At 38.6% G+C, this 144,179-nt stretch overlaps 3 protein-coding genes across 6 annotated transcripts; 1 reads left to right on the forward strand and 2 right to left on the reverse strand.

The window, feature by feature from the left end:
- Positions 1 to 522: 522 nt before the first annotated feature.
- On the reverse strand, positions 523 to 38,008 carry RIF1 (replication timing regulatory factor 1). The gene is made up of 35 exons (XM_070944418.1): positions 37,929 to 38,008; positions 32,492 to 32,585; positions 31,887 to 31,983; positions 31,149 to 31,279; positions 30,973 to 31,067; positions 30,091 to 30,277; positions 29,494 to 29,586; positions 29,273 to 29,411; positions 27,795 to 27,946; positions 26,394 to 26,511; positions 25,594 to 25,764; positions 25,354 to 25,464; positions 24,651 to 24,713; positions 24,272 to 24,372; positions 23,512 to 23,598; positions 20,374 to 20,447; positions 19,881 to 20,061; positions 19,136 to 19,243; positions 18,905 to 19,054; positions 18,716 to 18,815; positions 17,921 to 18,185; positions 16,341 to 16,383; positions 14,904 to 15,106; positions 13,157 to 13,256; positions 12,876 to 13,007; positions 12,441 to 12,586; positions 11,885 to 11,974; positions 11,740 to 11,806; positions 7,489 to 10,818; positions 5,699 to 5,848; positions 4,728 to 4,805; positions 4,517 to 4,632; positions 3,579 to 3,732; positions 2,392 to 2,491; positions 523 to 1,642 (listed from the first exon to the last, which is right to left on the reverse strand). Exons 1-35 carry the CDS (start codon positions 38,006 to 38,008, stop codon positions 1,419 to 1,421), a joined length of 7,530 nt encoding a protein of 2,509 aa, XP_070800519.1. The 3' UTR covers positions 523 to 1,418.
- A 4,849-nt stretch (positions 38,009 to 42,857) lies between these two features.
- On the reverse strand, positions 42,858 to 71,924 carry TNFAIP6 (TNF alpha induced protein 6). Its single transcript, XM_070957004.1, has 6 exons — positions 71,831 to 71,924; positions 55,932 to 56,069; positions 54,218 to 54,379; positions 48,746 to 48,974; positions 44,028 to 44,068; positions 42,858 to 43,045 (listed from the first exon to the last, which is right to left on the reverse strand). The coding sequence occupies exons 1-6, from the start codon at positions 71,922 to 71,924 to the stop codon at positions 42,897 to 42,899; spliced, it is 813 nt and encodes a 270-aa protein (XP_070813105.1). The 3' UTR covers positions 42,858 to 42,896.
- A 26,102-nt stretch (positions 71,925 to 98,026) lies between these two features.
- On the forward strand, positions 98,027 to 118,693 carry NMI (N-myc and STAT interactor). Of its 4 annotated transcripts, none has more exons than XM_070957005.1 (9): positions 98,027 to 98,306; positions 107,228 to 107,293; positions 107,462 to 107,620; positions 109,958 to 110,074; positions 111,408 to 111,570; positions 113,445 to 113,551; positions 114,781 to 114,964; positions 116,027 to 116,133; positions 118,327 to 118,693. In XM_070957005.1, the coding sequence occupies exons 1-9, from the start codon at positions 98,256 to 98,258 to the stop codon at positions 118,525 to 118,527; spliced, it is 1,155 nt and encodes a 384-aa protein (XP_070813106.1). In that variant the 5' UTR covers positions 98,027 to 98,255; the 3' UTR covers positions 118,528 to 118,693. The 4 variants fall into 4 exon arrangements, with proteins under 4 accessions (XP_070813106.1, XP_070813109.1, XP_070813108.1 ...); XM_070957007.1 differs by lacking the exon at positions 98,027 to 98,306 and adding an exon at positions 99,876 to 99,947; XM_070957006.1 differs by lacking the exon at positions 98,027 to 98,306 and adding an exon at positions 100,881 to 101,449.
- Positions 118,694 to 144,179: the final 25,486 nt, after the last annotated feature.

Raw genomic sequence — 144,179 nt, forward strand, 5'->3', positions numbered from 1 at the left:
GTTAAAAACTCAAGGATCCTCATCAAAAATCAAGAGGATTAGATATATTGTTCTGAGTCATTTCCAACAGCTTTGGGAATAGATGAAGGACGACATTGTTTAATAGGTTTGCAGAACTGGTTTATAAATTCCTATATAGCCTGTTCTCTCCTCAATATTGAAAGCATATTCCTAGCTTAAAGATAGTCTTTGATTCTCTTGAGGTTTTCTTGTACCCTATTATTCATTACTGATTTATGCTGAAAAACCAAAATTGGAATTAAATTACCATATAATCATAGAAGGCAATTGCCAGATTAATTTGGTTTTAAAAACCCTTTCTATTAACCTTTACAAAGGCCCAGACAGTCCAGACCTATTGATTCACCCTTATCCTTTTTTTCCTGCAATAGACAAATCAGCACTTTTGCCATGTCAGTTATTAATAAAGAGTTTAAATGCTGTTTTAAAAATACATTCTCTTGACTAAAGCTAATTTTAATCTTAACACAACACAGTTCTTTCCCAAAATAATTACAACCATTTTATTCAACCATTTATATACTTTATTTATATATATTTATTTCCTAAAACATAAATTGATCCCATTGTTAGGTCAACTTTAAAAAGCACAAATTTGCTCTATACAAAGTTTCTCCCATTCAAGCATGTTAGACTCTGCCTTTCATACAGATATAATTTAGAGCATTTGCATTTAGTACATCTATACATAATATACAAAATTATTCTTATGTCCAGTTTATATAGGACTCATGAATGGGGCAAATAAAACTTTTGTGGCATATAAAAATTCAAAGAGCACGTGGTCAGATCCTGAGAATTACTTATTGGAATTATGTACTGACACACTTTTTTCTTTTGCATACTACATTCATGAAAAAATAGACTATGTCCTATGAAAAAGTTTGAGATATTTTTATATGCTAATGAAGCACCATACTTCATAATATGGTAATGAAGCTATAAAACTAGTACCTTCCAAACAACTATCAGTTGGAAGATTTGTATCACTTTTGGTAAATTAATTAACACTTCAAACTTTAGTCAGAACAATAAAACCAGGGCTTTAAATATTGACAATGCATCAAAGCCCTTTCATTTAAAATACTTAACATTTTAAAAATATACTGCTCCAAATTGTGGCATGTTTCACAGTCATTACTGCACATCTTACATTTTGGAAGTTGTGCATAGCAGCAATGAAAAAAAAAAAAGAAAACCTTGAAATGCAAGTCCACAGAATTTAGAAGTTTAAGATTTATATTCCAATGCTGTATTTGCTTCAAGTTACAGGAATCCCTTTTACTTAAAATATATAATAAAACTAAATATTAATATCAAATTTAAATCTTGGATTTTAAAAAATCAAATGTATTCTTCAAAGAAGTTAATCAGAGTAGCTGGGGTTTTTTTTGTTTTTAAACAGTGGTTTCGCAAGATCTCGAAAGTGTCCAACGGGACTTCAGAGTCTTCATGATGCAGTCTGTCATACTATGAAGCTTCTCTTGCATTTCAAAAAGTTCGTTCCCTGAATAGTTCCGAAGTCTTTCAGAAGAAATTTGCTCAGCAAGTAGATTAACCTGAGCCCAAAGGTCTATTGCTGATGACTCACCTGTACTGGAGACCTCAGGTTCACATACATCTAAAATGAAAGAAAAGAAAAGTGGTTTATAAAGACATTCTAGGTGAGACCAAATTGAAGCCCATTCAGACATAGATAGTCTGTAACTCTTGCTTTTGTAAGTAACTATGTAACTATAGACAATCCACCCACTAACTGGAGAGATTTAGCCAGCAGGATAAAGAGATGAAAATTTAGCCTGAAATACTAGCATTTGGGAGCGATTAGCCTTTCTTTTTTATGGTCTACCTCACAAAACCACCACAAGCACTGGTTAGCGCTCTTGGAATGTGTGTATACACACACACATTTAGCAATCAGGCCCCACAGCCCAATGACAAAGTTTTATTAATATTATTTTCAGATGAAATGTTACTGTACTTGGGAATAGTCAAAGGTCACGTATCAAGTGAATGCAAGTGTTTAGAAGAAAATGACAACCAATTTGGCATACCTTAAGTGTGCATATGCTACTTTTCTGACGGTTTTTGACCTTAATTCTGCTATATGCCACTCAAAACTGTGTCAGAATACAGCAGCACAGGAATACCAACAGTAAATGCAGGAATACATACTTAAGCACATATAAGAATCATATAACCAGATTAATTATCCAGAAGAAACAGAATAAGAGAACAATAACAAGGATACTGCCATAAGGTACATGGGCACTCAGTTTCATCTGTGATTCAAATTGCTGACAAGCATGATTTCTTGTGCTTTATATTAAACACAGCAAAACAGGTTGCATAGGTTTAAGTGATACTTACCTGCATTTTCATTTGCAGCGAAAAATGTATCACCCATGGCATTGCTTGATTTCTCTGTATCATCAAGGCCAGCATTTTCCTCCATTCCACGAGATTTTACCTGCACATATTAAAAGGGGGTGGGGTGGGGGGAGAAGAGAAGAATATTGTTTAATCTGCAGATGAAAAAGATAAAACTGTAAATGTGGTTCTTTGAGTGGGCCACTATAAAATTATACAAGCATTTCTTGCACCTGTAGGTTCTGTCCAATGTTTAAGAGCAGTGCTTGGAACCTGATTTCTGTCATACCATACATTTTCCTAAGCACAACATCCACAAATATCCTTAGTTCCTGAAATCAAAGTGGCAGTTCCCCAAGTTGACAGGTATGCAGTGGTTAAAATGCAGTATTGCAGGCAAATTCAATCCTGACAGGACTTAAGGTTCTTCCATCCTTCCAAGGTCAGTAAAATGAGGATCCGGATTGTTGGGGTCAATATGCAACTAATGTTCCTACATTGTAAACCGCACAGAGAATACTGAAAAAGCACTATGGGGGCAGTGTATAAGCCTAAATGCTATTGCTATTAACAGAATCAAAAGGCAAAAGGAATACATTGTGAGAATTCAGATACCACTAGAAGAGTTGAATTCAGAAATATTACGTTTGTCTTCACCCTGGTGTATAGATACAGTCTGGATCATTATCTGAATATCTGTAATAGCCCTCTAGAACTCTTAAAAGTGATTAAGCACATCCAAAATATCTCAGGTAAAGGAGTATGATTAAAATAAAATGGCTCACACACACAGGCTTGAATGTGAATGTGGGAAGGGGGAAAGGGAAATTAACAGGATTAGGGATAAAGAACACAGAGTTTAAAATTACTTGTTCTTGTGCCACAATTAGGTAAGTGAAAGTCTTTTTTTGCTGTATAATAATGAACTGCTGAGGGGTATGGAATTTATTCCAAATTTAAGTCTTTCACTATACTGAAAGAATATATTCAATATATTCAGGAGGGTTGTTAGAAAAACCAGAAACAAAGATGTCCTCCTTACCTCTTTCCCACCATCCACAAACTGCAAGTTCCAGATTAAATAATTTATTTCTCCCACTGCTCTTCTCCATGGAGAACCAACTTTTATTAAGGCAACAGTTCCACTTTTGCTTATTTTAATTTAAAGTGCAAATAAGCTTACTTACCTGTTGTTCATGATAGCCTTTAAGAACCTTTCTAACATTTAAAACTCTAGGAGAACGGATAGGAAGAGTTTTGATCTCGGCTGCAGTGAGAGAACTCAAGTCACCCACCGTCCTGATATTCTTTGCTCGAATCAGATGTCCTAACCCTCTTGTCCTAAAGGTACATGAAAGGAGGAGTTTTAATCTAATGTACCACGGAAAATATACCCTTACCATCTAAAAAGTGTTTTTAAACTTCAGTACAAGTTCTAACCCAATGCAGATTATAAATTTATGTACATATTAAGGTTTTCCCCAATCTCCTTATATATGAAACTTTTGCAAAAATAAGCAACACTAAATTACTATCCCGAAACAAGTAATTGAGAAGTACAAGGTCACAATACTTCTATTCAAACTATATGTCCAAAAGGGCATTTTATCATCTATTCCAATTTCAAAGAACATCTTCTGGGTTAAAATAATTCTGTATCTATCAGAATGAATTTAAGATTAAATTTTAAATCTTTTTTAAAAAAAAACACCTCATGTGGCACAATTTGAATTTTTTGCTAATATAAACAAGAGCGGGATGCACTATTTATATAAAATTTCTGTCTATCCAAAATATATATTCTTCAGCTGTATTTTCAACATGGTACATAACAATATATCTTTATAGAAAAATGAGTGAGTTTAATGCACTGAGATTCAGTATACTGGAAAAAGTACAACTTTATATTATTATGAACATTTTCATATATATAATTTAACAATTACCCCAGAATCTATCAGCAATGCAATGTACCCTTCAAACATAGATTCCTGTCATCTGGTGCTTGCTCCTTTTATGCAGCTAGTGTTTAACTTCAAATGAATATATTATTTTACTTGTTAGGAGCACTGCCTAAACATGTAAACTTTTTCAGGACAACCTGATTCAATGTCTTCCTACTTACCAAGTGTTTGAAGTAATCTGAGGCAGAATTATGTCGACAGATGCTTTACAGCCCATTAGGGCAGGATAGACGCTTTCTGTAGGTATTGGTGTTGGCTCCTTGCCCATTTCTGTGATCTTAAGTAATACAAAAAATCATGAATTTGGATAAGTTTAAGACCTGAGCATGGGAGAAATTGAGATGAGGTACATAAAAGGGATACAAATCTTACTAAACACTTCTTTGAGCTCTTATATTTATGGCTACGGGTTCCAGGGGACAGAGATCCTTTGGTTGGAGTGGTTATAAGCTGGATAGGAAAAGAGGAAAAAATGTTGCTCAAGATCATAGGAATCATCTATAACCCTGTGATTCTTTTTTTAAAGCAAAACAATTAAAATGAGGTCCTTTATTTAAGAAAAGGCCAATTCAACAGAAAAATACTTCCAGAAGCAGTTAATACTTCTTCAACAAACTAGCTCGGCTGGAAAAAAACCCACTCACAATGAAGATTACTGTTGAAATGACTTAAGGCATCCACAGAATAGGTTAATTCATTCATTAACTGGAACAGACAAGGAATACATGACTAAGCTTTGATTACTATAGCTTCATAGGTTTCTCCTACCAGGCATCGGGTTCCTTCCATGACCAAATTGTAGAAAGAGCAGGTACACATGAAAACCAGTCAAGGATAACAATATAACAGAGTGATGGATGGATGCCTAAGCCACATCAACAGGAAAGAATCTTCATTCCAATTGATGTATGGAGACAGCCATGTAATAGCGATAGGAAAATCAACTTATGTTATGTTTTTTCATACCAACCGGGTGTAACTTGAAATTTTACAGTCAACATACCCTACATGAACAAAAAGGCCTTCCTGTATATACATAGGTAATATTTTTGCTTCGTAATTACATTTTCTTGTACATGTTATGTTGTACAGTGTTATTGTACATGTTATGTTGTACAGTGTTCTAGAGGTCCCAAAGGCTTGCATAAAGTAACTGGCCAAATTTGAATCTGCAGGAGAAAAACCCTGGTGTACAGAGAGGAGAGGGGGACACTTTTGCTAATGCAGATACTCAGAATCCAAGATATGGCTTTTTTACAGATTAATTCGTTACAAAGCTCCTGCATCGCTGATCTTATTTTCCAAGGAAAAAAAAACACTAAGAATAAGCTGGGTAACACTACCTTGGCTTGGTGACTAGGTGAAGATTTAGCACTTCGCGAAGATTGAGAGCCATTATTGCAAGGATGAGTTCTAAGTACAGGACTTCGCCGGTCAATGTCATCTGCCAATTCTTCTTGGTAGATTGGATTGGCAAAGGAGACTCTTCGGTTCTGTTCACACATATTGGACGAATTATTATTTAAATGAATTTGAAATATCATACAAATGCAAAAGCTAGAATTTCATGGCTTGGAAGTTCCTATTGCCTACGTGTTGCTTAAAATACAGATGCTTCGAAACCTCCAAAGGAAATCTATAGACGCTCTGTTTATAGATCAATGCTTTTATAAAAACAAACAATTAGATTTGCATTATCTATAAAGAAACATCGAAATCTATCACATGAATCTTAAATGTGCTAGTGTGCATCTTTGGTAAAAGCAAATTTATCCAAGTTCCCACAAATTGGGCATGCTCTTTCAGGAAAGTCATGTACCTACAAAGGCAAATGAATTAATGTAACCCTGAATATTACAGTGATTTTTTAAACTGCAATACTAAACATATTTCCTTGAGGAAACAGAACTTATTGACAATGTAATAGGGAATTGTACTGCTAACAGCACTGGGCAACCTAAGTAATAGGAAGCACATAAATAAGAGAGGAATAATTAATTTCTTCCTTTTTCACATTTCACTGGAATTCAGGTTAAACATTTGAGACATTTGGACAGAAATATACTGAATGCATCCTTTTGTTAACTCATTGAGGTTCTTTTACTTACACCACTTTGTAAGTAGCCTTAACAAGGACATATGCATTTAAGCTTCACTAAGTGGAATACAGATAGTCCTTGACTGCCCTGTTTAGTACCATTCAGTTATGATGGGGCTGAAATATTAAGTTTACAATCAAACCTTACATTTTAAAAAAACTATTGCAGCATCTTATGATCTATCATTTATACATGTCCGACAAGCAAAGTCAATAGAGAAAATGGTAGTAAAACTGCAAGCCTCAGACATGGGAGCCTCACTTTATGACCAAAGGTGGTTCACTTAACAACTGTGAAAGTGATGTAGTAAACCACATATGTTGTCTCACTTAATGATTGCATTGCTAATCCCAATTGTAGTCATTACGTGGTGACTACCTGTGGCAAACAAGGGCTGTTATAAATTCAGCACATCTTTGACAAACATAAGGATACCGGAATTTAAAAAAATTAATTCAAACTTTACACATTGTTATTTTTATTCATTAGAATCTCTAAATAAAGGCCTGATGAAACTGCAGATGCCAGTAGAAAGAAAATACTATTTAAGTATGTAAACCCTGTGCACAATATTCACTAACCATGGAGTCAAATGAAGGCATATTTTTACACAACCAAATCTGTTAAAAAACTAAATTTGAGGCTGTGACCAACGCATTATCATTTGAGTGCCATTAGCACTTCATTTGTATGAATTACTTCAAATGCCCAACCATCAGGCATAAGAATAAAAAAATGTGTTAAGTAGGATATAAATGTTCAAGTGGCTATACAATTACATTAATATAATGTATCCTATAAAACCAAGTTATGAAAAGAAAATTCCAGTGCTGATCAAAAGATTTCCCTTCACCCAAAAGTCTTCAAGTTTTATTGCTTCAGGCACGCCACATAGACTTTAGTAGCTTAAGAGGCTGGCGAATCATGGATTTCAACTATGGCAAAGAAACTAAAAATATACTTAGGGCTTCAAAAGGAGCTTGTGTAATATGCAAAAAATCACAGGTAGAGTGGCACAATTTGCTTAAAAATACCTTGTTTGCAGGAGATGACGAATCTTCCTCTGGTTCTCTTTTGATGGCTCTCTTTAAAATACTTGTAGAAGGAGAAGCTGATGGGGACCAAAGACAGCGAGCCTGTGCCCCAGTGGGACTTCCACTGACCTTGGCTAAAGAAAGAAAATCAAGTTCTTTACATTTTGGTGGTGAATCCAAGGTACTAGTTTTCTCCTGCCACAAGACTAAGGCTGGAGGTTCACTTGGTGCGTTTGCTGCATTATCTTCTGTGCCTTCTTCCTCACTCGTCTCATTTTCCTGCAGCTCTGCTACCTCAGTGGCAGATGTTACCGTAGTCTCTTCTACAGTATTCTGAACGATTCTTTCCTCAGGCTGCGCTCCCACAACTTGGATAATTTTGATCTCTGTATATGTTTCACTTTCCAACTGATCACTTTGGTTACTACCGACTTCCATTTCAGTCTCTGCTTCTGCATCTGGTTCTAAACCCTGATCCTTAGCACTGACTTCTTCTGACTGAGAATCCATTAATCCTGGTTCTAAACCCTGATCCTTAGCACTGACCTCTTCTGACTGAGAATCCATTGATCCTGGTTCTAAACCCTGATCCGTAACACTGACTTCTTCTGACTGAGAATCCATTGATCCTGGTTCTAAACCCTGATCCGTAACACTGACTTCTTCTGACTGAGAATCCATTGATCCTGGTTCTAAACCCTGATCCTTAGCACTGACTTCTTCTGACTGAGAATCCACTGAACCTGGTTCTAAACCCTGATCCTTAGCACTGACTTCTTCGGACTGAGAATCCATTGAGCCTGGTTCTAAACCCTGATCCTTAGCACTGACTTCTTCTGACTGAGAATCCACTGAACCTGGTTCTAAACCCTGATCCTTAGCACTGACTTCTTCTGACTGAGAATCCACTGAACCTGGTTCTAAAGGCTGATCCTTAGCACTGACTTCTTCTGAATGAGAATCCACTGAACTTGGTTCTAAAGATTGACCCTGAACACTGAGCTCTTCTGAATGAGAATCCATTGATCTGGATTCTGAAATTGTTTCAGAGAAAGGAACATCCGGAATTCCTGCAACTGGCTTGTCCCTTTCATTTTGGACACATTTCTCCAGTTTAACGTTTGGCGCCTTGTTTCTTGGGACGCCACTGACAGATTCAGCAACACTGCTGGCCTCTTTCCGATCAGCGGCATCCTTAACGAAAGACAGCGGGGTGCTTGTTGCACAAGGTTCTACGCTCAGCTTCTCTGCAAACTGAATTTCTTCAGCAACAGGAATCAAGGTCAGGGCCACAGTTACTTTACTAAGGCTCTTCCTTGGTTCTTTTATCTTTGGTTCTGGAGTGCTTGCCTTTTTCGGTTCAGAGGACAACTTTTCCACTTGGGGAGACAGCTTTTCATCACAGCATTCGCAGCTCCTGGATTTCCTTGCCCGCTTGCTTCTTTTGTGCTGGCATTCAGACACATCTAGAAATCTCTTGGGTGAAGGAAAGGCACTGATAGCAGTAGCAGAAGCATCATCTTCTGAAATGCCACTTGAATTGTTAGGTACCACAGAACTTGTGTCGAGAGTACTAGTTTCCTGCCTGTTTTCTAAAATAGGCTCCGAAGTAGATTCCCGCCTGTTAGCAGGCTTTTTCCCTGCATCTGAAGAGGCTCTAGGACGTGTCGAGCCTGCATTTTCTTTAAGGTCCACACAGGGACTTAACGAGGGAGTACTTTTTTCTTCCTTTGTACCAATTTCCTTTGTATTATTAGACATCGAAGGCACATCTGTCTCTCCGCCAGAAGGTATTTTCTGTTTTCCTACTGACCTGGTTTGGATTTCTACTGCAGCTTGTGAAGAAAGCTCTTGGCTGTCTGGCTCTTCCTTTGCTTGGTTCCCAGGGGGATCATTTTTTTTCAATTTCCCAGACCTTTTCCTCTTTGCTCCTTCCTCTCTTGTTTCACCGATATCAGATTCAGAATTTTCCATACTGGTAAGTAATCCTTGTGAAGCTGCTCTTCTTGTATGATACCGTGGAAATACTTTTAGTTTCTCCACAGACGCATCTGGGCCTGATTCTTCAAGGTCAGATGCAGTAGGACTGCATTCAGATTTCCCAAGACTCATGTCCAACTCTTCCTGGCTGTTCTCTTTAGAGTTTATGTTTTCTGTAGCATTGTTAATAGGCACACATATTGGTGCATCTGCTGCTTTTTCAAGTTTTTCAGCCTTTTCTTTTTGCCCAGAAGTCTCCCTTTTTTGTGCCATCTTCTTTGGTGGAATTTTTTCATCATCTTTTTGCTTGTCCTTCTTTTGTTGACTGTTCTCTTTATCTTGGCTATCTACAGCTCCATCAGTTTCTGCTTTTCGTCTTAAAGAACGTCTTAGTGTTTTCTGATTAAGTGAAATGTCTGGACTCTGGTTAACATCAGACACTGCTTCTTCACAAACATCTATCTCTGGAGATGTATTCTCTTTGTGCTCTAAATTTGGTTCTCCATTTTCATTAACTATGTCCAGAAGGACTTTACTCTCCACTGTTGTGCTGTCAGCCACACCGACACTGGGGATCTGAGACTGATTATCTAGCAAATGTGCTGGTATTTGTGTGTCCACAGGTAATTCATGCTTATCCTCGTAATGTGTATCAGAAACCTGATTTTTTTCCTCTTGGTCTGATTGCATTTGTTCTGAGGTTTTGTCATCCAAAGTTTTATTTTGTCCAAGACTTGAATTCTTCATCTCAACCATGTCGTTAGGCTGCAATTTTAGATCAGGAGTAGTTTCTTCTTTAAGTCTTTTTGCTTTGACACACATCTCTAGAGCATTTAAGAATTCTAAGTGTGTCCTCCTTGTGCCAGGGACAGTTTTTCTTGCTTTGAGTTTTAAACCACCTTTATTCTCCAAGTTTGACTTTTCTTTTGAAGAGACATCTGAAACAACTGTGCTTTCCTGCTGGATAAACGGACTTGTTAATGTTACAGAAATATTATTGAAAACAGAAGGACTGAAAGGTCTGTTCTCTAAGTCATCAAATTTTTCTAACGTTACAAAGGCCTGCCTTCTGTTCACCACTACCTGTGGTGTTCCTGAAATTATATCACTAGAAGCTGAGGAGTTGCTGCTGCAATTAGGGGGATTTTCATTCAAAGTGGAATCTAATATTGGAGATTGTATTGGAACACAGACATTCAACTCCTCGTTTTTCAGATCCAACTTCTCTTTTTGAAAGTTATTAGGTTGCTCAGTAACAGTAGAAGTAATGTTCCCCAGAGATACACTTGATTTGCAATTTCCAGTTACTCCATGTGGGATGACAAGATGATGACTTGTTGCCTCTTTTTTCTGCAATTAAACAATTTGCAACATTAAATATTATGAGTCTACTGCTTGCATCATTAATATACCACCCTCCTTATAAAATGATTGCATTAAGCATTCTGTGGGATTTCTAGTTCCCCAAACCCTTTATCTACTTAGTAAGATTATAACACTGTAACTACTTGAGAAGACATTTGTTTTAGTAATTTTTTTTCTATCCTGCCTCTAAAAGTGTTTGGTATTGCTTTCATAAAATGATCAGAACACAATGGTATTAAATTAGTGGCTTGTTTCATTTAAAGATAAACAGATCTATCAAAAATGAAATGATTTTTTCTCCAACTGAACACCTAAAACCACAGGATTACCAAACACAATATAAGCAGGCCTAGATAATTCTACATATATCTTACTACAGGGGTGTCAAACTCAAGGCCCGTGGGCCGGACCCGCAGGGCGCTTAAATCTGGCCCATGGGGCCGGCCTGGAAATAGCAAAAGACCGGCCCAATGTGCCTCTGGCAGCCAAAATGGGGCATGGCAAAGTTCTGCAGGAGGCTGTCCAGGCCGAAAATGGGGAGCGGGAGGCCGCATGCAGGCCCCCCCCCCATGCCCTGTTTTGGCCGGCAGGGTGCTGGAGGCGTCCGTCCCGTTCCCCTCCCCCACCCCCCGGCTGGCCCACAGAGGAGAACTACAATGCTGATCTGGCCCTCGAAGAAATCCAGTTTGACACCTCTGTTTTACTATGTTATAATGTCACTCAAATATAATGGTATAGTGTTTCTTCAACAATATTTCAGAAAGCTTGCATTACTGCAAAAGTTTTGGGGAAAAAAAACTGATTTATTTCAGGTAAAATCCTTTCATATAAATCCTTTATCAAGAAAGCTCTAAAAATACTTTTGTGTTATCCCAAACACAAATAACATTCAAAGTAGAAATATACCTGGGGTGTTAATTTGTCCTCTCTCTTGCCATGTTCTTCCTTTATGTCAACTATGGTTGGTTTCTCCCTACAACAAAGATCACTGGTTAAAATGCACTGAAAACATAAACCCTTTTAAAATTTTCTTCTGGTGCTTATTACTTACAAAGAATCCTCCTGGTTCTGAGTGTCCTGGGAAAACAGAATAGCATCTTGAGACATATCCAGATTATTATACATGACAGGAATATCATCCCTGAAAAAAATGTACAGAAAGAACATAACATAAACCAAACTTTTATTTCTGCAGAGGTTGTTCGAGGAAATTTTACTTTCTTTAGACCATCATTTTCAAAACAATTCTAACTGAAAATTCTAGAAAATATCTAGATTCAAAATATCTAGAGGATACCATGTGGAGAAGGGTGTTCTATAATGAACTCTTCTCTACACATAAGCCTGGTTTAGTAAGCTCCTTGCTACTTATGGAGTGGCTATGCAGAGAAAAGTATGGGAACCTATATTCTTAGTTGCTTCAAGGCCATGAAAGCCTGTTCATTGCAAAACCTCCTTCTAGCATTTCCTGACCACAGAAGGAGTAAACTTTAAAGTCAGAAGCTGGCTGGCAAAATAAAAAGGGTGTTCTTTGACTCCTAAACTTCAAAACACAGAGAAGATGCAGGCAAAAACTAATTTAATGTGATGAATATAATGTTACAAACCTTTTAGTTCTCAGAACTTCTTTTTGGTGCTCTGTTAAGACTCGCTCTTTTGTTTCTACAGGAATGTACACAAAGTCCACAGTATTTTCTTCTTCCAAAGGAATGTTTTTTATATTTGATTTTGATCCCGAGAATTCTCGCTTCATCTTGTATGAGAAAAAAGCATTAAAAGACAAAAATAGCTCATAAATAACATGGAGTCTGTATCTCAGGCATAACACAAAACAGAAATGATGCCCACAATGAGTAGGAGGCCTTCTGCTCATGTCTGGGAAGGAGAACAAGTTTGTAAATTGTAAATTTAACCTCAATTTTAAACAAAGGGCCCCATATCTAGACTACCATTATATGCCTGTGTTTCACTGATACTTCCTGTAACTACTAGAGATACAACTACCAAAACTATAATTTGATTAGTAAATTTTTATGTCTTACCTTTTTAGGGGTAATGTGAAAATCAACACTTTCTTCCTTTGGCTCACCGGTTTGGGCTAGGAATAAGTCCCTTTTTCCATTAGGATTTAATCTTATCCCACTGATGTTTGTACTGCACTGGGAATTCTCTGTCTGTTTTAACATATTTAAGCATAATTTATTAAAGTAAATTAAAATATCAATAATGTGGCTGAACTAAAGCTATATGAGTTTTGTTTATTCAGATCAAAGAAAACTGCTAATAAAATTCCAAAATGGAATTGAAAACAATCAGAACTTACACAATAGGAATATGTAGTACTAGATCCCTCCATTATCTCGCAGCTTTCAAAAGCAGGCAGTAAGAGTATGAATTTTTGTTTTGCTTTATTTAAAACAATTCTGCAAGGAAGCATAAAATAGCAGTGAAAAATTAAAAATTGTGGTAATATTTCAAAATGTATTTTTGACAAACTGCTTATAGCTGAACTTTAAAAAGCAAAACTACACTTTCTCTTTAGTAATTCCAAGCATGATGATATTCCAATTAAAAACGCTTAGAATCCAAACAGAACCTTATTTTCACATATGCTTTTCCCAAATAATTACTACCTCTTAACCAAAAAAATTGAAGAGAAAAAGATTTAAGCATTTATCATTGTATTTTCTTACAGAATTCCACTGTCAAGTTTATGGTTATATGAAGTTCTGAACACAAGACTACCAGGACAGAACGAACTGAGCTCCAGATCTTTTTTGAAATTACCAACTCTCCTAAGGCTGATTCTAATTCTTAAGCAAAAAAAAAAAAAAAAAAAGGCAAAACATTAATTCACTGCTAAAAACAACTCTTATAAAGTATAATGGCATAATACTGCATTGTTTAATAATGGCAGTCCCAGCCGGCTTTGTTGCCATCATTAAGCAAGGATTGCAGGTTGTAAGTGAAAGGCTTATGTAACTACAACTTGTGAATGCCTGTTGACTCCCAAAAAACAGTCAACATGGAAGCCACCAGGAAGTCACAGGTCCTGGGCAGCTTCCAAGCAAGCCAGCAGGCAGGTGACCGCTGTGGAGTGTCCTCAGGTAAAGGGATGGCTGCTGAAGCAGCTTTGTGGTGAAGGAGAGGTGCATGGGCGACTGCTGTGGCATGGCACATGTATGGCCAAGAATACATGCCACGAACAGCATGCAGATGGTTGCTGTGGTGAGACTATGCCCAGGTGGCTGTTGCAGCCTGGTGTTCATGTGCACTATTGAATTTCAATCGGGGAAGGCTGTAGACATGTACACACTGGAGTACAACATCCATACGCCATAGCAGGGCTCCTCATATAGGGAGCAGGAGTGACTGACAAAAGCAACTTGTGACCCTTGCTACTGACTTTGCTTCCAAGAAGCTGACAAGGAAGATTGCAAATAGCAATCATGTGATGGTGGGATGCAGTAACTGTCTTAAATGCAAGTTTAAGTGCCAAGTGATCACATACTGTGGGGGTCCTGAGATATAGTCAGAACTTCAAGGACTACTGTAAGTACCAACTGTTCAGTGCTATTGTAACTTTACATGGTCACTGAATAAGTCTTGGTTGAAATATTAGAAAAAGTGATGTGTTATTGAAATTTGTTTGAAGTTGTCTTTTCTTATTCTTTTTCTTTCTCCCTCTCTTCTTTCTCTCCCTCATTTCTCTGAACATTTTTTCCCACTTTATATATTTTTCTTTGTTTGTATTACTTTTTACTTTTCATATTTTTAAACGTTAATAATTTTTTTTATTAATAAAACCAAGATGTCATCTGTTCTTCCTATCAGTTTTGGTTCTGGGATGCTCAACTGAATGAAGCAACTGATAGAAATAATAATGAATTCCTTTGTTCTTGTATTGCCTCTTTGCATGTGACTAGAGGGATGCATCAGGCACAGGAGAAACTCACTGTGTCATAAATAGAAGGAATATCTAGATCCAAATTATGATATGTTACGTAATGATATGTCTGTTTCAAGGCTACAAAATATTATAATAAGCACAAGAACAAAATATGTCTTACTTTAATTCTTCAGGGTACTCGAGGGTTGGCGCTTTTCCAAATGTTGCATTCCAAAACTGAGCAGCATGGCTGCATACCTGTCTGTTCTTATCTGAAAACATTACACTTAATAATGGAAAAATCTCCTCCAAGAGATCACTGTTAAAAGATCCAATATAGTTTAACCGCAAAGAAGTAAGGCTGTCTGCCAGTATCTTTTCACACTAAAAGCAAAAATGGTGTAAGAAACATCATTAATTTTAAAAAAATATTGTATTAATTGTATTATATTGTAAAAATATGTATTAATCTCACTTGTATTTACATAACAAGCATCTTGTCCTTTCTAATTTATACCCCGTTCAGATTAAATTTATAACAATTAAAATCAAAAACAAGTTACCTTCTAAAGGCAATTGGGCAACGGGGAACTTGTTTGAACTCTGATGGTTTGATGGACACCCCTATGCAGTGTTATTTATTTACTTATTTATTTACAAACTATATATGCAATAAGCCTAGGTGGCTCACTGCATCACCCATACATGAAACAGCATATTTCCCACCATGTCACTATCTATTAGTTCCACCATGTCACTATATAGTGGTTCTCCAATGATTGGCTCTTCCCCATCCTACACTGATGCCTTCATAAAAATATGGAGATAGTTTGTCATTGCATAAATCTCTGGGACGTTTTCTTGAGTTCTCAGTCTTACTCTACTAGCAGGGAAATAACCAGAGATAGCATCAATGGAACTTCCCAAAACAGAACTTTGCAAGCATCAAGAAGGATGTTATGCTTATCCCTAACCTATACAGAATATCTCCTCTAGATTTGAAGAGGCAAATAAGGTGGCATAGGAGGTCCAGTCTCTGATCTGGCCTTATCACCCATATTTGGAATTGATATAGAAACCAGTGCAGCCCTTGAAGGACTTGTAATGATCCTGCCTGTAAACATCTACCTAAACATTTTATGCTGCATTCTGAACCAACTGCAATTTCTGAAGGCCATTTTAAATGGCCATTTAAATGGCAATAACTCTATTTTGACAAAACTCGACCACAGTATAGATTAATCAAGGTAAAAGGATGGCAATCCGATACTGCTGCCAGAATAGGTCTCCAAGTGCATGCTAGCTAGAAGTGCCACTGCAATCTGCAGGACTCTCCCAGCCAAATCTGTATTTCTATGGCAGAGTAAATCTAAATTGGGAATAACTCTCACAAATGAATATGTGAGCATCATTTATTTATTAATAAGATTTATAAACTGACTCAACTTCAGGGGCTTTAGGTGATGTACAAAGTCAAGTATAGCACAAAGTACAATATAATAAAACAATAAAAATTGTAATCTATATTTCTTCTAAAATTAACTCCAGAACAGCAGCATATTCAATATTGTTACCATTTAAAAATCAGAAAAATAGCTTTTTTCCATATATAAAGTACCTTGTTAATGAGTCCAGGACTCGTTCTAGATGGATTAACAGACCTTGTAGAAAAAAATAGCATGTAAGTATTTATTCATCTATAAAATAACAGTTTGACTACAATCTTAAACTGAAATACAACTGATAGGTAAGGTATACAGTAGATACTGGTTTAGTGAATAGGATACACTACAAATATTAAGAAAGAGTACACTGAATACATTAAGAAATTATCTAAGTGCTGAGCACCAGTAGCTTTCAACTATGATATATATTTTATATTCTGCCTTTTGATCCCAAATGGTGTTCAAGGTATCACCAAAAATGAAGATAAAAACAGAATTACAACACTAAACTACTCAAGTAAATTAAAAAAAACCCCAGCAAACTGCATCCCAGGAAAGTAAAGCACATCTTAATGAATGAATGCACTAAATGTTTTTCCATTTTTTTTTTTAGAAAGCAAAACAAAATTGTTTGCTAGCTGCCAGAAGATAACAGGGATAAACCCATCTAGCAACGAGGGAATACTCACTGAGAATACCTTCCTGCATTTCTACCAAATATGTTTCTGACGGCAAAAAGACCAAGAGTGGGGACTCACCTGAAGATGCTAAAAATCAAGGTTTGTATGTAAAACTTCAGAGTGCTTTGACAGTCCCACAAAAACAGATTAAGACAGTTTATCTTTGTTAAGAAAGTTATATATTCAGTTATATATATACCCAGTCAAGAATGTGGACTCATGTTTTTAACTGGCTGAGCCTTCTGAACAATTTTTAAAGGCAGCCCAGCACTTTCAAATGAGATGCAGCTACTGTAGATATAATTATGCCCATATCAACACATATTAAGAAATGGGCCAATGCTCTGCAACACAATTACATTGAATTTTCAGAAAAGGATTAACATTAATCTGTAATATTGTATATACTTCCAGGCTGTTGCTCAACAAAGAAAATTTTAGCTGCAGAATCTTGTACGTTTTTCAAAAAATCAGTTAATGAGCATATGGGAAAAAAAAATTCTGCAATCAAAAACCCCAAATCTGTTTTAAGATGAAGTTTTTATGTGATAATCACCTTCTCTTTCCTAGTAGAAAAATGAGCAATCTTTTTCTTAGTGAAGCTTGCATATGTGGTTGTAATAAATGTCTGATTATAAAGCTACTTGGTTCAAGTAATTTAAAAACTGATGTTGTAATTACAGAACTTTAAATTAGGATGCCACCAATAAAGTATATCTAGAAACTCAAGAGCTGAAGTAATAGTCAAATGGTCTTCCATGATTATGATTACATGCCCCATAAATCAATGTCACCTGTTAGGAACCACTGAGATGTATTTTCTCTGGAATGATCTTTCACTAACTTGTCCTTCAGGTCTTCGAAATGTGTATCTATCACCCCTGTACCTTGTCCACCCATTTTTAATCTGCTTGTGTCCTCTTTTAATTTGCAGTCGTTATGAAAGGCCATCCAAAGCCACATGCAATAACTTTCCATAATTACTTCAAATTACTTGTATGAGACAATTTCATAACATCAGTGTGCAACTGTTACGTCACTGAAACCCAACTCTATAATGTACATATACTTACTTTATTTTTTCATATAATGCTGTGAAAGGTTTTGCAATAAATCCTAAGACCGATCTCATGAAAGAAGCCAAAGTGACGCGGCTGATGATATTGTGAAGAATACCAACGATCACAAAACCAACAGGAGCTAATTGTTCAAAGTCAGATTCCTCAGATGCAAGCATCTGAAGAGTATTTATCAATATTATCAGAAGTTTAATTAAAGAAGACAGCTCGCAAAGGGGATTTTTCTTCCTTTTGGCCCATTCCACTAGCGTCTGTAGAGCTGAAGAACAATTTAACATTAATTTTGCTTGAAACGTAAAAACTTAGTAGCATTTTAAAATGAAAAGTTGTTCAGATTCAAACATCCCTCATACCCACTAGTTGCAATATCAATTGCGGAAGGTCAAAGGTCATGCTTCTTTGTAACCATGTTCTAAAGCCTAGCTTGTTATTATTAAAAGCAGTGGGACAAAAGATGATAAGCAATAGGGCGGTGGGAATAGAACAAAGGATTTATGAGAGCTGCAGCATCCTGGGGTCATGGGATTACCATTTGTGACCTTTCCAGACAGCTTCCAACAAGCAAAGTCAATAGGAGAATTTGGATTTTGGCAAAAAGGGCACAAAATTGATACATAGCCAGGTGATGAATCAATAACTGCACTGCTTAGCAACAGATGTTCTGATTGCAAATGTGGTTATAAGGTTGTTGAAGACTATATATATTAGGAGAGGTGCAAAAAATATAAAAGGAAGAAAAATAAAGCTAGACCATTCAATACTGCAACATTTCACACTAGCAAATCTTACGTTTATGTGCTGACGGACATTTCTTATCATAAGGTGCAAAATTGACGCATTCAACTATGACTGCTGTAATATGAGAGAGCCCATCCAACATGGATTGATTCTGAAATAGAAATAAAACAGATTTGTCAAGAGAGCATAGAAAGGAACAGAGAAATATATGTGTACTAGGATAAGGGAACCTCCACTTACTAGATGTGCTTCATCTTTTAATCCAGATATTATTTTGGCACAGAGTTCCTCACAGCATATGTTATCGTCTGCTGTTGGTACTAGTAATGCACAACGGGCGAATGCTTTATACAGTTCTGACCAAGAACGCAATAGTTTTTTCATGGTAAACTGTAGCAAGAAAATAAATTACATTTTAACGAACCTTAGATTCTAAAAGACAAGAACTGCTATAGCTATTCAGTTTCCTACCTCTGGAAATTCAGAAGATGAAAATATACAGTTTACTGGTAGCAACAATGCACAGTAAATTGCACTGAAATTATGCTCCAAAGCATCACCTTGATTTACTTCATTCGTCTAAGGAAAAAAAAAAAGTAGCCCAAATTAAAAAAAATCCTCTAAATTTTTTAACATTCAAAGTATTTAAAACATTGTACAGGTAGTCCTTGATTTACAACAGTTCATTTAGTGACATTCAAAGTTACAACAGACTGAAAAAAGTTAACTTACGAACATTTTTCACTTAGGTCTGTTGCAGCATAGACCCCAGGGTCACGTGATTTACATTCGGATGCTTGCTAACTGGTTCATATTTATGACACTTGCAGTATCCCGGGGCCACATGATCTTCTTTTGTCACCTTCTGACAAGCAAAGTCTACAGAGAAACTAGATTCACTGAACAACCGTGTTACTAATTTGATAATTGCAGTGATTCACTTAACAAATGTGTCAAAAGTTGTAAAATGGGGCAAAACTCACTTAACAAATTTCTCACTTAGCAACATAAATTCTGGGCTCAATTGTGGGCGTAAATCAAGGACTACCTGTATCTAGGTTGACACATGAACTGTTTATATATTTAAGACACACTGAAACCTTGATATTCTTGTTTATTTTTTAAATCTAGTTCTGGAAAATATTTTTATTTCTGTAGTAATATTTTGATATCTCTATATAGTTGATAATTAACTAGACAAACTAGTTCACTATACCTGTTTAATCCATTCAATTAATGGGTTAACTATAATACTCCACATTCGCCACAAATATTCCTTATTTTCCAAGTGCAGGGCACTTTGATTCACAATTGTGAGTACAGACTCAGTAAAAGCCAGAGGAGACGTAGGACCAGATAAAGCACATTCCACAAGAGTTTCGTAGCTCAAAAAGAATCTAGTTAAGAAAAAGAAAAAAGTAATTAGAATCAAAATTAAAGATATGTATTTTAGCTACTAAATATCCAATTGGGCATAGTCAAATTAATTGTTGTAGTTTTAACTTTTAGAGATGGGAAGGGTGCTTAAGTTATACTTAAGCAGGATAGCACTACCATTTGTTGATGCATTATTGTACTTCACAAGGGTTATTTTAAATAAAGTAGCATTTTCAAATGAACTCCGGTATTAGGATAGATAATTTTTAAAACTATTTTTTTATTATCATATAGATTTAAAAAAAAAAAAAAAACTGTTCAGGAGTACCTACCTTTTATTTTCAACTCCACATTTCAGAAGATCTTCACAGAATAAAAGCTGAACCAGGAACAGTGCTGGAGTTCCCTGTCAAGAAAAGAAAAGCTAAGTATTCAGGCAGTTAAGTCTATTATTCATTGGAGTAATGTAAAGTCTATTCTGCCTTACCAACTCTGCCCACCATCAACATTTTCCTCAGGACTAAATTTCTGTTTCACAATTGTCAACCAACATACCTTTATTATACAATTCAACCCCTAGATATTACCTTGACATTATAAAGATTTACCATGTGACCAGGCATTCTTCCTAGCATTTTGGCTGGCAAAATTATGTAAATTCAATTGCCAAATCTTTAGATCTTCCTGTTTTTAATTAATATTAAATTAAATATTAAATTAATATAACAGGGGTTGTTCCTCTGTCCTGGTCCTATTAGACCTCTCAGCAGCTTTTAATACCATCAACCATGGTATCATGCTGCACCGGTTGGAAGAGTTAGGGGTTGGGGGCACTGTGTTGCGGTGGTTCTCCTCCTTTCTCTCCGACCGGTGGCAGTCTGTGTTGGCAGGGAGGCAGAGGTCGACTCCGAGGTCCCTCATATGTGGGGTGCCACAAGGGTCAGTCCTCTCGCCCCTTTTGTTCAACATTTATGTAAAGCCGCTGGGCGAGATCATCTGGGGTTTCGGGGTGAAGTACCACCAGTACGCTGATGACACCCAGCTGTACATCTCCACCCCAGACCACCCCAACGATGCCCTTGAAGTGATGTCCCGGTGTCTGGAGGCCGTGCGGATCTGGATAGGGAGAAACAGGCTCGGGCTCAACCCATCCAAGACCGAGTGGCTGTGGTTTCCGACATCCCAATGAAGTCAGTTGACGCCATCGCTGACTATTGGGGGCGAATCGCTGGCCCCACGGAGAGGGCTCACAACTTGGGCGTCCTCCTGGATTCACGGCTGTCTTTGGAAGAGCATTTGATGGCCGTGACCGGGAGGGTTTTTCATCAGGTTCGCCTGATTCGCCAGTTGCGTCCCTTTCTGGATTGGGACTCCTTACACACAGTCACTCATGCCCTCGTCATTTCCCGCCTGGACTATTGCAATGCTCTCTACATGGGGCTCCCCTTGAGGAGCACCCGGAGGCTCCAACTGGCGCAGAGTGCAGCTGCACGGGTGGTTATGGGAGCGACATGGCGCTCCCATTAACACCTCTCCTGCGCGAGCTGCACTGGCTCCCGGTGGTCTTCTGGTGCGCTTCAAGGTTTTGGTTACCACCTTTAGAGCGCTCCATGGCTTAGGACCTGGCTACTTATGGGACCGCCTACTACCACAAATAGCCTCCCAACGGCCGGTACGCTCTCATAGAGAGGGGCTCCTCTGTCGGCCAAACAGTGTCGACTGGTGGCCCTCAGGAGGAAGGCCTTCTCTGTGGGGGCACCCACTATCTGGAACAAGCACCCCCCGGAGATACGGAGGATCCCGGATCTGCACACTTTCTGCCGTGCTCTTAAGACCTTCCTATTCCAGCAAGCTGGCCTGGCCTAACCTTTTTCCCCTTTTCTTTTAAATCGAAAATTTTAAATCTGTTTTTAAATTATTGGGATGTTTTAAATTTGTCTTGGGCTAAATTGTTTAATTTGGTTTTATTTCTGCTTTTAAATTTTGTATTTATGTATTTTATTTTGTGCCTGTTCACCACCCTGAGTCCTTCGGGAGTAGGGCGGTATATAAATCTAATAAAACAAACAAACAAACAATATGTGAATTGCGCCTAAATTCATATTGCCTTTAAAAAAAATTCACCTTCGTTCAGGATTTATGAGTTTGCACATACTCTCCACTGAATGTTATTTGAGCTTCATGTGGATCCTATGGTTATTTAAAGGGAATCTAAGTGACAAAATAACAACAAAGTCTGGTGCCTGTTTTGTAAGTAATCCAATGTGAAATATGTCAGTAGGAGAATATAATTACTTCCTTTGAATTATGAACGGTTTGAATTAACTTTAGCTACAATAACTCCACCTAAGTTATTCTGTAATCAATGATCAAGCTCTCATGTCACTCTGCAGGAACTTTAACCCACTTTTCCATGGTAGATTGCTTTAGCTCAATAACATCTGAAAGTTTTCTAACGTGAATTGCTCGTTTCAGGTCTTGCCCTACTATGGAAGTACAATAAGGTTTGGTCTAGCCTTTGCAATATATTCTGCATTTAATAGCAAGCAGACTATTCTTAAAAATAAAAATGCTTGCATAATTAATATAGAAGAGACAATCTCATATATGAATGTTTCAATTAATACATAAATATTTGGATCAAATTACTGGAATTCTTTTCCTTCAAAAGCAAAAATACTTAACCATAGCAATGCAATTTAGGGAGCAATAACAGACTCCTTGCCTTTATGTGCCTTTCTAACCTAGTTAGTTCTTTCTTTCACTATGCAAAAATGAATTCCGAGCACTGTGCAACATCTTTCATCTTCCTGACCCCATGAGAGAGAATACTAGGATAGATTTTTTTATGATACTTAAGAATATGTTTCTCATTTGTGCCACTTCAGAATTTTAATTGTGAATTAGTACATAGTACATCTGATATGCTACTGCTTTGGTGGAATTATAGTATATAGAAGGACGGGGTCAAGTGTTGGAATTAGATACTCCTTTCTTTATGGATATAGAATTGAAGACATTTTTGTTTACATGGATTATTTGTTGAATCTAAATGACCAGTGCACTTCTATATAAGAAAAAATAATTAAAAACAGTTCCTGGTTTTTGAACAGTACGAAAGCTAAACTGGCTTGCTCTCACACTGACATGTTAATCTTTATCTGACTTGGGAATGTCTCAGTTTCCACTCAGTGTCTTAAAACTTAAGCAGATGGACATGACATTCTGACTCATCAGCTTTTGATTTCTGCTTTAGGAGAGGGTCATCTTAACCAATGGGTAGAAATTCCATATCCATTCTTGTAATAGTTTAGGAATTTAGGGTCTAGTAGGATTAAGAGAACCACTTATAAATATTTGTGACTGGTATCTTGCCAGTTGTTATCTCTTATAGGAAACAAAGCATGTGGCATATCATGCTTTGTGTAACTAATCTGAGCAGTATCACTCATCATATGTATTGTACTCACATTCAGAAGATCCATGTCAGCAATCTGATAGGCTGGTGATCCCAATACTTTTGGAGGCAATTCTTTAATAGCCACTTCTAACAATGGCTAAAACAGAAATCAAAGTATTTCATTTAACAGGTAACAAGGTAAAATAATTAACTGCTATCTATATCACAACTAAACACGACTAAAATTAGAAAACACTATTCGCCTTTGTTTATACTGTATATTCATGTTCATTTGGAAACTGAACATATAATGAAAAAAAATATGAAGATTACCCAAAATAGCATTCTGCTCCACAGGAAATAAGCACTATTTATAAGATATATCTTATCATACAAATATGACTTATCCAAAGTATTATGCTGTATCTGTGTACATATAATAGCAAAATTTGTCCTTAAGCTCTAATAAATAAATAAAATGCTGAAATCACTTTTATAAGTATATAAACCAATAAAGGAGAATATTTGTAGCTCAGGGTTGAAATGAGTGGATTCTTGGTGCTCTCATAAGCACTAATCATGTTACTTAGTTTGGGTAATGAAACATCTTGAAGAAAACAACCAAATTCAGACCATCAAGGACAAGTATATAAACCTCTGAACAACAAAATATTGCCTTGAGCTCTAATAAATAAATAAAATACTGGAACCACTCTTATAAATAATATAAGCCTCTAAAAAGGATGTCCAATTTAGGGTTTGTTTTATATAAGAATGCTGAATACTATAAATTTAAATTTCACACAAGTAAAAACTCTATCAACACTTACCAATGAGTTTAATACTGGCAATTCTTTTGACAAAATAATGTTTTTTAAAGTCTGCAGCAACATAGTTAATACTTCTGAATTCTGCCGATCTCTTTTGTTGCCTAGAAATAAGTTATGCATGCAGTGGTCAATCAGATCTTATAACACTAGACATAGTAACAGGCTTCATACATTAACTGCATCTTTATCCAGATCCCATTTTGGGCAGATAACTTCTAAATAATGAAGTTTAACTGCAAGCTGTGTTCAAACAGGAGCATGATATGGTCATAGTACACCAACTTATTTAGACAGCTGTAAGTGTAAATAAATAAATTCAGAAATATCTTCTCACTTTCATAAGGTCTCTGTACAGTTGGACCATATAAACAATTATTACCTGATTCAATTGCAGCTTTCACAAAACCAACTAATTCTCTCCATATAGCAGTGAGCATAAAATCTGCAAGGCATGATTTAAACAAAAGGAAAATTGAGTGAAAAATCAGGTAAGTAGATTTATATTAAATAAACATTGGAATAGGTACCTGAAAGATGCTGACTACTGCACTATATGAAGCTTTTTTAAAACAAAAAATGCCCACTAAAGAATTTTTCTGTGAGTAGAAGATAAAAGCTACAAACAACTTGGTGGGTTGTTAACATCCAAATCACCATGGCAGCCATTTCCTCCCTTTTAAAAGTCAGCAATAGGGTTTCTGGGGCTTATCTTGTCCTGAAGGAGACAAGGAACTAATTCAGTTTATTTTTCAGGGATGGTAAGGAGCAAAGAAGAAAAAATTGAATAAGTCTGCAAGGAACAGTCCAACCAAAGACACAAAATCCAGTGCCAATGGAGTACAGACAGTAAAATGCTCAGTTCTATCTGAGCAATTAAAATGAAGTGTGATCATCAATTTTTTTTCCTCATCTTTTTATGACATGCCTCTTTTATTCTTTAAACTTGATGGCAAAAACTACCTAAATGATTTATTTTTTATTTATTTAGTTATATTTATATAGCATTCCTATAGTTAATGCCTTTTGTCTTTAGAGTTGAAGATACCTGCTTACAATAAATATCTAACCTGCACATTCCTTACCAGAAACATCTTTTCCAATTGCAATGAAACCATCCTGAGCTGCATTTATGAAAACACTGGCATACTTGCAGAAAAAGGAAGGGCTGGTGATTACTGGGCACTGAAGAGGTTCTATATAAGGAGAGAGTAAAGAACTTCTATCACTGACAAATCAGCAGTTTTAAAAAATAATTAAAAATAAAACTAAGGCTACAGTATTTTACCTCGTTACAAAAGTTATTTTACCAAACAAATAGTTACCTAAACTAAGTACAATATTATTTTCCCTGGCGAAAGTCAATACTTCTGGTCCCATAAAGAAGTGAAGTAGCATTTCAATTCCTAGAAGCTGAATAGATGGAATAACAGCTCCTTCATTGCTAGCATTCAAAGACATCCTTGGACTGGCAACATTTCCAAAAGGGAAAACCCCTGAAATAAAAAAAAAAAATGCATTTTTCCTCTCACTTCTAGCAAAGAAAATTATTCATATGGGGAAACAAAAACACAACACCCCACCCCAGTAGGAGTAGCTTGAAGAGTTGGCTGACGGAAATTAGGTTGAAGATCTGATTGTATCTCATGCTTCTAACAATAGGATTGCACTTCAAAATTAGCCAGCATATTTTATTTAGAGTTTCCCCAAATCTATGACATTATCTTCCATTAATGGTCCTATACTTAAACTACAACTATACAATTCTAAACTGTGGTGCTCATTAATAGTATTCCCCTAACAAAGCTTACCTTCAGTAATAGCAAGGAGCAAAGAAAGTCTACTCAAAATGTTCTACCTTGCAGGGCAAATGCTTTGGGACAGACTAGGGGTGTGAAAGAAATGGAAAAAGGAATTTTTTCCTTTTAAACCCAGAACAAACATATTTTGTGAGTTGTGTGAACCATTTCAGGTCAGTGGTACAATTGGGCAGAATTGAGATGATCGTCTTCCTCCCCTTCCATGATGCCATATCCCACCAATGTGGTCACCACCTCCCAACCTTCCCAGTGCTCCCCCTCCCTCCCCACAGCTGCCAATGTGCTTGTACCTGCTTGCTTCATACCTGATTTTCGTGAAGAACCCGCTATAGCTAAATTCTGATTAGAAATTAACCGTGAAGAATTTTCTTGTAGCAGAGAGGCATCTACGCTTAAAGTGTTCTGAATTAATGGTACACAAACCTAAAAAACAAACACTGAAGCATAAGCCCCAAAATAAAATAAATGGGCAGATCAGATGTCAATAATTTATTCTAGCAATAAACAAGAGATATTTACTGCATACATATATTATTTATTGAACGGGACAATGCATACTGGGTGAGATCATCTGTCACCATGGACTGAGGTATCACCAATATGCTGATGATACTCAGCTGTATGTCTCAGCCAATGGTGAGTTAAGCGATGCCATGTCCTCCCTCTTGCAGTGCCTGGAGGCTGTTAGGAGCTGGATGGGGAGCAACAGGTTGAAACTAAACCCTGGCAAGACAGAATGGCTCTGGGTTTGGGGTTCGTTGGCTCAGGGAGAATTGTTGATTCTTGTCTTGGATGGGGTGGCACTACCTCAAACAGACCCTGTGCATAATCTGGGGGTTCTCCTGGACTCACAACTCCTGCTTGAAGGGCCTTTGTACAACTGCGGGTTGTGCACCAGTTATGCTCTTTCCTGGACAAACAATCCCTACTCATAGTCACTCATGCCCTAGTCTTGATTATTACAACACGCTCTACATGGGGCTGCCCTTGAAGAGCATCCGGAAACTCCAGTTGGTGCAAAATGCAGCAGCACGCATGGTTTTGTGCAGATCCCGGTGTGCTCATGTATCACCTCTCCTGCGGGAGCCTCATTGGCTGTCTATTTGCTTCCGGGTGCAATTCAAGGTGTTGGTTGTTACCTTTAAAGCCCTTCATGGCTTGGGATCAGGTTATCTGAGGGACTGTCGCTTGACGGTCACATCTACCTGACCTATCAGAGCGGGGAGCCAGGGAATGTTGCGGGTCCCATCCCCTAGGGAGATATACCTGGTGGATCCAGAAGGGTCTTCTCTGTGGTGGCCCCCTTTCTCTGAAACATCATCCCCATAGAGATTAGAATGGCTCCCACTCTAGCACTCTTCCAGAAGGTGCTGAAGACCTGGTTCTGCCAGCGGGCCTGGGGAACCCAGAGCGGGATGGAGCCCATTAAATGGCTCATGTGAGGTGCTGCCACAGCAGCAGGGGGTGATTTTAGTATATTAATTTATTATGACTCTTCTTTTATTAGTTTTATTGTTTTTATATTCTGTAAGCCACCTTTAGTCGCCATGTGTGAATAGGTGGCAATATAAATTCCCTAAATAAATAATAAATACAAGAGCACAACCAATATGTCAGATATTGCATAGAAATGTAAATGTAAGTGTCTTTCAGAATCCCATTTTAACTAATGCTCAATATTAATTTAACAACAAACATTAAGTTACCTGTTCAAAGTGGACTGGAAGCTGAGATCCAAGCCTCATTAATAAATACCACCAAACTTCAAGCTTGGTCAGTGCCAGAGTTTCAGTTCTCACATGAATAGAGGTAAGTGGTTGCATTAGCAATCTTAGCCTTTTTGCACTGCATAATATATCTTGGAAAACAGAAATTGAAAATATTTATTATTATATTGAATAGAAAGAGAAGCAAAGTTTAATCTTTCTTGCCTCACTGGGTTGCTAAGAATTAAAAATGGATTTGTCTAACAAATATGGCATCCCCTTTAAAAAAACTTTTTATTGAAGATTTTAACAATTCTAAAAGGTAACCCAAACTAATATCAGAAAGAAAAAAAAATTAAAAGAATATAAATACAAAGTGCAAGGAAAAGAAAGAAGGAAAACCAACAGAAAAACAAGTACAAATAAGCCACTCTTTTTGTACGGGTGTTTCAGAAATATAATAATTTTCTTACACTTATGTAATGATAGCAATAGCACTTAGACTTACCATACTGCTTCATAGTGCTTTACAGTGTTCTCTTCTCACAGCCTATTAGCCCCCATAATCTGATTCCTCATTTTACTGACCTTGGAAGGGTGAGTCAATCTTGAGCTGGTCAGAATTGAACCGCTGGCAGTCGGCAGAGTTAGCCTGCAATACTGCATTCTAACCATTGCGCCACTATGGTTCTTGTATTTGAATTCTGTACTCCCTATCCAACTCTCTAAAAGCTTCAAAATGTAGTCTTCTATAAACTTTCTCATGGGAAAAGCTAATAATCCAGAGAAGTATTTTAGATATTGGTGTTTCAATGGGCCTTTGGCAAGCATGATTGAGGCATTTTCCTCTTTTTCTTCTTCCCATCCAGGTGTCTATAGAGATTCTCAACCATCCAGGTCAGAGTTATCCCAAAGGTGCTTTCCAAAAGGCAACTGGACTTTCTTGGTTTTTTTTTTCCTTTAAAATATTTCGCTTCTCATCCAAGAAGCTTCTTCAGTTCTGCAACTGTTCTCAGAACCGAAGAAGCTTTTTGAATGAGAAGCAAAACATTTTCAAAGAAAAGAACAAGAAAGCCCAGTTGTCTTTTGGAAAGCACCTTTGGGGCTTTCCATCCAGGTTTTTTATGTCTGTCACCTTTGTTCTTTTTGATTTGTGTTCTTTGTTTTTAAGGATTTTTAACAATTTGAAAATTGCCCAGAGTTGCTGGAAATCAGGCAGAACTTAAATTTGAGTAAATGATTTATAGTGGGTGAAAAGCACATTCTCATAAGAGATAGCTGGCATCTGGTAATAATAACAACTACATTAACTATAGTCAGTATGTGACAAGATGGCAACTAATTTAATTTAAACTATCAATATCACTAATAACTTTCTATGTTTTTGTGTGTCAGCTTAACCACTGATTTTCCCTCTGCACATGAGAAACAAGAGTATACTCATTGCGGATACATTACTGCTCCACATTTTAGCATACCTGGATTTAAAGCAAAATTATCAATCAGACTCTTCCATGCAATGAAAGCTATTTTCTTCACCACCGGCGAGCCACTACGAAATCCAAGTTCTTCTAAATGCAGCAAGGAATTGATAAAGCTTCCACTATGATGCAGTGTCTAAAGGGAAAAATACAGCATCACTGTACACTGTAATGTTCTTCCAGTATCATAGCTTATAAAGAATTTTTCTCCAACTTACTTTTCCAAGCAGCTTTACAAACAGGGGCCACAGTTTCAGAATATATGTTTCATGTTTTGAAAAAAATAGCTTTTGGAGTTCTGGAATTACTTTCTGTAGGATTATAATAGAGAACATTTATTAAAGTGTTGTATTAAATTAGATAAAAATGTATTTTGATGAGATTCTTGGAGATTTGTTCAGAGATGGTCAGCTAGGATCCTAGAACAGCATTCTGAATTATTTTAAATGTCTAGGAGTTGTTTGTCAAATATCTAGAAGCAAATTGCAGTTATGCCTCTTCAATCACTCCAAAAAATACCAAAGCAATTTTAAAATTCCATGCAATCCAAGAAGGAATTGAATAAATTACTTGTGGCAAGTCCACTGCTTAATTATCATACGAAGCACAATTCAGAAATTTATTCTCTGAGATTAGAAACTGGGTTGCTGAGAATAAAAACATGTTTTGAATAGGTTTAAATTGACTCCAGCAACAGGGCTACCATTAATATTGTGTAATTATAGGTCAAAGAAGAGCATTACAAATTGCTCATGCAAGAAATATCTCTGGCTCTGTGGTGCTCTGCAAACACATTTAAGATATATTTGACTTACAGTAGTCAGGAGTTGCTCAGCGACTGCTATCACCTCTTGATGCTGCTGAAGAAGTGGGAGACCCATTTCCAAAGCGCTAGCAGCTTTTAACTGTACTTTATGAGCTGAGTGAACCAGCAAAGGAATTATCATTTTAGCCCACGTCACAGCCTGTTCCTCCATGTCAGATGGAGCCTGTTCTATCAGCCTAGATTTCAGAAACACAAATATGAATAAGTTTTGCAAACACAAAGTTTTTACAAAAGTTTGTCAAAAGAACAGAGCATGCAAGTGTATGTAAATCTTTTGTTCTCACGTGGCAGTGGTTTGCATAGTCTATTCTGAATAACATTACAATGCTTCATAGGCTAATTGAAGGGATCTGCAGACCAGAGTCAAGGTAACTTAATCCATTGTCAATTACCCATTGGCGTCAGTGCAATAATGAGGCCGTTTCAGCTGATTCGGACCACAAATAAATTAAAATCACTTTAGATTAAGTAAAATCTAGAATATGATCCAGAATTCTTTGCTCATTTCAATAGACTGTTGATAGTTGAAGCAATATGGAAAACCTTCTCCAAACTAACTCTTACAAGCAGCAGTTTCCTATCTACTACATTATAGAAATACCATTTATGTTACATTGCTCCAATTATAATATGAAATACAATATCAATAAAGATCTAATATAGTTAGTAGCTTAACTTAAAAAAAAACACCATATATACAATTTCTCTGACACATACTCCAATAATACGATAAATTCAAAACATAGGCGCTACTGAGTATGTAGTACAATCATAGCAACAGTGCTATGGCTTACAATGTAAACAGGTCAAAATTTAAACAGAAGTCTTTCTCCTCTTACTTCTTTTAACAAATGTATATTTTAACACATACCGGATGATAACATTTAGTGCTTCGTGTTCAACCACCACAGAATGTGAATCTCCTTTATGAAGTACTGTTTCTAGCATAGCAATAATACTGGGTACCTGAAAAAATATAATGAGTTAAGTATAGTAAGACTTTTTATCAACTTTTATTTATAGGTGATGAAAACAAATCCTACTCACCAACTTTCCAACCGTATCTGGAGGAAAGGACTGTTTTGAGATCACCCAGAGGGCTCTTGTGCGAATGTGTTTGTCTCCTGAATTTATAGCAACACTGTTTAACATAGACAAGAGTTCATGTATTTCTATTTCTGTTTTTTTAAAAAAGAAAGAAAAACCAGTAATTATTGTTCTAGGTATTATCACTGTGTAATAATTGATAGTAGCAATTTTCTTGGTCTGTATGAAGTTCAGACTAATTTCATAAAATGATGGCTCAACTATTCTGTATAAACAGCTATTCTGAATAGAGGTTTCTTTCAGAATGATGTTTACCATTGGTAGTATGCCAACAGGTAGCAAAAAATATACCAAAGTACTGCTCATGTGACTATTTCGATGTCAGGAAAATCCACAGGTTATTTTTATTCGTCTTTTGTATTTTTAAACTTTAATAGAAATTATTATTTTAAAAAATCATTCTTGGATCCCTGCAGGTTTTATTTTGGCTGAAGCATGAACCAACCAAAAGATTATGTGGTTTATTTATGCTGAAATTTAGCTAATGGGAAACAGATTTAAAACTAATACATTTAATTTCTATCTGTGATTATGTAATTCTGTTAATATATGCGTAAGTGTCTGTATATGCATTATCTACAGTTATACATCTAGACTATGGATATCAGACACTGGAAGAAACAGGTTAGTCAAACTGATTATAGTTTATCAATGTTTATAATACGAAAAGATATTTACCGCATAATAAGGAAGCAATCTTTGGATTACACACACAGAATCCTAAAGCTTGTAAAGCTGCACTGCTCAACTCCAAATTTTCAGTAGGAATATGTGTCTAAACAGGAAAGAAAATAAATCTAAACTCACACAACAGAAGACTGACCAATTATATTACTTCAATTTGTTAAGATCTGAAACTGATATCATTCTCTAATCCAACATTCCCCGATCTGGTAAACCACTAGATGCTCTTCAATCACCATCCGTAGTCACTTTACTGGAAGGCATGAAAATGGATTTCCAGCTAATTTGGAGGCTGACCAAAATATCAGTAATTTAGTGATGTTGATATGAAAAATGAATAAACTTATTTATCTGGTTTAATGGGCAAACTTGATAACATATTATATTTCTTTACTTCATCTTCAATAAAAAAAATCAATAGTTGTTGACATGATTCAAATTGTTAAAAACTTACAAAAGTATGGACTTCTTCAAATTAAAAGTTTGAACTGCTAATCTTGCCTAATTCTGATGAGAAAGCAACTCAAACCTTTTTAGTCTGAGGTATTCAGATAACTAAACAGGGAAATAAAGGCTAAGAACAGAAGTGAAATACATACCATAAATATCTTGTAAAGCTGGGGAAAAGAGTTTTCAACCTCAGCTGCAAATTCTTTTCCTTCTTCTTCATCTTCTTCCTCTTCAGTCAAGCGACTTAATATTGAAAAACAAACAAGCTGTCAGTTAAAAAGTGCTCTAATGTAAGAAAATACATAGCTATTTAAAGGCTAGCCAATACAACCCATGACTCAGTTATGAATTTGATCATAATAGACATTTATCGGTATCAGGCTTTGCTCGCGAGAAGTTCAAGCTATTCAAGCTTTCTGTTAATATCCAAATAAAGTATTTGGGGATAAATGTGAAAGGAATGCTGAAAGTGATGTTAAAAGATTGTCTGGCACCATTCAGAATCTGAATTATTTCTAGCAAATGTTAGATTATGATATCGTAAAGATTATGGATCTGAAAAATAATGTATTAAAGACCAAGGTATCTGATAGAGAAAGTGGCAAATGATTTCATATGTTTATTGACAATGGGAAAATAAGTAGAAAAATATCAAGAATACAAATACAAAATAGTGAGTAGCAAGTGGCCTGCTGATAAAAAAAAATGCATTGACAAAAGTAAAAGCAACTCTCTATAAGGGTGTGCTTCTGTGACTACATGGAACAAATCAAGGAGTGGGTATCCCAAAGGTGCTTTTCAAAAGGCAACTGGAATTTCTTGGGTTGTTTTCTCTTGAAAATGTTTTGCTTCTCATCTGAGAAGCTTCTTTAGTTCTCTTGGATGAGAATTGAAATGCTTTCAAGGGGAAAAAAAAACCAAGAAAAACCCAGTTGTTTTTTGAAAGGTACCTTTGGGACAACCATGACTTGGATGATTGAGAATCTCCATAGACAAGGAATGGGTGCTAAATGAATATAGTATTAATGAATACTATGAAAGAAGTAAAATGCAATAATTTTGTCATGCAAAGGGAATGAATAATGATTGAAAATTGCCATTAAACGAGTTGATAAGAGACAAGAATGTTAAAGAGCAAAAGGCAATGTATGAAATACGTATGAATGGGGGTTGGGAGCAAAAATGGTTTGTCAGAATATAAAGTTATGACATGGTACAACAAATAATGGTGTACACCCAGATTTAATTATATTTCCCTTTTTATCTCATGCTTTCAAGAAAGCAAATTGGAAGTCAAAACAAACAGTGAAAATTAGTAAGAGAAGTGAAGAAGAAAGACAAAAATCCCAGAAAGGAGTTTAACAAGTAACTTAAAGAGAGCAGTTAGAAGAGATATGTAGCAGTATTATAAGATCTGCAAATGGAAGTAAATTTATTCATTTTAATTTTCAATATAGTAAATATTGATAAATAAAACCCATACAATGATACCTTGGTACTCAACTGGTTTGAAACTTATCAGATTTGGTACTCAATACATTTTGATGCGAAAACTTTTTCCTGGTACTCATCATTTGTTTGGTACTCAATGCACAAACTAGAACCTGTCAGTGTTGGCTGCCTTATGACTCACATTATTCTTCATGGAAAAAACTGTTTGGTAGTCATCATTTTTAGTACTCATCGCACCTCCTGGAACAAATTAATGATGAGTACCAAGGTACCATTGTATAAAGAAAATATCTTTTGGAGTCTTTCATAACTTTTAAAAGTGGGAAGAAATCTTAAGAGAAAAAAGTTTAAGAAACACTCACCCTACTCACAACCCTACTCACAAGAACTTCTTGTATTAGGAGATGAAGTTAGATCAATACTCCCAGTCATTACCAGATTGGAAGGCTACAGGATGGAATACTGATTGAAATATGGCAAGCAATAGATGGAAAAATCAGTCAAGGTCTAACCAAACTATGCCATTAAATTTGCAGAATGACACAGTAGCCAACAAATTGGAAGTCACTCAACATTTCAAGGAATGAGAAAGAAAAGAGAGCGTGTGTACAAAAGAGACTTTAGAGTATGCAAACTATCATTCTTTTTTTTTTCTAGACTACTGTAATGTGCTCTACATAGTGGTCCCTTGAAGAATTATCAGGAAGCTTCAACTGATTTAGAATGCAGCAGCAGTGGCAGTTATGTGGCAGTTCTCCTAACAGAACACACATTACATCATCCATACCAAGAGCTGCACTGGCTTCTGGGTCCAATTCAAACCCTTAAAAGTTGTTTATGGCATGGGACCAGGTGATCTGGATCCCATCTCCCAATTATATTAGCCTGTCTCATTAGATCTGGCAGAGAAGGCATGTTGTGGGCACCACTTGCCAGGGATATCTGCTTTTGGTAGATCCCAGAAGGCAGGCCTTATCTGCTGTGGCGCCCGCCCTATGGATTATTTTTCCCACCCCGTCAAATCAGATTAGGTCTATCCCAGTTTTCATTCCAGAAGACCCTCAAGACCTGGTTGTGTCAGCAAACCTGGGGACCCCAGGGAACTGGAAACATTCTTAGGTTGATTTTTTAATCTCTCCACTTAGTTTGTGTGTTTTACATTTCTTAGTGTTTTTTTTTAAATTAATAATTACTATTTATGTGATTATTTTTATATTTATTCTGTCTACTGATTGTTGTATGCTGTTCAGTCATTTCTTGCAAGATGGGCAGTCATATAAATCTTATTAATAAAATCATATAATATTCTTACTTTCACATTAACAAAATAATAAAGATTATGAAGATTACAGCCCTACCTGGAAAAGATGACAAACAAGTTTTAGAAAAAGCTAAGGAACACAAAGCATTATTGCTAATGTACCCTGTATAATTGAGAAAGCCAAAGAAAACCAAAAGGAAGTCTCTGTATGCATCATTAATTATAGTAAGGCCTTGTTTACATCAGACTGGCTCCAGGTTGTCAAAGGAGTGTAGCAAGGCTGTATATTCTCATTTTATTCAACTTATATGCTGAATATATATTAAAAGAAAGTGGGATGAAAAAAGATGAGCATGGTTTTAAAACTGGAGAACTATCAATTTTATGTGTACTGCTGATGGTACTACTAGTAATGCAAAGAATCTCCAAGCTCTAGTAAATAGTAAAGGAACAGAGTAAAAAAAAAATGGAATTAAAATTAAAGACACCAAACTAATGACAACAGGTACAAAAACCAGCTTTAGAATTGGAAATGAAGATAGAAATAGACTTGTATAGTGACTGCCTATTTCACATGCACAGTTCTAATGATGATGAAAAAATCACTTTGTCACCAATGCTCGCATTTATAACTTTTGAAGGTCTACAAAGCAAAGCTGAAGGAAAAGCACAATTGTGGTTTCACTTAGTGACCACTTTGCTTTACAGAATAAGAGTTGGAAGGAACCTTGGAGGTCTTCTAGTCCAACTCCCAGCTCAAGCAGAAAACCCTATACCCGTGATGGCGAACCTATGGCACGGGTGCCACGCGGAGCCATTTTGGTGGGCACGCAAGTGTTGCCCTAGCTCAGCTCCAGCACGCATGCACGCACCGGCCAACTGATTTTCAGGCCTTCCGGTCCCACCGGAGGTCGGGAAACTGGCTGTTTCCGGCCTCCGGAAGGCCTCCAGGGGGATGGGGAAGGCTGCTTTTGCCCTCCCCAGGCTCCTAGAAAGCCTCTGGAGCCTGGGGAGGGGGAAAAAACGGGCCTACCGGGACTGTGCCATCATCATGTGCCAAAAGGAGGTGGAAATGGGGGCGGGGCACATTGAATTATGGATGTGGGCACACGCACCTGTGACCCCTAGCTCCCCCCGCTTTTGGCACGCGATGGCAAAAAGGTTAGCCATCACTGCCCTATACCATTTTAGATAAATGATTGTCCAATTTTTTCTCAGAAACCTCCAGTGTTGGAATACCCACAACTTTTGGAGGCAAGTCATTCCACTGATTGTTCTAACTGTCAGGAAATTTCTCCTTAGTTCTAAGTTAGTTGTCTCCTCAATTGGTTTCCATCCATTGCTTCTTGTCCTGGCTTCAGGTGCTTTGGAGAATTTACGATCAAACTGCTAGCCCCAATTATGGCCACTAAATGAGGACTATCTATACTGATGTGATGGATAAGCTTGTCTTTTAAGATCAATTAGCAACAGAACAGAAATCATCAGCCAAGAAACACTTCTCAATTCAGCTTTTGGTAGAGTAGCCATGAAGACCTTGGAAAAGATATTCAGATGCTGGGAGCTATCTTTATCTTCAAAGATCAGAACTGTGCAGGCAAGTCTTCACTGTGACACTATGGAAGTGAAAGTTGGATTTTAAAGAATGAAGAAAGGAAAAGACCTGATTGATACTTTTTAAACTTTTGGGTGGGAGAAGGGTCCTGAATGTACTTTGGATAGCAAGGGAAAAAAAAACCCTCCAAAATAAATGCATCACAGAATAGATCAACCCAGAGCTTTCACTACACCACCTTTGATCAAATTATCATGTTCTGGATACATTATGTGAAGACCTAGTTTCCTAGATAAGTCTGCAGCGCTGGGAAAGTGGGAGGGAAAAGAAGAGGGCGACCAGCATCAAAACGGATGGACACAATGACATTGGTGATGGGTACACCAATGTACCCATCAAGTACCTGAAAAACTAGATCGGGAACAGATCATCCTGGGGAAAAAAAAACCTATGAAATTATGCGATGGCACATAATCAACTGTACTTATTTTTTTTAAAAAAAATAGCTGTAGTGGGATATAGCACTAATGCCTTTTCCCCCCGTGCCATTATCAGAATATTTTAGCTTTCGATTGTGCAGCAAACAAATATCCCAAGAAGAGGTGCCCCTCACCAAAGCTTCACCAGTCAAATTGAGATTCAGGGGGGGGGAAAAAAAGCCTAATTCCAACGAGAACCATCAGTATGTCAGAAAACTTCCTGCAACAGTATGTCCAAACACGCCGCCCCCCCCCCCCCAAATAAAATTTCTCTTCTCTACAGCATTTTTTCCAAAAAAAGCACAGAATCCTGTGCTGGCACGTTTAAAACCCAAGAAATTTAAAAAAAAAAAAAAGCGAAGAGAAAACGAGTGAATTGTGGAACCTTTTCAACCCAAGACTGAGAACGGCCGGGAGCAAAGATTTCACTTTTCCCTTTCTCCTCCCCCCCCTTCCATAAAAATAATTATTTAAAAAAAAAAAACCAATTTCTGAGAAGGGCATTAGGCAATGAAAAGAAATCCGTGGCGGCGATGGCTCAGGAAGCTGCATAGCGTCAGGATGCTGCGCTGCAATAGGAAGAGACGCTCAGTAACTCCGTGGATTTGGCAAAGAGGGATTACATGCACCATTTGGTGTATATTATATATAATATATATATAAAGGCTTCTCGGACAGTCCTTAGGGGCGCCAAGAATATAATGCCGCCCCTTAAACCAACTTGGTTTTGCTTTTGTTTTCTTTTAAATATCCTGCATACGGCTGGCCGGACTGCCGCTGCCGGGCACGTCTCTCGCATCCTATCGCGGAGAGCACAAGGAGTCATGGTCGGGACTCACTTCGTGAGGGTCAGCCACGCGTCTGTCAACACCCCCGGCGAGGCGCTTGGGTCCTCGAGGGTCTCCAGCAGGGCCCGCATGCTTGAACCGTCGCAGGGTCCCATCGCGGACTAACGGCTCGAGGAGTGGGGGGGCGGGGGGGAGGATAAAAAACGGCTGTGAAGTTGCCGCCCCCGTTCTCGAACGCACTTCCCGCGGTCGCGTTCCTTTTCTCCCGGGCTAAGATGGCGAAGCGCGGGAGCCGGAGCCTTGGGGGGCCGCTTTCGCCCAATCAACGCTCGGGAAGAGCGGTAGGAGGCGGGGCGTGGATTTGAGAAGGCAGAGCGCCGAGAGGTCGAGCGCGGAGGATGCCTCTCTCTGCTCTTCTTGCCCCCGCCGTTGCGAGGGAGAGTGCGGAATCATCGATCGACATGTTCCTTTCCCCCCATCCCATTTCTCCTCTTTTCCCCTTACTGCAGAGGTCTTCAAACTTGGCAGCTTTAAGACTTGTGGACTTCAACTCCCAGAATTCTCCAGCCAGCATTGCTTCTGGGAGAATTCTGGGAGTTGAAGTCCACAAGTCTTAAAGCGGCCAAGTTTGAAGACCTCTGCCTTACTGGAATCGAAGGCGTTGCGGATCGCAGTTTTCTTCGCCGATGGCAAACGGCTAGCGTGCAAAAGGAAGCCGGGTCGTTCATCCACAATGCCCGTCGTTGCTTGTCTCCTCTCTGTTAAGGATCAAGGCAACCAACGAGGTGCTCGTGTTTGGAAAGCATTTTGCACGTCGCAAGGGCGCCCAGCTTGAGTGGGCGATTCGACAGAGATACTCTGCTCATTCATTGTCTTGTAGACAAACTGATATTGCAACCCACGCTTATTTATGACTCACCTCCACTCAGTAAGATCGGTAGAACTTTCTCCAAAATAAGCCCCCTCCCCCCCAGACTAAGGTTTTGAAGGCTTGCTTGGAACGCATGAATTGGTAGAGCCAGTCCGTCACATGGGTCTAAACCGGCAAAACTTGAGTTTAATGCCTCCAATAGCAACAGGGTTAAGCAAATCATGCTTTAGGGTAGTTTGCATAAAATCGAACTTTAAGATGACTTTAGCTAAAGTTAATAGGTTGTTAAATCTACGCATCAATTTTACATCTAAATGAGCTAGCGCACGAACTTGGTACCACCGGTCACTTCATCCACTGAGTGACCAAAATGTACACGTTTCAGGGTTTTTTTTTTGTTTTGTTTTTTTTAGCAAGACGGAATTGTGGAAAGCATTTAATAGATTTGATTAAAATGAAGTGATAGCAGCTCAAAGTTCAAACGTGTTTTGCACCTAAAACTGTACTTCACTCCAAATCCCATTTGAATGATTGGAGGGGGGATCAGAATTGTGGAGTTGATTCCGTTGAAAACTTCCAAATGGGTAAAAAGTATGCACAAGCGCAAGAATCGATTTGGCAATTTTGATTGTAAGGTTCAGTTAAGAATGATCGGATACAGCCTTGTAAACTTGACCGCAGCTCTTTACACACTTAATTAAATGCATGTGTATGTTTGCTCACCGTGATCACAATCAGAAGTAAAATGTATTTATAAAGGTGGGAAATAAACGTAGTTCAGGGTTAAATGGTTGGGATCTTGGTGTTCTGTGTCCTTGCTTTTCTTTTTCTTAATCAGATGAGGTAACATCAGAGCATGGGGAAGTAGAGTTTGTTGCCCATTTTTAAGAGGTAGTTTGACTTTCAGCCTTGATTGGGGTATTGTTCCTCTTATCTAGTACTGATTCCTGCTTATCTGATTGTTGAATACTGTAAGAGAGGTGTAATTTACAAAGGCTATGATTAGGAGTGGCTCTGACTGAGCAGTTTATAGATGAAGCTTTTCTCAATTTGCCTTTTAATGGCTGATTTGTCAAAGTGCCACTTCTAGGAATTCTGTTGCATTTTTGTATCTGACTTATTTATAGCTTCTATTTTTGAAAATGTCTTCTGCATGTGCTCTTTTGTTTGTTTTTATTATTAATAAAGGCTGGCTTAGCTCAAAACTAAAAAATACCTACTTGTTAAAAGATAGAAAAAGAAAAGAAGCTGGAAAACCAGTTGGACAAGTAGGGGCTATATAGTGTTTTCTGCTTTCTACATGTTTTCTTAGCTTAAGGGTCTTAGCTTCTAGAACAATTAAGAATTGTGAATATGATGCAAAGGAATGGGGTAGGCATCTTATGTGGAGACCCCAGCCTTCTGAGATTGGTATCCTAAGAGTCATTGGGAATTGGGTGGCATACAAATTTAAATTATTATCCTGGCCAGTTGCACAGTCAGTCAGATGTTTAGAAAGGATTTGGCATTTTTATTCACTTGTTGAGTCCTATTATTAATATGTGGAGAAATGGACTGAATTGGTGTGATTTAGAGATGTTTTTCATTCCTTGCTCTTTGTATTTTCAACTTGGAAAAACTCTTAATTCTTGAGCCTGGATTTACACAGCATTGCCAAACACAAATTGCATAATATTTTAGGCTTGGTATACTGCTAGAACCCATCCAGTCTGGTTGATTGTGAACCCAAAATATTGGGCTAATTAGCAGGCTTATGTGAAGAATTCTTCTTTGTCCTTTCATGATACAGAGGCTATACAGTTTTTGTGGTGGGGAGAAGGCACTAGGACCTGCCTTATCAAGGTATTTCCTGTTGCCTCTAGCATGCCTTCCAGCAGTTTTAGCAGCTAAAGAGGCTTTTAATGCCTTTGCATATTTATCTCTTTGCATAGCTCACTAGAAAAGATTTTTATCAAGGCTATCAGCAAAACCCCAAAACCATGAATGGCAGGAAAGGAGGGTGAATGTTTGATTCTTGGCTATCAAATCACTTTATGAATATTTGTAGATAGTCCTAGCTTCTGAGTATGCATAGGATTCTTGTCAAGGCTACTAAACTGCCAACACAGTAAAGTTAAGCATACAGTAGTACTGTAATCCACAAGTTTTCTTTTATAAGAGAAGAGAGTGCTTGTTTACTTGTCAGCAGCTGCATGAAATTTCATCAGAGCGAATCAGAGTGTATTTTGAAGCTTTGGGCAACCCTATTAATTGGTCAAACTATGATATTGCTGATGTGAGAACATAAGTACCTTTCCATTCCATCCTGTTTCCCTCTGTGTCCCGTCTATATAAATGCTAATGGTACTTTGGATGCTGCTCTTTGAAACCGCTAGATGGCAGAATTTAATTAGCAACCTCAGGTAATCTATGGATTAAATTTTTATGTGCGCTAGTCTAAGAGTAAAATCTGCTGTTTCATAAGAACATATGAAGCCTCAATTTCACATACACACACACACATACACAGAGTATGGTAGGCTTATGACTTTAGTTCAGGTTCCCATTTAGTGAATTTTCTTTTTCTTTTCTTTTTTTTTGTAGAAACTTTATTAAGATTTTTTACAAACAGAGAAAAAGAAAAACATACAAACAAAAACATAAAAAACATAAATGTAATGTCATTTTCAGTTTATATCGAATTTTCTATCTGATCATCCCCTTGAAATGTTCGGTAAAATGAAGTAGTTCAGACAAGACACTTACATTTATATTAATTTTAAGGTAGATTATGGAAATTTCCACAATGACATCCTAGGGATCTTGTAAGATGTGGAAACAAACCTTAGAATATATTTAACAATAAAATGAAAAATGAAACATTCTTGTAAATTTGAAGGCTTTCCAACATAGTTGCTGAGTAAAAGGTGATTTATCTAATATTTGTATATTGCATTATGCAAACTCAACTAATCAATAAAGGGATGTATCTAATGTTGTATTGTACTGCTTTTTTTTCCATATCCATTGATATAAGACAATAGTCTGAATTAAGGAAAACGACTTGGGCTAATCATATTCTCAAAGTCCTAGGAAGGAGGCTATGGCAAACCACTTCTGACATCTTGCCAAGAAAATGCAGGGACTTGTCCAGGCAATCATCAGGAGTCAACTCTGATTTGAAATCACCCTTCACCCCCAATAATAATAAGCAAGCAAACAGATGTTGTGAGGTCTGCCTCTTCCTCCTCAGATAAATTAAAGGACCCCCCCAAAGGTATTCCTTTCAAGAAGTCTTAAATATTTATTACCTCAGCTTCTTAATAATACATCAAATGCAGAGTAGTTTTTAAGAGAAATTTAGTGGGTGAATACGTCTTCACAACCTTCTGGCTCAAGAAAATCCCTGCTGTGTAACAACTAAGGGAGTTACCACACAGGAGTTTTTTCAAAAATATAATTTTACTAAAAGATTTTAAAAAGCTAAAAAGTAGTACAAACTAAAAAGAAAAGAAAGAAAAAAATTAAAGGGAAGGCCAAAAGTGCAAAAAGAAAGAAAAAAGATACAAGGAAGTGTCTTCTGATGTTCTTTACAGCAGTTATATGTACAATTATAAATTTACTTCTTTCTCTAAAATTACAGCAAGTCTTTCTATAATCCTGTCTAATCATCAAAACCATAAATCATAAATTCACATTTTTCTGTTTTCTACAAAACGTTTCCAGTTATATTTTTGTATTTCCGTCTTATGCTTTTGTTAAAAAGTTTTAAGAAAAATAAGATAGAAACTAATGCAAAGTAAAAAGAAAAAAAAATCAGAAAGCTAAAAAGTGCAAGAATGAAAAAAAGTACAAGAAAAATAGAAAAGAGGAGGAAAAAAGATACTACCCAGGAGCTCTGAAGCAGAAAGGAACATACTACCATAGTCGAGTATCACTCTCCCAGATCCTTGACTCAAAATATTAAAAAGCAGATTCTGCAGTAGTGGAAAAGAAGGGAGAGCTCAGCTCAGTTCAGTAGAAGTACCTGGATTAATGGCTAAGAAGAGGAAAATACATTGGGAGGGGAGGCCAGAAGTCACGGAAATGGGATCTTCTGGGAGAAAGCTAGCAACTTCCACAAGGTGTAGCATTTACAGGCTTTTATCTTTTTTCTTTGCAAAATTCTTTTACACAATGCCAAATTTTCCTGGAAAGTACTTCGTAGTAGCTTTAGGGTTTACAATCTTTTTAGTTGAGTTGATAGCAGTGTATTCAATCTGAAAGCCGCCTGCTGTCACTGAAGCATCTGACAAAAATTTCAGTGTCATGACATTTCCTGGAGTAAGAAAGAGAGAGACCATGTATGCACGGAAGAGAATAATACCATTTCTTTTTTGTTTATACAAACCATGGAAACAGAAAGCTCTATGGCAGAGGTCTTTAAACTTGGCAGCTTCAAGACTTGTGGACTTCCAGCCAGCTATGCTGACTGGAGAATTCTAGGAGTTGAAGTCCACAAGTCTTAAAGCTGCCAAGTTTAAAGACCTCTGCTCTATGGCATTTTTGGATTTAAAAGAAAGGTATAGGTTTTTTCTTCAGGGTTCTTACAGATCTTTCATTAATACTTGAATGGGTTGCCACCAGCAAATCACAGGTTGGATGCCAGACTGAAAAGTTAAAAAACCAAATCTGAAGAATGTTTATCTGATGAAATGGTTAAACTTAGTGGTGACTTTCCTATCTTCAGGTAGTGCTATATGTAGGGCTACCAAATTACTGCTGTAAACATCCAGGTGACCATTAGAGAGCAATAAGAAGGTAAGGGAATGTTTGTTGCCACCTAATGATCATTGTGGGTTTTGAAGAAGTAGGAAGAGTATTGACACTTGAACTTTGAAATTGATGGCTCCCGAAAATACCATGGCCAGCCAAGAAAACAAACAAATGGATCATTGAACAAATCAACCCAGAGTTGTCTTCAAGGCACAAATGACCAGCCACCGATTATCTTACTTTGGACATATTATGGGAATACTTATCTATGGAGAAGGCTATAATGCTGGGAAAGGTGGAAAGATAGGAAGAGGATGACCAGCAGCAAGATGGATGGATTCAGTTACAGTAACAATGAATGTGGTGATGGAAGACCTGAAAGACCAGATCAGAGATAGATCATCATGGAGAAAAGGTACAATGACTTGATGGCCCATGATCAAGTGATCATTCAGCTTATTGCAACTCATATTTCATGGCTTCTAGCTCTTTGAATCAGAGAGGAAAATGTTATATCGTAGTTTCATCTGTGGTCATTGTATTACCTGTGCTAACGACGCTATCTGGTAGTTCATCACCACAGTATCTGAAAAACATAACATTATAAGTCAGTCAAATAACAGTGACATGTTTATTACTTTCCTCCAAAATCAAATGGCAAATGAGGTTGGGGTGGTAGGTGCTTGCTTTGGATTTTGGAACAGGTGGCTTTTTGTAAAGCAATGTTTGACAGTCATTTTGTGAATGGTCAGGTCCACCCAACATTCATTTTGTGGGAATGAGTACAACATATTTTCAAATATGGTTGCCAAAGAGTTAGCTCCCCTCACACAGGGAGGTTTTAATCCTTTAATGTTCAAGAAGTGGATCCATAAGGTATTTTCTCCATTATTTTTTTACTCCTAAATATTTCACCCTCCCGCCCTGACAGATAAATTTTCCATTACTAAAAGTTTCAAAATTATTTTTTTAAAGTGAAAGAAGGCAAGGGGACAAGAGAAGATGTTACCTCAAATTTTAGGCTTTTTTATTAGCATTTTAAAAGATAATATCACTTTTAACATGGCAGTCTAGGCCACTTAACTTTAAGAAAATTAAAATGTTTTTCTTTCTTCAGTCAAGGCCATTTCCTTGGTATGTGACAGTTTGCTTTTTCAGCAACTACATAATAAGAGTTTAGTTTAGTTTAGTTTATTCATACTTATATGCTGCCCTTCTCCCGAAGGACTCGGGGCGGCTCACAAAGATAAAACAACGGAACAATAAAATTAATACTAAAATAATCCAATTAAAATCCCCAAGAAGTTAAAACTAAGACTCCCAGCAGATCAGGCAATTTGTTGGAAAAGCCATGTCTTCAGGTCACCGTGGAAAGAGCGGAGGTCGGGGGCCGTCCGGAGCTCAGTGGGTAACCCATTCCAGAGGGTCGGTGTGCCCACAGAGAACCCCCTCATCCTGGGCACCATCAGCCGACATTGTCTGGCCGAAGGCACCCGGAGGAGGGCAGTCCTATGTGAATACACTGGGTGGTGGGAGGCCGGTAGGAGGTGATCCTGCAAGTACTCCGTGCCCGTGCCATGGAGGGCTTTATAGTACCAGCATCTTGAAGTGGATCCGAAGGACCACCAGTAACCAGTGCAGCTCGCGCAGGAGTGGTGTAACACGGGAGTAGCGGGAAGCTCCTGTAACAACCCGCGCGGCCGCATTCTGGGCCAGCTGGAGCCTCCGGGTGCACCACAAGGACAGCCCCATGTAGAGGGCATTGCAGTAATCCAAACGCGAGATAACGAGAGCATGAGTGACTGTACAGAGGGCATCCCTGTCTAGGAAAGAGAGCTGTATGCTAAAAGTCCTTGAATACATTAGCAAATTTTAAGAAAGATATAGTCCAGCTGTGAAAAAGTAATGTAAACCATACATTTACCACTTGCTGAATGTTGTCTAAAATCAATGTTTTCTGTTGATCGAGTCTCACATATAATCAGTGTCAATTGCTTTCTGATGTCTCATATACCAAAGGTATGTATCTATATCCTGAAAAGGACCCCTCCCTTTAATAAATGCTTTTTGCTTTGTCCGTATTACTTGGTGATTTGTGTTTTTGGCTGGGCAAAGAAACCCCTTTGCAAAGGTAAAAATATATCTCTCTCTCAAATTCAGGGATCAAGCTCTTATTAGCTTCCAAGCCAGAGTTAGGGTGCTATTAATTCACCTAAGGTTGGATGGGCATGAGTTCTTTATAAAAAATAAGGGCAAGTTTAACCTAAATGCCAAAACTGCACAAAGCATTTGAAAGATAATGCATTACTAGAACTAAGCATCTCTCATTGGTGCTTTAAAGCAGCTGTGTCTTTTTCAAGGGCTGCATAGCTGATTCAAAAACTCTCTGTGGTCACTGGTCCATGTGCATCAGAGATACTTCCTGTGTGAGATCATTAGCAATGCATAGGTAGGCAGGGATCATTGGGAGTTATGTTTTAGTAGCCATGCAAACATTGGACAAGATTTGGCTACTGCTTGAGCAGTTCAAAGAAAAGTGTTCTGTTGGCATTAACACACTTTACAAAACACTTTTTTAAAATGCCTAGCACATCTGCTACTAAATCTTGTAATGAAATATAGGAAAAATAGGTGGATGGTGTTAATTTGTAAGAGTAAGAATATATGCTCTGAAGCATCTATTCTCCAATTCCATCCATTTTACATTTGGTGGGATATACTTAGCTCCTTAAGCAAAAGGGATGTCTGCAGGAGGTAGTAAAAAAACAACAACATAGAAGCCACGATGGTACAGTAGAAGCTCCTCTTGTTTTTTATGGTTTTAGAGAACCAGTTTAGTCTAGTGGTTAAGGCACCAGGCTAGAAACCAGAAGACTCTGAATTCTACTTTAGGCATGAAAGCTAGCTGGGTGACTTTGGGCCAGTCACTCACTCTCAGCCCACTCCATTCCACATGGTTGTGGGAAAAATAGGAGGAAAGAGTATTAGGTATGTTTGTCACCTTGACTTATTTATGAAAATAATAAAATGGATATAAATAAATGTGTGTCAGATATAAACAGGAGGAACTTTGACTGTACCATTGGGATCCAACATCTTGACTTTTTGACAATACCCTATAGCCAAGGTCCCCAACCCCTGGGCCGCGGTCTACTACCAGGCTGTGGCCTGTTCAAAGCCAGGCCATGGAAGAGATGGGCAAGCACACATGTGAAGTTCCACTCGTGCAAGTGGAGGGCGCTAGCACTTGTGCGCGAAGCTCCATTCTCCTGAGTGGAACTTCATGCATGAGCACAAGCCCCTTCTGCTTGCGTGAGTGGAGCATCATGTGTGAGGGCAAGCACCCTCTGCTCGCGCGCGAAGCTTCATTCTCAGGAGTGGAGGGTGTGTGCCCTCTCTGCTTGCACACACAGAGCTGTGCATGCGCATGTGCACCTGCCACCCACCCCTCACCCCTGCTGGGCCACCAGGCTGGAAAGTTTGGGAACTGCTGCCTTACAGGCATTCCTCGAGAATTCTCTTAGTATGGAAAGGAAATGTTTTACTCCAGGGGTGAAATGTACTTACCTTTCCTACCGGTTTACTGATGTGCATGCGCTGTTGTCTGCTTGCGCCATCATCTGTGCATATGCAAAGCCTTCTTCGCATGCACAGATGGTCAAAACCGGGACGGGATGACGTCCTGGTTTGGGCGGGTGGACTCTCCTGCCGCTGGCGCTACCAGTTCTCCGAACTACCTGCCGCCAGCACTACCAGCTCCCACGAGCTGGATAGAGCCGGCAGCATTTCACCCCTGTTTTACTCCCACTGAATAATATACTTTTAAAAACATTTGTGTATTACATATTCAAACATATTTGTAATCAGATATATATGAGAAAATGAGAGAAAAACAAACCCTAGGTCCAGAATTTTTCAAATCCAGCTTCTGGAGAAGCTTGAAACACAATCAGCAAGCTCAGTTACAGTACTTCTTGCCTGAAAACAATCTTTGTGGGCAGAAATCCGAGGGCTCTCTCAGTAAAGTAGCTCCAAGCGCTATGTGGTCTGTTTATCATAACATGTGTCAGACTATATCAAAAATCACATTGGACTGAATCAGAAGCAGGTCCAACGGAATACGTTCTGCTCCCCAGAGGATAAATCAGCAGGATGAAAAAGTCCAGAATGATATAAACTTGACACTTTTCCCACTGGTGTTACTCTGATGCCCACATTCTCAAGAGAGTGTTTAGAGAAAGGAAAGTCATAAAGCAGTAACAGATACAGTATCTAAAGAGCTACACCATCCCACCATGCCTGGCCAATAAAACTAGAATCTATAATTAATATCCATGAGCCACAAATTGGCATTTCCTCCTGAGGATGCCCGCAGGAGAAGGGATTAATTTCCCTTATTTTCCCTTTCTGTTGGGGTGGGAGATGGAATACTGGGGGTGGGGGAAGGTTTTCCACCAGGGGTGAAATCCAACAGGTTCTGGACAGGTTCTGTAGCAGAAATTTTGAGTAGTTCGGAGAACTGGCAAATACCACCTCTGGCTGGTCCCAGAGTGGGGTGGGAATGGAGAGTTTGCAGTACTCCTTCCCCTGTCATGCCCACCAAGCCATGCCCACCAAACCACACCCACAGATCCGGTAGTAAAAATTTTTGGATTTCACCACTGCTTTCCATTAATAATTGCTGAGACAAGGAAAGTAAAGAAAATTCCATGGAAGAAGATTAATTAAGGCAAAGATCTTCGGGTGTTTCAAACTTCATCTGCCATAACCCTTTGTCACTGTCATTCTGCATGGAGCTGAAAAGCATAAAAAAAACCCCTGGGAGATTCCTATTGGAATCAGAAACACTTCTCAGTGAGCGGTAAGGGAAAAGGAATGAGGGGGAAAATAGTTTGAAAAGATGACAGAATCAGGACTGAGAGGAGATTGATTGGGATTATAGATTCCTTTAAGCAAGTGTCATGAATTTGGAAGATGGTGAGGACTGGGTCTAAGATGGGCTCCCCTGGGCAAGGGACAAAGAAGGAGTGGATGGAAAAAAGAAGGAAAAAGTGTGTGACTATTAGCATTCCTTTGGCACTTATTAACCGGGCTTGTACTTATATATGCTTATTATCTTGGCTTCTGTGTGTGTAAACATGATACATAATCCTTTGAGACTGGGTGGAATTAAAAAAAAAAAACTTGGCCTTTTCTCTGATTCTTTCACCCAACCATTCGCAATTTGTACATCTTGTACTATGAAAGATTTGAACATTTTTACCTGCCCACAAAACCATTTATATCATCGTAGCTGTCGTATATTTCCAAGTAATCAGCCATGCAGGCAGTATCATCCTCAAGGTCGAAGTCAAGAAACTGGATTTTGATCCGTTGGCCATACTTCACTCTTACATGCCAGTAACAGACTTGGTCATCTTCATATTCCTTTGGGTACCCAGGAGTTTTAAAAACATGTTTTGACGCTGTGAAGATTCCACCACAATCTTTTCCTGAGAGAGGAATAACAACGTCAGATCAGATGTCATACTCGTCCCAGATGTCAAATTGTGCCTTTGCAGCCTTTTTAGCGTGGGTTTTTTTTTTTGTGCCAACTTTCTCCAGCTCACCTCTAACAGTCCTGAAAACTAATTTAAATCATATATGCTTTTGTAAATCTGCATATTAAATTGGCTGGATACATTGTTAGCCATCTTTCAAACACATGCTTTTCTCCATATAGCTTACTATTTCCTATCAGTAGAACAAGCTCTTACCACACTGCAGGTTGGCCACCTACAGGTAGCAGTAAATTCAGAAGCCAACAAAAACAATGTACACTTTCGAGGAATCCCAAAGGTGCTTTTCATACTGAGTATGTTTTCATTTCTTCTGAAAGTCTGTAGAGATTCTCAGTCATCCAGGTCTTCAGCTCTGACTGGATGGTGGGGAATGGAAGGATTTATACTCCTTTCAGACAGGAATATAAATCCTTCCTTTCCCCACTATCCTGTCAGAGCTGAAGAAGCCTCTTGGATGAGAAGCGAAATGTCTTCAAAAGAAAAAACAAGAAAGTCCAGTTGCCTCCTGAAAAAGCACCTTCGGGACAACCATGATCTGGATGACTGAGAACCTCTACAGACTTTCAGAAGAAATGAAAACATACTCAGTATCTCTATCCGGGTCATTTTTCTTTTCTTTTCGTATTGCTGTCTAGTCTAACTTCTACTCCTTCACCCTAATTCATTCCTAAATCTCCAAGCACCTAAAGGTAGTCCTCGACTTACAACAGTTCATTTAGTGACTGTTTGAAGTTACAATAGCACTGAAAAAAGCGATTTATGACTATTTTTCACACTTATGACCGTTGCTGCATCCCCATGGTCACGTGATCAAAATTCAGATGCTTGGTAATTGACTCATATTTATGACAGTTGCCTTGTCCTGGGGCCATTTGATCCCGTTTTGCAACCTTCTGATTAGCAAAGTCAATGGGGAAGCCAGATTCACTTAACAACCATGTTAGTAACTTAAGAACTGCACTGATTCACTTAACAACTGTGGCAAGAAAGGTCATAACAGGGCAAAATTCACTTAACAAATGTCTCGCTTAGGAACATAAATTTTGGGTTTAATTGTGATCATAAATCATCTACCTGTATTCAGGGGATTCCACTGCCTTTCTCAAAGGAATAACTGAATAACAGAAATATAAAAATCTGTGTGCTTAATGTGCTTTTAGCAATTCCACAGCCAATACCTTCCAGATATTTACAAGCAGAAACAGGCCAATTCAATGCCTTTCTGCTGAATCTAAGAAGGCATATTTATGTAATTTATTTAAAGTGTTTATATAACCGCACAGCTTGTGCAACTCAACAACCAAGTTATTATCTCAGATGATTAAGAACCATGTTTTGGTTCTCCAGGTCATCCAGATGGGAATATAAAGCAGCAAGTATATCGAAACTATTTTTAACTAGAAAATGGGTTAATACTCTAGCACAGAACACAGCACACAGCACATAAGTCAATTCTTTTTTATTGGAATATGAGACAATCCAAAGTGATATAATGATGAACCCCTCAAGACACAGTTCTACCTGCAGTCTTGTTTTTAAGTTTCAACATCATTCGCTAGTAACGGAGACCTATTTTTTTCTAGAATGGAAAGAACATGACTCACCACCAACCAGTGCAAACAACTTGGTTTAATTAAGCTTTTCATCACCCAAACAATACATTTGGGGGAAAAAAAATCAGATTTGCCTCTCAGAGGATATGGCCAAATAGGAAAGGAAGAGAGGTGGACTATATGTAATTTTATGAACAAGAGGCCTCTCCCATTTTCCTGACATCTGTGAGTGTTTTCTGCACTGAAAGATTATTACATGGAGAAAACTGCAGGATTTTTCAAAGAAGGCACAGTATTGTTGTCCTTATCATTTAGAAAATGTTGCATTTAGGAGAAAGGAAGGAAGGAAGGAAGGAAGGAAGGAAGGAAGGAAGGAAGGAAGGAAGGGAAAGGAAGGAAGAAAGGAAGGAAGGAAGAAGGAAGGAAAAGAAATGAAAGAAAGAAGGGAAAGAAAGAAGGAAGGGAAAGAAAAAAGAAAGAAAGAAAGAAAAAGAAAGGAAGGAAGGAAGGAAGAGAAGGAAAGAAAAAAAGAGAAAGAAAGAAAGAAAGAAAGAAAGAAAGGGGAGGAAAGAACAGAAATCAAGCACCCCCAATATTGAATATAGTGTAGTTTCTGACATTAGACTATTGTGGTCTAATATTATTATGGTAGCTAACATATTATGGAAAATTCTATTTCCATTTAAAAAGATTCCAAAACACAATTGTTTATGAAAAAGAAATGAATCTGTACATTCATTAAACAGGGTTATATTACACTTCAGTGTTGGAAGCACTGAAGTGTTTCCATGACAAAAGAATCAACTGGTGACATCACCATTGCCCAGGGGAGACCCAGTTGGCTCCCCGTTAAGTTGTCCACTGAAGTAGTACCCATCTATCTACTCGCGGTCACCTGCTTTCGAACTGCTGGGTTGACAGGAGCTGGAGCGAGTGATGGGAGCTCACCCTGCCATGTGGCAGCAATGGGTTCCCTAATTAAATAGGGATGAGGCACTTCACATTTGCTTCTAAGCTTTGGAGGATACGACATGGCACCTTCCTCTTTAATAAGACTTATTTTCTGAAATAACTTTCAAAATTGAATCCAAGGTATTGCAGGTCTCTACAGACAAGTAATAATGAAAGATCGCCCAAAATTGAAGATCTTTGTGAAGCATATTCTCTATATTATCCAGTTTAAAAGGTAAAGGTTTCCTTGTCAGTCATGTCCGACTCTAAGGCATGGTACCCATCTCTGTTTCTTGGCTGAGGGAACCAGTGATGTCCAAAGACAATTTCTGTGGTCATGTGGCCAGCATGGCTATGGCTATATGCCAAAGGTGCATGTAACTCTGTCACCTTCCTACCAAAGAAATACCTATTAATCTACTTGCATTTACATGCTTTCAAACTGCTCTCCAGCTGACAAGTTCAGCCACTTTAACCACTGAGTCTTAAATCCCACTTTCAACTCTTCCTTCCCGTAATGGGTTGAGAAATTATTCTAAGCCATAATGCGAGTTGTTTCTTTAGTTTTTTCTTTAATGTACAGACTCAACAGTTATCTGTGGTGTAATGTTAAGTGTGAAGTGAGCTATTAAGTCTTGTTTACCAACCATGGATAAACCAAAGCACGGCTTGGTGTAACATGTTGAATTAACCCCTTTTGAACTGAATAGTTTTAAGAATATTTCACGGAATGATAAAAGTGTCTCCCCTGAGCAGTTCCAGCTTATGAATTACATCTCCGCAACTATCCTAGAGTAACCTCTAACTTCTGGCAACTCAAGTCAGGACTGAATGTCACAAGCAATTAACAATGACAAGCAGAGAGGCCCAAACAGCAACCGCTGGGGTACAGCGATAGCTTAAGAACTGGTTCTGTTGCCAGCGGAAAGTGGACTTGGCAGAAACAACGTTATGTGCTTTGACATGGTTGGAGACTGGAGCCTATCCCGGGGACTAGCCCTGTCTTCACTCGCAGCTGTTTTCCTTACAGTTCGTTCTCCAGAAAGACTCTAGCAAGCAAAGGAATGTTCACAAAGGTTTGAACTTATATTTGTCATTGTAAATGAAGTCTGCCCTGAACGTAGGACAGAAACAAAAGGAGTTGGTTGAAGAAGCAGAGTCTATTGGAATAAGGAATCTAATTTGTTTATGAACTTTAAGTCCTGCTTTCTGCATGTTTCAGTGGAGTGGCTTTTGGCAAATCACTTTGTGTTAGAATACAAGCACAGTATAATTAGGCACAGTACGGGGCTGCTGCTCAGAATGATGTCGATTGCCTAGTTGTTGTCTTTTCCATCTCTCCTGTGGAGTGTTGAATCTCTTACCATGTGATAGATTGTGACAGTACATATTTTATTTTGGAAGACTATTCTGTTTTCTAGGGCACTTCATCATAATTTGGCCATTGAATACTACCTTACTTGTTCGGCAAGAGGTTCTGCTCAATCTTCTTTAGCTGGCATAGGACAAGTTCTTTTTCTCATGCTCCATATTACACATGAAACAGGCTGCGCCACATAAAATGATGTTCTTCAAACAGGCAGGATATCGCTTAGAAATGCTGTAGTGCAGTGACGGCAAACCTTTTGGGTTGGCGGGTCAAAATTTCAGAAAATGCCTAACTTGACTCTGCTGGCATGTCAACTTCCCACTCCAAACAAAAGAGAAGTAATACTTTTTTAATTTAGTTTTTAAAATATACAATTCAATCGTGTGTGTGATCCCCAGAATCTGCCATGCATTGCTTATCTTCAGGCAATGTTCTTTTTTTTGTTGTTGACAGGCCCCTGAGGCCTACCTGAGGCAGCTCTGGGCCACGGGAGGCCTTCATTCTTGGAAGGGCTTTGGAAAATGTTCTTCTGCAGCCTCCAAAAACTGTATGAAAGCACACCCCATTCTGTGTGATTTTTGGAGGTTCTAGAGGCTGCACAAGAGAAGGGTCGAGAAGCTGCACAAAAACATAGCCCATTCTTGGGCTGCCTCTGAAAATTGTGTGAAAATAAGGAGTGCTTTTGAGAATAGTTGTGGGTGTTGGTGACTACTAGCCCAAAACATCATGGTGTATTCCTTTTTACATGCTCTAGTGCAGGGGTGTCAAACTGGTGGCCTGTGGACCGGATGCATCACGTGCAGGCCATCCCAGCTCTGTGAATGGGAAAAAGTCACGAAACGTCATGTGACAGCAACATGATGTGGCGAGTTTGACACCTAGCGTATCCTCCATTGAGCAGGGGGATAGATCAGATTTTTTAAAATGTCCCTTCCAACTCTAGTATTCAATTATACAGTATATTACCCATTCAATATGAAGTTTTCTGTAATACTGCCCATCTTGTGAGCAGTCACTGCTAATAAAATTATTATCCCTGGCTATACCTTCTACATTTCTTTTCTTGTAATGTTATCATTTAAAATTGCCAAGATAATTTTCTCAACCATGAAGCTATGCAATCCTAAATCAAGATATGTTAACGCATCTGATGAAGTAGGTTTTAGCCTATAAAAGCTTTTGCTATCCTTAAGCGTATTGTATTCTTTAAGGAGCCACAGCAGTTAAAGGCAGGTGCTTTTGCAAAGGTGTATCCTTAAGTCTAAATAGCTGTAAAATATATATATTTCATGTTCACGTACCATTAGGATTATAGCAATAGGCGTCCCACTTCTCACTTTTGTTGAGCCGGAACCCATAATCAACGATCCCTGTCTTCCCAAAGCCGCAGTTGCTTCCTGGTTTGACAATAGGATATCCGACTCTTCCCTTAGATAACCAGCCAGCAGCACACATATGGAAGCCTGAGGGATGAAAGGCAAGTGTCATACAAGACAAGTATTGGCTAAGAGGGAATGCTGAACTTCAGGTTCACAATTTCTTGTGCTCATTACCACCATACAATACAGTCCCAGTTATTTAAAAATGAATTAGGGTTTGCTAGCAAAACAGTTTCCACCCTAGACACAGAGGAATGTATATCCCTGGTTCATATTTTTTCAACTGTGTCATCTTTGCCTTTTAGCACAAAAAGAACTGTTTCACTTTATACAATCAAAACTTATTAGGAGGCACAGGCTGAGTAAATTGTACTGTAGTCCTGAGCATCTTTATTCAAAGATGCCTAATTAACATAAAACATTACACTACTGTAGTCTTGGTGAGTTAATTTCTATTCTACCCAGAATGCAAATCTATTTGACACAACACCATCCACTGTAGAATACACACGTTGTGTTTCAGAACATGTACATTTATTCCTTATAAAGGTAAAGTTTTCTCCTTTCCAGCCGTGTCTAACTCTAGGGGGCGCTGCTCATCTCCATTTTTTAGCTGAGGGAGCTAGAGTCGTCCGAAGACAAGCAAAAATATTTTGTAATAATTTAAACACATCATTCTGTACTTTGATTCTGAAAAAAAAATATAAACCTTTGTTAATATTTTCTGAAATAACTTTCAAAATTGAATCCAAAGTACTGCAAATATAAATATAAACAAATCTTTGTTTATATTTTTCTCCTGCTGCTGAAATATCTTTGACTTGCCTTATTCTGAATTTTCTGTTCAACAAATGAGGCTGTTCATATTTTACTTGATAGTGCAAGCCCAAGCCACATATAGTTAATATTGGCCACTGGTTTACATCATGTATGTGAATGCACTTTACCTTGGTGCAGTAGTGAAATCCAAATTTTTTTACTACTGGTTCTCTGGGCGTGACTTGGTGGGCACGGCTTGGTGAGCGTGGCAGGGGAAGGATACTGCAAAATCTCCATTCTCACCCCACTCTGGGGCCAGCCAAAGATGGTATTTGCTGATTCTCCGAACTACTCAAAATTTCCACTACCGGTTCTCCAAACTGCTCAAAATTTCCACTACTGGTTCTCTAAACTGCTCAAAATTTCCACTACCAGTTCTGCAGAACCTGTCAGAACTTGTTGGATTTCACCCCTGCTTTGGTGAAAGTTCCAGGACTATGTTGTACTGATTGTATGGATATTTTAAAATGTATCTGTCCAGCATACAATCAACTCAAGATCAAATGGATGTGTATCCTAGTACACAGAGTTCTCAGAATATTGCCCTTTGTGCTGCTTATAACCTACTTTTTGAAACATGGGCAGGTCTTTAACAAAACAAAATAAAAAGCCTGTGATGGATAAATATCACAAAGTTTGTTAACCACTAGATGGCCACAAAGGGTTGGAGTTTTTGGTGCTGCCATCTAGAGATTGACCATATTTATTCAGCCCACATATGGAAATGAATTGATACATACATTCAAGTCTTATTATCCTGTGCAGTGCTTGTTCTAATGGATTATACTCTCTAGTGACATCAACTACACCATTGTACCTATTTTTCTTGCAGCCTCCAATTGCTTGAGTGTTGCTAACTGTCCTCCTTCATATGCACACACCGACTTTGCCTCATCGTAAGTCAGCTGGTATTTCCCAGACCGTCCTTCTCTGTGATACACTCCTGCTGCTCGTTCTGTTAATTCAAAGTAAAAGTTGCAATGAATATTAAAAAAAGAAAAGCTGGCATAATGACTACCATGTTGGAAAACTAAAGCATGGAGATTTCTACTCCCCTTGGATTTTTAAAACCTTGCTGAGTTCCTGACTGAAAATAAGGGAGGAGTGATCTCATTAAGACCAGAGGAAAATTCTGTACCTGCTCCAGACCTGGAACTGATTAGCATTGGGAATGTAATTCTTGGAGACACCAATTTGTTCTTTGGTATCCCTCAAATCTGCTGGCTTATTGCATTAAAAACAATTTTTATTTTAAAAAACAAAAACAAAGGAAAAGATGTCTGAGATGCTGAGGAGCATAGGCACTGCCTCCAGGGCATCTGTACTGCCAAGAACACTTCTCACCCCAAATGAGTCTTTAAACTTCATTATAAAAATAGCTTTTAAAGAAATGGCTGGCTCCATCCACTATTTTGTTTGGGTATGTGGCTGCCTGCCTAGAAAAAGGACAAAAGGTGGAAGAAGCTGTAGGGACCGTCCTGTGGAAGATGGGATAGATCAACCCTGTAAATAAATCAGTGTTTGGAACAGTTTAAGTCCTAATTGCTATGTACCTTTTTCTTTTGTGATGCCTCAGGGATCTGTTTTGAGAGTGTACTTTCAACATCCTAAATTTTCAATGCCCATCAACGCCATGACCCATCCCGAAAGTTCTGGGATCCCCAGATTAATACCGTGTTTTCCCGAAAATAAGACCCTGTCTTACATTTTTTTGAACCCTGAAATAAGCACTTGGCCTTATTGCCATGCACTCAAAAGCCTGATTGGGCTTATTATCAGGGGATGTATTATTTTGGGGGAAACAGGGTAGATGTAGTAGCATTTCCTACAACCAAGAAGGTCTTGGATTCCCATCTCCTATTCCTATTCTTTTGTCTCCTTTAGCCAAGGGTCCCCATCCCCAGTCGAAGGATTGACACTGGTCTGCAGCATACCAAAATCCAGGCCACGTAACTCTGATGTTCTATGTACTAGTTCTATAAGCAAAACTACATCCGACGGTTGCAGACAGCATGTATAACCATGCTCCCTCCAGCCTACGGAAAAATGAAACCAGTGCCTGGTGCCCAAAAGGTTGAGGGCCAATAGTTTAGCCTCTGACACCACAGTTACAGGGATAAGGATTATGGAAGTACTGCAATAGCTGGGAGATGAGATGAAAGCCTCCTGTTCCTATATTATAACATCTACAATATTCTTTTCAGGAACTAGAGGATGGCTGTCCAATTGTATTTAGAGTAAAACAGCAGAAATAAATCTGTTTTGTCCCCATGCTAAGGACAGTGTTTTTGCTGGCCTTTGGCGGTCAGAAATTGATCTGATTTAATTAGAAGAATAGCGTTAAAGTGTTAGTAAGCCTTAAGTGAAAAACTGGTTGTGTTCCAAGAACATATTTTCCCAAATCAAGATTGGAAGGTGGGGTTTTATGTTTGTTTGTTTGTTCTAACATAGGCATGGAGAATTCCCAGCATCCACATGTGGGCCATATTAGGAACAGTCAAGTGGTGCAGAAATGATGTAATAAAAATAATAGTTGTTATTACAAAATTATAATTATATAACATTAATTATATGATATATAAATATTAAAAGCACATAAATTCATATGCCACTCGATTCCCAATGGCTCTAGGCAGTAACCATGTAAAGCACAATTAAGAACGCATGGAGTGTTTTTGCTGCCTCAAGTTGAGTGAAGAACTCAAACTCCTTTTTTGCAGTCCTCACAGTGATCTCGAGAAGGCACCAAAGAATGATAATAGCATGGATTTTCCCAAACCGACAAACAGTGTTATGTTGTTTTGAATTTAGAATAACACAAAAATTGTTGGATAAACTTTAAAACAGAGCAATAAAGCAAAACAAAGAAATTCTTTCTTTCAAAGAGAGGGAAAGGAAAGGCCACGTGATGCATATGTAGTCCATTTTGTATCATCATTTGGTCCATTTAGCCTTGGGAGAGACTCAGCAAAAGCCATTATTCCAAAAATTAAGTTGACCAAACTGCTCTGTACATACAATCTATGCTGCTTTCCTCTCTTCCTTTTCTACCTTGAAGTAAATTACAATTGTCCTTAGCTTTCATCTGTCCTTTGCCTAAAATCCATTGAAAGATACAAAGAGTTCCTGAACAAGTGGGGAGCAAGTAGGCCACATTATTAACCTCACCACAGGTCTGAATTCTGTGAATTATTATGAAGGAAACCTGCTTGTTGACAAATGGCTATAGATAGCCAAAGATGACCAATTAACAGAAAGTAAACTTGTGAGGTAGCTTCCTTCCATCTTTTCTAGATTGAGTTGTGCAAAATTTCATGTGCAGACAAGGAATTGTCTCCAGAATGACTCTGGAAATCATAGAACCATCCTGAAAAAGGCAAGATTTGGCATGGTCTGAAAGTAAATGGAGTATTCTACAATATTTTGGAACATTTTACACACTTACTTTTTCACTATCCTGCCATTCCAGGAGATTGACTATCAGTTCCAATTGTGGTTATTCTTTAACACAGGTAGGCATATATGCAATCAACTGGCCTGCAACCACTCAGCATTTTTATTTCCTGAGCTTTTATGAATCTGAGGGCATTGTTAAAAACAAAAACAACAGTGCAGACTAATACTTTGCTTTATAAGTGCCAAATTTCATATACATTTTATTTACAATTATTTATTTATTTATTTGGTCAAATTTATATGCTGCCCTTCTCCCGAAGGACTTGGGGCGGCTCACAAAGGATTAAAACCGTAGAACAGTAAAAATAAATTAATTTAGATAAATTAAAAATACAACAATTAAAACCCATATTAAAACCAAACTAAAAACACCCGCAGGTCAGGCAATTTGTTTAAAAAGCCACATCTTTAGGTCCTTGCGGAAGGAGCAGAGGTCGGGAGCCGTGCGGAGCCCGGTGGGTAAACCATTCCAGAGGGTCAGTGCGCTCACAGAGAACACCCTCATCCTGGGTGCCGTCAGCCGACATTGCCCAGCCGTCAGCTCCCAGAGGAGGGCTGCCCTATGCGAGTGTGCTGGTCAGTGAGAGGCTGGCAGTAGGTGCTCCTGCAAGTACCCCGGGCCCATGCCATGAAGGGCTTTATAGGTAAGCACCAGCACCTTAAAGCGGATTTGGAGGACCACTGGTAACCAGTGCAACTTGCGCAGGAGAGGTGTAACACGGGAGTAATGGGAAGCTGTGCGGCTGCATTTTGGACCAGCTGGAGCCTCCGGGTGTATCCCAAGGGCAGCCCCATGTAGAGGGCATTGCAGTAATCCAGGCGAGAGATGACAAGAGCGTGGGTGACATTAATGATTTTAATGTTAAAAAACAGAATGAAGTAAGGACCCTGACAAGACAGAATGATTTTTAAAAGTGAAACCAGAAACATTGTAAGTAAAATAGGTACCGATGGGGTGAATTATAGATATTTAGTATACGCACCTTTATTCCATAATGTTCAGATTAGGGTATAATGTTCAGATAATGATAGGCCCATTCTATGAATGCTATTTTGGAAAATTAAATGTATAGCAGTAGAATACTAGAAATTTTGGGCTTTGGAAGAATGAAACATATTATTTTTAGGGAGCTAATAGAATTGTAGTTATTACAGAAATGTACATCAATAAATAAAATATAATTAAATTTAATTTAATTAATTAAATGTAGATAAATAATGAATCAATGTCATCTTAAATCAGCATTCTTCATTTTAATAGCATTTGAGATATGTTATGAACAGCCTGTAAATAAGTACGGTCTATACATTAGTGCAGGATTGGCTAATCTTCTGTAAGGAGATGGATAACAAGGGTTTTAGGTTTTTTTAAACACAAACAAAAATATTTTATCTTACTTTCACATCCTTCCAGCTTGACTAATTGATTGTCCATGAATGCACGCCTCATATGGTATTTTATTTAGATTTAGAGATTGAATTTCCCCTCTCGTGCTCAAACAATTGGGGCAGGGTTCTCTGTTTATTCCAAAATTATTTCGTAACAGTAGCAACTTACTAGACTGATGTAATTTGGCTACTCACAGGATCTACCATGAGTAACTTTCCCAGGTTTCTTTGGAAAAACCCATCAATGACATATTGTTGGATCAGCTCAAGAAATGATGTAAACAGCATGAATGCAGCAACTGACTGAACTTGGATGGGTGAGAGGCATGAAGGGGGCAAATAGAGCTCTCTGGGCCCCCAGGCAAATTTTACAGATGTCTCCCCCCTCCCCACTTGTGCCACAGGATGAGAGAACTCAGGCACTGAGTGTCTATGGTGATTCTCAGTCATCCAGGTCATAGTTGTCCCAAAGGTGCTGTTTCAAAAGGCAACTGGACTTGCTTTTCCTTGAAGACATTTAGCTTCTCATAAAAGAAGCTTCTTAAGTCAGAACTGGAGAAGCTTCTTGGATGAGAAGCAAAATGTCTTCAAGAAAAAACAAAGAAAGTCCAGTTGCCTTTTGAAAAAGCACCTTTGGGACTCAGGCACCGAGCTCTATGAGGCTGTAAAAATCAAGGGAGGACAGAAGAAAAGGAAGAACACAGTCACATAGGCTACTTTTAACTGTGGGGAAACCATGATCAGTGGTGTCTGTGGGGGGAGCAAGCGGGTTTTAAGTATTGTAGTGCATTGGAATACACACCCTCTCCAGTGGTGGAATTCAATTTTTTTTTACTACCACTTCTGTGGGCGTGGCTTGGTGGGTGTGGTGTGGCTTGGTGGGCATGGCAGGGGAAGGATACTGCAAAATCTCCATTCCCACCCTGTTCTGGGGCCAGTCAGAGGTGGTATTTGCCGATTCTCTGAACTACTCAAAATTTCTGCTATCGGTTCTCCAGAACCTGTCAGAACCTGCTGAATAGCACCTCTGACCTTTACTACACGCATCCGGATGCTGCTGACCAGTTCGGTATATTTGTTATGGATGACAGTTGCTTGTTTATTCTGTGTGATTTGCAGCATACCATAACAGAGTGGAAAATAGAACAGACAAGACCAAGTAAACAAACAGCAACCAATCCTTCAAATCCTCTTAAGTAAAACTGTTTGGGCAGCTTTGTGGAAGGATGATACGACTGAGGCCAGATGTTCCTTTAGTGAAAGGATAGCTCAAAGCACCATGGTTACCATGGAAAACTTGCCTCTGAGCCCAAGCCTTCTCATCTCTCATCTCTCTCTCTCTTGGTTTTTGCAGCCCAACTGTGGCATTTCTATTCTCTTTCTCCTTGTTCTTTCACAAACAGGAAAGAAAAGAACATCTGGAAGAGGAAGACAGTGCCCTACAATAATTCCAGGGAAATCACCAGGGCTTCCAATCCCTTTGGCTCTAACAGTGCTGCTACAGCTAAAGCAGTGCCTGACTTGGGAGGAGCAGCAGCCACCATGGGGACTCCCCATTTGCTTCTCAATCCTTCTGTGGAGCTGTTCCATTAGATTTCCTGCTGGGGCCTCACACCTGGACTATCATGGTGGGTACAGCAATCCAGAGGAACACTAGGTATAGCAGAAAAATACATAGAAAAATCTATTTCTTTCGTTTTGCAGTCTAGTGATCACCTGAATTTCTGAAAGCCAGGTAAGCTTGTTAGACTTACCTTGTGTGATCAGATTTTGTTGAAAGTCTGGGGCAAGAAATGGCCAGAATGGGAGCTTTGTAGAGCTCCCTGCTTTCCCTGCCATCTCTATATTAAGCCTCTGAATCAGAGATGGGTTTCAGCAGGTTCTGACCAGTTCTGAAGAACCAGTAGCGGAAATTTTGAGTAGTTCAGAGAACTGGTAATACCACCTCTGACTGGCCCCACCCCCATCTATTCTCTGCCTCCCGAGTCCCAGCTGATTGGGAGGAAATGGGGATTTTGCAGTATCCTTCCCCTGGAGTGGGGAGGGAATGAAGATTTTACAGTATCCTTCTCCTGCAATGGGGTGGGAATGGAGATTTTACAGTATCCTTCCCCTGCCACGCCCACCAAGCCATGCCCACCAAGCCATGCCATGCCCACCAAGCCACACCTACAGAACCCGTAGTAAAAAATTTTGAAACCCACCACTGCTTTGAATAGCATTAAGTAGCATACAACAATCTGAGCAGGTTAAAAAAATAGCTTAAAAATGAGAAAGTGAGTAAGTTCTAAAGCAATATCAGCCTAGAGGCATCTGAAAGGCCCTATTGTTCTGTTATGAAAGATAAAGGAGAGAGATTTTGCCTTATTTGCAAGGCATAATCTTCTATGGTGCGGTCCTACTTAAAAACATCCTACACTAGATCTTTGTCTCGTTGAAGGACTGACCAGTAATTGTACTAATGACTATTTATACATCATGCTGGGCCATATTTCATTTTAGTCATGCCTTGTTGAATAAACCTCTGTGGCCAGATATACATTTGCCAAGCCAAAATGAAACAAATAGACATTATGGCTTTATGCAAAATGAAAATAGAAGTGTTATCTTCCCATATATATATATATATATATATATATATATATATATATATATATATATATATATACATTTGCTTATTTTCTTTTAGTGCTTGTACATATGCAGCAGTGGTGAAATCCAATTTTTTTTACTACCGGTTCTGTGAGCGTGGCTTGGTGGGCGTGGTGTCGCTTGGTGGGCGTGGTTTGGTGGGTGTGGCAGGAGAAGGATACTGCAAAATCTCCATTCCCACTCCACTCCAGGGGAAAGGATACTGCAAAATCTCCATTCCCACCCTACTCCAGGGGAAAGGATATTGCAAAATCTCCATTCCCACCCCACTCTGGGGCCAGCCAGAGGTAGTATTTGCCGGTTCTCTGAACTGCTCAAAATTTCTGCTACCGGTTCTCCAAACTGCTCAAAATTTCCGCTACCGGTTCTTCAGAACCTGTCAGAACGTGCTGGATTTCACCCCTGATATGCAGTCATAACAGGATCACTCCTTGTATAACATTAACCTTTACTTCCTCCATAACATACAACTTTTTATTTGGGATTTGGGAGAGCTATAACATTTACATAATTAAAGATAATATAGCCAGTTGAATATCAGTTTTAAAAGATACTTAGTTGTAAGCTACGTATTTATTTTAAAAATAAATTTTAAACTCAATTAATTTTAACAGAGAATTAAAAATGTGCTTTAATCTCTTCCACTGATACGCATGCCATAAAGGTACAGTATGTTCTCCAAATTCTAAAAGTCTTGATAAAGGCTATACATTTACTAAACCAAGTCATAGTTTAGAAAATAACATCCCAGCTATGGAATTGCCAAGAAGGATTTATTGAAAGGTCAGAAGAAGAAGGGTATGTGACAATTCTTTAAGTCAGATAGAACAAAGAAAATGGAAAGGAAATTTGGGATGGAAATGTGTTTGTTTACCTCAGACACTGTTTCAAAGTTTGCTGGGAAGGAGAAACAAGCAAATTGGTTCTGATGAGGTGTAGAAAGAAGTGTTATATTGTATTGTTTTAAGGTCCATCTCTCTTGAGAATCTATAATACTGGGAAAGCCGGTGACCAGTAGTAAGTTGATTCAATTACAATGGTGATGGGTGTACTGTTGGAGCACAGTTTGGCTTGAGGGGTCAATCATGGACAGATTAGCCTGGAGTAGGTCTATCCAAATCAGAACTGGGGAATGATGGCCCCTTTATGACTTGAGGACTTCAACTCCCTGGCTGGCTCATGAATTCTTGAGGTTGAAATCCTCAAGTCATAAAGGGGCCATCACTCCCTACTCTGGTCCAGTGGTGGGTTGCCCCTGGTTTGCACTGGTTCTATAGAACCGGTAGTAAAACCAGTGAGAGGCTCCGCCCACCCACCCTGACATCATCAAAATGCTTCTGTGCATGTCCCGCTGCGAACCGGTAGTAAAGGTAAGTAGAACCCACCTCTGCTCTGGTCTATATGATCACTAAGAGTCAATGCCAACTTGATGGTATCTAACAAATGCTAACCTATTTCCATCCTTAACAAAATAGGTGTTTATAGTTACAAAGCTAGAGATAAATTTTGGCTGCTATACTAGGTGAAAAAAAGCCCAATAAGACAAATTAAGTACTGCAGTAGCACCTAAAGGTGCTGAAAGTATACCCTCTCACAGAATTCAATGGAGAGGGCATGAGAGCTTGCTGTTGACTGGGTAAAACATTCTTTTTACTTATTGTATAAAAAATAAATCTATTTGATGGCCAATCTTCTGATGGCCTTATTAGGCCCTATTCTCTCAACATGTCACTGTCTTGTGTAATGTGCAGTTATACATACAGGATAAATCAATCAATCAAAATGGTTCTGGATCAGGGGTGGGTTCTACTTACCTTTACCACCGGTTCGCAACGGGATCATGTACCTTGCTTCTGCGCAGAACCTTCTGTGCATGCGCAGATCGCCAATGACAACATCCCGGGCGGTGGGCGGGGCCTCCCGCCGGTTTTACTACCGGTTCTTGCGAACCGGTCCAAACTGGGGGCAACCCACCACTGTTCTGGATTTTGTTCTTCACCAACAACAATCCACTTTATACTTTTTATAATAGTGTAGGTATAGTAAATCCTGCTACAGAGTGCATTGTATCTGGGAGATGGAGAATTGAAAGCTCTGGTATCAAAGCACAGGAAAAAATCCCATCTGGATATCATTAGAGTCCCATCTGGATATCATTCCTCAAAGCACTTTGAGGAAGTCCTTCTCCCTGGGAGGCTTGAGAAAAAAGCTTCTTTTCTAATAGGATGTGAAAATCTAAACACCATTTGCACATATTTATGCTTCTCTACTATGGCAACCAGCAGGAGTAATACATGGGAATATGAGCTTCTCCTTCATGGTGGAACATCAATTTTATTTTATTTTTGGCTTAGAGATGCCACAGCTATATTCACTTTAGCAATCCATGTCTGTCAAGCCTCCCACTTGTAGCTTAAATCAGGATGGCATTGAAGTTCCATTTGAACTGCATGAAGCTTTTAAGAAAGGGAAAGGATCCAGTGGCTGAGATGGCACAAGATTGGAACTGTTTGGGGTTCAGGGTGTTGTGGTAACTCAGCCACTGCCTTAGCATGTTGCCTTTATAGGTAGGCCTCAACTTATGACCACAATTGACCCCAAAATTTCTGTTGCTAAGCAGATAGTTGTTAAGATAGTTGAGTTTTGCCCAATTTAACAACCTTTCTCGCCACGGTTATTAAGCGAGTCACTGCAGTTGTTAAATTAGTCACACGGTTGTTAAGGGAATCTGGCTACCCCAGTGGCGGGTTTCAAATTTTTTTACTAACGGTTCTGTGTGCATGGCTTGGTGGCCGTGGCAGGGAAAGGATACTGTAAAATCTCCATTCCCACCCCAATCCAGGGGAAGGTTACTGCAAAATTCCCATTTCCTCCTGATCAGCTGGGACTTGGGAGGCAGAGAATAGATGGGGGCGGGGCCAGTCAGAATTTCTACTACCGGTTCTCTGAACTACTCAAAATTTCTATTACCGGTTTTCCAGAACTGGTCAGAACCTGCTGAAACCCACCTCTGGGCTACCCAATTAATTTTGCTTGTCAGAAGGTCACAAAAGGGGATCACATGATCCCGGGACATTGCAACCTTCATAAATATGAGTCAGTTGTCAATGCTTGGAGAGAGGAATGGTCCAGGATACCTTCTTGTTGCCTGATCATCAGTGATCCCTCTACCAATCCACCTGGTTTTAGTTTAGTTTAGTTTAGTTTAGTTTAGTTTAGTTTAGTTTAGTTTAGTTGATTTGTATACCGCCCTACTCCCGAAGGACTCAGGGCGGTGAACAGCCAAGCAATAAAATACATAAATACACAAAATTTAAAAACCAGATAAAATCAAATTAAATCATTTTGGCCCAGACAGATTAAAACACCCCAATAATTTAAAAACAGATTAAAATTTACATATTAATATATTAATATATTTTAATATAATATAATATTATATAATATATTAATAAAGGAGAATTGTAGCTCAGAGTTGAAATGAGGGGCCCTTGGTGATCTCTGAGCTGGGTTGTTTCCTTATGGACTTCTCATGACCCAGCTAGGGAACATCATCAGTGCTAGAAGGGAGTGGGGTTTGGGAGGAGGAAGAGGAAGAGAAGATTCTGGGGCCCTTGGTGATCTCTGAGCTGGGTTGTTTCCTTATGGACGTCTCATGACCCAGCTAGGGAACATCATCAGTGCTGGAAGGGAGTGGGGTTTGGGAGGAGGAGGAAGAGGAGGAGGAGGAGAAGGAGGAGATTGTGGGGTTCTTGGTGCTCTCTAAGCTTGCTTGCTTGTATTTATTTATTTATTTATTTATTTATTTATTTATTTATTTATTTATTTATTTATTTATTTATTTATTTATTTATTTATTTATTTTTCAGATTTCTATACCGCCCTTCTCCTTTCGGACTCAGGGCGGTGAACGTCTTTTCTTGAAGACGTTTCATTACCCAACCAGGTAACATCAGTTTTGACAGTTTTGATCTGCCTTGCCCTGTCTGGTTGAAATAGAACAGAATTAGGTGTGATACTGGAAGAAGTGCCTCTGTCCTGGATCAGTGGGGATAGAAAACGTCCCCTTCTTGCGATTGTGAGGCTGATATGCAAACTATTAAACATACCATGCAAGATTGCCCATGACATGAGTCCCCTGGTTCCCTAGAAGAACTGCATGAAGTAATGCTAGAGGAAATCAGATGGATAACTGATTTGGACATCCAGTTATAAGGCCACTGCCATATCTCCATAGAAGTTGTATATAATTACATGGATTGTGTGTGTACTTTTCTTCTGTCATGTTTTTACCATATACTAAATAAATAATAAGTTATCAAGTGCCTGAATTTTGATCACATGACTACAGGGTCATAAGTTTGAAAAACAGTCATAAGTCACTTTTTTCAGGGCTTTTGTAACTTCAGACAGTCACTAAACAAATTGTTATAAATTGAGGACTACCTAAATCCTCCTAAGCTATTAGAAGCACCCTCCTTTTCTCTTTTCTCTCCCTCCTTATCTTTGTCAGCCGATCAGTCTAGTACTCTTTCTTCTCTTGTTTTGGGGTAGTTCTTGCCAACTTGAAGATGTAGGCACGGTTTATCTTTTCCCAAATACTGATAGAGACTGCAGAGAAAAGCTTGGAAGTCTGGGTACAGCTGCAAGTCAGTGGTGGGTTGCTACCAATTTGCCCCGGATTGGGCAAACTGTAGTGGTGGCAGCGGGAGGCTCTGCCCATCCACCTGGATGTCTCTGCGCATGCGCAGAAGCATTGCGCATGCGAGCAAGTGCGCACCCACGAGCGAACCGGTAGCGGCCGAAATTGAAACCCACTTACTGCTGCAAAGTCTAAGACCCCCAGTTTAAATGACATATTGGAGTATGATGGTTAAAAAGCATGCATTCCAGAGAGGACAAAATGCATGCTCATTTAATCAGAGTTTTTTTTGTTGTGTGTCATATGAACATAATCAGTGTTGGGGGGGGGGAGATTATCTTTTGGCTTGAGGTGGAAGGGGCAATTGCCTCAAGCCCTGAAGGAAGGAAGATGTGAATGTAATAAATAATGATATTACTTAATGTTTTCCTTTCCAAGTGCTCAAATCTGCATTTAAATTGTTTTAATGAAAAGTGGTTATTCTGGTGTTTGCCCTCACATGTGAGAGAATTACTGAAGGATTCCATTTCCTCTCTTATAGACACCTGAAGAGTGCAATATTTAATTTGGAAATGCTCTATCCCAGGTCAATGCTTATCTTAAATTATTTTTTTTCTTTCCTTGCTGCTGATACTCTCTCTGTCCCCTTCCCCCTTTGTCTCTGTATGTGTTAAATGAATCCAGAAAGAATGAAAAGCCAAGGTTACTTTAGAAAAAAAGATGTAGAATTTATATATATATATATATATATATATATATATATATATATATATATATATATATATACACACATATACACATACACATATACATACACATACACATACACATATATATATACATATACATATACATATACATATACATATACATATACATATACATATACATATACATATACATATACATATACATATACATATACATATATTTGTGACTTTAATTGACCTCTATAGAAATAGAAGTGGTATTATTTGGGCCATGTCAGATTTAAAATATCCTATCCCAGAGCTGCTATAGAGGGCTACAATGTTGTACGTGGGATGGAAGCTGTCTCACTTTTGGAAGTTACAGCTTATTTAGACATTTATGACTTTTTTTTCTATTTAAAAAGAAAGTTTCCACAGCAAGTGATAACAGTATTAAAAATAAAATTAGAAAAAGAGTAGACGGAAAAAACAAGGAAGAGCACGTGACCAGAGCATTCTGTCAAGACACAAGGATTATGAAGTTCGGGATGAGTTCTAGGCATGACCCATATCAAGCCAAGAATTATTTTCAACAGCAAGTATAAATGGGGTATGGGTAACATGCATATGTAAATGTTGTCATATGCAAAATAAGTACATACTTTTTTTTTTTGTATTTATAATGCCATGCATTGAATAACACTCAAGACAACAAGGTATCTGCCAAATGGAATTAAAAAAATGTATTCTTCTTTGTAAGACGGGGGGACGGATAATGTCTATGAAACCCAAGCCTCATCTTCAGACAAGATTACTGAACCTTTCACAAGATGAATTAATATTTAAAAAGACGTGAACTTGCATGTGTCGAGTTCCAGGAAACACCCCCAACGAAAGAAGACTCCAAGGCTTGAAGTTCCTCAAAGTTCCATTTTATTAGAGATGTCATATTGGCACATCTGGGAAAACCCAAATCTGAAAGCTTCCAGGTTTTCCCCACCCAAAAAAAAGTCCAAGTCCCACATGTCCATCACATGTTCTAATCAAAGCACTGTGCCAACTGGAGATGCCTCCCAGTCACACCCTTCCAGGTGCAGGGCAAGATGTCCTTGACTCTCTGAGAAAGGAATGTTATTATGACTACATATCACCCATGCTCTATACAATCCCCCCTCCCAGTTTCCCACAACAGTAAATGTGGCAGGCCTGAAGGCCCAATGCAAAAGCTTTCAGGCCTACATGTGTTTCACTGAACTATTACCATGTCTTTCTCTCTATCCTTATAAGTAGAAAGAAACTAAGCACCAAGCCAAACTGATCCTTCAACCCACTCTTTGCCCTCCCCCCCAAAAAAACCCCACACCATCTCCAAGAAATATCTTTTTCTGCTTCCCTCTGCAACAGTGGGCATTGATATTCTGTGTTGAACGCAGCATATTCAACTTAGCGAGACGTCATGATGGCTGAACGTTGTCCACTATCATTCAAATAACTTCTGAAATAATGCTTCCATTCTGAACCAGCAAGGGAGTGGTTTAAAGGCAACATTAAGTTATCTCGTGGAAGCTCAGTGTACCTATCATGCGTCTTGCTTTGGCCCAGGATATTCTGCCCAAAACAAACAGCTATGATGAATTTTAGCAGGTCAGTCCAGAAGGGCTCTGGGCCAGCAACATGGGCCTGGAAGAGTTGCAGATTTCTCCCCATTCATTAATCTATAAGCTGCGGTTTATGAATCACAGTGGCTGACTTCACAGAAGACACTAAACTGAAACCAAGCCAAACTCATTCCGAAATAACATAATGTGATAACCAGGCCCTTGGATAAAATTATTTGGAACACATACAAAACTGCTTTTTAATGATATACGGTTCCTCCATCAAACCCAGCACTATTCTGATTAGCAAGAGCTACCTAAAATATGCTTCTGGAGGTTTCCTCAGGCTAATATCTGTTCCACCCCCCCCAGCAGAAAACAACAACATTTCCAGTATTTCTCCATCTTATGTTGTGAATGAGGAATTGGAAAGAGGAGTTTTAACTGGGGTTTGAACTAGTGGTGCCACTCCAGTGAATGGGCAATTATATTTCAGTAAGATGAATAAATAAAAAGGTTTCCTACCCTCTGTTTGCTTACACTGCCAGAATCTTTTTTTAAAAAAATTGGAAAGAACAATGTCTGAACCAGGAAAAGTTTCCCACAATACGCTATTGTTTCGCTATACAATACGCACATACACAATACGCCAAACCAGGAAACCAAGAAAAGTTGCACTTCACAATACGCTAAGATTCCCTTCCCCAGTTTGTTATCACATGTCCTCTCTGCTGACCACAGAATCAATCTCTGAGTCCATCATCTGTAGTTTACAAATCACAAGTACTGTGTTTACAACACCAGGCTAAACCCAAACCAAACAAACCACATTTAGGCTTAATCTCAAAAAAACTAAACAAGGTGAGTGGCCTAGTTAATATTGGATACGACGCTCCCAGAAAAATCCCAAGGCTGTATATTAGATTGCAAATATATCCTGGAGGCTGGCAGTAGCCAACCATTTTTATGCTACTGCTAAACTCACCGAGAGTTGAGCTTGACAGGAGGAATACTTGATGTGACTATCTTTATGTTGTGGGACAGACGATGTTTTTCTGATTAAGGAGTACGTTTTTCTATTTTGTGGGAGTAAGGGCTGCCTGTAGTGGAAAAGAAACCAGCTGGCAGCTTTGGGGCATACAGTATGATGAGGTTGTATTTTAGATTTAAATATCTAGGCTATGCAGCTCCAATAACTGTGGGTGGCTTAAGATGTAATCCACCCTACCACCCCCAGAATTTTAGGTGTTTTAGAAAATTTTCATGCTGCTTTGTTCTTTTCCTCATTTACCTACTGGAAGGTTGTTTTGTTATTCACGGGTGGCTTTCAAGTTTTAGAAGTCTGGTATCTGTACAAAAGGAGCTTAGGAGAGAATGAAATACCTTTTGGGCCATATAATTCCCCCCCCCATCCATAACATCTGACTGTATCCAAAAGTTGATTGAGGGAGAACATCTAGGCCTTAGAGAACTTCAGTTTTCAGCAACTTCAGTCAACATGCTATAGAATGAAAAATGCTGAGAAGTGTAGTAAACTGTGGAGGGCCACCCGTATTCTGATCCTTCTGCAGTTCTGTACCGGGATAAGCAAAGCTCTGTTTCTCTGAAGCAGAGATGGCTCCAGAATATTAAAATACGAGTAGAACAGTATGACCAAAGAGGTAGGAAAGAGAAGAGTTGCAGCAGAAGAAATAGTACTGCCTTCCACATCTAGTGCCATTCACATGGGGTGGACTACAGTGTCCATCAACTACCGTACAACTGTTTGAGCCATGCTAGTTGGGCATTATTGGAAACTGTCAACAAACTCATCTGAGAGTTGCCATGTTAGGAAATCTAAATTAATGTTAGGAAATCTAAATTAATCAATGGAAACAAATGCAGTACAGGGAAGGACATGTAACTACCTGGAAACTATAGTTTTAGGCAGTATTTCCAGGAATTATTTACGTGGGAAGGAAAGGCTGATCTGTATCTTGCACAGCTGTTTCTCTTTAAGTCTCTTCTCTCCCCATGCACATCTCTAGAGGTCTAGCTTTCTGTATAGCTCAAGCTTTCAGATCGCATCGCTTTCACAGCTCATGTTTCAGAGGCATTCCTTTTCTTTAAATCAGATCTCTGCACAAACATCTTTTAAAATGGAAAATAAAGAATGGTGCTATTATTCAGTAAAGACTTGTGCCTTTAATGCAAGCTACACAAAATGCAGGGACTGATATAAGAAATAGTAGCTCTTTCTGCAGTTAAACATTTATTAATAGAAGCACAAACAAAATAAAAATCAACTTACCTAACCAAATAGAATTGTGAAGAACGCCATCCTTGAATCCCCAGCTAAAACCTCTATCCCATAATAAGGCAAAAAGAAAAGTTAAGGCAATCATCTTAATATTCTGTACCTTCTGTTCAAGCAGCCTGGAAAACCACTGCTCGCAGCTGTCTAGTTGCTAGTGGAACATCTGGCTGGCAGAACTTAAATAGTGTTTTCATCTGTGAGGTCAGAATGCCTTCTCCAATTAAAGTAGTCATAGGACTGCTCACAATTAAAACTGATCCCTGGTTTTTTTTGTGTGGCTGACTCATTTTCTGCCTCCCTTAAAGGAAAGTCCAAAGTCTTTCATTGTAAATGTGCAATTGTCCAATTGCCAAAGCAAATGTCTAATTTTCACCTGCTTTCAAATATTCAGATATCTTTTAACACTTTTGTATGTGGCAAGCTGCCCCATATAATTTTGCTTTTGGACAGGTGAATTGATTGCAAGAGAATTTCTTTAGGGTTTATAGCTATTACAGCTCAGCAGTTATTAATGAGAAATGTTTGGGAAAACTAAGAATCAGAAAATTCTAATTGCTAATAAAATGAACAGCGGTATACACTGAAAAAACCACATTGATAATCTTCTATACTACCTTTTGCTTGAACGAGGGCATGTGATATAGAAGTCTTGCAAATAGGATGAAACAATAATTTTGCCATGGGTAGAGTTTATAAATGGTTATATTGAATTAATTAATAAAATAAAAATTAAAGATAAAAGTATTAAAAATATGTTACCTCAAAATTAATAAACCTGATAAAAAAGGGAAAATAGACCTGGGAAACTCCTAAAAAAGGACCCTCTTGATCAAGACTTCTTCCTTGCCTATTTGAAAAAAAAAAAACAACTTCAAATGTGGACACACACCACATAAAAGTATATTGGTGCAAATCAGCCAGGTATACATTTTTCCTTTCAATGTTAAATGATAATTTTTAGCCAGCTCTGAAATATTCAGTTTGATGTTTTGATAGATTTAAAATATCATGGATATAGCCAAGAAATTTACACATTCGTAACATTCAGTAGTTGACCCAAAGTCATCTTAACAAACCTTTTTACGTCAACCTCAAATGGGACAATAGCAGAAGATCAAGATATAGGTCTGAATGTTCTACTTCCTAAATCGCATGATCAAAGCAACTGCAGCCAATCCTTTCAAACATTTTCTGAATTTTTATGCAGTCCAAACTTAAAGCTTACATTTTTTTCTTCAGGAAATATTTTTGAGACCAAATCTGATTCTGTTAAAGAATATATTAATAATTGATCCAGCTGTTAATGCACCATATGTTGACACTCAGTTTGGCAGGAATAATTGAGTATAAATAGGAACTGGATATAGTTCAATGCACTGTAGATTGGAGATTCTGGGACTTAAGAGTTCCAGCTCACTTCTTGGGAGCCAATTTAGTTCATTAAGAATGAACTGCAGATTTTCGTATTTGTTCAGTGTACCTCCAGACTAATGAATTCTACTCCTCAGTTTCTAATTTTAATTTTGTATAACGGTTACACCTAATATTGCATCATATACATTTCCATGCTGGGAAAAACAATAGAAATGTGACTTTCAGGTGGGTAAGAAGTTGCCCATCTCAATCCCTCTTGATGTTGGATGTACAAAAGTGTGCTGGGTGTACAAAGAATTAGGTTAACTTCCATTCATTTGGTAATGGTAATGCTTTTCTTCCAGCATCCATGTATATCAGTACTTACCTTTACTACCGGTTTGCAATGGGATCGCGCGTGCATGCGCAGATCGTCTATGATGACATCCGGGTGGGTGGGTGGAGCTGGCCCCCGGTTTTACTACTGGTTCGCAAGAACTGGACCGAACCAGGGGCAACCCACCACTGATGTATATATAGCTTAGTATTCCCTATAGGGAATTATTTAAATACAAAAGGTTTGAAAAATAGCATTGTCCTTGAGACAAAGGGGTAAATTTCATTTCCTTGCTCCTAGCTCATGTCTGATTCATAATATGACAGCTGTCTGCCTGTGTCCTCCCTTGTGGTTTCAGCAGCTGTTTTGTGGTAGGTGGAACTAAGGGCGAACACTTTGGAATGGAAAAATATCTCAGAACTTTTCAATGTCCCAAGGAGGAGTCAAGTTCTTTTTTTATTTTATTGCCCAAGGGACTTTAAAAGATCATTTTCAAATACCTCAAGAAGAGGGTGTCAAGTCAGTTCAACCTTGAATTTTATTTAATAACAACAAAACCAGCAGGAAGTTAAATTAAAGGAAATAGGGTCCTGCCTCTCTCCTGCTTGTTGTGTAGAAAGCTAGGAAACAGTTAATAGAAGCAAACGGTTTCACTGTTCTCATAGGGGTGGATGTGTTAACCTTCTGCAGAAAAATAAGAAAAGTGTCATGGCACAATGGAAATACTACAATATAAAATAGAGTGGACAATTTTAATAAAAAAAAACTTACTTTCCCAAGTCCCAAAGTTTTTCTATGTATATTCTATGCAGGCTCAGATTATTCTACTTTGGACATGTTATGCAAAGAGCTAGCTCTCTGGGAAAGATGGAAGGAAAGAGAAGAAGTAATTGACCAACAGCAAGGTGGATGGATTCAGTTACAGTGGCAATGACTGCACCATTAGAAGACCTGAAAGACCAGGTTAGGGACAGATTGCCAGGGAGAAAAATCTACTTATATGGCTGGTAGAGTCAAAAATTACTTGATGGCGCATAATCAATCAGCTAAACTTCCTTTCCTGCCTGACAGGGTGGTTTTTTAATTTTTTTAACAAAATTCTTTACATTAAAAAAAAATTAAGCCTAATTTGTATTTCCAGTATCCTACCATATCAATTCAGGAAGATTCTTAGAAGATAAAAAGGTGGGTAGCAGCAGCCTACTACTTGGATGGAAGAATGCCCACCTGACCAGGTGGTGGTAAGACTCCAAAATGATTTTTTAAAAAACCACGCTGAGAAGTAGAAGGGGAGGTAACAGCGTTACCACTATAATAATTTTGTGACCAACTACCCTGGTAGCAGGGGTGAAATGCAGCAGGTTCTGACAGGTTCTGGAGAACCAGTAGCAGAAATTTTGAGTAGTTTGAAGAACCAGCAAATACCACCTCTGGCTGGTCCCAGAGTGGGGTGGGAATGGGGATTTTGCAGTATCCTTCCTCTGCCATGCCCACCAAGCCACACCATGCCCACCAAGCCACGCCCACAGAACCAGTAGTAAAAAAAATTGAATTTCACCACTGCCCGGTAGCCATTGTATGATAGCGTCAGATGGCAAAATGCAATTCAAGATGCAAAAGCTGAAGCAAAATTTGTATTCATTCATTTATTTAAAAGATTTGTATGGCCACCTCTCTTAAAACACAACTGTGGTGGCTCCTCCACAATAATAAAACTCCTGAACTATAAAAGCCATAAAACCATAACACTGAAAGAAAAATGTGATAGCTGTCCACAACAATAAAAAAAACCCGAACTTCAAGCAATAAACCTTACAATTGTAAAACACATCCATGGCTCTTTAGTCATTCCTTTGAGATGCTCCAACAGCCAACCTCAAGAAACCTTCATTTTGCCCAACTATCAGGGAAAAAAGCCAAGTCTTAATTGCCTACTGGAAAATTAATAAGTTGTGGACTTGCTGGATTGGTGGAGGGTGGGTGTTTTATAAGGTTGGAGCTGCCATGAAAAGGCACCCTTCCAATGTTCCGTTAGAGGTCAACATTTCAGGGAAGGGATCTGGAGCTAGGAATGGGACAACTTGCCACAGCCAACTTGGTGCAGCCAACTCACCACGGCCAAGTTGCCGCTGGATAAGTTGCCATGGCCAACTTGGCAGGCCCAACTCATTGCGGGACAATTTAACAATTCAATTTAATTATTTAAAGTAAATAAAAATTATTTTAATTTTTGCCATTCACATTTCATTCTGTCCCTCCTTTTGCATCCTTTCTTTAATGATTCTATTCCACCATTTCTTTGATATTAGTGTAACTCCTGTCCCGCAGTGAGTTGTCCTGCAATGAGTTGTCCTGCAGCAAGCTGGCCGTGGCAATTTGGCCATGGTGAGTTGGTGGTGGTGAATTGTCATTGTGTCCCTGTGGAGCTTTTCTATCCTATCCGATCTAGTAGGATGGGCAGAGATTAAGAAAGATGATATTTCTCTTTTTTTGTCTCCTGGCAGGGCAGAGAGATTGCTCAAACAAGTTATCGCTTCTAAGCTGCTTTTCTCCCCAATGCAGTACATCCCTAAAAAGTGCTAATAGCAAGTTCACAAGCTAAGCTCTGTAACTTTAATTACTCGATTAGACTACTCCCACTCACTTGGGGTACTGCCTGAAACTGTTCAGACCTTGATCAGTCTCATATGGAAGACTTTTGTTATCAGCCCATCAAATGTTATCATAAATCCTGTGGATTGGTCAGAAAACGAATTTTTAAAATGGTTGCTAAATGAGGTAGTCGCTAACCGAGGAGTGCTTGTACTTGACTGTGTGGTCAAAATGTAAATAACACACAGTGAAGGGACACATGCATGTGAATTGTTCCAGTATTGATCTGAACAAAATTGTACTTGTTTGGAACGGAAGATAATTGTGATTAATGATAATGACCAGTAGTGATAGTGATCTGGACCAGTGATAATGGTAATCATATGATGGTTTCTCTTTCTGTTATGCATCTTATTTATAAGCCATAATCTAGTCCATAATGCAGGTCAAAATCAATGATGAGAAATGTATTGAGCTCTAGATCTTAGATGACTGCTCCGTAACCTATGACCAATTTTCTAGGCCTGATAATAGTCAAAATCCAGCAGTATCTAGAGGCTCATGATTCACCCAACAGCATTTTCTTTGCAGAATCCAGAATTCCTTGTGGAATCTTTGTATGTGACCTTAATGGAACCTCAACTCTGCTGACATAAGCTTCTCTATATATGTTGGGTGAACCAAAGTGTTGTCTGTCTCACAATTATTTACAACCACGTTCTGTTCTAATGTTGCCCTTTTCTTTCCTGGAAGACCTAACAGGGTAAACCAGCATCTATTTCTCCATGGACCCATACATGTTAGGACATAGAAACTGCGGTTGTGGCTTTTCTTAGAAAAATACAAGAAAGGGTAAGCTGCATTCACATAACTCTGAGATAGTGGATGCCCACAGAATAATTAGGAAATAGGCCGAATATATTTCTCCTCCTCAACACTAAAATAGTATAATGGGAATAGCTGCCTTGAAGCAAATGGGCTTCAAATGAATATCTGCATCATGAGCCAGATATAAAAGGCACTATACTTTCCAGATCACAGTCTATAATTTTTCATTCATATAATGCTGAAATGGCCCATTTCTTCATTCTTGAAATCCATTCTGTGTTCCAGCCAACACTAGGGCAAAATTCATTTTACTATTCAATTATGAATGGAGAGGCTCTACTGTATAACAAAACACCCTGAAACAAGACAAATCTCTTTTTTCCCCTTTGATATGAACCTGAAATAGTAAGAGTGATAAGGTTTTGGGCTAGGAGAACAGGGAACCAGGTTTCAGACTATCCTTAATTGTGTAAGGTCACTAAATAAACTGGATTCTCTTTCAGTGTATTCCTCAGGGTGGCTATTGCAGAGGAAAATGGAAAAAAGTGCTGTATATCTAGTTTAAATTCCAGGAGGAAAAATGTGGTTTGCCATCTAACAAAGTCAAATATGGTCAGATAGTCAATGGAGGGTTACCGCAAATTGAGAGAAAGCCATCTGGGAAGGATTTGGGGTTGCAAAAATTAAATAAAAAATTGGACAAATTCTCCCCAAAAGAAGCTACTAAAGAAAAAAAAAGACATATGCAGTTCTCATTCTTCCAACACTCCAAACCACCCCAATGATATTGGACAGCAGGTCAGATGAATATCACTGATGACATTTCAGCTAAGTTTTGATGGGTCCATCCATTACCTCTGAGAATAAAATATTGAGAGAGGTTGTGTGGGACGACTGTTGCTGTTTGGTTCAAATCCTTATCTTAGAGAAGTTGAGTTTGAATTCTGGGAAACAGAGTCTGATAATTAGAGGATAATAGATTTGGAAACCTCCTTTAAATGTCTTCTGGAGGAGGCTCTAACTGGTTGTTTTTCCATGTTTGTTAGATAAAATGGAGGTACAGCATTTTATCATAGGTACCGTTATGAAGCATGTCCTCTTCAATGAACTAGAAAAACTTGTGTGAGATTGTGGGAAAAACAGGATTTCATTAAAACTTAAGGATAGGCTAAAGTAGTGCCAGAGGATACATGATCCCCTGGTAGATTTGCAGCTGGCTGGCTGGAGTATACTTTATTTTAATGGACAAAGACCTCCCTTTGTCTTTCTGACTGTGATCCCAGTCTGGCTGAAGTTAATGATCAAGTTGTTATTATGGGGGTTAGACTTCTCAACAATTGCCGTTCTTCCAAGGAAAACAAAGCTACTTCTCATAAAAAGAAGCTTCCTGGGAATATTTCGGATTATGAAATACAAATATCAGAGAACATGCAAAGATATGTAATATGCACTGCTCTGAAGTCAAGTCCTATTTTATGTGAGAAATAAAAAGCAAAAAGTTTATTGAATTTATTGGCCTTATGGGGCTCGAATTCTGACTGTTAGGCAAAATAAAATATTTGCCTGAATTCTAAATGAGGAGTATAAAACTTTCACTCTGACTCCAATTTCTCTCTCAAACAACTGATAAAATATAACAATGGATCTATTAGATAGTATCTTTGATCAGCATACAAAATCAAACAACTCACTTTGATCAGAGGATTTCCCCACACTTTATCTTTTGGTTTTTTTGCACCATCTATGTCATTTTGCTTTACATATTCCTCGTTGACTTTTCTCTGGAATTCTGCAGTCCATTTCAGGAGCAAGAAAACAAAGGCAAAATTGGAAATATTGGGTCTTCCAGTAGTTCCTTCCAGCATTTGGGCGGGGACCAGGACTGGAGTGCATGAGGCTCCGTAGAGCAACTCTACTCACACAGCAGGTTATAAGTCATTCAGGTGCTGAGGATTGTGTGGTAAAAAGACCGTAATGGAGAATAGTAGTCATCCTCCAGGGAACAAGGTCCAACTCTGTAAATCAGTATGGCTCTGTGAAAGGAGATGCTACTAAATAGTGCAGGTGAATTTGCTGTGTGCAAGTTGTAAAACAACAATAGGATCAATGTATTATGTTTGTATGTATGTGAATATATATATATGTGTGTGTGTGTGTGTGTGTGTCTGTGTGTGTGTGTGTGTGTGTGTGTGTGTGTGTGTGTATGGATAGACAGACAGACAGACAGACAGACAGACAGACAGAACAAAGATAGATGATTGATCAGAGTTGAAATTCAGCAGGATCTGACAGGTTTTGGAGAATCGGTAGTGGAAATTTTAAGCAGCTTGAAGAACTGGCAAATACCACTTCTGGCTGGCCCCAGAGTGGGGTGGGAATGGAGATTTTGCAGCATCCTTCCCCTGCCATGCCCACCAAGCCACGCCCACCAAGCCATGCCCACAGAACTGGTGTGGTGAAATTAAAAAAAAAAAATGGATTTCACCACTGTGATAGATAGATGATAGACAGATAGATGATAGATAAATAGACAGATGATTGATAGATGATGGATAGATAGATAGATAGATAGATAGATAGATAGATAGATAGATAGATAGATAGATATAGATAGATATAGGTAGGTAGGTAGATAGGTAGAGACAGACAGAGAGACAGACAATATTTGGAGATTCCCCCTCTCCGTCAAGAAGTGAATCTGGGTGATGTGCAAATAAACATAAAAATAAAAAAGCTATATAAAAACAGTTGAAAACAAGAATAAAATAATTTTAAAAATCCATATGCTGCCTGACTTCCAGCAACTCTGGGTGGTTTAACAATGGTTAAACCATTAAAAATAAAAACCAAAGAACATCACAGAAAAACATTTTTTTAAAAAAAAAATATGGAACATCATAATAAAAAGTTAGCAGAGAGAACAAACCTGTATGCAAACACGGAAAATGAAGAAAAGAGTCTTGGGTCATCCTCCTCAAAGGCCTGGATAAAGAGTCATGTCTCCAAAACCTTTTCAAATACCAGTAGGGTAGGAACTTTTCAAGTATCCAGAGGGATTTCGAGATTCATTTTACAAATTCATTTTACAGATGACAATCCACAACGGAATAACCAATTCCCACTAACCCTTTTTTTCTTAGAGTTTGTAAAACTATGAAAAGATTGAAACATATTTTCCAAAAGTTTGTTTTAATTTATATATATATATATATATATATATATATATATATATATATATATATATATATATATATATATACACACATATATACATATATACATATATACATATATACATATATACACATATATTTAAAATCCAGAAAAATTATAATGCATTCAATTTTTTTTAAAAAAAGAGAAAAAGCTTCCAAATAAATACAGCTCTTAAGACTGAAAATAACAGCAATATATCACACTCATAAAGTCAATCTGTTTCACAGGAGTATTAGAAAGTGGTAGGTTAATTTGTGCAGCTTTGACACCTTTGAGCATGTTATTTTGATTAATAGGATGCTGTGACATCTGGGCTGCTAAAACCAGACCATCTATATCATTTTGCTTTTATTTAGCGAACATTCAGAGTTTTGCAGCCCAGATCCCATAGCTTTAATTTATAGGCAGGGAGATTACAGTGATAGTTGGAAAGTGGATGGGGAAACAGATGAAGGCAGAGAGAATTATGTATGTTTGCCGCCTTTATAAATATGTATGTATGTATGTATGTATGTATGTATGTATGTATGTATATATGTATGTAAAATATAATAATCTTGTGGAAAAGGAAAATCCAATGAAGACTGTGAGACCATTTGATTGAAAACTCCAACAATTATCTTTCAACCATAAATTGGAAGCATAGAGCTATTTGTCATTATTTATTTATTATTTATTTATTTTATTAAATTTCTATAACGCCCTTCTCCCGAAGGACTCAGGGCGGTGAACAGCCAGAAGATAAAACACAGGAATACAAAATTTAAAATAAATTAAAACGGATTAAATAATTTAGGCTGAATTTTAAAATACCCCATAATTAAACAGATTAAAATTTATGTTTAAAATTTAAATTTAAAAGAGGAGATGATTTAGGCCAGGCCAGCTTGATGAAATAAAAATGTTTTAAGCGCGCAACGGAAGGTGCGAAGATCCGGGATCCTCCGTATCTCCGGGGGGAGCTCATTCCAGATCGTAGGTGCCCCCACAGAGAAGGCTCTCCCCCTAGGGGCCACCAGTCGACATTGTTTGGCCGACGGCACCCGGAGGAGGCCCTCTCTATGGGAGCGTACTGGCCGGTGGGAGGCTATTGGTGGTAGCAGGCGGTCCCGTAGATAACCAGGTCCTAAGCCATGGAGCGCTTTAAAGGTGGTAACCAAAACCTTGAAGCGCACTCGGAAGACCACCGGGAGCCAGTGCAGCTCGCGCAGGAGCGGTGTTACATGGGAGCTCCATGTTGCTCCCATAACCACCCGCGCGGCCGCACTCTGCGCCAGTTGGAGCCTCCGAGTGCACCTCAAGGGGAGCCCCATGTAGAGAGCGTTACAATAGTCATAAGCATAAGCCAATATGTAGAATAATTTATTTATGATAAAGTTAAAGACAAGCCTTCCATGCCCTTTAACAAAGCCTGTTGCAACAAGGTAAAACCCTAAGAATAATGACACCATGTAAGAATGAACGTAAAACACACATTAAAAGAAAGAAAGAAAGAAAGAAATTAGCCCTGGGATATTTTCATTTGAGCAATAGGATTTGGCAGCAAAAAGAGCCACACTTCTGTTGATGGGAGCTAACAGGAAAATAGGTACAAGACAGTCCAAGAGACCTTTGCAGGGGATCTGATTAAAAAATGAGAGTAATAAATCTTAAGCACTCTGTGTGGTAGAAGCTTCAAATAACGCTACATGATTTAATAATTCTCCAGCTTCCATCCTGTGGGAGCAGATGTGACTGTCATATGTTATATCCTTGAAAAAGTTTGATTAGCAATGCAGAAGGGAGGGAATTAAATCTGGTTGGGGGGGGGAGAAATACCACAGTAGTGTTAAAGTGTTCAGATGTTACAATTTAATTTATTCATTTATTAAGGACTCCAATAGATAGAGTAGGTCTTACAAACCACTGATGAAGTATATTGAAAAGTAATATTCTTGATATTCAAGTTAGATGGTATCCCTTTATGGATTTTGGGATTTAGCCCAGCTATTTTCTATCCTTTTAATGTTCTGTTCTTGGCATAGCTTAATATATATGTTCTGCTTGATTCCACATAGAGATTCTTTTTTTTTCTTGAAGATACTGTTTAGTTTATAGCTTTTAGTATTAACTGGTTATGTCAGCTTGTTTCCTGGTCTACTGTACAATCTCAGAGAAGGCAGACATCCATGCATGTTGGCTTCTACCTTTACTCCCAAACTGCCTCATCCAAGCCTGTGGATTGATTTCTTTTTTTCACAAGAGGAGGACTGCTAAGCGGGCCAATCCTTGATTGATTTAAATACCTGCAGGGCAGCTGGAAGGAACAGCCCACACATATTAAACAGAATTATAAATCATGTCTTCAGTGCTATTAGCAGCAGATTAATCTGCACTGATTCTTTGAAGGGCTCTGGAAAGAGAGAACTGAAAAATATTTGAATTGCGATGCTTGTTCTTCAAGCAGCTCACCAGTGAAGGCGTTTGCACAACTAGTCTTCAGTCAGAAAAGAGTATTTTCTTAGATTCAACAAAAAGGAAAAGCATTAACAGAAATCCATAAGTAAACATAAAATACAACTACTTATTATTAAAGAAGGATGATATTGCTGACATTTACCTCCTGTAATAATTTTGGGGCAGTAATAAAGGAGAATTGAGTAAGAGACATAAAATTAGATTGATTTACATCGCAAAAATTATTCAGATTGAGTAAGATTGAATATAAGAGTAATACAGTGCTCTATCATCCTGATTTATTTTCTTTATATTCATATACACATAACCACTGAATTGCAGAGGACACAGAAATAAAAAGCAAAGGTAGCCAGACTTCACATTTGGAGAATATATTTATTACACCATCTTAGTCATAAGACAGAATGCGAGACTTGAATTCTTCAGAACCATTCACTAGGTTCTGTGAATTTTAATTTTAATACTATTTGATAAACCTGAATTATAACAATATGAATCCAAATACTATTATGTGAAAATCCAAATAGTACTATATGAAAACAGCATTTCCTTTTATATTTGTAATACGCAAAGACCTTTATTGTGATACATATACTTATGCATATCTTTGCGTACTACTACAGACCTTGACTAAAAGGATGCCTCTCTCATTTCCTCCTTCCTCTCTCCCATCCTTCTTCAGTTCCCTCTTTACTTCCCTCATCTCCATTCTAGTTGTTCTTCCTGCCTTTCCCAGTGTAGCTACCCATTTATGCCAAAGTGGTTATGTCTCTGAAGGATTAGGATACGTACTTGGAATATTAGGTAGGCAAGTAGCTAGGTAGGTAAGTAGATAGACAGTCTTAGAATGTGACTTCTGGCAAGTATACATATATGTACACATGTATCTATAATTTTTATGTTGTCTGTTTTATTTTTTTGGAAGACCATCTTAAATTCAAAGTACACTTCCTCTTATAGACATCTCCTGTGTTACTCTTTTTTTGGAATAGAATAGAATTTTTATTGGTCAAGTGTGATTGGACACACAAGGAATTTGTCTTGATGCATATGCTCTCAGTGTACATAAAAGAAAAAGATACGTTCATCAAGAATCATAAGATACAACACTTAATGATAGTCATAGGTTACAAATAAGCAATCAGGAAACAATATCAATATTCAATTTTCAGTGTTTAGGCAAAATTTAAGAGTTTAAATTTTAAGAGCCTTGGTGGCACAGCAGACTAAAGTGCTATTAAGTAGCACCAGCTGCCTGCAATTACTGCAAGTTTAAATCTCACCAGGCTCAAGGTTGACTCAGCCTTCCATCCTTTCAAAGTAGGTAAAATGAGGACCCGGATTGTGGGGGCAATAAGCTGACTTTGTATAAAAAAGAACACCGCTTTGGGGGGGGGGCAAAGCCCTACTAAGCAGGTATATACAAAAGTATGAAGGCTATTGCTTAACCCATTGTAAGCTGCCCTGAGTCTCCGGAGAAGGGCAGCATATAAATCAAACCAATAAATAAATAAATAAATAAATAAATAAATAAATAAATAAATAAATAAATAAAATAATTCAAAGTCAATTCTGTTAAAACAATATGTTGTGTTTCAATAAAAACATCAGCACATACTAATTGTCTGATGTGATAATACCAAAACGTCATTTTACTACCAGTAATAAATAACAGACGTGAGAACCTTCCCCGTATCAATCCATTTTTAAAATTCCTCATTCATTTTAGTTGATCTCTCTCTCTCTCTCTCTCTCTCTCTCTCTCTCTCTCTCTCTCTCTCTCTCTCTCTCTCATACACACGTACACACACACATATCATGACTCATGATATAGGAAAGAGAGAGTAGCCAAATTGACAGCAGAGTCATGAAAAGGTGGTTAACAAATCCCACTCGCTCTGGTGGTCCAGGAAATCTTCTGGCCATAAACTCATGAATCAGTTGCATTAAGTCAGGAAGAAAGGAACCTCCTCCTTAGACCATCAACAGACATTTGTGCATGGGTGCGTTACTAACATTATCTCCCCTCTGAGTCAACTGTAGGTTTCCTATAACCTGAGTCAAGCAGTTGTTTAACAACCGCTTATGCTATACTAACTCTTCCATTATTTATTTGCTTACAGACTTGGCGGTAAGGATGGCTAGCAAGTTTTTCTGTATCAGTTCAGTCGGCTGCTGGAATGTAAATGAGCAACTGATGTGATTCTGCATCAACCAGAGATAAGTGATCTCAGGCTTTTTTACAATTAAAAAATAAGCAACCATTGGGGGGAAAAAAGTCATTCCGCAGTACCTGGAGGCTAGACTGTATTCTAATCAAATAGGCCAGACACATACCAAGAGCAGTAAACCAACAATCAAGTGATGAATCCACAGGAGGGGCAAGAGGTAAGGTGAGGCAAAACCCATAATCCAAGACATGACAAAGCAAAATATACTGAAATCAGACCTATGGTTTTTTTTTGTGTGTGTGTGTGTGTTTTTTATAAAAGTTTTTTTTATTTTTTTAAAACAAACATTACATCATTTATCATTTATCTTTCATTGCATCATTTATCATTAATTTATCTCAGCTCTCTTCATAGGGAGGGAGGGTTATAAATAAATCACACTGAAACCGTTCCCAGTGCATACTTGAGACAAATCACATAGAAGCTTACAAAGTCTGCTGTATTAGCACTTCCACGCCTTTTAGCTAATCTCCAGAGTCTGTGAAGTTCAGCCTTCTGCCTGCCTTAGATGCTTTGGGTGTGGGGGGACAGAACTTCTGAGACTGGGATGCCAGTAAGGGGTCCTGAGAACATACTGGTTCTATAAAAGTCAGAGTAGGGCCGATGGATTTACTACTGCTGGAATCTCCAGCTACAGGACTTGTCTCTGACTTCTCCTCTTCTTGTCTGAGAATATATCTTTCGGGAGGACCATAACATGACACACAGTTTGAAAACCCCCGCTCTAAAGAACATAGCCATAATCTATTTAACAATTAGTATTATTTTATGTATTTGTTAAATAACTGTCACACTGTAAGCTGCTCAGACTCACCTTGTGTTGAGATGGGTGGCAAACAAATTTAATAAATAAATAAAATGTATATCCTGTTTTTCTTTCAGGAAATCAAAGTGGTACATGCCATGCTCTCTATTCTCATGTTTTCCAACAGCAATAATCCCGAGAGATAGGTTGAGCTGAGAAGGAATAACGAAGTCCTCTAGTAAGTTTCCTGAACAGTTCCCAGTTCAGGTCCAAACATTTTAACCACAACATCACATCACATTCTCTCTAAGAGTAATTAAACCTCATGGAAACCATTAGAACAAAGAGATGCTGATTAAAAAACTCATGTTGTCTTCTATCAATATGTTTCCTTTGATATTATTGATGTTGTTCAAATTAGTTATTACAGCCCAATAATCTTACTGCTATGCTGTTTCCTAACCCTGATTTATTGAAACTATCTAACAACCTGTGTTTAATAACATGCTGGACAATATGTTAATAAGAATGACCAAAATAATTTAATAAATATTATTTTTTAAAAAAGAATAATGTAAGAACTGGATGGATATTAATTAAAACAAAACAAAATAAATTAAAGAAAAAAAAGAATGACTGGAATAAGGCACTTATTCCTAAGACTATAGGCAACGAATAATTTCAATAGAATAATATCAAAAAAACCTCCCAAAATATATCTAAAAATAAAAGTCAATAAATCACATCAAATCAGTAGGTAACAGAGTCATGCACCTGCAAAACCCAGCTTCAAACATAAAAAAATCAAACAAACACCCCTGTCTTTCTGTGTAAGACAAAACAGCCAGGGCTTCACAGCTTTCCTAAACCTAAAGAGAGATGAAGATGACTAAATTTCTGCAGGGAAGGAATTTCAAAGAGGGCAAGCAGCTGAGAACACCTGTTTCTAAGATGATGGTGACTCTTTTGGGCTTGGTGTGTCAAAATTTTAAGAAAATACCTAACTTGAGTCTGCTGGCATGTCATTCCCTCACACCTGACCAAAAGAGAAACATATTTTACAGATTAATTTACTTCAAAAAATACAGTCTATATTCTTAATTATATGTGGTATTACATATTATATAAAGAAATGCCAAATAATCGCAAATGAATTATATTTGGAGGCCGCACAACAGCATTCCCCATTGTTATGCAGCCTCAGAAAATCACACGAGAACTGGGTGTGCTTTGAGAAGAATTATCAAGTGTTGGTCACTAGTGTGTCATTCAAAATGTGGTGTGTCACCTTGGACGCATGTGTCACAGCCCCATTAGGATCCATCTATCTATCTATCTATCTATCTATCTATCTATCTATCTATCTATCATCTATCTATCTATCTATCTATCTATCTATCTATCTATCTATCTATCTATCATCTATCAGGATCTACAGAGGTCATCCAATCACTGATATACAAATTTAGTTTAAATAAAGTTCAGCAAATGTACTTATATAAGGTATGTGGACAGTACAATATAGGAGATAAAATATTAAGATAGAACCTTACTAAAATGACCATAATATGGAGCCATGGAATTACAATGGGATAGATGTTATAATTCGAATCTAACTGATTCTAACTGATTTTGGTTGGTACAATGCGATAATCCCAGGTGCCTTAAAATTTCCTGAGGAAACATTCTTGAACTACCATGTTTTCCCGAAAATAAGACCCTGTCTTATATTTTTTTGAACCCTGAAGTAAGCACTTGGCCTTATTTTCGAGGAGGTCTTATTATTTTGTGGTACGTGGCGCAAGATGGGGCTCCTTTTGCCGTCTTACCTGATTTCCAGCTCTGTGTTAATATTTTCGGGGAGAGCTTATTTTCTGGGGAGGGGGAGGCTTATTTTAGCGCATGCGCTCAAAAGCCCAATTGGGCTATAATCAGGGGATGTCTTATTTTCGGGGAAACATGGTATATGTGTGACTGTTTGTTCTGGAGCACTATAGTTGTATAGTCATATTGCAGGTCTCAGCCAACAGTGAAATCCACTTTCCTTTGCTATTGGTTCGGGAAAGGGAGTGCATGGAGTGCACACACGCCTCTTCTGCGCATGCAGAGGGTAAAAAATGGGATATAATGACATCCCAGCGGGTGGGTGGAGCCTCCTGCCGCCAGTGCTACTGGTTCGTGCGAGTCGGATAGATCCGGCTGGATTTCACTGCTGGTCTCAACCAATTTCCCTCTTAAAGAGCTTTGTCTTAGTTCTAACATGTTGAGATGCTTGTGTGTTTAACTATTTATTGACTGATTTGGTTTCTGTAGCTGCCCAACAAGTGATTCTGGAATCTGGGTATCATCAGTATATTAATGACACCAAATCCCCAGCTGAAAGATTACTTTCTACAGGGATTTCATGCAGAGGTTAAAAAGAAGTGGAGGAGATCCTTGAAGAACTCCACAGAGGTCGATAGAGCTCTTTTGTTTGAAACACAAACAAGTGGTGACTCACACTCTCCATAGATTATCCACAAGCATGATGCAGTTTCCATGCTGTACACTGGTATGAAACCTGACCACCAGTGGTTCAAATAATCCACTTCGTCTAGGAATCTTTGTAGCTGCAGGACCACCTATCCTAAAAAAGTAAAGTTGGAGATGGGCCTTCAATTATCTAAAGCAGATACAGTTGAGGCTTCTTGAGCAGGATGTGCACCAGTGTTTTTTAGTGAGGTTCAACTTCTGACATTAGTACGTTTTTGGCCATATTGGTCATTTCAACATCTTAAGTCACATGCAAATTACACTAATTCTGGTTGCATCTTTATATTATTTTTTAACCCTTTAGATTTTATTTTATTTTACAATGTTCTGTGAGCCAATTTTTCCAGAAATTGAACTGTTTTTTAAATTTATCCATTTTTAACAGAATGGACAGTTCTGCATGTTTAGTTTAGTCATAAGTGTTTGACTTCGATAATCAGTGTCCATTCTGGCTTTCAAAGAGTAAACCAAAGGGGAAAATATTCAAATGATTCATGTTTCTCATTCAGCAAAATTCTACTCATGACTTATTCATTCAACTGTCTAGCCCTTCAACTGAGTCAAAACTGTTGCTTCCAATGCTTTAGCAACTGAGGAGGATCACCAGTGATTCAAATGAAGACAAACAATGATACGTGGAGGGATGTGGCAGAGGTTGGATGAGAACTAGTTGCATCATGCAGAAATAACTCTACTGCATATGGTTTGCTTATAAGACCCAATCTACTCCAAGACCTGTGTCAGATAAGATTTAAATTTTTAATTCCACAAACTAAAATTATAGAAATCCTGATGCCATGAGTTTAATGTCAATAAATAACCCAACTGTAATAGGTGAGAAGTTAGATTTGATAGACTGTGCCCATGGAAATTCTCATGTCCCTAATTTCTTCCTATGTTACATGTCTCTAATTTTTCATGTCCCTAATTTCTTCCTATGTTACATGTAATATCCAGTGCTGGTTCCAACCAGTGTTACCACCAGTTCTCTTCACGCACGTGCTTTGCGCACTATCGTCTTGCGCGAACTTGCGCTCCGCGCAAGCACATTACATTTCTGCCCAGCTGAGGTGTAGAAATCCACAGTGCCATGTCTATCAGCTGGGCTAAAAAACGACAAATAAAAGTAGATATAACGCGGGGGTGGGTGGGAGGGCCCAGCTCACATTCATAGAGAACTGGTTCACTGACATTACATCATCACCACTATGGCTCGCCCGAACCGGGAGCAACCCACCACTGGTAATATCCTTGTTGAACTATTTATGCTCTTCTATAGGTACTTTTTCATGGGACATAAGGAGTGAGGGGGGCACCCCAGAATGGATGGCAAGAGTACCCCAGTTCTGTTCTGCTGTCAAGAAAGCTAGTTGGACACAATTCTCCAGGAGCTAAGTTGTGTCAGGGAGTAAAAGCATGTCAGTAGAAAGGTTAAGCCAATTTAACTTTGTATATAAGACAGAAAACAACACCACCTATCAAAGGAAAACAAGCCTGAAGCTTTGAAACCTCATGATTTACAGACCTGAAAACAACTCTGAATAAGAGGTAGGCAACAAGAGAGAGCAAAACTCCACTATAATTCACTGAGAATTCAGTAGGCTTAATGAGGACCCAGTGCTTTTACAGGGAAAAACTGATTGTCAGTCCTTCAGGCTAGACAAGGCTAGGAAACCAATGTCATGTAAGTCAATACCATTTTGTTATAGTAACAGAGTCTTAAAAGTCTGAATGTACCCCTCCTCCCCCACTTTACCTTTTTGAGAAGTAGGTAGGGGCTTGTCTGAATGTTTGCATGTTACATTCTTGCCCTGGGCTCAGGATCCTTTTATCTAACTGTTGCCATGGTAGCAGCTCTTCCTCCTGTCCCTTCCTCTGTCCTCTATATGGATAGGCCAGCTCTTCCTCCTGTCCTTCAAGGCCTGTACACGGAGAAGCCAGAGATGGAAGAAGAAGGAACAAATTATCCAGCTGGAATTCCATGAGTGTTTATGCTTTTAAAAATACCTTTTGATGTCTGGGTGTCTCTAGTAGACATTCCATTTCTGCACAAGCAGCAACAACAGCTGAGACATGTGGCATTTAGAATATTTATTTTATTTAATTTTTTTTATTTTATTTACATTTATTTATTTATTTATTTATTTAATTTATTTATGAATATTTTCTTTTATGTAGTCACCCATTGTAAAACAACTCTGGGCCACTTACACCTAAGAATAAAACAATATAAACAGTATAAAAAGTGACACAATAAAAGCAGAAAACCTGGCGCTGCAGCCACACTTGTCTAATGCGCTCACATTCTCATCCCACCCTGATCTCACCCTATCCCAATGCCTGGGGGAAGAGCCAAGTTTTAAGTGCTCTTAAGTATCAACAGTTTATATTGTAGTGCTTCTGTGGACAATAACTACATGTAGAAATCATAAGGCACCTAATATTTCTTCACAGCCTTAGCAATAATGACGGTAATCATTATTTTACTAATTTGCTCGAGGGGATGTAGTCTTTAAATTAGCAGTGCAAGTTTAAATGCTGAAAGTAGATAAATTTTTACTTAGCCTCAATATTTCATATAAGAACACCCTGCCATATCATGAAGCCCAGCTTCTGGAGAACAATGTAGCAAATGCATTTACTTCAAAATATAGTATTACAATCCAATTGTTCTGTATCTAGTGATCTTTTAATTCATTCCACATGTTGAGTGGTCCCTGGACTTCTCCCTCAAAGGGGGAGGATAATTAGATAATTAAGCAGGGGAGCTTAATTAACGTTTAGGATCTATATACTGTATATGCTAGTCAGAAATCCCCATAGGATGCAACTTCAGTGTAGATTCGACTGGGAAGGGGCTGCACATTTATTTATTTTTATTTATTTTATTTGTTTGTCAAACATGTACAAGATAGCAGGTATAGGTATAAACAAAAACATAAACAAAGGAAGTAAGTACAGATAAATGGGGACAGTAAGACAGGGACGGTAGGCACGCTGGTGTGCTTATGCACACCACCTTTACGGACCTCTTAGGAATGGGGTGAGGTCCACGGTAGACAGTTTAAGGTTGAAGCTGTGAGGGTTTGAGGTGGTAACAATGGAGCTGGGTTGAAAAGAACATTTGCTGGCTATTAAGGCATCTGCCCATTATCATCAATCTAGGGTTCCCTTTGACAGAAGAGGTGTAAGATCCCTCTTCGTCTTATTCTTGAATATTCAAAATTTCCATTGTACATCAATATCCTTTGATTGCTGTCATGGTTTATGTTATATTCTTCAGTATTCTTGTAAATATATATGTTTTGCTGCCTCCTGTTATGTGATTACTTCTGGTTTCTGGCAAAAAAACCAAAACCCACACTCATTTGTTTAATGATTTTGGTGTTTGCTCTATGACTATAGCCTTTGACTAACAACTGTTATATAAATGGTTGTAACTTTGAATCTGATCACATGAGGCTTGCCTTATGGCTGCAATGAGTTATGACCATAATTCTAAACTCAATTATGGCTGCAAATGTAGGACTACCTATACATTCCTATTATATAATATTCTTAAGATTATGTTTTACAGGTTCTCTTGAAAGCCTTTTAAAATATATGGAAGGATGATTTGCAATTTGAACTTCACAAATCTCACTGAAACTCTCTGAGGCATAACATTCCTTTCAAACAGTTTTCAGTGAGGACGTGACCATGAAATCAATCTGCAGGTGATATTACATATTACTATATTTGCATTTTACAGAATGTGGTATTGGGCTAGCTATATTCCAGATGTCATATGATACCACCTTTGGTGGCAGAGCCCAAATAATACCTTTGACTGAAAGTTTCTAAAGGATTTGGGAAAAAATCCTAAACAATCTTTCAAAATGAATGCATTTTTCCTAATTCATATAGACTGGTACAATCTGTGGAATTGCTTCAGTTCCTCTGTTAGCAACAAAAATCTTATAATTAATAAGTGTTTATTGCAAAATATTAGAAATCCGATATGTTTTATGTTGGGGCAGTGGTATGTATTTAAAATTCAAAGAACTTATTTTGGCTGTAAAACTGAGTTTAAAACAATGCCTTGAAAAATCCAATAATTAAAGATTTTACTGTAAAATGTTTTCTTAATAGATTACGTTCATCTACACAAACATCATTTGGAAAAGAAATACTGAATATGGGTATTTAAAAAATATTTGAATATGACTAAGTATTTCTCTTTAAGATCACACCCACCCACTCACACCCACAAATTGTGTGATACTTTGGAACAGAAGGCAAAAATGTGTTTTTGACAGATCATCTGTCTTCAGCAAAATAGGAACATATTTTCCTGGAATTGTATGGCTGTCCTTGACAAATGCAGTACAGCTTTCAAAAACGGCTTATTTGGTTAAGAGTTGCAGGGAGGTGCCCCATATATCTCCAGCATGTTCTTATGAGTAAAGGGGTTTTTTTGGTTTTTGTATCCAAAGCATACATATGTACCCTAAGTGAAATTTAGTTTTTGGCCGGTTTCATTATTAACTTGTTTTCTTATGGTTCTGTAGTTTTTAGGAGGGTTTTGCTTTGTAAAAATAAAAATGTAACAAAATCAAAAGGTGACCTTTTTTTGTCAAGTTTCACAAGTTATCTTAGCTCAGTCTCTGGTGTGTAATTATTTTTCAGTTAGTTTTCCCCCCAGTCCGTATGTGCAAATAGCACCATATCATCCACATTTATTTTATCCTGTCATAATCCTCTAGTTTGGGTTCCTCCCATAGCTATCCATTCATAAATTCTTGACAGAAGAACAATGTCTTTGTTCCTAAATTTTATCACAGGTTAATAATGGCAATGTATCTGTCTAATGTATTTAATATTTTGGTTAAACTGCACACACTGGATCAGTTAAGGGACAATATACATCAGCATTATTAATATCACGTGGAAAATGTTTATGGAACATGGATCTTTTGCCTGATCCTTTTGAAAAGTAAATCCAAATTATGCAAAGGAGTACAGTATATCCTTTTTAATCCATAGTTTGATTGCAGTTTTTATATACTGAAAAAGAAACAGCAGTATACTGAAAAGACAACAACTAGCTAATTTTGACTCATATACTGTACTGTCATAAAATAGGATTTACAAGCCACATTAGCCAAATGCTAGAACAAAACCCAATAAAACATGCTATGCTTAGTGTGACTTATGTATGTGCTTCAGATAATGAGCTAGAGCAGGGGTGAGTTCTAATTTTTTTTACTACCGGTTCTGTGGGTGTGGCTTATTTTATGGGCGTGGCTTGGTGGGGGGGTAATGTGACTGGGTGGGAGTGACCAACTTAAGAGGTTGCAGAAAAAAATGCTTTTAAAAGTAAAAAAAAAGCCTCTGATGAGGTGGGCAGGGTAAGCGAGTGGCGACTGGGCCAGGGACCGGTTCGGGGGTGTGGCCAGCCAATGTTATTACTGGTTCTCCGAACTACTACAAATTTTTACTACCGGTTCTTGCGAACTGATGTGAACTGGGAGCAACCCACCACTGAGCTAGAGGATAGGAAACATTTTTTGTTCGACTGTGATCTAGAATAGGAGTTGTCAACTTTTTCTAATATTTATAATAATTTATAACATTGTATATATAATATCAGCATAGATTAATTCCAATCAGATCAACAATCAAGGAAACAATATGCCAATCAAGAAACTCCCAAAGAAGCCAATAACAAACAGCCCAACTAAAGAATCCCCCACCACCCCCACCAACACTGACAGGGCAAGTCACTAGAATATAAATTGACAACAAACAACACACCTTACTAGCACTGATGATGTTACCTAGTTCAAGTAATGTAATGTCTGGAAGAAAACAAGCAAGCAAGCTCAGAGAACACCAAGGACCCCACATTTAATATGTACTTAACTTCCATTGGCTCTAGACAATTGGTGCCTAGATTGTTTAAAACATTAAACATGAAATAAAACAAAAATAAATAGTGAAAGACAGCAAAAGTAACAAAACCATTAGGGAAAAAAAAAACAACTCTCACAATCAAAAGGAGGTTTCAGTCACGCTACCCAAAAGACTAGGTGAAGAACCTGATCTTCAGGATCCTTCAAAATAATAGTAGAGCGGAGACTATATGAATCTTGGTGTGTGTGTGTGTGTAGCCTAATTCCAGAGAGCAGAATTCTGGGATCCAGACAGAAGACATCATTTATCAATAGAGAATATTTGTAGGTTGAAATAAGGGGTCCTTGGTGCTCTCTGAGCTTGCTTGTTTTCTTGCAGATGCTTTATTACCTTAACTAGGTAACATCATCAGTGCTAGCAAGGAGTGTGGTTTGCTGTCAGTTTATATTCTAGTACCTTGCCTGTCTGTGCAGGTTCGGCTGTTTACTGATGGCTCTTTGGCAGTTTCTTGATTAGGGTATTGCTTACGAGATAGTTGGTCTGAAATTAACCTTGGAGTTAATCTATGCTGATCAGAATGCTGGTTCCTGGTGGAGAGGTGCGAGAGTCTTTTTCTATTTTGGGCTGGTTGATTGTCTCCTTTGCATAGTCTATAGATGTTGTTAATTTCTATGTGTCTATTGATGGCTGATTCGTTTAATCATTTAATCAAACTAACCCAGAGTTCACCAACACTGCCAGCTTGAACAGGATAGGCAGATACTATTGGAGAATGGTCTTCAAAGGCAGCCCCAGGGTTCCCTTCTGAACTTCAATTGCCTCTGTGGCCCCTTCCTATAGTTGCCATTAGCTGGAAAAGGGTACCTTACCATATGCAGTGCTTATTTTTTTATTTTTATTTTATTAGATTTATATATCGCCCTATTCCTGAAGGACTCCGGGCGGTGAACAGCCAAAAAATAAAACACATAGATTACAAATTATTAATGTAAACTATATCAAATTATTTGTAGTAACTAACAAAAATGATTGCTTATGCAGACAAGAAATTAGCATAATGAGATGTGGTTATAACAAACTGTCCATAATGGCTAGCAGTTAAGGTTGCCTGGCCCCCTAGAAATATGGTATGGGTACCTCGGGGGTAATCATATGGTTCACACTGAGAACCACTAATCTAGAAGGCCACCTGACTTCTACGTTTTGCCTGTAGCATCTACAACATACACATACATAAATGAATGAATATAGTGATCTTCCATTACTAAAGATGAGCCACTTATTTTTGTATTGAATATATGAAGCACTGTTACGGCGTAATGACAGTGACATTCCTGCTGAAAAATAAATGATGAGAAACAGGATGAATAAAAAAGGCACAAGCATATTGTTGTCAGCCCTGAATGCCATATTTACCATTCGGAGGTTCAGGGCTGCCACATTTAGTGTCTGGGAAAACGGGAGGGGGGATTGCACAGAGTGGAGGAGGATTAGCCATAACAACATTCCTTTCTCTGGAAGTCAAGGGCATCTGGTCTGCACCTGGATGGGAGTGACTGGAGGCTGTCTCCAGTTGGGACGTTGAAATGATTGGACCATGTGATGGACTTGTTGGTGCAGGGGATGGATCTTTGACTCTCTTTTGGGTGGGGAAAACCTGGATTTGGGTTTTCCCAGATGTGCCAATATAACATTTCTAATAAAATGGAACTTCTTCTTTCGTTGGGGGTGTTTGGAACCCTGACAATTGTCACTATTGGATGTTGACAACCTGGATGGAGAAACAAACATGTCCCCACTTTCCAAATTCATAGATAAAAGCACCTTCAATGCAGCTATGTCATGCTGACAAATGCCTGATTCATTTGACATGATTTCTTGCCCCTTCTTTTGTTGGGGAAAAGAAATGCATTCATAAATAATCATATAGAGCATCTAAGATACACCTGAGATACCCAAAGGAAGGCAGCTGTGAGTCCCTCGAATATGTGAGCCCATAGCATTTAGTTTGCAAGTTTGTATGGTACTGTGGCTGGGTTCATCCATACTAAATTTAAGACTATAGTGTTGTGGCTGGTTTAGCACATCCTCTGAAGACAATCAATGTGTCGTTTGTAAACAACAGCTTATATCTTTGCATGTTCTGAGAGTCCAACAATGATTTTTAATAAATCACTGTTAAAGAAGTCACTGTACAGCTTAGTACAGTATACAAGCAAGGCAGTTGCTCTGTATTGTCTGCTCATTATTATTCTCTTAGGCCATGTTACAGCATTCCTGATTTTCATACGGTGGACAAGATTACATGCAACTGACTTGGAGGTCCATTAACCTGGTTAAGCTTATGCAGCCTAAAGTAGGAGCAATCAAAACTTTTTGCTCCTTATTTTCCTCCTTAATCTCTCGAGTTGTCTTGCAGTTTGATTTAATGTGCCATCAAGTCAGCAACGACTCTTAGCAACCACCTAGGTATTTTTCTCCAAGATAAGCAAAGTTTAAATCCTGGTGACATACAGATTAAAATTTCATTATTTGTTGTTAGTTGCAAAGTCGTGTCTGACCCATAACGACCCCATGAACAGGCCTTCCTGCCCTCTACCATCCCCCGCAGTCCATTTAAGATCACGCCTACTGCTTCAGTGACTCCATCCAGCCACCTCATTCTCTGCCATCCCATTCTTCTTTTGCCCAGTGTTTTATTTATTTCTTGCCAAACTCTAACACCAATGAAATCTTCTTGGGGAGGGGGGGAGAGATGTCACACAGACAAAAAAATGTGAGTTTTAGAGGGCTAAGGTACTACAAAGTTTGCGAACCATACCTGTACTGTACAATCTTAGTTTTTTTTTTTTTAAGAGAAGACATGGGGAACCAGTTGTGAAATGTCCTGGGAATCAAATCTATTTCTAAGGCAGTTTTCTGGACTCTGCTGGAAATTTTGGAAGCCAAATTCCAACCCACTCAGCTGCCATCAAATTGGGAGAGCTTAATTCAGTACTGTCTGCTAGGAAAAAGGTTAGAATTAGAAAGCTCTGTGTGTGATCTTTCCTTGGCTTGCCTGCTAACTAAGAGCAGTGTGTTATTAATAATGGTGATGGAATTCCTTTCTCTCACTACGCCATCATTTTGCTTAATCATGGCTTACTTGACTAAATCCGAATTGGGTTCCTAACAATAACAAAAGCAATAGCACTTAAACCAGTGGTGGGTTTCAAAATTTTTTACTACCGGTTCTGTGGGTGTGACTTGGTGGGCGTGGCAGGGGAAGGATACTGTAAAATCTCCATTCCCTCTCCAATCCAGGGGAAGATTACTGTAAAATCTCCATTCCCTCTCCAATCCAGGGGAAGATTACTGTAAAATCTCCATTCCCTCCCAATCAGCTGGGACTTGGGAGTCAGAGAATAGATGGGGGAAGGGGCAGTCAGAATTTTTACTACAGGTTCTCTGAGGTACTCAAAAGTTCTGCTACCGGTTCTCCAGAACTGGTCAGAACCTGCTGAAACCCACCTCTGATTTAGACTTACATGCTGCTTCAGTGCTTTACAGCCCTAAGCAGTTTACAGTCGGCATATTGCCCTCAACAGTCTGGGTCAGATTCATACACTGCACTAAGCCACACACTGATTATCTGTGGACATTCTCAGTCATCCAGGTCATAGTTGTCTCAAAGGTTCTTTTTCTTTCAAAAGATTGGACTGTTTTTTCTCCCCCTGAGGAGGAAGAAGAAAACGTTTCGCTTCTCACCCAAGAAGCTTCATCGGTTGCACAGAGTATACGCAGAGCTAACTTAATCCTATTTCAGCTTCGGGTGGCGCGAAAGGCTATCGCAGTCTTGTTAACGGGGCCGCCGCGTGTCAAACGTGAGAAGCATCGCGCCTCTCAAGAGAATCTTTTGTCATGTGCAGAGGGCGGGCAGACTTTCCTCTTTGGCCTCAAGGGGAGATGAGTTCGCAGCTGCCGGCGATAGCCTGCACCTTCCTGCCCGCTTTCCTCCCTTCCACGTGATCTGCAGTCAAATAAGGCTGAGACTTTCGTTTCTTGCTGCTGGGAAAACGGGGCTTTTTATTTATTTATTTATTTATTATTGAGAAGCTTCTCCGGGTATTTTGCAGTCGGAAAGATCCTTGTAAGTCAACCCCGCTGGAAAGCGGGCCGAGTGGAGTGGGGGGAGAAAACGCCTGACCAGCGAGGGCGTGCGAATATATTGCGGTTCCCCCTTGCAAACAGAATATGCTGGCAGAGTTCGAAAGCGAAAGTAAACTTTCTCCGTGGAGGACAGCGGTGAGCGATTTTATTTTATTTTTTTTTACTACAGAAAGTGAACGGTCCGATCAAAAGCCTACATTGGAGATCTAAGACCTTACGATGCGCTTTAATTCGGTCCGGTTGGCACTGACGTAACTGAACTAGCCTAAATTAATTAGACAATGCAATTTAACAGGGGCGTAAAGAGTAAATGCACGCTTCGTGCTTGTGTTAACTCTCATTAAACACCCCTCTGCTAATTTCCCTGTGTTTGAACTTTGCCCCAACATTCGATACAATTTCGTTGATTTCGAAAACTTAAGCAGTGGCGGCCCGGTTAGTATTACCGTAGGGCAGAGGTCTTCAAAACTTGGCAGCTTTAAGACTTGTGGACTTCAACTCCCAAAAAAGCAAAGCTGGCTGGAGAATTCTGGGAGTTGAAGTCCACAAGTCTTAAAGCAGCCAAATTTGGGAACCCCTGCCCTAGGGCTTCATCTGACTTTTTTTTTTCCATTTAACTTTTTTATTAGTTTATCAAATATAAAGAAAAAGAAAAGCATGAAAAAGTAAGAGAGGGAGGAGAAAAAGAAGGGATACAGTGTAACGGGAGAAAAAAGAAAAGGCACCCACTTTAGCACAGTAGAAGGTAACATTACAGCCACAACTTTATCTGACATTTCTGATTTTTTTTTTTTTTTTTTTTACCGGAGCTTGGAAGTCGGGAAAAAAGCCTGGAAAGAAGGATTTTGGCAGAGATTTCCATACCGGGTCAAAAGTTGGGAGTCCAGAGCTTCACCCGAGGAAACTTTTATATGATGAGTTTGCAAGCAGAGATATCCGTTGATTTAAACTGTGGGTCTTTTTCTCTGCCCGTTTAACTGTTTAAACAAGGGGTCTCCAACTTTGACAACTTTTAAGACTTGTGGACTTCAACTCCCAGAATTCTGGGATTTGAAGTCCACAAGTCTTAAAGTTGCCAAGGTTGGAGACCCCTGGTTTAAACTACCCACCACAAATGTTGCTGTCTCCCTCATAGTCAATCCTTATTCTGTCAATTATTCCAATCCTTCCCCTTCTTTCCCAAGTAATTAGCCACAGATCCTACCAAATGCTACCTATCACAGAGCAGCCTACCAAATCCTACCAGAGTTGGCATCAGAGGGAAAAGATTATAGGTAAAACTAGGAATACTTATGGCTGCTTTGTTCACAGACAGTACAGTAGTAAAAGTGTTTGTGCCGTGGCTAGGCACAAGGGAGGAAAATCCACATGGATTTTAGGGGCAGCATATACAACAACAACAACAACAACAACAACAACAACAATAATGATACAAAAATCCACTGACAATCCAAACTGCCAACTTTGCAACAACAAAGTCGAAACTGTTTCACATTTAATACGTGAATGCAGCAAAATCGCACAAACTGATTACAAAACTAGACAATCCACTGGTCATTATGTAAAAAATATGACTTACCTGTATCCAAAAAGTCATGGGAACATAAAGTGGAAAAAGTTATAGAAAGTGAGAAGGTGAAGATCTTGTGGGACTTACGAATACAGACAGATCGTCACTTGGAACACAACACGCCAGATATCACAGTTGTCAAAAACCAAAATGTACAATTTATTGACATCACGGTCCCAGGAGATGCCAGAGTCGATGTTTAATAGGTGGGTAAAATTAGCACCATTAGCACCAGTCAATGGTATTTGTGACACATTTTTAAATGTCCAGTTGACTGAGTTTCATGTTTAATGAATAAAAGAAATAATAATAATAATAAAAATACTCAGGATTGGATCTACGGTGCTGCTTAGTAGCCAGTATTTTCCAGAGATTTCTAGATGTGACAGGATGACAACTTCCTATTGTCAGGCTGGCTAGAAATAGTGGTAGTGTAGCTGCCACACATCTAGTCCATCAGATTAGAGAGAGTTGGTTTACAAGCTTTGTATGTTGTGTGCACCTAGCCAACGGTGACATATTCAACAAATGATAAACAAGCTTTGTGTAATAGCGATCTTTGCCTTTTCTAATAATAATAACTTTATTGTCATTGTACGTGTATACGCAGTATACCCATACAACAAAATTCACTTAACACCCAAAGACCATGTCCAACACACGTAATAATCCCCTAACATACTCCCACCCACCACAATTCCCCACCCCTAAACTACCCAAACATCCACACAACAGACCAAACATCCACACAACAGACAGTAATACTGTCTAACAGCTCACTGATGGTGGCCCTTTAGTTCATTGTTGAGTGCAATTATAGCTCTGGGATAAAACCTATTCAGAAAACGTGTGGTCCGAGTTTTAATTGTTCTGTATGTTCTGCCAGAAGGCAACATTCCAAAAAGATTGTAAGCAGGATGGGAAGAGTTTCTGAGAATGTTACGCAACTTTTTCAAACAGTGAGATTTGAAGATGTCGTCCAGGGCTGGTAGCTGGAGTCTGATGATATTCTCGACAGTTTTAATGATTCTCTGTAGAGCTTTCTTGTCCGCTACAGAGCTGCTCCCATACCATGCAAGAATGCCGTATGTCAGGACACTCTCAATGGTGCTGTAGGAAGTTAGCACCCACCCCTTTCCTGGAAGAGTGAAATATTTTAGGAAATATGAAAAAGGCAGAATATTATATTTCCCTGGGAGAAGCATATTTTACAGACAAAGCAGCTCCCACCTTCCTGCCCCCCACCCTTTGTCAATGGGCCATTAAGGCCTGGGCCAGTCTATTCTACATAACAAAGATCTGCCTCCTTCAGGCAGAGCCATAGTAGGAATTGTCAAAGATGGGATTAGCCCTCTACACAATAGCAGCAGAAACTCACCACATGTGACCTGGGAAGCACATGTGACCATCAGCCAGCAAGGCCCCCACCCCCTGGGAGTCTGACAACCAATCAGGATACTCTTTCGGGGCCCCAAGAAATGCAGAGCCAGAGAGAGCATAAAAACCCGAGGATTTACTGTATCTGCCCTTTTCTGTTCAGGAACTCAAGCCATGTGATCCTGTCCACCATTAAACCATCTTTCCAAGCAGTCTCCATGTTTCCAGTGTCTGTTTTCCCCACTTGGAGCAGAACCTAGAGGGATGTTTCTTCCAACAATTGGCGAGCCAGTGGGACTCCAAGCTAACCTAACCAATGGACCAGGCCCAGGTAAGCCTCCCTTGCTAGCAGCAGACCCATTGAGTCTGTGGGTATGTTTTCATGGACCTTGGCCATTTGGAACTAGGTTTTAAAGGGGTTTTGAGTTTGAGCTCAAAGGCTGCTTGGAAAGAAGGTGAGTACCTCTAAATTTTAATTTTAAAGTATGGAAAAGCATGGGAAATTTGTGTATGCCTGCATGTGTGTGAGTGAAGGCCCTTCTCCCAAGTACAGCTGGATCTTGCTTCCTCTGTGCATTTCCTAGCCGCAGAAAGACTAACAGTCTGGAGAGCATGGGGGTTTTGCCAGAGCACAGGACCTTCTGTTAGGGAAGGAGGAAGTGTGTGTGTGGGATTCCACCTGGAAAACAGTCTGATTTCACCTCTTTGAGTGACCTCTAGCCGCGCCTCTGCCTACTGCTAGCTCCACCGAGCCATGACCGGTAGGATAGAGAAAGCAAGGGGGGGTTGCCAAACGTGGAACTTTGTGTTTAAAAGGAATGGAAGCCGAGCGAAAGCCAAGCGTGTGAAAAAGGGGGGTTAATAAATTGTGAAAGGGAAACCCGGTTTTGTCCAGCCCAGACACGGGGCGAGCGTGTGTGTGTGAGAGGAGGTGCCAGTACCACCTGCTGGGGTCAGCAGGTCCTCCCGGATCCCCTTTTTGGATCCGAAAAACTACGGCGATTCCCTAAGAGGAAGGGGCCCATACTTCGTAAGGGAATCGAAGTCCTTCCCAGAGCTTTTTCTCTGAAAACTGATGGCGTGCCACCCGGCTAAGTCGAAGTGATCCTTCTGGAGAAAAGGAAAGGGTCATGGGTAGCGATAGTTCGCGGGTGGCGGGGACCCCTGTGGAAGAAGTGCTCGCGGCCTGGGACGCCAGGCGGGTGCCCATATTGAGGGGCATGGATAAAAGGAAATTAGGAAAATTGTGTCAAAAATGGGCTTTGCTAAGAGATAACACCGGGAAGACAAATTTGGCTAAATAAAGGTACTTAAAAGAAAAGGGAAATATATAAATAGGAAGGTTGGGGATTTTGTTTGTTTTGTTTGTTTGTTTTGTTTGTTTGTTTGTCTCTCTGTCTTCTGTGCAACCACGTGGTATGTTTAAGATTTGTGCCTTCCCTAATTTAACTGAGATTTATGTGGGAATGATCAGTGTGTGTGAAATCTCAGAGTTCTGTTTTCTTCTCTTCATCTTCTTTGTTTTATGTGTGTGTGTCTAAGTCTTTGTGCGCCCTCGAGGTAATTGTAACTGTAAAATGTATCTGATCTCTAGAGACAAGAATTTTAAATTGTTAGAAAAGAAAAAAAAAGGTTGAAACAATGAAAAATGGGAGAGAGAGAGGAGAGAAAAAAAAAAGGAAAGAAGGAAAGAGCCTTTGCCCTGTATTTGTCTGGCCAACAAAGACAGAGTAGGGAGACATTCTATTTCTGGGTTTTTTTTTCTCCTTCCCTCTCTGTATCTTAAAGTAACAACTCAAGTTTATGAGGAAACGTTTTAAGTTCATTTACAAGAAAAAATCAGTCTTGCATTTACTGTATGTGTTTAAATGGGTTTACCTGTTCATCTCTTTCCTGAAGCATGTGAATCCAGTTTTTTCTTATCTGTTGTGTCTCCATTTTGTTGAAACTGCATTATCTGTTTAGTAACTGCAATACAGTTGTGTTGTTTCTTTTCAAACTCTGCTTGCAAGCTATCTACACCCCCCCCATCTCTAATCCTGTTACATTGCCTTTCCTGTGAAGATTACCCACAAAAAAGGGGGAGGGGACCCTGTTCTCATGTCTTTCAGGCTTGCACAAAGGACTCTGCAACCTGTGGAAGCAGAGCACATGGATCCAGATGCTGCCTCCAGAGGAGACCTTCCATCTGTTTGAACCAGGAATTGGGTTTGAATCCAGTCTCCACTGAAAGTCAGCACAGCAACCAGAGTGGAGCAGACCTTCCCAAGCCTGACCGACCAGCCCTACCACCAAGCATGCTACCCAGCAGACATTAAAGAAAAGACCCTGAGATGTATAAGTAAAGACCAAAAGACTCTTTTCAATCCTCAGAAGCCAGCTGGAAAGACTATGGGGGAGGGTGGAAATTCATTGTAAGGTTTTCTTTCTTATCTCATTTATATTGTAATCAGTTTATTGTAAGAATTGTATTTGAGAGTGGTTGCCACAGCAAGTTATGTACACTCTAGATTTCTGTCTGGTGGAGAGGAGAAATATGTCCAAAATGTTTGTATTGTCTGTATTGTAAAAGTAGCTGCATACACATGCACACACAGAGAGACACACTATTCAGAATTAGATTGCAACTATTTCCTTCACTTATCTCCACACGAAGCTTCTCCTAGGTTGATTTTTGCTCTGTGGCACTAAAAGCCCAAGGAGTCATACCTCCCTGCTAATTCCATGGGGAAGGAAGCAATACCCCTCAGGCAATTCCTTCACTTGAAGAGATAGCAGAAAAGTGATCTCCAAAACCCAAACCCTGACTGCGACTCACAAATGATGCTGCCCAGTTGCCCAGTAAAGGAAGATATATTGCACTGGTGGTCTCATGAGTAGAAATCCCAGGGCTCATTATGTGTAACACCAAAAAAAAAAAAAGAAAAGAAAAAAAAAAAAAGAATGGATATTGTACACTGGCTAACCTCAATTTGGACTTACAAATCCTGGATGCGCTAAACTAAGAGCTAGGACAGGTTCAGTAACCAACCCTTGGAAATGGGAGCCTGTAATTTAAAGGAAAATTATGGCTGTGAAAAATTTTGGGACATGTGTTTGCTTGAAACCTGACTGGAAGCTCACAGAAAGTGATATCTGATATCTGAAATTAATTGGCATAGAATTTGAAATCTGAAATTAATTGGCATGGAAAATTGGACACTGTAAAATTCTTACCAGAAATTTTTTTCCTGGCTGCTAGACCTTCATGGTTGAAAGCTTTTGGAAGCCACTGAAGGAATTCTTTTCTGTTGCCTCTATCAATGCCTCCCCTTTGCATTAGAAAATTAAAAGCACCCATTAAGCCTCCCTGATGTGATCAATTTTAATCTTTTGCCAAGAACTTGTTTCAAAACTCACGTTTTGAAAAAAAAAAGAGTAGGGATTGTAGGAAGTTAGCACCCACCCCTTTCCTGGAAGAGTGAAATATTTTAGGAAATATGAAAAAGGCAGAATATTATATTTCCCTGGGAGAAGCATATTTTACAGACAAAGCAGCTCCCACCTTCCTGCCCCCCACCCTTTGTCAATGGGCCATTAAGGCCTGGGCCAGTCTATTCTACATAACAAAGATCTGCCTCCTTCAGGCAGAGCCATAGTAGGAATTGTCAAAGATGGGATTAGCCCTCTACACAATAGCAGCAGAAACTCACCACATGTGACCTGGGAAGCACATGTGACCATCAGCCAGCAAGGCCCCCACCCCCTGGGAGTCTGACAACCAATCAGGATACTCTTTCGGGGCCCCAAGAAATGCAGAGCCAGAGAGAGCATAAAAACCCGAGGATTTACTGTATCTGCCCTTTTCTGTTCAGGAACTCAAGCCATGTGATCCTGTCCACCATTAAACCATCTTTCCAAGCAGTCTCCATGTTTCCAGTGTCTGTTTTCCCCACTTGGAGCAGAACCTAGAGGGATGTTTCTTCCAACAGTGCTATGATAGTAGGACAGAAGTAGATGCTGAGATAGATTTATCTTCCTGAGCATTCTCAGGAAGATTGTTTCCTTGTTTTTCATAAAGTATTTGATATGAGGAAGAATGAAAATGTGTGTATTGCTAAAGAGTTACATGTGACTCTTACATCTGACTGGACCCTCAGGAGATGAGGCCAGAGAGGAGGGTTTTTTGCCATGGTACTCTCTCTTTTGGAAAATCATCCCCCCCTCCCCCCCGTGCACCTATCTCTATAGCCTTCTGGAAATCTCTAAAATGTTTTTTTCCAGCAATTTTAGGGATCCCATGGGAAATGGAGCCTGCAAGATATTTATACATGTAGTCCTCGATTTATGACAATAACTGAGCCAAAATTTTTCTGTTGCTAAGCAAGACAATTGTTAAGTAAGTTTTGCCCCAGTTTATGACTTTTCTTGCCACAGTTGTTAAGTGAATCACTGCAGTTAAGCGAGTGACACAGTTGTTAAGTGAATCTTGCTTCCCCGTTGACTTTGCTTGTCAGAAGGTCTCATGATCACGTGAGACTGGGACAACGGCAACCATCATAAATAAAAATCAGTTGCTAAGTATCTGAATTTTGATCATGTGACCATGGGGATGCTGCCAGTCTCAAGTGTGAAAAACAGTTGTCATTTTTTTTAGTGCTGTTGTAACTTCAAAAAGTCACTAAAATGAATGGCTGTAATCTGTATTGTGTTTAGAATGTTGGTCCATTCTGCTGTCTTAATTCTTTTTATGTTTAATTGTTTTTAGGTAGTTGTTGATACTTGTTTTAACTGTATTGTTGTATGCCACCCAGAGACACATTTATGACATGGGCAGCTATATAAATTTGCTTAATAATATGATACATAGTACAGCACAGATAAAAAGAGCAAAATATTGAAACAGATGTTTAATAGGTGGGTAAAATGAGGACCCAGGTTGTTTGGGTAAACTGCTCAGAGCAGTGGTTCTCAACCTGTGGGTCGTGACCTCTTTGAGGATAGAATGACCCTTTCACAGGGGTCGCCTAAGACCATCGGAAAACACATATTTTCAATGGTTTTAGGAATAATTTTATGGTTGGGGGTCACCACAACATGAGGAACTGTATTAAAGGGTCGCGGCATTAGGAAGGTTGAGACCCACTGGCTCAGAGACTGCTGTAAAGCACCATGGAGGGGTATATAAGGCTAAGTGCTTTTAACTGTTTTGTTTAACAGTCCAAAATTGGCTGAGTTCACACAGTGTGTTTAAATTGTAGATTTAAATTGTAGTTAGCCACCCCAGTGGCTAACTAAGTTCACCTAGAAAAGTCAATAAACTGAATATACAAATTTGAGTTGTAACAAGATATGTGAGCTACCCAGTCAATGGCTTTCCTAAACTCTAATCATGTTATGACCACCGGTTGCTTTAGATATGGGATATGTGTATGTGGTGTGAATAAAATTATGGTCTTAAAAAAACTGACCTTTACGTTTACTGCTTTATAGTTCAGTTTGTTGAGTGATTGAAGAATGATGAACAATATGAATATTCAGATTGTGGAGATATCATTTTTGCTGCTGGATTTACATTGGCTGGGATTTTATCATTCTTGTTTTCAATTTGTTTATTTTCATTTAATTTGAAAATTTATTTGGATATGTTATTATCTCTCTTGGAGACTTAGTGCAGGAAGCCTGGAATATAAGTTTAGTAATTAGGTGCAGAAAAGGTATTACAAACAGACTGTATTCTTGCCAGACATTTCTATGTGCTTGCTTTTTAAAAAAATGCTGCCTTTCAATGTATTCAATAAAATAACCTTGCTCATGAAAGAATGAGTATAAGGAATCTACACAGACAGAGCTTTTATCCTGTTACCGAAATAGTCCTGTTTTACTTCTAGTTCTCATATGCTGTACATTTATTTTAAAACACTCATTTGCTTAGGTGTAATGTTCTAATAAAATATTGGTTGATGAAACTATTTTGAATGTGGTTGGCTAAAACTTTGGAAATTATTCCAATAATTCACAATTTATTTCAATTTCATATCTGAGAGGGGAAAAAAATGAAACTCTTGGAAATGTGAAAAACAGCTTTGGGGGCAAAATGGAAAGAAAACTTTCATTTTTTGTTTTACAGACTATGGCGGAAGATCAACTTTCAAAAAGTGAGCCTGAACTACTGAAAGAACTAGAAAAATGGAAGGTAGTTTTTACAAACTCTTTTGAAGTTTTGCCAATGATAGTTAAGCTATCTATACATACTATACCAACTAGAGAGGCTGTGCTTGTTTGTGTGTGTGTTCAAAACTCTGCTTAGTCCTATTTGATTGGCAATCCTAAAAATGCATTAATGGATTCTTAATTTGCCCAGGAAAAGCTTAAAAACCTTGAAAAGCAAAAAACTGAAATCCTTCTTTCAAAACTTGCCCTTGATGAGGAAAGAAAAATGAAGCAAAAGGTGCTGGCAGATCTACGAGTTCATAATGCTGAGCAAGCAACTGAAAGAATGAGGATACAGAAGAACCAGGAGGTAAAGAATGGCTATATCCACATTCCATCATTTTAAGAATAGAACTCAACATTGATGCTGGGAAGTGTGAATGTTTACAGAGTGATATTGAGTCAAACTTAATTCAAGATTGGCTGGAATGTGTTAGGCCCCTAATTGGTAGCTTGTACAGGTAGTCCTTGACTTACAACCACAACTGAGTGCAAAATTTATGTTGGTTACTAAGGGAGACAGTTGTTAAGTGAGTTTTGCTCCCTTATGATATTTCTTGCTATGGTTCTTAAGTGAATCACTGCAGTTGTTAAATTAGTAATATGGTTAAGTGAATCTGGCTTCCCCATTGACTTTGCTTGTCAAAAGGTCGCAAAAGGTGACCCCATGTTCTCCGGGACATTGCAACTGTCATAAATATGAGTCAGTTGCCAAATGCCTAAATTTTGATCATGTGACCATGAGGATGCTGCAATGATCATAAATGTGAAAATAATCATAAGTCCCTTTTCTCAGTGCCATTGTAACTACAAACAGTTGTAAGTCAAGGACTACCTGTAGATGTTTTCGCTGCTGCCATCTTTTTGCTCCTCTGTCTTTATTGTTATATTATTCTTTTTTATTTTGAACTTTATGAACTGCTTAGAATCTCTGGGAGTTGGGTGGTGTATAAATTTAACAAAACATCTTGCAAACTTTGTTTCTTATGCCTGGTCACTGTATCTCACTGCGGAAACTAATATTTTTAGTCCTTGTAGAAAATTTGTGTCTTGCAGTTCGTAACAAAGTAGAAGCCATCAGTTCAGGCATTATAACCCTGTTCATATTTTGCAGGTTCATTTTCTTAAAAGTTGAGCCCAAAAGAACAAGTTTGAATATTAATTGATAGCACAGTTTGGAATCTTCAGACTCCGAAACAGACAGTGCAGGTAGTTCTTGATTTATGACCACAGTTGAGCCTAGAATTTATGTTGCAAAGTGAGGAATTTGTTAAGTGAGCTTTTTCCCATTTTACGACTTTTCTTGCCACATTTGTTAAATGAATCACTGCAGTTGTTAAATTCGTAACATGGTTGTCAAGTGAATCTGGCTCCTCCATTGACTTTGCTTGTCAGAAGGTGGCAAAAGATGATTACGTGACCCCGGGACACTGCAACCATCATAAATATGAACCACTTGTCAAGCATCCAAATTTAAATCACGTGACCATGGGGATGCTGCAAAGGTCATAAGTGTGAAAAATGGTCAAAAGTCACTTTTTTCAGTGCTGTTGTAACTTTGAATGGTCACTAAATGAACTGTTGTAAGTTGAAAATTTCAATTTGAGTGAGAGACTTGAGTTTCATAAACAAAATGCAAATGCTTTTGTTCAGACCTTCAGTTTGTCAATCTAATATATGGATGTGAAGAAATATGCTAAGAATGTCATATACAATCTTGATTAACTGACAATATGCTGAATGGGCAAAAAACAGTAAGATCAACATATACATGTTTCAGGGGGTTCAGGAAAACATCTAGCTAAGATTCTGTGCATTTTGGAGAACCCCCAAATCCCACTCCTGGCTGGCCGCGCCCACCCCACCCCGTCCCTCCCAGGAGTCCCCACGCGGCCCTTTTTAGATGCAGGTAAGTGCAGGGCGCGTGTGGAGCTTGGGGAGGGTTAAAAACAGGCCTGTTTTTGGCCTCCATAGGGCATCTGGAGCCTTGGGAAGTTGTTTTTGCCCTCCTGAGGCTTGAGGAAAGCCTCCGGAGCCCAGGGAGGGCAAAAACGCCCCCCCCACCATCGTGCAGGAGGCTTACTAGGCCATACCCACCATGGCCATGCCCACCCAGCAACCAGACAGAGAACTCCTTGCTAAAATGTTTGAAGCCCACCCCTGACATGTTTCTATGGATATAGGTTCAACTGACCAGCACATCCACGTGAGTGTTCATTGAGTGGTACTCTTCCCTGTACAAAAATAGCAAAGTAAGAGGGCTGCTTAAAGCACTTACTCTCACTTGGAGTACAGATATGGCTTAATCACATAGTATTCTATTGATAATTCAGATTCAGTAAAATACTGAAGGTGGTTACAAGTTTACTTATTAAAACTTCTGGCAAGGATATTTTGTCACAAATGAAGGCGAATATACTTGTCCCAGGATAATGTTGCAGGATCCAATCTGGGTCAATCACTGGGACCAGAGGTTTTGTATTCTGAGCTTTCGGACTCGTGCTGGAGCCCATCTTCAGGGAACTTCTCTCTAGTAATTTTGTGTTCTCCAGCAAAAAAAAAAAAAAATACAATTTTTTTTCCCAAAACATCCATAAACCGATTCTTAGGCATGTAAGTCTTTTTTTTTTTTTTTCATATTCCACAGGAGCGACATTCCTTAATAAATGAGCAAAATAATAAGCTGATAAAGGAAATTGAAGTCCTTAAGATGAATCTGGCAGCAGAGAAAGTGAAAAGTAGCGAATTTACACGGAGTTTTTCGGTAAACTCTTGCATTAATGAATTGGCGTGCATGTGGGGATGCAACAGGGTTGATTTGGTGTTCGAACATACTGTACTTACTTCATAAACTTACTTCATCCTTCATAAAAGGATTCTTCATCCTTTATTTAAGAAACAATGCCTTTGCCCTCCCTTCCAGGGAAATTGTGGTTTACAAAAAATTAGAATCTTTATATGTTTTATTCCATTAGACCAGGGGTGTCAAACTCAAAACTCAGGGCCTGGATCCAGCCCGCAGGGTGCTTAGATCTGGCCCATGTGGCTGCCCTGGAAACAGCAAAGGACCGGCTTGCTGTGCCTCTGCCAGCAAAAATGGAGCTTGCGAGAGCCGCATGCAGCCCTCCTGAGCTCCATTTTTGCTGGCAGAGGGTTGCAGGAGTCGATCCCAGCCAAAAATGGAGCTCATGAGGACCACATGCAGCCCCCCCAACCTCTGTTTTTGCTGGCAGAGGGTTGCAGGAGGCCATCCCATCTGAAAATGGAGCCTGATTTCACTGGCAGAGCACTTGGGCCGCCATAGGCACACCCCAACATAAGTGATTTCATGCTCACCCCCCACCTCCCGAGGTCAAACACAACCCTGATGCAGCCCTCAATGAAATCGAGTTTGACACCTGCATTAGACAATTTTTGTGCTATAAATCCATGACCTAATAATAAACTCTATAGAAATTGCACTGAATTCTAGAGTTTTTTTCCCCAAGTAAATAGATATAGACTTGCTACTTCATTACAGAAATTGTGTTCAGTTTCTTACTAATATATTGTACTAATGCAACTATTTAGCCTCAGTTGAATCCCAGATTTAAAGTTTTAAAATGTTTGGATCAGTGTTGAAATTCAGCCGGTTCTATCCGGATCTCGCAATCTGGTAGCTCCTGCTTCAGGAGGCTCTGCCCACCCGCCTCATCACATCCTGTTTCCTCTGCACATGGGCAGAAGGCACGTGCTCACATTTGCGAACCGGTAGTGAAGATAAGTGAATACCACCCCTGGTTTGGATACTTAAGAGACAACATGTAGTTCCTAGTTCCTGTTTTGAAATTATTCAGCAAATTGGCAAGTAACTATCTGATTTCCTGCTGATTTTTGATAGAAGATTGTTAATCTTCCCCAAATCCCTCAAAACGGACAATGCATTGAAGATTCTGTCCATTATACCTTTGAACAAACAGGAAATAGTGGAAAAAGGATCTGAAGAAAGTTTCTTAATGGCCTTATGTGTCACTGAAACTAGTAGATAAAGAATATGTTTACTTAATATTCTTTTGTCTTAAAAGTTGTCCTCTCCTGTATTATTACTAAAATTTCAGCTTCAGCAGAGCCTACTTAAAAAAAAAATGAAGTTTATGCACCTGGAGGATGCCAAGGATGAAGATGACTGCACAAACATGTCCTGCTGTTTTCACCTAGCTACAAAAATCCCACTCACGGTGAACCGAGGAGAAGCTCTCATTCAGTTTGAAGAAGAATCTGGTATATTCATATTCAAATGATATATTTCCTCCTTTTTTTAAATAAAGGAGGTTGTGTTAAGTTAGCGCTTCATTTTCTGACAAGAAAATTTTAGGATCAGTTCAAGTACCTGCCATTTATGAATCTGTTTTAATAGGTTTTGATGTTTGAAATTCTAATGTTATCATCCCCACTGTAAAAATGATAAAGTAATTTATAATTTGATGCCCTTTAAGGGCCCTAGTCTCTTACCAGCCTTCCTGTAGGTGGGCTAGCTATGATATTAAGTGATTGAGTTCACACATCAGATAAGCTAGGGTTTATCAGATAAGCTAGGGGAATTGTCTATGAATGATTGGGTTTGCATATCATGCCAAGCTTTGAACCAGGAGAAAACACTTTTTTTCTGTCAAAGAGCCCTTCCATTTTTTAAATTAATTAATTCAAATTTATTTGCCACCCATCTCACTGTCACATGATCCTTACAATTGGATATGACTAATGTATCAAAATTAGAGGAAAACAAGCAAGAAATATAATACATTTAATGTTTGAAAATATATATTCATATGGCAAGATCCTAATTTTTTTAAAAAAAATGCATTTAATTTTTTTGTTTATAAAATTATGTTAAGTCTACTTAACGCTTACCATTTTTGCCAAAATCAGATAATTATCCTATCAGAGTTCCAAGTAACACCCCCTCCCATGAAAGAAAACTCCGAGGCTTGAGTTTCCTCAAAAGTTCTATTTTATTAGAGAGGTCATATTGGCACATCTGGGAAAACCTGAATCTGAAAGCTTCCAGGTTTTTCCCACCCAAAAGAAAGTTCAAGTCCCTGCTCCACACCAACATGTCCATCACAAGCACCGTCCCAACTGGAGATGCCTCCCAGTTCTAGCCGTCCAGGTGCAGGGCAAGATGTCCTTGACTTTCTGAAAAAGGAATGTTATTATGACTATATATCACCCTAGCTCCATACAACCTCCCCTCCCAGTTTCCCACAGTAGTAAATGTGGCAGGCCTGAAGATCCAATGAAAAAAAAAGGCTTCCAGGCCTGACAGATCCAATTAGAGGGTCAGTAAAAAGGGAATTTAAAGGTGGCTGTTGATCACTTTACCATAACTTATATGTTGGGTTGGATTCATAACACTAAACCAAATTAGATCCCATTATTGCATAGCACGATGTGTGAACCTAGCCAGTGCTGTGGTGAGAGATGTCAGCGCCAATAAAAATAACCTTATGCCAACTGCTGAATTATGAATATTCTGAGTTGTTACTGGATCTATCAGTTGTTACTGGATCTATTTAGTCTGCTGAGCCTGGTGGCTCAGCAGACTAAAGAGCATTGTGATTAACACCAGCTGTCTGCAATTACTGTAAATTCAAATCTCATCAGGCTCAAGGTTGACTCAGCCTTCCATCCTTTCTAAGGTAGGTAAATTGAGGACCCAGTTTGTGGGGGCAATAAGCTGACTTTGTATAAATATACAAAAGTATGAAGGCTATTGCTTAATGCATTGCCGCCCTGAGTCTCCGGAGAAGGGCGGCATATAAATCAAATTAAAAAAAAAAAAAGTATTCAGTGCAAGAATGGAAAAACACAAGCTTTTCAAGAATACTTCCTTCAGGGATCTGTTACCCTGTTTTCCTTGGCAAGAAACTTTGACCATTACAGTGTCCTAATTGTAGGGGAGATATTATGTTTGAGTTGGGAAACCATGCAAAACTAGCAGCAATAATTGTCAACAAAATCCCATGTCAAAAATGTCATTGTTGAAACCTTGGCTTTCCTCACAATTGTTGATTAATGTGACTATATGTCTCATGTGAAGCTGAACTATTTAGTCAATGTTCAGTATGGAAACCTGTTAATCTGTTGTTCTTTAGTTGCTCAGCATCTGATTAGAAAACATAACCATATCATCAACCTGGAAAATAAGGAGATTGCTTTGAAAGCCTGCCCTGCTGTTTTGGCGACAGGAACAACATTTAAGGTAATGACATAATCATGAAAGATGTTAAAATATATCCAAATAATGTGAACTATTCTGTACTGGTAACTGGGCCTCCACATATAGACAGCTTAAATTCAATTGGCTTTGCTTAGCCCTGCATAGAAATAAGACTCTCATGGTTGGGATATAGTAAATGTAGGCTGAAGTGGCTTTTATCTTTTTCCTAATCACATAGAAAGAAGGCAAGCCTTTTCTTAGAATTTTCATTTTTTCCCTAGATATGTACCTTTCCAGATTTTACATCTAATTCAACCAAAAATACATACAGACATAATTGCATCCTTTTTCCTGAGTTAGTATAGTTATGATACTCTGTTCTGTTGGCCAAACACTGGATTGAGAATTTACTGGCAAAGATTGTCTGTAGGTCTAATTTAAAGACCATTTTATGAACACCCTCTAGTCTTCATTATAAAGAAGGAGTATTCATGCTTATTGATTAAATTTCATTGGGCTTATCAAGGGCTTATCTTCTTGGCAACAATATAGAAATGGATTCCCACTGTCTTCTTTCAGCATGTTTTTTGACTTCCCACTCTAAGCTACGGTTTTGATGGTATTAACCTGTGTGTTAATACCTGTATTAACATGTGTGGCTCTGCTTGTATTTTCAAAATCAGCTGTTATGGCGAACTTTGATTTTAACACATATTGTAGATAGAAATTCCTACATTATATTAATGTATGGTTTAATGATGGTTTGTTGAATAAATCACTGTATATTTAATGCTAACGTGTTACAGAGCCTGGAGGGGGGGAAATTATGCTAATTTCCCTTAACTATTGACTGTGCATACAAACCACATTGAATTGTAGTTGCATTATGCTTTGTTGGGTAACTACAATTTTAGTGCGTTGTACAAATCATCACACTGTCTCAATCCAACTGTTACATTTCTATCTTAAAATCTTGAGGAATAATTTAACTCTTGACTATTATAGTAATTTTTTTTAAATTAACGCTAACTGTATCTTTTGTATAGTTCAGCCTTTCCAAGTTCTCTTGTCCATAACTCCCAAATTTCATGCCAATATGAACAGATAACTCTGGGAGAGAGAAAAGCTTGAAAGGAAAGGCAGTAGCGATAACAAGAAAACATTCTTCCCCATCAGAAATTGTGCTCTGATCATAATATGTTTTGAATAGTTGCAACTATGAATTTTTTTGATGTGCATAATTTTGACACCAGCTTGTATTGTTTTTCCAGATCCAAGTTAAGCTCTCTCAAAGGGAGATTTATGTTTCTAACATCCCAAATATAAACATTCCTGAGGAATGGATGAGAGAGAAATTGGAGCTCCTTTTCTACAAAGCAAAACTGGGTGAAATTCAGAAGATATTATATAATCCATTCTTACAAGAGGCCAAAGTTATCTTTTGTCAACCTATAGGTAGTTTTTGGATTATTCTACCAGTTTATTTTTAGGATATGGTCTGTAATCAGCTTTGTTTGTAGATCATCGTTGCTTGCTTGACTTCAAGCACATAGTCTTAGAACGGAGGCCACATCCATCCATGTGGCTGTGCCTATCTGGCCCACGTGAGGTCAATCGGATATTAGAAGTCAAATATAAATAAGCATGCCAGAAAATATTTTATTCTCTACATTTGAGTGTTCATCCCTGAGCTATATACATTCTCTTCTATTGGTACTTTTCAATATATATATTATGTCATTTTCTTCACTAGAATGCAATGTAGCCTTCCACAACTGGATTTTTCCCAGCTGTTTTAGAAAACACACCACCACAGCTGTTGCCATCTGGCTAATGAATGTAGAAAAATATAATCAGTTTTTTCTGGAGGTACCAGGTTGGAGAAAGTGTAACTCTTGAAAGCTAGTGCTACACAAGATTTTTCTGTTAATGTTACATTTGAAATTGTTTACTTTGGATTAAATTCCACTGTACTTTTGTGAGTTACTTACAGGTAGACCTATCTAGAATTGCACTACAGTATTATTATGCTGGAAACAAAGGCTTGTGATTAATATTTTATTATATTTGCCTTACAGTCTGGTCCACTGGTGGCTTATATTGAAAGAAACACCTTTATGTCCCATAGTTAATGGAAAACTAGTTCTTCCTAAATAAGTATCTATATATTTAAAGTACACTGCTCAAAAAAATAAAGGGAACACAAGCAGAAGACATCCAAGATCTGAATGAATGAAATAGCCTTATTAAATACTTTGTTCATTACATACAGTAGTTTTGTGTTCCCTTTAGTTGTTTGAGCAGTGTATAAACTACTGTATGTAAAGAACAAAGTATTTAATAAGGCTATTTCATTCATTCAGATCTCGGATGTCTTCTGCTTGTGTTCCCTTTATTTTTTTGAGCAGTATATATGTGCAACTCTAATGTTTAGGTTAATTTATTTAAATTTTAACCAGCCCTTTTCAGTTGTGGACCTCTTTGTGTAACTCATTTTTATTTATTTTTTTATTCTAGCTCTTAATAAAATAATAAGGCATGGACAATACTGTATCAATGTGTTTGGAAAGACTCATTTTCTCACTGTTTCACCTCTCAAAAAATGCGATGTGGAAAATGTTCAGGTAAGTAACGGGGGAATAATCAAGCATGGCAGGTAATTCAGCAGGTGAATGAATCTGTTGTGTTAAGCTGTAGGTTACTGAATAAACCACAATAAAGCAGACATATATCACATTGTATTATTGATTTTAAACTTGATTTAGAGTTGCCCACAACTGCACATAGGCGTTGCCGCATAACTACACTGTGAAGGGGTTAATGGGTAAGTATAGGTTGCAGATGATTGCAGACAGGCTGATGCGCACATCTCTCAAATCCCAGAACAGACTTCCTGTTCTGTGCTTTGCTGCTTGAGAGCTCCTTAGCCAAAATGTTAACATTTGCAGAAATACAAATGCAACATACATGTAACTATTCTCATACGATAGATGGGTACATGCTCTGACATGCATTGATGGAGAAATCTAATCCATGCTTTCCAGACTAGTGGCTGGGTTGATATAGCATGATACGTTACAATTAAAATTTCAGTTGATATAAGTCATTGAGTTCAAAGGGACTTCCTTGGGAATATGGTTTATAGCCTTTGTAATAACACATTTCTCCGGAAATAAGACCCAACCAGAAAATAAGCCATAGCATGATTTTTCTGGATTGTAATATAAGCCCTACCCCAAAAGTAAGGCCCAATTAGGATCGTCAGCCAAACGGATGCATTTAGTACCGTATTTTCCCCAAAATAAGACCTAATGCCTCTTTTGGAGCAAAAATTAATATAAGACCCAGTCTTATTTTTGGGGAAACATGGTATTTAATATATTATTCCCCTACTTTCCAGATAATTTATCCATTGTATTTCTAGCCGCTGGAAAATATATTCTATGGGTAAACGATAGAATTGAGTTCTTCATATTAAATGTATGTAGAATGAAGTTAAATCTGCTTACACCATAGTATCAACCATATACTGTAAATGGACAGCAAAAATCTGGTATATCGCTTGATGGGCTTTAAATAATGTAAACTACTTTTAAGTAACGTAAAACCTCTTTGCTGCCACCTACTGATCATCTCACATTTTACACTACAGATATGGTTGGCCCAATACTATCAAACACTTACTGTGGTTTGATAATGGTTAGGTCTTGGTTTTCTTCCATTTAGTGAAGCTTAGCATGTGTTGCACATTGAATTAAAATAAATAATATCTGACTATACCATTGTACTTTCTGCCACACACTGTTCTTTAACCAGGCATTGTAAGTTACTACTTCCTAAACCAAAAAAGGCGATCATTTTGGGATTCTAGAAATGGGAGTTGTACCCAGGGTTTGACATAGATTACAAGATCAGGTTTTCAGATATGAGCAACGTAATCGTGTGAGGTTCAGACAGTATCATAAACTGTAACATGGTCAGTGGTATCTACCCAATGGGAAATAAGAATGAGACTTTTTAGCTTTGTTTATTGCTTTTGAACTGTGATGTTGGAGAAGACTCTTGAGAGTCTCTTTGATCTCCTTGCAAGGAGATCAAAGTCAGTCAATCCTAAAGGAAATCAACTCTGACTATTCTTGAAAGATGGATATGAAGCTGAAGCTCAAATGAGAAGAGAGGACTGCTTGGAAAAGGTCTTGATGTTGGGAAAAATTGAAGGCCAAAGGAGAAGAGGACAGTAGAAAATGAGATGGAATAGGACCATTGATGCAATGAACATGAATGACTTTGGGCAGTCTCTGGGAGACAGTAGAGGACAGGGGGGAGGGGCTGGCATGTCATGATCCACGGGGTCTCAAAACTGTTGGATACGACTTAGTGATTGAACAGCAAAAGCTTTGTTTATTGCAAACATAGCTTGAGTGTTTGTGGCTGCTTTATTTGGGTCAGAATAAAGTTGTAACAAGAAGAGATATGCCAATGATCCCATTAGACTCAAAAGGGAAAATGTGCTATGACCTGGATGGAGATTCCATGCCAATTTTGTTTCATTAGGATCACAGCAGGGGAGCAAATGGTTCATTTCCCAACCTTCCCCCTGCTGTGATACATTGGTATTTTAGAAAGGGCATGTGAGGTGCAGCTCCCATGCCCAGGTCTCACATTTTGTTGGTTCTTGAACAGTGTGCATTTATATTTTGTAATCAGTAGAAAAATGAAAGGGTGTAATTATCTCTTAAGTGATGGTGCTTTCAATATTAGCTTTCTCTAAGGAAGACTATGGAAGTAACATATGGTATGCTTCTTTTTTGTGCCAGATGTTTTCAGGGATTTCCAAGAAAGCTGTACTATTAACAGGAATCAGTGCAGAACAGAAAGATGAGGAGAATGTGGAAGACATGATTGAAATTCACTTCCAGAAACCCAGCAATGGAGGGGGTGAAGTGGATCGAGTGACCTATATTCACGAAGGAACGAAAATTGCTTATTTTGAGATAGATCAAGCGGATTTCATATGAGAGTCTTGAAGATGTAGACTGGCTCAGCTTCCAATTACACCAAGAGTTTACTAATTGAATACTAAACCTGCAGTTGTTTAGAAGTGAAGCTGCTTGTAACGTAGAAGCTTCAAACACCTTTGAAGACCTATTTAAAGCTATGTTCAATTAAAAGTTCCTTGTTTCAGTTGTTGTTTTTTTTAATGTTGAAATCAGGAGACTTAATTTGTGATCTAATCGCAACTCACATCAGTGTTTATAGCGCAAATAGTCAGTACCAACTGCATTTGGCACAATTGCATGATGGCAATTTCTGTGGCCTAGGAATAAAGGTGATTTTATGGTCTACAAGTTACAGATGTAGCCCGTGTCTTTTTCGTTATTAAAAACATAAATGAGGCTTTACCTTGAATCATCTATGTTCTAATCCCAGGGCTATACAACTCCCGGCCCATGGGCTGGATGTGTCATGCTCTGGCCACGCCCATACCTGGTTTAACGAAGGGGGAAAAAGTCCCGATACGTGACACCGCCGTGATGACGTGAGTTTGACACCCCTGTTCTAGCCCTACAAATATCCAACAATCACAAGTGAGATTACTGAGTGTTTTTACAAAGCACCTATTTGTATGTTTCCTGGGAAATCTCAATTCTATTTTTTAGATCTGTTCTACAAAACCAACTGAGCGCCTCAAAGCCCTGTCTCACGAAAGGGGTTCTTTCTCTTTGGGGTTGCACCTACCGTGTTTTCCCGAAAATAAGACCCTGTCTTATATTTTTTTGAACTCTGAAATAAGCACTTGGCCTTATTGCCATGTGCTCAAAAGCCCGATTGGGCTTATTATCAGGGGATGTGTTACTTTGGAGGAAACGGAGGAGGAAGATGTAGTCGCCAACGCCAGTCTCAGCCCTGGATCATTTTAGCTTTATTAGTATCATGCAACTCAAGCTTTGTTTATTGTGGTGGAAAAAAAACCACTGTAGAGGGTGCCTGTAAAGGAGGGGGGAAATAAATATAGATAAATATCTATATAAATATAATATAAATAAAATAATTAAATATATAGATAAATCATAAGGGATGTTTTGAATGCATGTATAATTGCATACAGTATAATGTGCCACAAACATCTGGATTTTTCCAATTTCCAACCTAGGTTTAAACTACAACCTTGTTTGCTTATAAGAATGAAAGTTTTGGTTTTGGCAGAGTGTACCTTTGTGTCAGTGTTGACTCCTGGAGATTGACGAACCAATCAATCAGAGCTCGAAGGGACCCTGGAGGTCTTCTAGTGGCTGTCCAGTCTCTTAAAACCTCCAGTGATGAAGCACCCACAATTTCTGAAGGAAGGTTAATTGTTCTCACTGTTAGGAAGTTTCTCCTTAATTCCAGGTTGGTTCTCTCCTTGATTAGTTTCCATCCATTGTTTCTTGTCCTGCCTTCTGGTGCTTTGGAAAATCTTTGTCACAGCCTGGACAGAACCCTGCAATTTTCTTTACAAGATTTGAACGGTAGCTATCTCCTTCCGAGAATTTGTCTTGAGGAACCCTTTTTTCTCTCTCCACTTTTCTTTTTTTTGTGTGTGTGTTTTATAGGTTTTTATCTTTGTATTTTTAAATTTTTAATAAAAATTATCATAAAAACACACACAAAAAATATGGGCGTTGCATTTTTTGGGGGATCAGGTTGGGAATTAACCATACAACCCCATGATGGTGAACCTATGGCAGCATGCCAGTGGTGGTACGCAGAGCCCTTTGTGGGCACATGCGCTGTCGTCAGCTGGTGTTCTGGGTTCTGTCGTGCACATGCACACCGGACAGTTGCTCTCTTCTGGGTTCCGGTGCATGGGTCAGTGCGCATGCACACGGCGGAACCCGGAAGAGAGCAGCTGGCCGGCGTGCATGCGCAGGATGGAACCCAGATAAACAACTGGCCGCCATGCGTATGTGCACCGGCCAGCTGCTTTCTTCCAGGTTCCAGTACTCCGGTGCACGCATGCTCCAATTTCAGCACTTTGTGGCAAAAAGGTTAACCATAACCTGACTGCATAGGTTAGAATAAGAAAGATGAGAAATATTTTCCCTACTTAAATTTCAATATATAATGTTATTGTTAAGTTAGTTATTTTGATTGCCTTTTTAAAGTTAAATATATGCAGATGACAGGTGTGTTCTATCACACTTTGCACAGATAATATTTAATGTTATTTTCTATGAAAAAATGGTAGAATGATATAATGAATCTATTTGTGGGTGCAAATTCTTATGGAAAAGAAACTAACACTCTTGTACAGTTTGTCTTGTATTTTTGTTTTTAAACTCTGCAAATAACTGCTGCTTCTAGCACTTAAGCCTTACTACTAAATTAGTGTTATAGGCTACAGAGGCTACAGATAAGTACTTTTTCATGACAGAGGCAATACCACATGAAAAGTTCAAAATATAAATTTGACCTACATTGATTTTTTTTTTTTAATTTAAGAGATCGCTGCTTTATTTTATATTAGTTCAAGAAAGCCCTAGCAAAACTCCTTTTACCCCTTTCCTTTTGGAGAAAAATAAATGCAATTTAATATTTGGTCCTCTGGTACTGTTGGAAAATAGAAAAATACTCCAAACATTATTTTGCACATACAGTTACTGCTACAGTATTTCCAAGGGATTGGAAAGAAAATCAAAAGAAAATAAAAAAATACATTACAGTAAAAATAAAATATAGCTCCTACCTGGATCAACAACAGCTAATATGCTACACTGGTAGCTAGCTAAAAGTGTCATCTACTCTAAATAGCATCAGCAAGACAGAATTTACCAACTCTATATCATCTAAATAAAAATAAATAAACCGAGATCAACAACAGCCACTAAGATGAAGACACTACTACAGTAAATAAAATGTTTGCCTTGAGCAGTAATACAGCAGTAGATACAGCTGTTTGTCATTAACATGACTGCTTTCTGCTTCCAAATACTCTAAAGAAAGGAAAATCTTGCAATTAAAAAAAACCCTTTGAAAACAATAAATCAGCACGCAATATTGTTAAATATAATTAAAAGTTAGGCAGAGGATGGATTATGCATGCCAACATACAAATGTCTACTGTACTTGTTAATCAAAAACTGAGGGAAAATTAAAGGCAAATGTAAGTCACTGCTTAATGGGAGGAAAAGCTTTTCTTGTTAGGCACACAGAAGTTATGCTCTGTTGGTCCTGCACACAACAGCAACGAGGAAAAACATCCATCCATTGTTAAATCCCTGGATTGTCGTGGATCTTGAAAATTGATCATTGGAAGCACAGGCGGCTTCTGAGGTACCAAAGGTTGTTCACATCTTGCTCACATGATCACGGGACCATATTGGGGTCATAATTTTGGGATCCAGTTGGAAGCCTACTATTGGGGTGCCCTCACTAATCTGAATGGACATCCAGTTGTAAATCAAGGACTAACCTATATATTGGTGAACCAAAAACACAATTTGGAAGAGAGAGAGTCAGTTTAACATAACTTTAAATACAATGTCCATTCGGTAATTGATTGCTTCAAGCACTTTTAACCATCAGAACCTGATAAGAATTAGCACAGAGTTTAAATTAAAAGTTTGCAAACTCTCTTTGAACTCGTTCCTTCACTCGGAGGAGAGAATATTAAAACATTTTGATTCTTGTCTTCTTTTAAAAAAATTGCTTTTCTACAGAAGGGCCCGTAGGCACTATAGTTCTGCTTTGCTTTCTAAAACAAAACTCCTGTGAATAGAGGTTAAGGACCTTGTCTAGATATGAGGCAAAATTAAGTTTGTTTGCAAAAGGTCAGTTTTTGCTTTCCGCGGGTGCCCTTGTCCTAATATATCAGTGATGCACTTTTTATACAATCACCACAATACAACTCTTGATGCTGAATGAGGGTATTTGATTCTCATGTAATTTCTCATTTTCCTCATTACTGGTACTTTTCCTCTTGCCAGTGTCTGAAGTGAAATTGGTGATGTTATAAGATTAAGATAGTGTGTCTTCCCATAAGCTCATTGGGGCATCCATATTATTGGTTCTTTAGAAAAGCAGCAGAAACTTGTTCTGTTAACCATGAATAATGTTCTTGAATTCCCATTTCTACTGAGAATGAACCAAAAAAGCAACACAAAAAAGAAGGGAACAAAATATTGAGTTCTGCATACTCAAGATAGTGTAAGGCAGGCAGGTGGGTATGAGGAAAAAAGAAGAAAATTCAAATACGAGAGTTGGAATTCAGAATCAATCTGAAAGTAAGGATTACACCTCTTTGTGGACTTTTTGTGTAAAACAGAAAAAAATGAACTTATGATTTGAATGAGCTTTGATGATTAGACAGGATAGATTCTAGAAAGAAAAGTTTGTTGTAACCATGCAGTAAGAGATAAATTTATAATTGTACTTACAACTGTTGTAAAGAAGATAAAAAACCGCTTCTTTGTATTTTTTTTCCTTTCTTTTCTATTTCCTTTCATTTTTCACTTTTTTGCATTTTTAGCTTTTTCTTTTCTTTTTTTTCTTTTTACTTAATATCCGTTTGTATTACATAGGTAGTCCTTGACTTGCGACCACAATTGAACCTAAAATTTCTGTTGCTAAGCAAGACAGTTGTTAAATGAATTTTGCCCCATTCTACAGCCTTTCTTGACACAATTGTTAAGTGAATCACTGCAGTTAAGTTAGTAACACGGTTGTTAAGTGAATCTGGCTTCCCCATTGACTTTGCTTGTCAGAAGTTCGCAAAAGGTGATCACATGACCCCAGGACAGTGCAACTGTCGTAAATAGGAACCAGTTGCCAAGCATCTGAATTTTGATCCATGGGGATCCTGCAGTCATTGTAAGTATGAAAAATGGTCACAAGTCACTTTTTTCATTGCCGTCTTAATGAAAATAATCAGTTGTAAGTCAAGGGCTATCTGTAGATTTTATGTTCCATTTTTTAAAAAAAAACTTTAATAAAATTATATATAAAAATGAAAATAGACATTGGATGCATTAGTTAGAATGAATGGCCAAAAAATAACGGCTGACACTTGCATCCCTTATATTTTGAAGATGTAAAGGTTGTAGAGACTCTAGTCAACCTCCTGGAAAAACTTATTTTTGTGTCAGCAGAAATAGAAAAACTTGATGTTCCAGTGAGGCCATAAAAATACCATAAATCTTTCCACTGGAAGCAATGAGAAGAAGTGTGTGGTTTTCTGAATAAGGGTTACACAAAAAGGCACTTCTGGGAAAAAACAATTATGTGCACAAAGGCTGGTGGAACAAGAGTGAATATCTGGTGTTCCAAAACCTTGTGAAATATATGTGAAACCAGGATTTGGCATCAATTAATATGTAGCAAATTCCCCTAAATTCATACAGTACAGCATTGTTTCAAATTTGGACGAATCTCCTTCCAATGTCTTTTTTTTTTTTTATAAATCCATTCATGTTTCAGAAACAAACCTTTTCCTCCTGTCAAGTCTACAGTACACTTTGTATAGTAATGAATCAATAAGTTATTTTTGTACAAATGAGACAGTGTGGCAAGGCAGATGCCACCACCCAGGTGGCACTATTACAGGCAGTAGTGTACCACCTGAGGGGGAAAAGCAAGTGAAATGTATTTAATATGAACATGTCAGTAATAAGCTTTTAATTTAATTAGTGAATCTAAGACATCCTGCTGTGAAGTAACGTAATCTCTCAGGAAAGCAGCTTTGAGAGTTGTGGTGGAATCATGTATGGAGAGGAGAGGAGACACTCAGCCTTAAATTCTCAACTCTGAAGACCATTTGGTGTGGCCACTGTTTTTCAGCCAAATCTACTTTTTTGTTGTTGGAGGCTTATCCATCGGAACAAACAATGAAGCAATATATAAATATATGTTATATCCACACATCATCATCATTTTCACTAAGAGCCGAGGTGGCACAGTGGTTAGAGTGCAGTACAGCAGGCTACTTCAATTTAAATCTCACTTGCTCAAGGTTGACTCAGCCTTCCATCCTTCCGAGGTGGGTAAAGGAGGAGGGCCTGGTGGCTCAGCAGACTGATAGCATTGTGATTAACACCAGCTGTCTGCAATTACTGTAAGTTCGAATCTCACCAGGCTCAAGGTTGACTCAGCCTTCCATCCTTTCTAAGGTAGGTAAATTGAGGACCCAGTTTGTGGGGGCAATAAGCTGACTTTGTATAAATATACAAAAGTATGAAGGCTATTGCTTAATGCATTGTAAGCTGCCCTGAGTCTCCGGAGAAGGGCAGCATATAAATCAAATTAAAAAAAAAAAAAATGAGGACCCAAATTTTTGGGGGCAATATGCTGACTCTGTAAACTGCTTAGAGAGGGCTGTAAAAGCACTATGAAGCAGTATATAATTCTAAGTGCTATTGCTATTGCTATCATCATTTTAGCCATTGTCTATTGCTCTACGGCTTTGTAACGGAGATGAGCACTGCCCCCTCGAGTCAGGAATGACTAGCACATATGTGTGAGGAGAATCTTCATCTTTACCTTTTTATCCACTGCAGGATGAAGGCCTCTTCCGCATATTTCCTACCAATATAGTCCTGAGCTTTCTTTTGCTAATTGGGCCCGTAATACTTGCTGATGTTGTCGATCCATCTTGTTTTAGGTCTCTTTCGTGGATGTTTTTCATCAAGTAGGATCCATTCTATGACTACCTTGGTCCACCTTCCATCAGTTCTTCTTGTTATGTGGCCAGCTCATTTCCATTTCAATGCTTTTACTATCTTGATGATATTGTATACTTTCGTTTGTTCTCTAATCCATGTGCAGGTCTCTCTGTCTTGTCTTGTAATGCCGAGCATGTATCTTTCCATGGCTCTTTGCGCCACTCGTAGCTTTTGTATCGATTGTGAGGTTAGTGTCCATGTTTCATCGGCATATGTTAGAGCAAGTAGTACACACTGATCAAACACTTTTCAGGCATAGGGGGAGGTTAATCTTGAAAATTATGCTTAGTTTGCTGAATGCCTGCCAACCACATTTAACATCCATTCAATTTCCTTTATTGTATCACCTTCCATTGAGATCTGTTGGCCAAGGTATATGTAGTGGTCTATTACATCTAGTTCTTCTCCAGATATAATTTTTTTTATTTCTTTAGTGAATTTATGAAACATAACCTGGCTCTTTTTCAGGTTTATTTTTAAGCCAAATGGTTCTCCCGCTTTGTGCAGCTCTTGTATGTGTCTTTGTAACTCTTATGGGTCTTGTGAGAAGAGAACAACATCATCTGCAAATCTTAAGTGATTTAAACGGGCGCCATTGGTTTAATTCCATCTTTTGTCCAGTCTAGTTTGCAAAATACTTCTTCAAGGCAGGCTGAGAAAAGGATAGGTGATATTGTATCACCTTGTTGATTTCAACTTTAAGATCATTAAGGCAAATTGTTGCCATTGTTTGCTCATATATTGATTGTAGTAAGTTTGTGTAAGCAGTGTCTATACCTTTGTTGCGCAATATAAATACATACGCACCTGTAATTTGGCAAGAATATACCCAAAAGCACCTTGGGATGCCTTCTTATGCCTTGAAATCTCTGTGTAGGATTTACAGTCACTCATCAGATATAAATGCAAACAAACAATGAAGCAACATATAAAGATATATTATATACACACATATGCACCTGTAATTTGACAAGAATATACCAAAAAATAAAATACAAATCAGAACAATGAAGCGATATAGAAAGATATATAATCCTTCATAACTTTTTTGGGGGGGGGGCATTCTTTCCTGAAAATTTCCAAATGTTAAGAATGAACTTAAACTAGTGATAGTTTATCCATTGATATCATTGTTTGTTCATTACTGAAGTGCAACCAGCTTTTTCAGCGGGGCTGTAAACTGATTTCCCACAGAAGGCTTGGAACCCTTGTGCAGGAGGGATAAAGAGGACATCTCTTGCCCTTTGAAAAGATGGGATGTGTTTATTCCACAGGCAACTGAACAGTCTGCCAAAGCCCAAAAGAACAGTTGTGGTCTGTGGTACTCCAGATGGCCTTCAAAGTGAGGACACAATGGCTGACATCCTGATGATTAATTTTCGGAAGACAGAGAATAACGGAGAAGATGCAGGGGATATAGATTACCCTACATCAACAACAGAATATATACCTTGAGGATAAACAAGGTAATAGGGAATAGCTTGCTTGATCATTAAACATAAAGTGGAATTCATGTTTTTCAACTCCTTCATTCCCAGTGCCTCTGGATGCTTTCTTAAGCCTTGAAATCTCTCTCTGTGGGACTTATAGTCACTCATCAGACGTAAATGCAAACAGGCTGAAGAGAGAGTGAGCATTAGGGAGTATCTGTGTGGGGTTTGAAAGTATTTGCACAAGACTAAAAAGTATCAGCTGCCTGACAGATGAAAAAATTGCAGCCAAAACTTGGGGGAGTCAAATTGCTGTCAATTAATCTTGTCAAGAGACAGGCTGTTCTCTCTCCCTTGAACAATCTTGTGCAATCCATACAGTCTCAGGACCCACCAGTTCAATTGTGGGATGAATTCAAAAGGAAAATTATGGGGGAAAAGAGTGACACTAATGTGGTATCCTGACCATCAAAGTATGCATAGTGTGTGTGTGTGTGTGTGTGTGTGTGTGTGTGAGTGTGTGTGATGGTAAGCTAGGGAATAGGGTGGGTTAACAAAAGGAGCAGAGAATGTTCTCAGGTGCAGAGAATGTTCTCAGAAAAGGTAAACTCACCTTGAACAACAAGAGGCTAAGGCCTTTTTCCTCAAAATATAGCCATATGGAGCAGGGATGGTATTCACTTACCTTCGCTACCGGTTCGCAAATGTGAGTGTACGGGGGACCTTTCACTCATGTGCGGCCTTTCGTTCATGCACGACCTTTCGCGCATGCACAGCGCATCAAAAACGGGATGTGATGATGTCTGAGCGGGTGGGCGGAGCCTCCCGCCACTGCTACCGGTTCACCCGAACCGGATAGAAGCAGCTGAATATACCCTTGCCAGGTGTCCAATATTTGAGCGGTCAGTCCGCTTTTTTCACATTATGTTCACTATTTTTTTTCACAAAATAGTGGACATTTTTTTTATTCAAAAGTTTTATGATGAAATGGTATGTAATCTAAAGCTGTACAGTCTAAGAGAATAAGGATAGGAGAATCGCATTTTGTCTTTTTTTTCATAAGTTAGAATGAGACAAAGATCGAATATCCATTGAACTTGATTCTCCAAAAAAATTAATGATGAGATTAAAATAAAAATATATTATAAAATTATGTACAGTTCACATTTTTAAAATGTATTGTAGCTTGTGTCGACTGACCTAAAATGGCATCAAGTGATGAGAGTGACAGCGGCGAGATTTCAAATTCTTTAAAAAGAAAGAGAGGAGTGTGCAAATACACCAAAGACTGGGAAGCTACTTTTGCATGGATTACCAACAACGAAACCGACAGAACAAATATGATGGCCTACTGTAAATTGTGTCAGAAATCGTTCACAATTGAATATAATGGTATAAAAGCTGTCACACAGCATGCAAGCACATTTAGATAAGGAGAAAATAGCTTCCAGCAATAAGCGAATCAATTCGTTTTTCATTGTTAAAGACTCCTCTTTCAGTGAGAAAGTGACTGTAGCTGAAATGGCTGAAACTTACCATGGGATCAAACACCATATTTCTTTCTTGGCTCAAGATTGCAGTATTAAGTTAATGAAGCAAATTTTTGATGATTCAGAAATTGTAAAAAAGATGTCTTGTGGAAGAACCAAATCATCAGCTATTGTCAATGAGGTTTTGTATCCTTTTTCTATTGAGTTGGTTCTCAATGATCTTAAAACTGGAATTCCATTTTCTCTCTCCACTGACGCATCAAACAAGGGAAATCGCAAAATGTATCCCATTGCTGCACAATATTTTACTTCTGAAGAAGGACTGTGTGTGAAAATTTTAGACTTTTATGAGGATTCTTTCGAAGATTCTACATCAATAAAAAATCAGCTGTGTCGAGTTCTTAGTGATAACAAATTGAAAATAAATAATGTTTCACCTTACTCAGCAGATAATGCATCGGTCAAAAATGACAATATTGTAGCTGCTCATTGCAATAATCACATTTTACACAACAGCACAAAAAAATGCAATAAAGCAGTTATCTTTTGATATCGAAAATGTAGTGCTGAAGGTTTTTGCTGAATTTTCGAATTCTGCGAAGAAACGAGAAGAGTTGAAATCATTTTTTGAGTTTTGCGAGTCAGAATTCCATGAAGTTTTGCGCCATGTTCCAACATGTTGATTAAGTTTGTTTAAAGCGGTCAAAAGACTTCTTTTAAACTGGATACCTCTAAAATCGTATTTCATTTCTCTTGGATCTGATGAGTGCCATAAGGTTATCTGGAACCTTATTTCGGATCAGGAAAATGAACTCGCAAAGGACGATGAACCAACAATTTCAGAATTGTATTTATATTTCACGCACTTCTTCATGTCAATAATGCAAGACACCCTACTGAAGCTGGAAAGCAAGAGAATACTTGCATGTGATCTTCACATTATCATGTGTAAGCTGCGTGATTCTTTGCAAAAAAAATACGATGAGCAGTTTTTTGGAATGAAAGTTTTATTTGCCTTACGTAAAAAACATTTGCCTGAGAATGCCGTGCAAAAGTTCAAGAAAGAAGCCATCAACGTGTATCAAAGAGCCATTGCGTACCTAGAAAAGTGGTATAATTTCACCGATTCAGTATATGAGATGCTAAATTGTTTCAATCTAATTGATCGCAATAATCCTCCAACTTTAGAAGAAATGACGAACATCTGGTTATTATCACCATGGCGAGAAGAACTTCCACCCAACATTCTCTTCGATGAAATTTCTGCCTTAGAAGAAGTTTATGTTCATCTGCAGGGTTATTCATCCCTTGATAAGTGGACGTACTTTTTCAAGAAAGAGCCAGCTCCGAGTTTACTGAAACTGTTCCAGTATTGTGCATCAATTCCGGTATCAAATGCAAATGTTGAATGAATTTTCAGCGTCATGGGAAATTTGTGGACTGACGAACGTAACCAACTGCTTGTACCAGTCGGTTACGTTGTATATTTGTATATTTTTTAATATTTCTCAATGTTGTACTAAAATTAAAGAATGATTCCTTAAAGACAAAGAATTGATCAAACCTGCGCAGTCAAAGAAAAAAATACACACGACAGCAAAGTAAAATGTAATTTAATATTTTACATATTATTATAATATAATTGATGTTTTGAATTTTAAGTAAAGTTTTGAAGTGATTATTTTAATACGTGTTAAAATATTTGTAAGAAAATATATAATTTAATTGTAATTTTTTTAATTTTTTTACTACTTAACCCCCCTCCCCCCCGCTTGTCTGCTATTTTTTGGAAGCAGACCTGGCAACCCTAGCTGAATACCACTACTGATATGGAGGAAGTATAAATTATAACAACTTTGTGTTTAATGGGAGCCCTGATTTTGTCCATTATGTGATATATCTGACTAAGTAATTTTTGTGTCAGGAAGTGATTGTCTTTGCTTTGTCTTGCATTCCTGTCACAATCAGCATGCCTCAAATAGTTTTCCTTTGATTTCAACTAGTCATAAAAAGATGGGAATTGATTTGCCATCTAATCCAGCTGTGTTTGGAACTTCTGTGACTACGTTCCTTGTCAAAAAGAAAAGATCAAAGGGCATCATTCCAGAGACTCTTATGGGATGTGTAATGGGTTTAATCATAATCAGTCCAGGTTGTTTAAGCAAGCTAGCTAGCTCTGCTGTTGTAAAGGAAGAACTATTGCAGAATTTGCTGAGGATCTGTACACAATGCACAGTCAGCAGTTGTTGGTTGAAGTATTGTGTATTTATTTCCATGAGATTCAATTATACAGAATCAAGACCATACATAAGAGTGTTCATATCATTCGCAGCTCACAAGAGATTTTTTTTTAAAATTTGAGCAAATCCACTGATTTAGCTATGATTTGCACAGGATAAAAATATTCAAGTGAATTCATGTGAAATGGTTCTGAAAAATGCATAACATTAAGCAAATTTAAAAAGAAAGTCCTTCTATTAAAAGCTTTTCCTTAATAAGAATCTTTCTTTTTACAATCTATTTTTAGATTGGTCACATTGTTATCCTGGGACAAAAAGAAAACATTCTTGTTTCAATATCTGAGCATTTGGGAAGGCAGAGTGATTGAGAATGACATCTTACCATTTATTTGATTTTGTCAGGTTCAGTTGGGATCTCTAAGGAAGAATACCCTAATATGAGACATCTTCTTCTGAATAACACAAGCACAAGAAATACTGTATTCATTTGCCTTATCTGTATAGAAGTCTAAGCAAGATTATCTGTGGTAGCAAATATATAAGCCTTAGGATATACAGTAAATATATTCAGCCTGCTTGTGTGAGGGTGTTTGGTTGCCCATGAATTGAAATACTTTCAAAAGGTTAAAGGCCATTTGCTTTGCTTTCTTGTTACTAGAGTACTAATTTACCTTACATCCTGGACATAAATTGTTTCAACTCCTACCCTCAAAACGACCACTGCACACCAGAACAACTAGACATAAGAACATTTTTTCCCCGAACTCCATCACTCTGCTAAAAAAATAATTCCCTCAACACTGTCAAACTATTCACGTTAGGTTGCATTACTATTTCTATTGGCCTTCTCATCATTCCTATCACCCATCTCCTCCCACTTATGATTGTATGACTGTAACTGATCGCTGTATCCTTACGATTTATATTGATTGTTTCCTAGTATGATTTGATTGCTTATTTGTACCCTATGACTATCATTAAGTGTTGCACCTTATGATTCTTAACGAATGTATCTTTTCTTTTTATGTTCACTGACTGAGAGCATATGCATCAAAGACAAATTCCTTATGTGTCCAATCACACTTGGCCGATAAAGAATTCTAATTCTAATTATTTGTACAGTACAGTATTTAATGACTTTGCTTTTCTTATATAAGGTTTACGACATACTTTTAGAAGTAAGAAAGTTACAGCCTAGCAGACAAACACAAAGATTGATCACTGGGATGCTGAAAATTTCATAAAGAGAAAAACCACAGGAGGGAGCCAAATACCAGACAGTTGTATTTCTTGTTCAGAACAAAACAACCAATTTGCATCTCTCCAATCAGCACCTTCTAGTATGTTTTGGAACAGAGATCTTGTGTATATAATTAACCTTGCAGTGGAGTCTCTACCACCTAATCACAATTCGGCAAAGATACATACAAAGTCAAGGTGAATATCACAGGCCTCCTAAGATTTTGATTTTTCTTAAGCTGCAACGATCCTAACATTCCCTGAATCACTGTTGTTTTCTAATGGTTATGTGATATTTTTGCATTTCAGCTATGATAGATAATGAATATGATTTTTCCTTATATTTATAATAAAGGGGACCATTACAAGTAAATCTTTCTCTGCTTATATGTAGCTCCCAATATGATTAAATCTGCAACATTGGGCTTCTTAGGGAACATGCTTAGGATTGTTCTATTTGTAAGCACTAAGCTCTGTGAGATATTTAAGAAATGACACTTAAAAAGTCTCTACATCCTTGCATCAAACAAGATTAGAAAGTCTGTATGTCTTGTGGATTGTTTCCTGCTACACTGAATTTAGAGGACATCACTTTGTGATTAGCTAAAACTGGATGATCAGAAGGTGAATAAGCTGCAGTTCAATGTTAATTATTCAAAAGGTCATAGGAATCCTATAAGCTTAGCTTAGAGAAAAATCCATATATGCAGTTCTCTTATTATCCACAGGTAGATATTTTAATATTAAAATGAGCATTCTTCCTGCAGGTGACTGAATCCAGTGACAAGGATGGTCTCAAGGTACAATCCTGTACATTCTGATCTACGAGAAAGCCTCACTGAATTCAGTGGGATTTATCTTTGAGTAGACATTTAAGAACTGCACCATTAAATGTTTGACTAGGAACAGGTTTATAATGGCAAGAATCACTAATTTTGGCTTTTAGAAAACAGAAAATAGGAAAAATTTGCAGAGATGGGAGTCTGCTCCTAATTGCTAGTGTCAGCTGCCACTTTACGCTTGCTTGTGCTTAGCTGCTATGCAGTGACAGACTGCCATGAACTGTGGGGAGGAGGAATGAAGTGGGGAATGCTTGGGAAACTGAAAGTAAGTGCTGTACTTCCTCCAGATGATGCCTCAAGGTCACTCAGCTGAAAAAGGAGAGAGCCGCATACCAAATGGAGCTTGGACTGAATGTTATGAAAACATCTTGCTTGGATCTGATTGGTTACAATGGGGTGGGCGATGAGAGACAGTTAAGGGAGGGAAAAGTAGAGGTTAGGGATTTTGGCACGCGATTTCAGTTCTGGCTATGCAATACACTTGATGTTTAATAAAATTATACCTTTCACAGCAAATGGAGCCAAGGATCATTTCTATTTAATAGTTTAAGTTGTGGCAGGTCCGACAGCTAATGAGGCCATATGGTTTCCTAATATATCTTGGTAATTCTCACAGTATGAACGAGAGCCATGATGGTGAACCTATGGCACGCGTACCGGAAGTGGCATGCAGTGCCATCTCTCTGGGCACGCCAACCGTCACCCGTTGCTCTTTTGGGTTCCGGTATGCACATGCGTGGCGGGAAGCTGAGCTTCCGGTTTCCGTGGCGCATGTGCAAAGACCAGCTGGTCTTTGCACATACATGCATGCCAGAAATTGGAAGACCAGGTGACTAATGTGCATGTGCATGCCGGAAACAGGAAGCTCAGCTTCCCGATGTGCACATGCGTGCCAGGGAGCTGCTCTTCCAGTTTCCAGTGCTTCCACGCGTGCGCACCAGGGAGTGGTCTTCCAGTTTGTGGTGCTACCCCCTATGCGTACACTCCCACATTCGGTGCCGAAAAGGTTAGCCAACACTGAACTAGAGCCCTGCAAGGGTCTGGTGGTGGCTTAGAACGATGAAATGACACCAGGCAACAATATGACAATTGGTGGTTAACATCTTTGGCCATTTCCCTCATTGTTCCAAAGGCAACTGGACTTCCTTGTGTCGAGACCTGCCACTCTCGACACACCGGGACTAGGAGTGAAGCACAGAGCTCACCATATGAAGTTCGAACCGCTGTGGAAGGGCATGGGCTGCAATGGGGAAAGGAAACGATCATGGTGGTGGGGAGTGATAGCGGCTCGGTAGGCGGGCAATCACTGTGTGGACGGGATAGGGTTGTTCAGTTGCTTGCTGCCGCTCGATGGCACACCCGGGTGACGTTACAGCTAGCGCAATTGTGGGGGCTAGAAACCCGGAAGTGTTGCCAATTGAACGACTGATTAGCACGGCTATTTAAATGGCGTTGGGTTGCAGCAGATCCCAACACCGACTTTGTGTTATCACATATTGAACTCAGCGTTGTCTGTGGCAAGCCTGGAGAACGAATAAACCTGTTTCCTGTTAAAGACATTATCCGACTGCAGCGTGGTTTGTCAACATACCCAGGTTTGTTGAGCTGTCTGAGACCTTGTTTTCTTCTTTGAAAATGTTTTGCTTCTCATTCAAGCAGCTTCTTCAGTTCTTCAGAAGAGTTTTTGGATGAGATGCAAAAAAATTTGAAAGAAAAAAAACAGGAAAGTCCAGTTGCCTTTTGGAAAAAAGCATCTTTGGGTCAACCATGCCCTGGATGATTGAGAATCTCCATAGATATTTCCCTCATTGCTCTTCTACATAGGTAATGAAATAATACTGGGCCACCAACACTGATTAGGCTTATACATGTATATGGTTTTATGGTGAATGGTGCTCCCATCTACTGTAAATACTCATCTCAGGGACATTTGATCCTTCAGTGGTTGGTAAAAATATACTGAATAACATGTCTATGGAGATTCTCAATCATCCAGGGCATGGTTGTGAAGCTTCCAGAACTGAAGAAGCTTCTTGGATGAGAAGTGAAACGTCTTCAAGAAAAAACAAAGTCCAGTTGCCTTTTGAAAAAGCACCTTTGGGGGAGACTGGATCAAATACATCTCTTTCAGCAGATTTTCTAAAGAGCTGTGAATGGCATCCTATACATACATACATACATACATACATACATACATACATACATACATTAGTTCAAAATGAATAGCTTTTGATTCTCTCTCCTTTTAGATAATTTAGTACGTAATATAATCTAAGCAGTGATTTTAACTGGTAGCAAACAGCCCAATATGGACAAAATTTTGTTTGGTTTGCTGGTTCTTTCCCAGTTTTGAAAAACATAGCTAACTAAGATAGGAAAGTGCCTGTGTGACACAAATAAAGAACCACACAGATTGACTGAAAAAGGATGAGAAAAGTATCTTGTCCTTTTTAAAGTACTTTTCTCTGACGACAATGCAATTTTGGCTAATAGAAGGAGTAAAACCTTCACACTGAATTAAATTAACGTTTACAAACAGCTGAACAGTCTGCTGTTCCCCTTGTTTAGAGGGTGTGAACTCCTACAACTACTCTAAACTTAGGCATGTTTCAGGCAGACACCACTGGTGACTGGTTTCCGATAAGGGCATCTGAGAATTGTTCAGAAAGGATGGATTTCACACTGAACGATGTTACATCCTCCATTCAGGCAGATATGTATAGAAAGGAGCCATTCCAATTCTCCCTGGAAGGAATGCCATACATACATACATACATACATACATACATACATACATACATACATACATATTTATTTATTACATGGGCAGCTTGATAAAGGGTGTGTGTGTGGGTGGGTGGAAAAGGCCTAGTCCTAGAAGCAGTTATTAGTGTTCTCAGTGCTATAGCCACAAATAAAGTAGTCTGTTGCTCATCCAGTTAAATGAGAACTGCTGAGCAAGGGAGTATCTGGGACCAATTTCAAAATAGGTGGAATCAGTAAATATTAGACAGCAAGTCCTTATGGTTCAATTACTTGGTTGAAGGTTCTCCTTGCATAGACAGTGTTCCAGAGAGCTGGCACCTCTTCATAAAAGGATGTGTCTAAAGCCAAGAAAATTTCTGATCAAATCTTTTGGGATGGAGAGTCAGTGTCATGGTTGGGAAATGCAACAGTATCTAGCTAGCTAAATTTATTAAGGGGGGGGCGTAATAAATACCCCCTCAAATAGCACTTTCCCAATGCATATGTGTGTCAGCGTTCCGAGTAACACATCTACCAAAAGCAGAACTCTGAGGCAGGTAGATTCCTCAAAGAACATGTTTATTGGAAAAATCATATCGGCACAGCCAGTGAAAATCAACTCTAAAAGTTCCCATGGTTTTAGCCTATTTTATTTCCCTCCCCAGATGTCACTGTTCACATTGTCCAATGTAGGTAGCTGGCAGGCTGCTTGGTCACTCCTATCTTCCTTCAGCTGCCACCTGTTAGGATGATCTTGGTTCCCACAAGAAAACTTTTTGTTTTGACTGTTAACCAGTCTATCTATTCCCTTCCCCCGTTCCCTTCCCCCTATCAGAGTTCATGGCAACTATGAGGTAGCAAAAGATGGCTTCACTCAGGTTCGCTTCAGAGTTGACAATGTGTATACATGCACACACACAGACATATGTAACTCTTAATCAAAGGCCATTAAAATTCCATAATTTGTCCAAGGTTTGGGTCCATGGGATCTAGAGGGAAAACTTCCTGGGAACCCTGTTTATACTTCCTAATGGGAGAAAGACAGATGTACTGAAAGAAATTAATAGTGTATCATTAATAATGGCTTGCCATTTGCTTCCCTCTCCCCCACCAACTTGCTATTTCCTGGATGAAGTAAGTAGGAGATGTAGGAGGCAAAAGATCTGTCTGCTCTCAAGTCATAGCATTACATTATTGAGATTGATACAGTCCAGACAGGCTTGCCTCACTAAGAAAAATAGGTAAACATTTGTAAACCATGGTTCATTGCTTAGTTTATGCATACATCTGGCTAGTTAACCAGAAAGAGTTAATCGTGGGTTAAGGGAAGTGCCCCTTGATTACAGCCTCTTCAGTGTTGGAACAGCTAAATCTGTATAGAACTTACTTATAAAAATAATATAGATCTATTTTGGACTAATTAGTCCTCATCAGTTAGCCACACCCTCATCACATGTTTCCTCCCCTTCTTTCTATATTAGTCTCCCAAAGGGCAGCAAACTGCTTATTTGCTGTCTGGAAAAGCCTAGAACTAGTGAATTGTGATTTCACTGAGCTATGGCAGCATTTGAAAATCTTGATTAACGTAGGAAAATACTCGGCTGAGGAGAAATACACATAAAGGGCCTACAATAAGAGAAGAAAACATATATATATATATATATATATATATATATATATATATATATATATATATATATATGTGTGTGTGTGTGTGTGTGTGTGTGTGTGTGTGTGTGTGTGTGTGTGTGTGTGTGCATGTATGTATTTCTCTTTAGCCAAGTTCTTCCTACATAAACCAAGATTTTTATGCAGCCCTAGTTCAGTTTGGTCAAAATCTTGGTTTACATAGGAAGAACCTGGCTAAAGAAAAATACACATAAACGCTTACGAAAAGAAAAGAGTCCCTGTCCAGCCTTCATTGTCAGTGGTATTGGCAGTGTGTGTGTGTGTGTATGGAGCATTGGCAGCAGGGAGTGAGGCATTGGGATGGCGGTGGCACTGGGACAGGGTAGGGCATTGGTGCAGTGTCCGCAGTGTCAGGGGTGGGGTAGCAGCCTTTCGCAACAATACCAGTTTTTTAGGTGACCCCTTCGGAAGATTAATTGCCCACACCCTTCCCTAAAGCATCATCTTTTCAGACTTGGTGTCAGCAGAAAGTCTTACAGATTTGCTTACTTTTAGACACAGTCTAATCATAGAAGCATACATTATTATTGACATTGTTGGTATTAACTTGGGATTCCATTTTTCAAAAGCGTCCTCTAGTATTTTAAATATTGATTATAATGTTTTGAATAATTGTATAAGTCCTAGTTAATTACTTGTCAATCAGGTTTGTGTATTTTTCTCAACAAAAATCTTTAATTCCCTCCAGTGCCCAATTTTTAAAATCACTTACCTTTATTTTGTATTGCAAAAGTCCAAACAAATCTATTTCCCATGGGTAGGATTCTTTATAATTATTTACAAAATCTTATTGCAAAACTAATCTGGATTTTTAATCCACTCATAATTTTTTAGGATCAAAGTGTTGTTTAGCTTTTCGTTGTTTATTTCAATTTTTTTAAAAAAACAAAACATTCAGCTTATGATTAATATTTTATTTCATTATAATTTGAAAGCAAACTCATCTGCTGTTTTCAGATTTGTCAATTCAAAGTCTCTAATGTCTTAAAAAGTATTTAATAAGCAATTTTTGAACATGATTAGAAAAGGAAGTTCGCAAACTTAGTGTCATTTCAAAGTTGCCAACCGCAGTTGTGAACAAGATGGTTATTCCCATAATTTCCCAGTGCTCAAAACCAATCGGGGATCCGTAGGTTTTTTGGCAAGGTTTTCCAGACGTGGTTTGCCATTGCCTGCTTCCTAGAGCTGAGAGAAAGTGACTGGCCCAAGATCACCCAGTTGGATTTGTATCAGAGGTGGGTTTCAGCAGGTTCTGACCAGTTCTGGAGAACCGGTAGTGGAAATTTTGAGTAGTTCAGAGAACCGGTAGTAAAAATTCTGACTGGCCCTGCCTCCATCTATTCTCTGCCTCCCAAGTCCCAGCTGATTGGGAAGAAATGGGGATTTTGCAGTATCCTTCCCCTGCCACGCCCACCAAGCCATGCCACGCCCACCAAGCCACACCCACAGAACCGGTAGTAAAAAAATTTGAAACCCACCACTGACTTGTATCTAAGGTGGGACTAGAATTGCTTAGCGCATTGTAAGCCGCCCTGAGTCTCCGGAGAAGGGCGGCATATAAATCAAATTAAAAAAAAAAAAAAATTCAGTCTCCCAGTTTTTAGCTGGAAGCCTAATACACTACGGTAGTCCAGGACTTATGAGCACAATTGAGTCCAACATTTCTGTTGCTAAGCAAAGTAGTTGTTAAGTGAGTTTTGTCCCATTTAATGACTTTTTTGCCAGATTCGTTAGGTTAATCACTGCTGTTCTTAGGAGAATCATGTGGTCATTAAGTGAATGTGGCCTATCCCATTGACTTTGCTTGTCGGAAGCTGTCTGGGAAGGTTATAATGGTGATCACATGACCCTGGGACCATGCAACTGTCATAAATACATGCCACTTGTTAAGCGCTTGAATTTTTGATCACATGACCATGAGGATGCTGCCACAGTCCTAAGTATGAAGACCAGTCATAAGTCATATTTTTTTCAGTGCCATTGTAATGTCAAACAGTCACCAAACAAATGCCTGTAAATACAGGTAGTCCTCGACTTACAACAGTTCATTTAGTGACCGTTCAAAGTTACAACGGCACTGAAAAAAGTCACTTTTGACCATTTTTCACACTTACGACTGCAGTAGCTCCATGATCACAAGATCAAATTCAGATGCTTGGCAAGTAGTTCATATTTATGACTGTTGCAGTGTCCCGGGGCCATGTGATCTCCTTTTCTGACCTTCTGACAAGCAAAGTCAATGGGGAATTCCAGATTCACTTAACAACCGTGTTACTGATTTAACAAATGCAATGATTCACTTAATAACCATGGCAAGAAAAGTCATAAAATGGGGCAAATTTGCTTAACAAATGTTTCTGTTAGCAACATAAATTTTGGGCTTGATTGATAAGTCGAGGACTACCTGTACTACAAACTGCATCTCCCCTTCTTAACCTACCCATGCTCCAAATTAGGCATCCAAGGATCACAAAACCTTACTTGTTGCCTTTTCTCCTTTCCATAGATTTTGGACACACCTGCCTCGCTCTTTGTATTTGGAGTTCTATAACCTGAAAATGGCTGGAGTCAAATTACTTTTCCTCACTATTGACTCTGTTAAGCAATCATCTTTTGAATTCTGAGAAAGAATAGGCTTTGAGGCTTTGCATGCATTCTTTGTGCATTTAATTCATTTTTCAGGGTTTGGGCACATAAAATTGGGATCAATCTGCAGTAGGCATTAGGGACGTCCAGGCAACGAAAGTGATTATTGCAACCATTTGGCCTATGGGTGATATATTACACTATAAACTGTGTAAGAATAAAATTTACTGTGATTAGTTTATTTTTCTTGTATTAGAAACTGAATGTAACGTGGCAATCCTTCCCCTCCCCCACTTTTGCTAGCAGTAAATGTAATGGAGATTTCAGATGTCTCCTTTGGCAGCTGAGTTCAAGCTAGATTTAGCAAGTGCTAAATTTAAATTATATTCTTGGCAACAATTATAATTTTCCTTACTAACAAAAAGTTCATTAGGCTGGACCCGGAGAGTTATTTAATGAACCACAAAACATGCATACTTGTTAATGAAGTTCATTCACATAAGAGACTTCGAATGATGTGCTCTGTGAAGTTCCCCACCGAGAGTCAAGCCCTATTGAATGTCAAATGCAATTAGCCTTGCTGTTTTTTGTTGAGAATTTGTCCACTCTTACAATCGCCATTTGCAGAATGGACTGGGAGTGATGGGATAGGCTGGGGAAATCGAAAAATAAAATGGAATCTATCAAATTTCCAGCCGTGTTACAATTCTGCAATTGTGATTCCTGAACTTCAGGGAAATGAATTTGATAGGACTGTGATGTGGAGTGACAGAGCCACTTGGAGAGATTTTAATCTCCTCTACAGTCGCCAAACTAGGGAGGGCCTCTTCTGATCCTCTTTCCCCTTCCACTATCCAGCTGCAGGCTCAGGTGCCTTTTATCTGACTGTTTCCTTGGCTGTATCCCTTTGACCTATCTCCCAAAGTCATTCCAACTAGGATGTATCACCATAAGGTTAGGATAAACCCACACAATGGTTTGATTCAAATACTAGTGGAGCAATGGTTCTTAATGTGTGGTCAGGGGGTTCTGAAAACATTTCGAAGAGATCCACTGAAGTCAAATAAGCATTTTAAATTTTCTCTGTTTTAGTTTCTTGCACAGTAAGCAGTGTTAGATAGAAACCAGTGGTGGTATTCAGTAGGTTCTGACCAGTTGTGGAGAACCAGTAGCGGAAATTTTGAGTAGTTCGGAGAACTGGTAAATACCACCTCTGACTGGCCTCGCCCCCATCTATTCTCTGCCACCCAAGTTCCAGCTGATCAGGAGGGAATGAAGATTTTACAGTATCCTTCCCCTGAGTGGTGAAATCTAAAATTTGTTATTACCGGTTCTGTGGGCATGGCTTGGTGGGGGGGGGGGGGGTAATGTGACTGGGTGGGTGTGGCCAATTTTTTTTTTTTTTACTTTTCAAACCATTTTTTCTACAACCTCTTTGGTGAAGAGGTTTCAAAAAGTAGGCAATTCAGCTTGGATCGTCAGAAGCTTTTAAAAGAAAAAAAGCCTCTGCCGATCAGGCAACTCAGCTTGGATCATCAGAGGCATTTAAAAGAAAAAAAGCCTCTGCCAATCAGGCAATTTAGCTGGGATTATCAGAGGCTTTTAAAAACATTTTACGATCCCAGCTGAGCCGCGCGATCATCAGAGGCTTTTTTTTACTTTTAAAAGCATTTTTTTTCAGCCGAAGAGGTTGTAGAAAAAATGCTTTTAAAAGTAATAAAAAAAAAGCCTCTGATGATTGTGCGGCTCAGCTGGGCATGTTGGGGGGGGCAGGGATTTTTGCTACCGGTTCTCCGAACCACCCGCCTCCATTGCTACCGGATCGGGCGATCTGGTCTGAACCGGGAGCATTTCACCCCTGCTTCCCCTGCCACGCCCACCAAGCCATGCAACACCCTCCAAGCCACGCCCACAGAACCGGTAGTAAACTTTTTTGAATCCCACCACTGATAGAAACCCCATAAACCAAAACTCTTTGGTGTTCTCTATCATTTTAAAGAATGTAAAGGGGTCCTGAGACCATAAAGTTTGAAACCCAACGCAGTAGAACATGCTGAGGATCACGTAGGCTGAGCTTGAACCACATACTAAAATAAGTTCAAATGGCATTAGATAGTTTTTAGTTCTGGACTTTTGTGACCCATTGTCTTAAGTACATTTAGGACCACAATTTCTAAGCTGTGAAAATGTAGATAAGCACTGGAGAGTAACCAAAGACAGAAGTCACTTTTGCTGCCATCTACTGGTAGTAGTCACTGAGGTTTTGCAACCAAGACAACACTGTGCATGCAGGTAATCCTCTACTTACAACCATTCATTTAGTGACTGTTCAAAGTTACAACGGCACTGAAAATAGATGACGTATGACCAGTCCTTGTACTTACAATTGTTGCAGCATTTTCATAGTCACCTGATCAAAATTAGGACTCTTGCCAACCAGCATGTATTTACAATGATATGCAACATCCTGAAGTCATGTGATTGCCATTTGGGACATTCTAGACTGGTTTCTGACAATTACGTAGAGTCAATAAGGGAAGCTGGATTCATTTAACAACTAGGTGATTCATGTAACAATTGCATTAATTCGCTTACGTGGCTCCTATTGGTTGAACCAACATTCTTAGGATTTCTGTCACTTCCTTGCTCTCTCACAGTTCTTTCCTCTTTCTAATCCTTACGCTGAACTGAGTTCTCTCTTCCTCCCTCTCTCCCTCCCTGGAAGAAAGTGTACCTCTGGTTCTTAGTTGTAATTTAAGTAACCTAAATTCTCCTATCACTGTATCCTTTTTTTCTTTCTTTCTTTCATGCAAGCACCAACCTTGACAACACTTCCTTATAAAAATTTTACTATTGATTTCAGGGTTCCTCTGAGACATTCCACTCTGAGTTTTTCCACTCTGCTATCTAATTTTATTTGCTGGTGTAGCTTTCTATAACTAACCCTCCTGCAGCTCCCATAACTACGGTAGTTTCCCTCCCCATCCTTCCTGTTTGGGCTCCAAAGAGAATTTCACCTTTCATTTGGTTTATCAAAATCTGCTGCAGGCCAGGTAACCCTTTCCCTGATATTATCATTATCCAGCTTATAGGAAATCCTGAAACTTTGTCTTGCAATTAAGACTTCCTTCCTTCCAAAACCAAACAATAGCCAGTGGTTTGGAAAGCTGTGTGATAAAATATATTCTTCTCAAGCCTTCCAGGCTGGCATAAAAGTCAGGTATTTGCTCTCTGTCGGTACCTGCTATTAACATTCTCCAGGAGACACATGATTGAAACCCCTAAATTCCTTTTCTCTGTGTGGCCTGCATTGCTTTTCCATAATTATTGCTTTAAAGGGATATCTAGCTTGTACAGCACTAACTTTTTTTTTTCGTAGTGTAGGAAACCATGGCAACACTATGTTCAGACTATGTGTACATAATTTCACATTTTACAACTATTATTTTGTCATTCTCTTCACACACTTAGATTTGTGGCTTTATTTTTTTTAAAGCAGCAGGGCGTTTACTTGGCCTGCCAAAATACGTCACTCATTATGAAAAAAGAAAAAGAAAAAAAAGATATTATCTGGACCTTGATTTGTATTAGATTTTGCCACAACATCAGGGTAGGTTGGAGGAAAACACCTAATCGTTCGATCAGTGTTTTACAGAGCTTGGCATTTTGTTTTACTTCTCGAATCAAGCGAAAAGAATTCAATGTAGCATTGAACCGGAGTGGCCTCAATCTTTAATTCCTCAAAAGATTTCTCAAACGTTCACAATGTTTGATTTTTCCTGCAAAAAAAAATGCCATTAGGACATTTGAAGGGCAACATGCAGTGGGACATAATTCTTGTTCAAAAAGATGGTACAGCAAGGGTTTAGAAATAAAATGACATGTAAGAAATGGGATCTTCTGCGTTGAGAGGAAGGAGGTGTGGATGTTACTGTATGAACAAGGTATGAGCAAGTTTGGGACCTGAAGACTACCAGCTGCTACTTTTCAATTCCAAATAGAGCCAGGTCAGTGATGGCATGGCAAGGAATTCTGGGAATTGTAGTTCAGCAACATAGAGAACCACAGATTCTCCTGCCCTCAAATTGGGGCTACCATAATGCATTTGGTTCCATCCTTAGGGATCATCAATTTTGACCCAATGCCCTCAGAGCTTGTTCAGCTGAGTGAAAAATCCTTTGGGAGAGGGATTTTTGTGTGTGTGTGTGTCTGTGTGTATGTGCATATTATGGTATATACTTGCAAATAAGCCCATTGGCAGATACACCAATCCTTGAAATTTTTAATCAAAATACCATGAAAAATGTACCTCTTGCAGATAAGCCAATATCTGTATGTGCTTTCAAATATATCCTGAAGGACTTCATTTATTTTCATATTTTGTACCAATAAATGTTTTTCAAGAACAGATTCCATTTTAAACTTTCACTTTGGCTTATCCGCAGGTGGCATATTTTTCATGGTAGTTTGGTTTGGCTTATAAGCAGATATATACAGGTACTTTAGAAAAGTATACTTGCAAATAAGCTTATCCACAGATAGGAAGGAAGTACTCAGTTTTGGGGGTGTATTTTGAAGTCTAACATTCTCAGTTTATCTGCAAGTGTATTTGATAATTTGAATGCAAATAGAAGATTACAAATTCTTTTAAAAAGTCATTTAGAATGTCAAAACAGCAAATTATGGGACTTAGTTATATCATATTAATGCAGA

This window comes from Pituophis catenifer, unplaced genomic scaffold, assembly GCF_029215685.1.
Source record: "Pituophis catenifer annectens isolate HBS135680 unplaced genomic scaffold, rPitCat1.0.hap2 SCAF_1, whole genome shotgun sequence".
Classification (NCBI taxonomy): domain Eukaryota; kingdom Metazoa; phylum Chordata; class Lepidosauria; order Squamata; family Colubridae; genus Pituophis; species Pituophis catenifer.

Coding starts and splice junctions, on each gene's coding strand:
- RIF1 (XM_070944418.1), bottom strand. CDS start 38,008: ATGCGGGCCCTGCTGGAGACCCTCGAGGACCCAAGCGCCTCGCCGGGG. Junction 20,448..23,511: donor CTGACATGGATCTTCTGAAT/GTGAGTACAATA, acceptor TTTTCTTGACAG/GGAACTCCAGCACTGTTCCT. Junction 19,055..19,135: donor CATCTTCTGAATTTCCAGAG/GTAGGAAACTGA, acceptor TTCTTGCTACAG/TTTACCATGAAAAAACTATT.
- TNFAIP6 (XM_070957004.1), bottom strand. CDS start 71,924: ATGATTGCCTTAACTTTTCTTTTTGCCTTATTATGGGATAGAGGTTTT. Junction 48,975..54,217: donor CTATTGCTATAATCCTAATG/GTACGTGAACAT, acceptor TTCCTCTCTCAG/GAAAAGATTGTGGTGGAATC. Junction 43,046..44,027: donor AGATAGCGTCGTTAGCACAG/GTAATACAATGA, acceptor TTCTTACTCCAG/GAAATGTCATGACACTGAAA.
- NMI (XM_070957005.1), top strand. CDS start 98,256: ATGCTGGCAGAGTTCGAAAGCGAAAGTAAACTTTCTCCGTGGAGGACA. Junction 111,571..113,444: donor TCAGTTTGAAGAAGAATCTG/GTATATTCATAT, acceptor GTTGTTCTTTAG/TTGCTCAGCATCTGATTAGA. Junction 114,965..116,026: donor TATCTTTTGTCAACCTATAG/GTAGTTTTTGGA, acceptor TTTTTATTCTAG/CTCTTAATAAAATAATAAGG.